The sequence below is a fragment of the Athene noctua genome, chromosome 1 (assembly GCF_965140245.1).
Source record: "Athene noctua chromosome 1, bAthNoc1.hap1.1, whole genome shotgun sequence".
Taxonomy (NCBI): domain Eukaryota; kingdom Metazoa; phylum Chordata; class Aves; order Strigiformes; family Strigidae; genus Athene; species Athene noctua.
The window spans coordinates 253746210-253890388 of NC_134037.1; the positions used below are offsets into that span (position 1 = coordinate 253746210).

A 144179-nucleotide genomic window follows, 5' to 3' on the forward strand; every position below is an offset into this window, starting at 1 on the left:
GTGTCCTCATATGCAAATGAACATAGGAGATCTAGAAAACAGGACCTGAATGATCAGAAGCATGGAATGGCCTCTATGAGGGGAGATTAAATCGACTAGGACTCTTCAAGATGGAAAAGAGATAGGAGAGAGAGTATGACAGTGATCTGTAAACTGAAGAATGACTTACAGAATGTAAATGCAATAATTATTTTTAAATTACAAAACTAGGGGCTATCAGATGATAACCCCTTTTTTGCACAGTGCATATTTAAAGTATGGGAGTCACTGCCACCAGATGGTCTAGGAGCCAAATATAAAGTATCGTAAAAAAAAGATTCTATGAAGAAATGGAAGAGAAGTCCCTTAAGATTTGAGCAGTCCAAAACCCAAAGCTAGCTGACATCTGTGTGGAGGGATTGTATATCAAAACAGTATTTCTGTATATTCACTCTGTTCTTGTATTTTTTTTCCCTAAAAAAGTGTGGAAATTTAGCCAGTGGTTAAACTCAAATTTATACAGACCTAGTAGAGCAGCTATTCTAATATGGAACATTTAAGTAAACCACAAAATTTCCTGAAAATGGCCCTTAAAGATTTCAGGGATAGCTTTTAAAAAAAAAAATTAAAATGTAAGAAGCTGGGTATTGTACTCCTTCTGGCCTTCTTCTGAACCATAAAAATAACGTGAGTTGAATTCACAATTTCTAAGAGGCAAGCCGTATATGCTATTCAGAATATGAAGCCTAAGTAAATAAGCACTTGGCAACTGCAATACTCACATCATGAAACAACTTTGCATTGGTGGATGGATGACTAAAATTTAACCAGATGTTTACATGAAATGCTTCTATTCTTATCCATGAGGAACAAAATGCGTTTTACAAAATCACGAGTATCCATCACATTATAGTATCTCCTGTGTTTTCTGAATAGTCAATAATCACCACTTGATACTCAGACACTTGACATGATTTTGGGAGCATATTAGAGAAATGTCTTTAATCACACAGGAAACCTCTTCCCTGAAGAAGGAACTTTGATGCAAATAGTGGCAAGTAGTAGAAACAAATTGTTTTCCATTGGGAAGGATGTGAAATACGGATGTGTTACATCCTTAATGTCTTTTCAACATCCAGGCGGGATTTACTGTAAGCCAAGTCCTGAAATGCAATGACAAGGTAGAGCAAACATGCTTAACTGAATACAAATTTTGAATATAAATTAATGATCTAATACGCTTTTCTGAAAAAACTTTGGCATTGTTAGAAACACTGGAGATTACAGCATAACCATGAATATAAAGAAAATAGATACACACTGTGTAAAGGCTTGACACAAACATTGTAGTGAGTCTGTCCCTTAAATTGATAACCTGCAATCACAGATTGCCTACTGAGAACCCCTTTCCAAAATAAATTTGAGGAAGCCAAGTAATAGCTCACTTCCATGGCTTTTTTTTAAATGAAAGTTTGGAGAAGCATGGTACCTGGAAGAAACATAAATTTGACAATTGAATGTCTTCCCCATTACAACTTATTCGTTGTAGATAAGTGAATTAATGATGCCTGCCCGAAGACAACTGCAGCTTCTGAAAGGCTTCAGCAGATTCTTGCGTTTCTCCCGTGTAGAAAAAAGACAATTTATTTTATCATACATTCTCACTGCAAAAAAATCAAGTTCTGTTTTAGGAAACCAACAGCTGGAAACATTATTACTTCGGCCAAATTACCCATAGATATAGGCAGAACCTTGAAAGTTTTGATGAAAAATACCAATGGGCTATTCTGGGAGCAACTAGCATGAAAGATTGGTTAAAGGGTGGGCGCCAGGTTAGTGGAAGATCAGTCTCCAAGTGTTCATAATTCACAACAGACTAAGCTTGCTGGGAGAAGGTTCTACTGAAGGGCGATCCTTTTAGGCTAGACAGTATACCTTCAGTTTAAAATCCTTTGCAGCACTATGTCTTTCTTTAAGATAGGACAACATCCCTTCCCTTCTCCTCTGCCTGCCCCATACCAGCTCTATATTAGGGTCTTCAAACCACGAAAATAAAAGTTTGTGGAATTATAGAATCTTTCATTGTACAAGTCTAAAATGCTTAATTTCAGAGGAAAGGTTTAGAGAGTAAGGGTTCTATGTATCACTTCACAGCGAGCTGCAGCTCTGATTATAGCTTTGATTACAGAGTGTGGTTGAAATTATTTTGGCACCTTTCTTGAAACATGGATAAAAACATTTACTTACAAGCAGAGGATTTCTAAATCCATGCTGCTTTGCATTGTTGCGCTATCTACATTTCCCCGATGTTTATTTTGCTTATTGGTGAAGCGGTTAAGAAATTGTATTCTTCTTTACAAGAGTGTTCAGAGAAGAAGTAGTCTTCCTGTGGAATCCACAAAAAGTGGAATATCAGTTCTGGGAAGTAATTTGATATGAAATGACTAGTTACAGATAACACCTCAGATTAGTAATTCTTTTCTTGTTCCAACAGTTGATACATCATTAACTATGATTCTCACAAATAACCTTTTTGAATAATTTCTTTTTTCACACAGGGAAAATAATTTGAACTTGTTGAAGCTCACTGGCTTTCAGGAGGCCAAACTGCAAACCACTGACAAGCTGAGCTGTCGAGCACTGCTGATCTTGTCTCCCACCTTCGTTTGAAGTCTTCATTTATTAATTACGTCTCTGTGCTTGCAGCACCCTGTCTGAAGCCAGGCTCCCCAGCCTTGCAGGGGTCAGGGCTTTACAGGGCCACCGGAATTTTGGCTGCAGCAGACCCATGGAGCAACGTGAATTCCCATGAGGCGGCCTGTGCTGATCTAAGAGCAGCTGCTCCTGAAGACTCTGACGGAAAAAAAATTAAAAAGGATACAATCTGCTAGCGCTGGAAAGCAAACCCAAATTACCCAGTGTTTCATAAGGTGTATGAGGTGTTGCACATGGCGAGGGACGGGCTGAATGCCTTGTCTCGAGCCCTGCTGCTCTTGCCGAGGGTTGGGGAGGCCGGAGCTCCCGCATCCCACCGCAGGGCAGCTGTGCACGGCTGCAGCAGCACAACCAGGCCGGGGTGCCCCGGAGGCAGAGGGGAGCTCTGTGGAGAGAGGAGCCTGAGGGTGTGAGGGGGAACCCCTATCGAGAGACACCCATGGAGGTGGACCTGGGGAACCCAGCGCACGCAGGGACAGGCCATGCTGGTGCGCCTGAAGCTCAGGAATTGTGAAGGGCAGATGCTTAAGGAGGCCCCCGGCACCAGGGCTGCTGCTATGCCAAGGCACAAAGGAAAGCGCAGGAGTGTAAACCAGGAGGCGTCAAGGGGTTCGGCATGGCGCAGCGCCCGCGGAGGACCGACACCCACTCCGCAGGGCTTGTCTCTCCGGCTGGTCTCTATGGTTGGCTGCCGCGGGGCGCAGCCCGTCGGGCGGGGCGCGCATGCGCAGCGCGGCGCCGGCCGGCTCCACACCGGCGGAAGGGCGAGCGCGGGGGCCGGCGCGGCGATGGACGGCGCCGGCGGGGAGGAGCTGGGTGAGGCGTGCGGCGCGGCCCGGCGGCGGGAGCAGCCGGGGGGCGGCGGGGGGCGGCTCGCTGCGGCGCGGAGAGCGGAGGACGCGAGCGTGAGGGGCGGCCGGCCGGCTTCCACCCCTCTCCCCTCGAGGCGGAATGGTTCGGCCCACGGGGGATGCGCTGCAGCGCTCAGCGCATCGCGGCGGGCGGCATGAACCATCCCACCGCGGGGAGGGGTGGGCCTTGGCCTGCCGGGCAGCGGCTCGGGCCTCCCCGGCGCGCAGCACCGGGACGGGGAGGCGGGTGGCGAGGGATGAGCGTCCCGGAGCCGGTCCGGCGGCACCTGGGGCCGGGCGGGGCTGCGGGGAGCGGAGCGCGGCGCAGGGACCGCGGCGCAGGGACCGCGGAGCCTCTCCGTCCGCCGCCCCTCAGGGAGGGGGACCCGGCCGGGGGCTCCGCGCAGCCGGGCCGGCGGGCCGAGGGCGGGCGGGCGGCGGCCCCGCTTGGCTCAGGGCGGCAGGGGCGGTTCCCTGACGGCGTCAGTCGCACCTGGCTGGCTCTTGGTTTATTGGGAAGTCGCCGTCCTGCGTAGGAGTGTAGGAAATGCCTTATCTTTGCATCGTTAGCGATGCTTCTATCGACGATGACGGGTCGGTGGTGGTGGGATATTTTTTTTTTGAGGGGGAGGGTGTCTGTTGATATATTAGCTGTATTTGTTACAGATTGCTCCTTAGACCTTCAAATCTAAGTGTGGGAGAGCACATACGTGTTCACTTATTAATTTGTCTATCCATAGATGGGCAAGAGAGAACTGGTAGCAGTTCAGTACAAATTATAGCTGATTCTGGGCTCGACTGGGCAGACCGAAAGTCTGATCTCAAAGCTATTTTCTGCTGTAATCTCAAGGATTGGTCCTGTCCAGTGGTAATGATGGGAAGCAGGAGATGTTCTTCAGAGTTTGTTGTCCCAGCGGCTGATCTGTCTTGCAATGAGAGATTGCCACCTCTGGAGCAAAGGTGGCAGAAAGAAATTTTAGCTTTTAGTTTTTTGTTATTTTCTTTTCTTTTTTTTTTTTTTTCCAAAGGTTGCAAATCTGACCGTTTCTCTGTTAGAAACCTTAGAACCAGAAATTTTTATGGGATTGTTTAAAAATGCAGATCAACATCTGACAAGCTTTCAGTTTTTTACGTGGCTTAGTCCTATTGAATACTTAATAAAATACAAATCTTGCCAATGCGTCATCACTTGAAAGTGCATTAATCATGTAGAAATGCATAGCTTGATCTGGACAGGACAGTGGATTATTCAAGACTAACATCTTTCAAATAAATGATTCATTATGGGTTGGGGTAAAAGTGCTCCTCTGAAAGTGTGTAATAAACTATGGAGATCTGTGGACACTTTGGTTTAATAACTCAGGTGTCTCCTTTATTGGCCGCCTGGATTTGATAGTTACGGTGCAAAAGCAAACAGTTCTTCCTGCTTACTGACTGGCATTATTGACTTTCAGCATTTGTTCAGACATAACCATTCTCGAGATCAATAAATTCTACCATAAAGCAGAATAAATCTACTTTTATTAAGTCACAGTCTGTAATGAAGAGAAATAAATGACACAAAGATATATTTTCCAAAGACAAATAAATAGTAATTCAAATAACTGCGCCAAGCATAGCTTTAAAAGTTCTTGAATAACACACACACCAGAAGCTAATGCTAAATTTTACTATTCTGGAAAATGTAATTATTGGTATTTATTAGACATTTTTAAACCAAGTGAGTTTTCCTTCTTAATTTTCATTTTTGTTAGAGGGGTTTTTTCTTTATTTGTTCTTATGCCTCTCATATTCAGCAGGAGTTGCAGTAGTGGAAAATAAAAAGGGAGCTGGCTTGTGTACTGTTGAATAGTATTAATCTGTTAGCTCCCCTCTGAAGTAGAAAAAGCTACAAAATTCTTCAATCTTGACAAGAATGCCCCTAGCACTGTAATTTCGTTGGTGGTTGTGGAAGCACATGACTGAGTAATGTGGCATATCTTGCCAGATTCATGTGTGTTTGGTGGACAACGCTGTACTTCACGGTTTGATGCCTTCTGGAGAAATGCTGGGAAGGTTATTTATAGTCTGAAGTTTGGGGAGTGGAGAAACAGGTATTTCTGCGGTTGAGGGAGTAACGGAGGGTTAAACAGCGAGCTGCTTACTGAGCTATTTGCAGATTCTGAAAATAATTAGTGACAATGTTTTCTTTGTAACTAATTTTTTATTGAGAGCCCTGGTTCAGAATGCTGAATTGAAAAGCTCTGCTCTTCAGAGACTTGGTCACTAATCTTGTACCTTAAGAGCAGCCACAGGCTTGGTGAGGTGTGACCAAAGGTCTGGGCATGCCCTCCAGATCATGAATATGGCGTTCTGTAGCCTGTGAGGAAAATATTAGCATAAAACCACATTTTAGGCTAGTGTAAAGATTATGTGGTTTTGATTTTCTCTTTTATGAAGCAGTCAAAAAAGCTGCTTATTAAATTGAATCTTTATACCTCCTTCAGAGGCTCTGGGTCACCCTCTTTAATAAAAACATTTCACAGGACTGTGAATCTTGTGCTGTGTTTCTGGCCCTTTTGGAATGTTCTTGTGCAGAAGCTGATTGAGCAGCGAAGTATCTACAAGACCCCTTTTGCCTACTGTTTTTTGCCAGACATTTAATATACATGGGAAGTGGTATTTCAACAAGACCTGTATGTTTCTTCTCCCATAAATGAATTATAGCTGCTGATGTAAACAATGATAAACTATATCCTGTCCCCCAAATCTTTTTGTGCTTATATGTCAAACCCACTTCTTTCTATTCAATGACACTGACTTCAAAACTCTTGAGGCAAAAAAAGCCAGATTATATTGCTAAATTGGAAAGGGGTTTTAGAGGTGAGTTTGTCTGGGGGGTGATCTTCCCCAAAGGAACAATGGAAAATTGTATTTGGCTTTGTTTTTGGTATCGCCTTAGCCTGTAACTTGCTATGCAGCCCTGGCTAACTGCTTCATCCTTTTGTCACTGTTTCTTCCATAAAATGAAGGAGATTAGTTTTATCCCTTGTGGTGCTAAGAAGTTCAGTTCATTTTGGAAATGTTAATTGCTTGAGCAGTATAGAAAAATTAACTAAAGTTCTTGGTGAAAGTTCGTTTCTTTACGGAGCTTTTAAACCAAAGGATTACTTGAATGTGCTATAAAAGCTTTAGAATTAAGTACATTTAGTAACATTTTAAGGTTTCTTTGGCAGTATGTCCATAAACATTGGCAAGATGTTGGCAAATTCTAGGAGACAGAAAAAGATGCTTGAAGATGCAAAACTGGAAATACTGTTCGTGACAATTTAAACACTACGTATTTAATCTCACTATGTAACTAGTGGTTGGCTAGTGATTGAAATCCATCAGAGGTCTTTAAGAATACAGTGTTGACACTTAGATGTGTAGCTGTAATGAATCAGTGATTTATCTCTCCAGTAGGTGAAGGAATCAGTTTAACATTGTAGTGGTAATTCTGAGAGAAATTGAAATGCACTTTGTGTTGCTTTGCTTGATAGCAGCAATACTTGCAGAACTTTTTGGCATCCTGCTCATGTGGGTGTTCACAGGAGAAAGCAAACAATGACAAACATTTAAATAACTGTTAAAGACGACCTGAACACAGCATTTGATCTGAAAAGATTTTTGTGGTGGCAGGAGGAAAAAAGAAATTTGTATTAGCCGAAGGAAAGACAGAGCTGAAAATTGGTTGGTACTGGCTAAGTAAAAACAAAAGGGTGTGTAGAAGTGAATATCCTCATTTTTAGTTGTGCTGAATAAAGATGATACAAAATTTTCACTGAGTCCTGTGACTGAACACTGGATCATTAATAGTGTATGGTGTTTGGACACAGTCCGGACAGTTTGGTGGAGCATGGAAATAAGGTAGGTTGAGTTGTGTTCTGCACCATGTGCTTTGTGAGACTGCAGGCAGCCAACTTCACCTCTGATTCAGGTATGGCATACATATGCTGTTCTTGTAGCTACAGTTTGAGATGGTGTTTAAACTGCACACACTGGATCTTCCTAGGAAGGAAGCAAAGTATTTCAGGGGAACCTGTAGTAAGTGTAGTTGGTGCTGGTTTCTGTTACCTGTGTTTTAAAATTCTTCTAGTGGAATTTGTTCTAAAACTATTTTGTTAGAAGAGGATCAGTGAACTGCCAGCCTGAGTGTACAGATAGGAAATGCATATTCTAAGGTCTAGTTTAAGCTATTTCTGAGAACATGGGTAAATAGTTGATATAATCTATTCCATTTCCCTCTGTATCTGTTGCCCAGGACTGTTATGCTAAAGGACAGTTGAAGAGATTTAAAGTTACTGCTACCATGGTTATGTACTGGTCCCACAAGGCAAAAAGAGGTACATAAATGGATGTAGATTTTAAAGAGTTATTGTTTCTTTGAGTTTTACAGGCACAGTATTCTTCTGGGTACTTGTTCTAAAATCAGATTGTTTCACTCTGGATTTAATTTCCTCAGAAGTCATCTTGGATTTCTACTTTTTTTTTTTTTTTTTTTTTTTCTGATGACTTACAAATATATTGTAGAGGCAAGAGATTTAGTTTGTAGCAATACACAAAATTTCTCAAGACTTACTGTGACCTATACACATAAAGGACATACAACTTTAATTTTTGTTGTATGGGGTAGTATGTTTAACAATAGTAATATTTTTTTTTATTGTTGTCTTTATTAAGTTCAAATGTGTTGCTTTAAACCTCGTTTTTTAAAAAATAATCTTTGTTTCCAGGCATATGCTCAGACAAATAAATGCCTGCATAATAACTGGGTTAAGATAAATGTCCCTCATCCGGCAGAAAAGGTCAGTCATAGGAGATACCTAATTAAACCTCCTAATGTGCTCTAGTTGTGTTCAGTTTTGCTGCTGTTGTGACCAGCTACCACCTCAGAGAAAAGCTGATGGTAATGGTCTTAGAGCTTTGGAAGGCCTCTTTCTGGTTTTGAGATGCATTAGACAAACTCTTTTTTCTTTTAAGGATTATCAATTTGATCAGCATTTTAGAAGTTTTAGAAGTACAGCAGTGGTAAAATAATAGCAATAAAATCAGTTGCATAATGCAAATACTGTGCAGTGGAGTTAGCAAAGATTGCATCTGTGAAAAGAAACATACAGATGTTTGTCTTAATTGAATGCAGCTTTAAAAAGTTTTTTATGGGACATTTTGGGAAAATCACCTTCTTTCTCTGTGGACAAATAGACTTATTTTCAATATTTAAGTAAGATGAAATCTTCCCTTCATCTGAGTGGTATGTTCTTCACCTAAGGAATTTCCCTGTAAAAACCTTGTTTTGACATTTACTGGCTTGATTGTTGTCTAACTTTTTCTGCCTGTGTTTGAAAGAAGCATGTTTAAATAAATGCCTAAGATCCTGCCATCCTATTAACTTTTATTGATGTTCAGGTCTTCATTCATTTCAACCTGTAGACCAGTAATGATGGACAGGTTAGCAGGATGTGTACTGAATGCAGAATGTGATATGTAGTAGAAAGTGGTATGTGTGCAGAAAACTTTCAGTTCCTGCGTGTAGTGACTACAGAATAGCAGCTGCTCCTTTCAAATAGAAGGTTCCATGCTGTTAAGACTCAAGTTTTGTATGAAATGTGTTGCCTTGTACATCAAGCCACTTCATAAATAGAACTTCATTGTGATTTTCAAAGTAAGTATTCTTTTATGTTGCATTGTTTTTCTGTCATCATCAGTGACAGCTTATGCTTTAGCTGTGAAGGCGACTGAATATGAAATTGGGATGTTCTGTTGTGTGACACTAATAAAATAACAGAATGGTGTGGGAAAATAGTAAAAAATACGTAGCTTATACCTCTCCAGGACTTGGAAATAACTATTCAAGCCACCATGATAAATGTATTTAGACATCATTTTTTCCTTGAAAGGATGGTCAGGTACTTCATCCAAGTGGTGTAAGTTAAAGAGTGGGGGCTATATTAATTTCACTGTTGCTTGCCTTTTGGGTTAAGATAATTGCATAGTGTGGAAAACCTTGAAGAAGGAGCACAACTGTGCTTGAAGTGGTCAAAAGTTGGAATAAGAAAATATGCCAGAGCACATGCTTACAGTTGTTTTTCTCAATTGTGAGGCTGTGTGCTGTGCTGTAGCTCAGAGAACTCCACTGTGATTTTTGGCAGTTTTATGGGTCTTCCTGAATCTTGTCAATGCATCTTGAGATGGCAGACTGTCTGGAGAAAGGTTCAAGTAGAGAACAGCATATACCAAAAGGCATAAGGAGAAGTTACAAAGAAGATTCTATACATGTTTGTAATATATGCAGAAAAAATGAATAGTTATGAGGCTGAGAACAAATGTCATGCAGGCAAATACACAAACATGAAAACAAATCAAACCCAAAGTATTTATGTTATTTTGTTATGGAGATAACTTGGAGGATTGAGCAAAGAATGAAGAACTGAAAATGAAGAACATGTAAAAGTTGTGTGTGCTTGAAAATCATTTATATAGGAAATTATTTAAGTGAAAGCTCAATAAATAGCATGATGACAAAATATTCCGTTGCAAAAATTCAAGGCCAGTAAAGTTAGTGTATGTGATGCATGCATGGCAAAAGTTTTTGCTTATGGAGGGGAATTTTACTCACTGTGTTCTGTCAGTATATGATTGGAAATTCAAAATTTTTCCTCATCTAACTTTTAAAAAAAGGACTATTATGATACTGCTGTTAGCCTAGGAAATGGTATAAAATTGCCGCCTTATGTGATCATCTTCTCAGCATTAATGACACCCTGCCTGCAGCACTGCATCCAGCTCTGGGGCCCCCAGCACAAGAAGGACATGGGCCCCTTAGAGCAGGTCCACAAGAGGACCCTGAAAATCATCAAGGCTGGAACACGTCTCCTGTGAAGAAAGGCTGAGAGAATTGGGGTTGTTCAGCCTGGAGAAGGCTCTGGCGAGACCTTGCCGTGGCCTTTCAGCACTTCAAGGGGCCTTATGAGAAAAGATGGAGAGAGACTTTTTACCAGTACTGGTACTGCCAGAAGAAGGGGCGAGGATTTTAAACTGAATGTAAAGGAAGAAATAAGGAGGACATTTTTTAGGTTGAGAGTGGTGAGGCACTGACACAGGTTACCCAGAGAAGTTGTAGATGCCCCATCGTTGGAAGTGGTCAAGGTCATGTCGGACGGGGCTTTGAACAACCTGATCTAGTGGAAGGTATCCCTGGCCATGGCAGGGGAGTGGGACAAGATGGTGTTTAAAGGTCATAAGTCTTTAAAGGTTTGTATTGATTATAGTATGGACTAAAAAACTTTGCATGTAATCTCTTTTGGTGGAGAAGCTGGTTATCTTTCTTTTGGGTCAGTACAGTGGGTCACATGATTGTAATCTCCAAGAGTAAACTGTATATTGAAAATTTGATGTGAAAAACACTTAAAAACTGCATTATGCTCATGTAGACATCTTAAAACTTGTTTACACTTATCACTAGTAGGCAGAGTAGTAGTATGCTCCCCAAGTGTTCTGCTATTTCTCCAGGAGGTGTCCCTGAAAATCACACTGGATACTCATATTTCAGATAGCAAAGGATTTTTTCCCAACAAAAATTAATGTATGGGAAGTGGTGATGCATGTAGGGACTTAAGAATTTAAATATACAAGGATGGTATGTATGGCATGAAGGATGGAGATGCAGGAACAGGCTCGTCAGCTGGGGGAGAGGCTGACTTTTTGGAGTCGATTGCTGGTGTAAATCGTTTAATCTGAGCTTTCTTCCTGCCTCTTTGAGAACGCTTATGTTTTCATTACTGCCATTTCACTCCTGAACAAAGGTCAGGATGTAAGTCAAATAAGGAAAAGATGAGGAAAAGGTGTAATTACTGAGTGTCAGGCATTCAGTCTCATAGGTGAAGAGGCTGGCTTCTCCTTGGATGATGATTCACTGTGGAAAGAGCATTTCCTCCATTTCATGGGTTATCTGTCATCCTGTTCTTGGTCTTCCATGATAAATAAAGCAAATTTTAATAAATTGGGACAGCAGGTATTGTCTGACCTGCATACATCTTCCTTCCATTAATTCTTACCTCCAAAAATGCTTTGGTTTTTGTCATAATCAGTCAATTGCTGTGTGGGACAAATAAGCTTATGGCTTAAGATCAGAGGTAAGGACAGCCAGGGGAATGGAAACGTGTCTGCTGCAGTTCATGAAGTCAGGAAGAAGAGGTGAATGAAGCCTTCCTTAACCAGAAGAAGCCTTCTGTTCACAGGTCGTGGTTCTCATAGGGAACTTTTACCACCTAATACCTCCTAGGGATGCAATGTGACAGGGCCCAAGGCATTAAGGATTTTTCTGGGCTGCTTGTAGGATGGTTTCTTTCATGCAAGTACTTAGGGATATGGTGGATTTGAGAACTGTCAGTGTTAGGTTAATGGTTGGACTAGGTGATCTTCAAGGTCTTTTCCAACCTAGATGATTCAGTGATTCTGTGATTAATGAGCTGACTAGGAGAAATGTGTTGCTAATTCTGCTACTCAAAAATGTAGAAGATGATGGATGGCAGCCTTGGCTACCGTGACACTAGGTGATGAAATTGAAGATCCTGAAAGCAAGGTGTTGCATTTAAGGTAATTAATTAATTAATTTGGTAAGAGATGAATCCCCTTGTGTTCTAGCTGGTCCCCAAAGATTGGAGGGCCTGGGGTGGCTGGACTTACCTCTTAATAGGTGTGACAATTATGGCCATAACTATAGGCCTGACACCAGATGCACGAACAGCCCGTATGCTGTAGGTCCGGTTGCATTCAAGAGAAGCAGGCAGGTTCGTGAATAGCATGGTTTATTCTTATGCAACATCTACAGATTCTTTGAGATTGCCTATGATAAATGCACAAACTGCAGGTTGGCTGTGTAGCACTACACATAAAAAAAGCAATCACACAATTCTCAAGTAATCACTCAGTGTAGCTGAGGGCCCAAATCTTACCAAAAGGCATCGTTTCTGGGTGGGGTGAGGAGCACAAACCCACTGGTCTGTCCCTCCAATTTGGTATCAGATTATTGTCCCTCCAAGTTAGATACAAACTCAGGGTAGTATTTAAGTATGTATGTGTGAGTAGGTGGAACTGTGGTCAAGCCATTGTTTCTTGAGTAACGACACAGCACATTCCTTGGTTCAAGGTGTGAGAGATAAGGTCCGCAGAGTACTGCAAAACAGTCCTTGAGAGAAGGGGAAGAGAAGGAGATAAATCTGCATAGTTATGTCAGATGTTCCTTGAGAAATGTGGAAGAACAGGACCACGCAGCCTCCACTTCGCTTCACATTCCTCCTTGGTGCCACAGCAACACAAATCGCTGGATCTCCATCCTGTCCTGTGTTTGTTCTGGGCACCATGTGTTAAGGAAATGGGTGTTTTGCAGATTTTTTGCTGTTTTACTTTTGCCACACTTCCAAAAGAAGGCAAGTTCCAGGTTAAAGTACACTCTGTGAGGGTGGTCATATGCGTGTTCAGGGCATCTTGGTCAACAGTGTAGTAAGAGTATAGTAAACATTTTTGTTCTATTTATTTTGTAATGGTAGATTGGAAAATAAGAACTGAATTCTGTATCTCTCTAGTGTACACAGGGAAGAAACCTTTTTTTTTTATGATGTAACCTAGAATTTACGTAAATGCTATGCATTAGTTTCTAAATAGCTGCTATTTTATTTTCCTGCCAGAGTAGAACCCAGAAAAATTCAGTGCATTTTGCCAGTCTGATTGTGCTGTTATTTCATGAAGTTAGTTAACTTCTTTGACAGTGTCTGATGGAATACTGATAACTAAGAAAAATTGACTGGTACTTGAACTTCTTTAAAAGTTCTCTAAATATCTTTAAAATTTCTTGCTGTTAAAGATTTTGATACTGGAAGCTTGTTCTGGAATGTTTTAAATTTTTGTTTGTTTTAAGATGTTTCTAGTTTGAATTAAATCTGCAAGTTCTTGCAAATATGTGTGTTTTGCTTTGGGCTTATTTGGTACAATGCCTCATAGGTGTTTGTACTGATGTAGTCAGGACTGGTATTTACATAAATGATAGAAAAAAGCCATTAAAAACACTCAAAAGCAATCTTGTTTAAGTACACCCTACTCTGAAGCAGTCTTTCAGTAAGCTACAAACTACTTAATAGGAAAAGTTAAAAATGACAAATGATTAAAAACCCCCCAAACTTTAAAAAATGACCCAGTAAGTGAACTGAGGATGATTAATTAGATTGGTAGACTCTTCAGGGCCGAGGCTGTTTTCTTACTGTGCATTTCTGCAGAGCAGTGAGTTACTTAGCACTTCTAGACACGACAGTAAGTTAAGTAATTATCAGAGCTGACATAGTGATGGTAGTAACCTTTAGATGACTAGATGGCTTTAGGCATGGGCAAAAATGGGAAAAAATATCTTGTCTTAGAAAAATTCTTATTACTTAAAAAAATGAGGGGAATGCTTGAGTATGTTTAAATCCATTCTTAAAGGACTTCCTTTGTGATCGGAAGAAGGGTCAGGAAAAAAGTAAAATGGGATGTCTATGAAATTCAGAGTCTTCTGAGTGTGATCTGGTTTTGTGGTAAACAGTGTGAATGTATGTATATATCAAACATTTCAGTATGAGGCTAGAATGGAAGAAAACAACTTTTCTCCTTTGACTGAGCAGTTGCTGATACCAGTGCTGTTGCTCCTAAGAGTCATCCTGGTCCCTTCATACTGCAAACAGGAACCTTACTTGCTGCATGTTGTCATTATTCTTTAGCATTACAAACATCATCCTACAAAATGTGATGGAGTCAAAACTGGAAAAATAATTTAATGATGATTTCTTTTATATGTTGTTGAATCTCACATGATCACAGACTCCATGCTTGTAGTTTGGCCTGTTCTAGTGACAAAACTTCAGATTGTTAGTTCAGACTTAGTATTTTAAAAAATGAAAATGAGCCTAATCACTTGCCTACTGGGTGAAACTTCCAGTGTTGGCACTTGGCTTCCTCTGCCTTCTGAGGGGACAGACTTTTACTCCAGAACTAGAATAGGCAGATCTTGGTGAGTGTCTTGATGAGTGAGCCCAGCAGTGACTCAGAGCTGGGAGAGGTTGTGGCATCCTCAAGAACTAGTCAATACAATGTTGTGGGAGTAGAGGGAAGGAACTTCCCTGCTGACCCTCCTTTTGATCAATTAATAGATTATTTGCCGTGTAGTGAAAGATGATTAAGTCTGTCTTGACTTGTATAATTAGAATATCACTGAGTATAAATTTGCTTTACAGTGTACTTTCTGATTGAGTCTCTGACCTCTGATTTTGCTCTCTACTGGTCATTTTTGCTTCTGTCAAGTCCTTTCATTACGGGCTTTCAACTTTACTGACATCAAATTGGGATGACCCTTTGCTGTTTTCAGAAGAGTTTGAGCTATATGTTTTTAATTTTAACTATCTGGATAAGATGCCTTCTGCTTTACAGGATTTATTACATGTATTCTACAGTTTTTCTTGATAAGTTCCTCTGGTTTAGGATTTGCTTCAGTGCCCTGCTGATAGGTTAAGTTAGATGTTTTTAAGGTTTCATAAAAACCTTAATGATTTGTTGAATAGCTGTGGTGGGTTGACCCTGGCTGGACACCAGGTGCCTACCGAGCTCTTCCATCACTCCCTTCCTTAACTGGGCAGAGGAGAAAAATATAATGAAAGGCTTGTGGATTGAGATAAGGACAGCCACCAATTACCATCATGGGCAAACCAGACTTGATTTTGGGAAATTAATTTAATTCATTACCAATCAAATCAGAGAAGGGTAATGAGAAATAAAAACAAATCTTAAAATCACTTCCCTGACCCCCCCCCCCCTCCCCCCTTCTTCCTGGGCTTAACTTCACTCCAGATTCTTTATCCCCTCCTTGAGAGCAGGGGATGGGGAATGGAGGTTGTGGTTGGTTCATCACACATTGTCTGTGTCACCCCTTCCTCCTCAGGGGGAGGACTCCTCACACTCTTCCCCTGCTCCAGCGTGGGCTCCCTCCCATGGGAGACAGTCTTCCATGAACTTCTCCACCATGAGTCCTGCCCATGAGCTGCAGCTCTTCAGGAACTGCCCCAGCGTGGGTCCCTCCCAGGGGGTGCAGCCCTTCAGGCACAGGCTGCTCCAGCGTGGGTCCCCCACGGGGTCACCAGTCCTGCCAGCAAACCTGCTCCAGCGTGGGCTCCTCTCTCCACGGGGCCACAGGTCCTGCCAGGAGCCTGCTCCAGCGTGGGCTCCCCACGGGGTCACAGCCTCCTTCGGGCACCCGCCTGCTCCGGTGTGGGCTCCTCCCCGGGCTGCAGGTGGGTCTCTGCTCCCCCGTGGAGCTCCATGGGTGCCGGGCACAGCTGCCTCCCCATGGGCTGCCCCACGGCCTGCAGGGGAACCTCTGCTCTGGGCCTGGAGCACCTCCTGCCCCTCCTCCTGCACTGACCTGGGGGGCTGCAGGGTTCTTTCTCTCACATATTCTAACTCTTCTGTCTGGTTGCAATTGCACAGGGATTTTTTTTCCTTCTTAAATATGTTATCCCAGAGGTGCTACCACTGTCACTGATGGGCTCGGCCTTGGCCCATGGTGGCTCCATCTTGGAGCCGGCTGGCATTGGCTCTGTCAGACATGGGGGAAGCTTCCAGCAGCTTCTTGCAGAGGCTACAGCTGTAGCCCCACCCTACCAAAACTTGCCATGCAAATCCAATACAATGATTAATTTTCATTATGTTCTGTATTTCCTGTCTGGTTTTGTGTTTGTATCTTGTTTTCAAATTAAGTAGTAATTTTTGTCAGGTTAACCATAATAACTCCACAAATAAAAGTTGTATTTGTCAGGTTCATATGCCAGTATATACTTTATAGATGTCAGCTGTCCATACCTTCTTTTAAACGTATCTACAGTCTCATTGGTATTACAGATTTCACAGGTATTCAGTTAGTATATGTATTTTTCTTACAAAACATATAAGTTTAGTATGGTTAAGGTATTTAACATTCACTCAAACTATGAAATACTTTTGCTTGTTGTATAGTGAAGCATGTTTTAATGCAGCTAATGTCTTTTGTGATATTCTACAATGTTTTCAGAGAGAGATTTTCCTGTGCAAAACTTAAACTGTGCGTATCTATTAGGAATACATGTAAAGCTCATCACATGGAAAGTCTGAGTCATGTTTTACTTCTGAACTGTAACTTTGTTTCTCATACTAATATAGTCTTAACTCTGTTGTACAGACATGGAAGTAATGAAACCTTTAATTGATGAACAAAATTCAGATGGTATCTCGGATGAAGAGCGTGAAAATAATTTCCTGCCAGTTGAGAAGCAATACCAGCTTGATAATGAAGAAGGCATTACGTATGTATTACTCTTAACTATCAGCTTATTAAAATTTGTTGCCTCCAGCTTGTTTCTCATGAGTAGCTCACTGAACTGTGGTACAGTTTCATGATTATACAAGAGGACTTTGCATAGTTTGGCCAAAAAACCAGCCCCTTTTGCATAGGTTCTCTATTCTTTGGAAGCTAACGATGTACTGGCTGTAAAATATTCTAAGGTGCCCATTTATAAAGTGATTGAGCCACTCAAAATCCAATGACTAAAGAAGGTTTTGACTGATGTTATTTTCTCATACAGAAAATTCAGAAGACTTTGGAAATAATCTGTTGAAGTTTAATTAGAGAAACTTGTAAAGGTTATTTTTTTTTATTTGATAAAGGTTTGGTTGTCAAACTTGTAATTTGCAGTTGGTAATTGCTTTGAATTTTACTGATTCTAAAATAACATTGACGAAACTTTGTAATTTTGTCCTTGAGGGAAAAGGACGATAAAATTGCACAGAAAATAACCTTTCACAAGATGGAGGAAGACACTGAAGATCAAACTTGTATGTTCTGTTTGAGGGAGCTCACATGTGAAGCTGAATAATAATATTATTTGAATGTGCTGGGCATTATTTAAAGTAGTTGAAGCTCACAATTTTAACCTTTATTTGTAATGACAGAAGGTGTGGGGGTTTTTTGCCTTCTTTTTCTTCCCTCCCCCAATCTCAGTGTACTCCTAATGTGACTTGTTATATTTTTATCTTCAGGTTTATACAAACACTGACGCACCTCCTCAAGGGAAACATTGGAACTGGGCTTCTTGGCCTCCCACTTGCAATAAAGAATGCTGGCATTGTGGTAAATTCAACTATTTTTCACAGATTATAAAAATTACCTAGAAAGATCTACAGATACATGTCTGCGCCCGCAAAACTTAGATCTTGTAATTTTTTTTTTTGTCACTACCAGCTTCAACAGCGTTGTGTTCTATTTTTCCTATTTAGTCTGGTGAAGTTAGTACTGAAGATTGAGATTTTTTTTTTTGTTAAAGTTACTAGTTCACCCTGAAGACTTTACAGCATATGTTGTATTTTTGCTTAACCAAAATGCTTTTCTTGTGAAAACAAATATTTTGTCAGAAAAAAGGAAGATTTGATTCACTCGGATTCCTATGGTGTCTCATGGGAATTGTTATTACGGGGCTGTCTTATCTTTTCCTGACTTCTCTAGAGCCAGATGGTATGTCCTAGGATGCAGCATCAGCTTGTTAAATCAGTCTTGTGTTTCTGCAGAAACAGGGTATAGCACAGCTTGTTTATACCAGGTAACAAACAATGCATTAAGGCAGGAAAAATATAATCAAGTGAAATTTTCACCTTATGACTAAATAATCCTGTAATTCTTTATTACATGATGTTCAGTTTAAGAATGAAAGTTACGTGTGAAAAGCAGGTACCTTCTGTGAAAACTTTTGGTCAAACTTCTACTCTGAAAAAAGTGATTTAATTTGAAAATTATCTATAACTTGTAATAGTAGAAGTTACCAGGGTTGTGATTGTGGATTTTTTTTTTTATACTGCACATCATCAAGTCTAGTAATGCAAGGGAAAGAAACTTTTATTGTCATTGCCACTTTAAAGTGGTTCAAACCACTGTTTCAAATTGTGCAGTATATGCAGTCTTCTCTTTTGACAAAGTTTTTGAACAGATATCTTAATGAAGCTTTTAGAGGAATGAAGTTATTCATGCCCATTTGGCATTGATTGCCACTGAGTAGCCTTCTGTCAAGTAGTGAAGTAAAAGTAAGGAATGCCATAAAACATCAGCAGTAAGTCCTCGTCTGAGAGGGGAAAAAAAATCCACTTGCACAAAATTTTAAATTCTTAATTGATTTGCTACAGTGTGAAATTTTTGCGTGTAATTATTTTCCCCCAGAATATTTTAATGAAAAATTCTCTATCTCTTGTGTTCTCTGCTTTTTTTTTGTTTGTTTGTTTTTTCCATACCAGATTGGACCAATCAGCCTTGTGTTCATAGGAGTTGTATCTGTTCATTGTATGCACATCTTGGTACGTTGCAGCCACTGTCTATGTCAGAGGTAAATGTGGAATTACTCATTATGTTGCTGAGTTTAAGTATTATTTTTTTCTTTCTTCTTTTCTGTTTCTGGTTTTTGGCCTACATACTGGCCTGATGCTGTAGCAATGTCTTCTATTCAGTTCAAAATCTTGTACTTGAAATAAACAGCACTCAAATTCTTATTGTGCAACTATAAATGATAGCTGTGCTTTGTGCAACACAGGTTTAATATGTTGAAAAAATATTTGTTCTCTGCTCATACACAAAATGAAGTCAGTTTAACGTGTTAATCAGTATCCCATTCCCTGTCTTTGATGGCAATTAATAGGTCTTTCTTACTGCAGTTTTAATTGCTTAGCTTCAGTCTGTTGCTCCTTTATTATCGTCGTAGCTTTCTTCATAGCCTCTGAATTTTCACAGCTTTGAAAAATGTCCAATTTATAAACAGCCAGTTTATAAGTACTTTATAGGAATAAAATAAAAACTAAGAATTGCTGTTAATGTCTACCATGATTATCTGTGAGCTATCTTTTGGACTGTGACAACTTGGTTCTTTGATACTGTAGTGCTGAAGAAATGTGTTAAAATTATGCTAGTGAGCAGATAAACACTAGATGCTCCTCCATGTAAAATGTAAAATACTGGGGGGGAAGCAGGTAGTCACATTTGGCTGATAGAGTATTTTGATTAATAGTGACTTCTATTAAATATTTTGATCTTACTGTCAGGTGTTAAAGAGGAGCAGTGGGAGGGTATTGTATTTAAAAAGTGCAATGAAGTTTTTGAACTGAATAGAAACAGAAACTGTTTTGTCCCTGTAGCTGGAAAAACTATCTTCTGTAATTCCTGAATTCTTCGATTTTTCCTCTGTAGTTTTGAATGGCCTTTGAAGATGTACATAAAACTAAGATCAGTGAAACAATTGTGATTGACTGCTTGTCCAGGAAAATCTGTTGAATCCTGTTGAAGTTCTCTGTGACTTTTAGGTTTAAGATTAATTTCTTAAACTGATACTATAAGAATATAATTTTGGATTAATCTATCAAGAAAATTTTTCTGTAAGAAACTGATTAAGTACTGTTGAATTAGGGGGGAAGCAGCATTGTGGTTCACATGCTTGTAGAGTGCTGAGTAGCCCTTCCAGGGGGAAAGAAGCCTAAACCATATTGATAAAATTCAGCAGCCACAGAATGGTGCCACAGGTGATTACTTACTATAATACTGGGAGGCCACCAGGGTTTTCAAGGTAGGATCTAGGCCCTCATAGTTTCTAGTAACTGTTCTTTCTTCACTCTTTGATTTCAGGATGAAAAAATCCTCACTGGGGTATAGTGATACAGTTAGTTATGCCATGGAAACGGGGCCCCTGACTGCTCTTCAGAAACGAGCTTCTTGGGGACGGTAAGTTTGCATTAGAATTTAATAAATTCGGTGTTAAGAATTAATGTCTACACTTGGAATAGTTAGGAGATTTCCTTTTTACTAAGGTATTACCTGCTTTAAGAATGTGTTCTTCATGCTTGAAATACTTTTATGCGATGCTATTTGTTATTTCCTGCAGCCAACTAGTAGTGGTGACATGGGACGATTGAGGAGTGTCTTTCTCTGTTAGACATTTCAATTTGCAGATCTACGAAAGCTGTGAAAAATTCTGTTTAGTAGTATAGGAAGAGATGTGGTGTAACCAGAAATTGATTCTGTATTGTCTAATGTAGTGAACTAATTAAAGTTTTCATTCTCTTTTACTGTAAACACATTTATCTGTATCAGAGTTCCCTCTTTAAGCAGGTTGACACTGTGAATGTTAATTACTGCAATATATTTATTATGAAAGGAAGAAAGTAATTCTGTGATTCCTGTTTAAATATTTTGTACAAATACTGGAGAAATATTTACTATATTTTTCCAATAATGGCATGCAGATATTAATAGCTTGTCTCTTTTAAATACTTTATCCCTCTTTTAAAAACTTTTTCCCTCTTTTAAAAAAAATAATTATTTTTTCTTTGCCATTTGTTGCTGTATAGCTATTTATTGAGTTTATGGTATGACTACACAGTAGTGAAACTCAAAAACTCAGCCATGTTCAGTGCTGATTTAAAGTGTGTTTTTTCCTCACTTGAGGGATAATTTTTTTTGGTCCTGTTGTTTTCAAGGATGCAGCATCTTGCATGATGTGTTTTGGCTATTACTTTGTTTTGAATTTAAAAAAAAAGTGAGCTAGTCTTTTGAAATCTTTTGTGATGACTTCATAGGAATGGAGTAGAACTCAATTAGAGGGAAAACTGATTTGTAGTGAAATATAATGACAATTCTGTAATGCACCTAAGAGTTTCAAGAAGCAAATGGCAATTTGATTTCCAGAGACACTGCTGCAGTAAATCCATTCTCTGGGGCACATCTCCGCTGTATGCCTGACTGTAGCAAGTTTCATTACAGCATATCTTCAGGCCACCATTCTGCATAAGATTTTTCAAAACCAATCTGAACCATAATTTAGAGTGTTTTTTAAATGAGATACAGTGTCTAAATGTTTATTTGGATACATCTATTACACTTAGTAAGATGTGAAAATGTTTGTAATCTTGAATTGATGAAACTTATATTGCTTAGACTATACCAGACATTTAATCTTTGGTCCTGGTGGAAAACTGCTGTGTTAGGGGCTAATGGACACCAGCAGAATTTACAGAATCACAGAACAGTTTGGGCTGGAAGGGACCTTAAAGATCATCTAGTTCATCATCCCTATGGGCAGGGACACCTTCCACTAGCCCAGGTTGCTCAAAGCCCCGTCCAGCCTGGCCTTGAACACTGCCAGGGAGGGGGCAGCCACAGCTTCTCTGGGCAACCTGTTCCAGTGTCTCACCATCCTCACAGGGAAGAATTTCTTCCTTACATCTAATCTAAATCTACCCTCCTTCAGTTTAAAACCATTGCCCCTCATCCTATCACTACACTCCCTTATAAAAATATGCATAGAATATATATGTCTGTTGTTTATATTTGGACCACATTGTTAAGACGTTGAGTTTGATTTGATGCCACTTTAAAATATGTGAGTACCTTTTTGTTTTTTTAATTGAGAAATTTTGATACCTACTCAAATTTACCTTAAAAACCAAACACATACAAAACTACACTATTTTGCCATAAGAAGAACCTGCATTGCAGTGCTCATGAGATTAATGTGATGTTTGAATCTAGCCTTTTTGACTACTGTAAAAAGGAGCAATAATTGCATATTAGGTAGAAATGGGTAATTGTTTGGATCCTAAGTATAATATATGTTTGTTTTTTCTTCCTCAGGTATATTGTGGACTTTTTCCTAGTGATAACACAGCTGGGATTTTGTAGTGTTTATGTTGTGTTCTTGGCAGAAAATGTGAAACAAGTGAGTAGTGTTACTGTATGGAAACAGTTATGATTTTAGATTAATTTTTCTTCACTTTTATTTCCTGTCGTAAAGTCCAACAGAACTGTTTGTAAAATGTGAAGTTGCGAGAGGCACAGAATGGGTTCTAGCACAATTTCCACAAAAAAGCTTTTGGTAAAAAGGAGCAATGTGCAAGATGAACTAAATTCAGAACTTGTGCAAGTGTTTATGGCTTCATTACCCTCTGATGTATTTGTTGAATTTAGAAATTAATGGTGGAAATGATAGAACATAAGGCTGAAACTGGTCTAGGAGCCAGTTGTCCCTGATTTTTTTTTTTTTTTTTTTTTTTTTTTTCCAGGCCTTCTGCAGACCCCTTTTTGGTTTTTTTTCCCCCTGACCTCCTGGGCATATTTTACTCTTTTCATGTCACTGGAATCTTTCTTTGGTTCTTGTTTAGTCCTTTCCATTTTCTAGAATGGTCTCATCTGCCACAGAATCCATCGTATCTAAACTAGTCCGGATTTTTATTCTTAGAAGTGCCTGACATTGAAATTCCTGCAGCCTCCTCAGTAGCCAGTTCCAATGCTTTCTTATCTGTTAGACAGCTGCTTCTTTGTGGAAACATAAAATTTGTTATTGGCGTTTTAAGTCCTTTATTTCATGTTCTAGCTATAAGTAATTTATTCTTTTCTGTTTGTGGATACTTTTTATATTTTTGAATATTGTTATCATGTCTCTCCTCTAATACATACTAGATAGATATTAGATAGAGGGAAGCCATGATAGAATCTAGTAATTGTTCTTGCTTTTCTGTGAATGCTCTGCAGTTGGTCGCATCTCTTTTTTTTTTTTTTTTTTTCCCAAGTTTTATGCCTGAAGTTGGTTATGCTACTTTAATTGAGGTTTTGCTTGTGATCAATAGAGCAGAAAGGTTATTTCACAGGTTTTACAGATCATATTCCAGACTTGACACTTCAGTATAAGGGTCAGTTTGCAGGAGCATGTCACTGCTAACTCATGACTGACTTCTGATCCACTGTATCTCTCATCCTTTACTTCAGAGCGGCATTCTAGGCAATTCTGGTCTTCTTTCTGTACGGGTGTTTTTTACTTACCTATAAAATAATGTATTTTTCCTTACAACAGTTTTTCCTTCTAACAGTTCTCAAGGTTGAATTTTTATTCTGTTCTTCAATATTCTTTCACTTTCCATCTGGAACAGATGTTTAAACCTTGCTTACTATATCATCTGTGTTATTAATGAAAATATTAAATAGCACTGCTCATGTAGCATTTCATGTTTTACTATAAGTACTAAACATATATAATATGTAGTAGTAAATGTATGCAAATGGATTTCAAGATGTTACAGATTTTTAAATAGATTGGATATTAATTATTAGAAAAGTACTGTGATTCATTTGTGCAATTTGATTTAAGGATATCTAAAAATCAAAGGTTTTGTCATGCCATATTTATGAAAAAGTCAGTTAAAAATTGTGAATCAATCCCCACAACCATAAATGCCTATGCACCTCCCAAGCAACCCCCAAACCTTTCAATAAAACCCAACTATTCCTTTTCTCTCCCGCAACCATCCATCACTGAGAAAAGCAAACAAAACCATACCTGTCACTTTCATGACAGCTGGTCCTGCTTTCATTCATGTTTTTTTGTCTCTCATTCCACAGACCTAAGCTTTTCTATTTCTCATTGGTAGAGATTTTTCTGTTGATGGGGTCCTTGATGTCTCTTGGTCCTTCTTCTTTGCACACTCAGCAGTTTCAGTCAGTAGTTTGTGTATCTGAGCAGGTGGTCCAGGGGAGGTCAGCCAGCACAGATTGGATGCTCAAACAGGAGCCACAGGCACTTTGAGCTTGTGGTGCTCTCTCCTCCATGAGCTCATTAAGATTCCAGGACTCCACCAATGTACTGTGTTGTGTGTTCTGTTCATAAGACTATGGTTAGTCACTTGACATAAAGCTAATGAGGTTGAATCTGGGCCTGTGTCTAAACATTTGTGCTTCTGTAATTAGTGAAGTGGGTGAGAAAGAAGGTATGGCAGGTTACTGAGCTTTAATCATCCATATGGACTCGTATTCTACCCAAAAGGTCAAATAAAGGTGTCTTCGCATAGCTTAATTTAATTAGGAATGGGTGTCTTCTTGGGTAGTTAGTATATAGAAGATAATACATGGTTTTCCTCCCCTTGTAGCTAAGTAGATAAGTATTTATATTGTGTCTAAAAAGTATTCCAAGTTTTACAGATGAAGATCCTGTCAAGATGAGGTGAATTTGTGTATTTGGAAGCTGGGCACACTGTAGTTTGCATCTTGGAAGAGAAGAAAACCCCCCAACCTTAAAAACTGCAGTCCTATTGTCACAATCTATCTCAATATGTAAAAATCATATTTTGTATCTGATGTCCTTTTGCTGGCCTTCTGAAGTGGGGATTTTTATTGCATCCTTCGTAATGTAAGTTTGTCCTGTCAGATTAAAACCCTTCCTATCAAATATGTATCTGATCAACCAGTTGCTATATATGTATTTTGACCTTAAGCAAAAGGTGAGACTGAACATTTATTGACCTTGGCTTTTGTAGATTTTGAAAAAAACTCTGAAACATCTTCAGGAAATTTGTTGCTGCTTTCTTGAAGAAGGGTTGAAAGATCTTACAGGAAAGCAGCTGCTGCTGCACAAGCAGTAGCTGCAGAGACCCATGATGTACCCTGTGAACGAATTAGTCATCTGCTATTCGAAGTCCCACTTCCACGTGTAGTTGTTTCACATTGCCCTGTGCTCTTTCCTCTGGGAGGGAGAAGGCTTGTGGTTTTTGCTGGCAACTTTTTGTTGCAGAAATCTGTCCTGTAGAGGGCACCAAAGAACACAAATTGGTAGTGCTTTACATCTCTGATTGGGGTAGTGGAAGGGTGAGCAAAGTGAGCAGAGGGAATGGGAGGATGCGGAACTAATACAGGAAAAATATAGTAAAAATGTTACTAATACCTCTCCTTGACCAATACCTTTGCATTATGCTCCATACTCTTACTGGTTTTGTGTGTTGGTGTGTGCAGAGTGGGAGACTCCACAGCAATCTTTTCTTTGATATTCATAGTTAAAACTAGTACCAAACCAAATTTAGCAGTTTCTTCCTTCACCTTATTTACTGTTTCACAGAACAAAAAAGAAACAAAGCATTTTAGGTGGTTCTGGAATGTGAATTGAGTATTCATCAGTCTACATCATTTTGAGGTGAATATCTAGACAGACACACAGTGGTACATGTGAGTCTTAAGTATTTATTTCATCTTTTGATTCATGTGAAATATTTGATATACCCTTCTCACTAATAGATGTGCAGTATAGCTTCTGTGCTAAATCTTCTCTTATTACTGTCTGTGGGATTATAACAATGTTGGCTGCATTACATTACAGTTTTCCCAATGCTTTGTGCGAACAAGACCCTATTTCTAGGTATATCAAATCTCAGATGAAGCCTTTCCTAAGGAAAAGCTTTTCCTGGGGCACAAAAGAAATGCAGGTTGGTGGAGAGAGTTCTGGTTAAGTCTGGCAGCATGCAAATGTGTGGCTTACAGGTGAAGGTGTATAGAATTAGAGAAGAATGGTAAAACTGGAACAAGAGCTGGTGGTTGACTGGAGGAAGACTGGAGCAGGAACACACTGGGATAGAAAAAAAGCATCTGTGCCCAAAAGAGCACAGTGGTCCACCTTCATGCCATAGTTACTTTGCTTTTCTTGCTTAAGCAACAGAAGACCTTAAGTCCAGAGCATTGGCGTTCATCAACTTGCTTGTGAATATTTGCTGAGTTCTCTGGGAAAATGTTCTTTTCTCATTGTTTGATGATAAAGCTAAAAAATTCTTCACAAGCCCTTATTGCATGGGAGCACTTTATTAGATCTTTAGAACTTTGAAGATGACCCATCAGTAGGATGCTACATAATGGAGATTTGACACTCCTCTACGGCCAGTTTTTGTAAAATGGAAAGAAGAAAAAAAACATTAGGAAGTTGTATTTGGACATAAACTTAGAAGTAAGAAAAATGTGTAATTTGAAAAGTTGAGTACTGAGTAATAATGAAATATCAGAACTAAATGAGCTGTGAAACATTTCTTTGGCCTTTTCATGCCAAATTGCAGTATTAAAATATAACCTTTATCTGCCTGATAACATACTGGTTTTGTGCCAGATCTGGCCTTGCCTTTCGTACTGGCTGTTACTACACCTTGAATAAGGAAGGAATTAGAAGGAGCCAGTGACCTCAGAAACCTACTCTTTTGATCGTACTACATGTTGAAAAGTCCGTAGACTGTGTGACAGAAAGAACGAGTTTTGCAATACAGGCAAGAAAACAGTGGTCTCGGTCAAAAGATTAAAGAAACAGAATTATTTCTTGCTTCTGTGATAGCTCTTGTAAGAAGTGTGTTCATCAGTTAAACTGAATTTTCTGCAGTCTCTAGTTGTGCATTATTAATTTTCTGAATGCCTGACATAAGGAATCTAATCAGATTTGCACGAGTGTTTGATCTTCCTGGATGCAGATGAAGTTGGTGGATGGTGTGCTTGAGCTATGTAAATGAGACATTAGGTGAAGCAATCCTGTAAAGAAAGCTGTTTCAGACATCACGCTGTCACGTAAGGTAATGCTTGAGTAACTGAAGCGACTTCTGATGAAGTCACCTTGTGATTGGGGACTTCACTAGCCTTTGTAGTCACTATGTATGCCTAGTGACTTTAGTGGCTGTGTATTTCCTTTCTAAAACCATAGTGATATTTTCTCATGTGGTTTAGGGAAATGTTTGTGGAGTTTCCAGGTACAGTCATGATAAGCATAGAACAGAATGCAGATAATGTGTGTTGAGATTGCAAGTTGAACAATACTCACTGGGCTCTGTGACGTATACCAATGAATATGTGTATATGCCTTTTTCAAGAACAGATTGAATAGATAAGTGAAATGGATAAGTGAATTGAATGGATAAGTGAAAAGATTTGTCTAAGTTGTCTGATATTCTGATGATATTTCAGATTGTGTTGCTTTCTTTAGGAAAAAGATAATTAGATAGAATGTCTGCTGTTCTTGGCCGAGCATGACTGCCACATGCAGTGATACACTAGTAGAGAGCAGTGGGAGATTGAAACTAAATGTTTTCCAGAATAGGAATCTGAGATTATATTAGTTCTAATACTTAAGGGACTAGGTTAGACAGCCAGTAAGTCCTAGTCTGTCCTAACATAATCAGCAGTAAACTTAAATTGAGCTAAACAGCATATGAGATTTTTTAAAAAAAAAAGTCCTACAGCTGCTTTGTATTTTGCTACTTGTTAGAACAGTTTTAAATGTTTTCTGACTTTTTTTTTTTTAAATCTAGTAAAACACTTTCAAAGTGACAGTAATGTTAGCCTGCACCTGAACAAATCAGTATAATCTCACTTTCATTAGAGTTTTCCTCTGCTGCTCTTTACTGTCAAATCTACCATAGCCAGGTGCTTCACTTCACAAGAAGGACAATAGTGATCCTTAGTTTTTATAATTTTTGCATTTTATTTTCCGACTCGGCTTTCTTCCACCCATCAGTCACTCTTGCTTGTTTGTTTAGCTTTCCCACAAGATGATCTTTGCTGGATCTTATCTGGTGTGCCTCTTCTGAGTCAATGTACGGAATCACTATTCTGTCACGTCTTAAAATCCACCTCTGTGGTATGGATATTTCCTGTGGTCTTGCCTAAATCCATGAGTGGTACTACTCTGACTGATGTTGTTAAAACTACTTCATTGATACGAAGTTGATTTAAAGATACGTATATCCACAAAAGGGAATAAATTGTCCTCCTGTGCTTTTATATCAGTATAATAGTGTCCATAGTATCAGTTACGTGGTATATAAATGTGTGTGTATGTGTACTTAAAATTCACCCTTGAAATTTTTTAGTAATACTAAAACCTGTGTATAAACAGCTTGACCGTCAGCAGTTGAATTGAAACTTTCAAAAGTTTCTTTTTTTTAATAAATTGAAATATTAGTTCTGAAGTCATGGGCTTCATATTTTTTTGCATGCAAGTAATAGCTAGTGGCGAGTAAACAGATATCTCCTCCTCCCCAGACAATACTGCTGCCTTTAGCAGTGTTAACAGTTCACAGTAAATGTTTCATCTGATGGCAAGCTGATCTCTAAAATATTCTGCCTGGGATAGGTGTGTGCACTTTCAGCAGTTACTAGGAGATAGTTGGAACCTAACTAACCATTTCACGTGTTTTTTTTCTCTATGTAAAGCCACAATCCTCCATAGAATAAGCTTCAAGAAACCGGGTTGTTTCAGGCAGGACTCTTGATTTTCCTTTTTTTATTTATCTAAAGACTTATAGCAGAATAATCCTCTGGGGTTGGTCAAATCTCACTAAGGTGAAGGCTGTCACAAATAAACAAGGTTTGTTCCATTTTCTGAGTTACAAAATACCTTCATACAATGACAGCTGTGACCGCACAGAACAAAGATGGGAAGAGAGTAAGCAATTACCCTGCTTTATACTGTTGAAGTCTGGTTAAAGCAGCGTTATTGTGCTCTGAAGACAAAGGAGGGAGTCTGGGACCACATGGGCTGTATCTGAGAGTGCTGGGAGAAACCTGAAGTCTTTGAAAGTCCATACAGTATCTCTCTTCAATCCCTTTTAAAAATCAGGGATTGAGTCTTCTAGGACCGCATTTCTGGGCACATGAGGGAGAGAATAAGGTGACTGAAGCTAGCATGGATTTATGAAGGGACTGACCAACTTGTTTGCCTTCTATAAGAAAAAAAGTCTGAATTTGTACATAATGAGAAAGTACTAGATGTCACCTTGACTTTAGCAAGGTTTTTTGTGGTGTCTGACGATATCCTTGTTATGGTCGGGATGGATGGATGGACAACTAGCTGGAGAAAAAAAAAAAATGGTTTTACAGTCAAGCTCAGAGGGTACTGGCTATGATCGTGAGCCAGCAGTGTGCCCTGATAGCAAAGGAAACCAACAGCATCCTGGATTGTATGAACAGGAGAATTGTTGGTAGATCAAGAGAAGTGATTATCATCTTTTACTTCACATTTGTTGGACCACATCTAGAATACTCTGTCAAGTTTTGCATAAGTCATTGACAAACTAGAGTGAGTTCAGGGGCGAGCTCCTGAAATGATCGGGCCCGGAGCACTTGCCCTGTGAGGGATGGAGAAACTGAGCTTGTTCAGCCTGGAGAAGAGTTGGCTTTTGGACTACCTAACAGCAGCCCTCCCAGGACTGCAAAGAGGTTGTCTACAAAATAGAACCAAGCTCTTTATTGAGGTCAGGTGGGAGGACAAGAGAAAGTGGTCATAAAATAATGCAGGAGTTTCTGAACTGAGGCAAAGGAAAACTTTAAGACAGTCAAGCACTGGAACCAGTTGCCTGGAGGGGTTGTGCAGACTGTATCCTTAGAATTTTTCAAGATCCAGCTGGAGAATGGGGAGATGAACCATCTGGTTTGACCCCATTGCTGATGAAGCTGTGAGCAAGCAATTGGACAGACCTCCTGAGGTTCTGTCTAACAAATCATTCTATGATTCAGTGAATCCAAACCTCCATTTTTGAATGAGGTAAATGGAGAAGACTGTTGAGAATACAATGTTTTGTTTAGTAGATAGTAGACTTGACAAGACAAAGTGACTCAAATGAGAGATGATGTGGAAGAGAGGAAGGGGCAGCAGGAAAATGTTGTGAATTTTGTGGAACTGACATTTATTCCAGACCTAGAATTGCACCTTTTGGGTTAAAAACGTAGTAGTAGTAGGTGCTTTTCATGGCTCGACTCTGTGACTGCAAAATCTGGTTTACTCAGAGCACTAATCTGTGCTGAGCAGGTTCAGAATTTCATCTTTTTTTTTTTTTTTTTTTTTTTTCCAGCAAGAATGTCTTTCATGCCCTGACTTCTTTAAACTGTATTTCAAGGAGCAGGATCTGAGGCAGGCTTCTGCAAGTCATGGCATTTTTGTGAAACCATTTGGTCTCTGTTTCCTTCCTCTAGTGAATGCTGGGGCAGGGAAGAGTGGTGGGAGAAGGGGTACCATGCTTACAGTAATGTAAAGCAGACTACAGTGTTGTCATTTATTGTAGAAGTATAAGTCATATCTGAAAACGTGCAAGTGGGAGGTAGGATGTTAGGGTCAGGGAGTCACAGTCTGATAATTTTAGTTGGCTATCTTTTACCAGTTCTGCATCAATATTCATTCTTCTGATGATGGTTCTGAGGAGTTTGTGTGCAGCTGTAGCATGTTCTGTGCTTTCTTCATATTTTTGTGAAAATAAGACAGATAAATGCTATTCCATATGACCACTCTTACCTAACACAACATGAAGCTGTGATCTGATCATAAGCCCATCATGAGGGTAACTGATCACAGTAGACATAGTCTTGAATTGAATTATATAGAACATTGTATGCTACACTTTCCAGCCATATTAGCCAGTAAACTCTGGTTGAATGTCTGGTTGGAATTTGATGGTGTTAGTAGAAAAAAACCCCAAATATTTCTGTTTTTTAGGAACTTTTTATTGGCGTTTGTTAAGAGAAAACTGAAGTGGTTGAATATTTGAAATGATTTGAGTGGAAGCTGGTTTGTACTGTGGTATTTTAAAAATGTGTTTTAGAACCTGAAATGTATCCAGCTTGCAGGATTTTTTTAGGAATATATATATATATTTTTTTTTTTAAATAGTTCATTAGGCTTACAGACACATATAAATTGAAGGCACATGAGGTTAAATGTTTATTGTAGCTGAGCTTTTCAATGGGACTTACATGCTCAAATCACACTGTAATTCTTAGAAAACCCTCTTATCTGTCCTTGTGTGCAGAGCAGCTCTGGCTACCTGTGAATGCATGCAAGCAAGTAGAACACAGGAGACTCTTAAAGTGAAAGGCTGTTAAAGTACTTGTTTTGTATTTCTGTTTTAAGTATGGTGGGAAAGCAGGAAACTTCTACAGAGAGCTTTACTTCATGTGGCATTAGTGAAGTAATTTGGTTAAGTGTTTGACACATTGCTTGACAGACTGGAGTTATTGTAGCTGCTTGCCTTTACTGGAATTCAGTTCTAAATGTATTGAGCTCTTCTTCATAGTTTTCTAAAAATGTTATCTTAATGAAAACTAACAGATGTTCCCTGTCTTGTAAGTGACACTTAAGATTCTTCAAGGTGGAAGCCATCAGTGTTTCCTTAATGACTGATGTCCTCTGTTGTCATTTAAAGTGAGATTTCTAGAAAATGTGTGGTCACAGAATTGCATCTTTTATCTTTCCCTTTTTCTTTATGAAAAAAATCTGTCCAAGCTTTTTACAGAGAAGAATTTTAAGTTAATTCTGTCTTCCTGAGTGGATTGTTTGAAACAATGAAAATAAAGAGAATTGTGCAAATTTTTTTTTCTCCTAGGCTTATGAAGTCTCAGTTTTGGCAAATTTACCGATTTGGATGACTTGTAAAACCAAGTGTATGTAAAACATTATCAACAAACTGCCTCATGAAAGTCTCAATGTTCCCTTGATTGCCTACTCTATCTCCAGCCTGTCATGTTTTTCTCTACTTAGTCCTCTTACTCAAAGTAAAAAATAAATAGCCCTGAGTTGCTGTGACCTATATACAAATAAAATAGATGCCATTATGTACTGGTAATTGTGGTGTTTGCTTAGGGCTGCCATGGCTACGTAAAAACTTATATTGTAATGGTAATACTTGCCTCTTTTATTGTAACAGCTTCATGTGTTTAGATTTTTGAGGCAGGATCTATGTTCTTATTATTTCCCTTGCACAGATAACTGACACTGAAAGAATTGCCCATAAATTCATCAGTCTTGGACCACGCCTGTGAACTATGTGGTATGGATAACAATATTTAATAATTGCTACACTTGTATACTTCCTGGGATTGTAGGCTTATACAGTCTTCCTGTGAGTTCACTTCTATATTAAGCCTGTGGCTGTAGCAGTTGGTTGTCTGACCATACTTAAAGAGTCAGAGTATTGTCTCCAGTTGTTTTGCTATATATTGATTTCCCATTTTTGTTTAAGCCTCTGTGTGATAAGGAACTGTGGGTTATTTTCCACTGCCTAAGTATCTTTTTGTAGTCATCAAGCCAAAGGCTTTCCACAGCATGAACAGATTAAGCACAGTTGTGTGCTGATTTGTAAGATGGCGAATGCAATGGAAGGGAAAAGGGAAGGATACACTCCTAGGGGAGAGGCATGATTTAAAGCAAATGGATTTGAACTGTTACAATTTTGTAGCAAGCAGAATAATCACCAGCTCTTTATGTTTTGATTGTGATGTGCACATAGCTCAAGACTGTATTTCCACAAAACAAATTTTGTCAGTTATGGCCACGTCAACATTTTTCAAAAGAATCAATAAGAGTTGTGACTAGTGCCAAACTCCGTCTTCTGAATTGCACCATAGGCAACTATTGTTATATACAAAAACCCAAAGCGCTTTCACGTTGTTATACTACTGTTTATCTATAGGCATTGATTTATATCAGTTTAATGGATAAAAGACTTTCAACTCTCTCAGAGCTCTTGGTTTTTAGAGTTGAATTAATGTTGATCAATAAAAGAGTGAAAAGTGAAAAATAGAGTAATTTGAATTAGGAGAAATACAGGCAGGTTCATATTCTAACATTATTTCGTATGTATGCTGCTATGATGCATATAACAAAGGCATAAGGTTATTAGGCACTGAACTTGGATACAATAGTAGTTGGTCATCTAACCCCCTTACTCTTCTTAGGAAAACTCAAACTCTAATATTTAGGCTTAGATCCATCTTGCTTGCCTTCATTTTGCCATATTCCCTTTCTGAAAGAAATCTTACCTAAACTGCTCATGTGGATTTCCTCTTTAGTCAGTGGTGGGATAAAGATCCTTTCAGATCTTTCGGGTCCTGATTTCATAATTTGTCTTAAGTATGAAACACTTGCTAAAAGTGCCTTGCCCTCCCCTCTGCACTGAGAGTACTGGGGTCCTGCAATGCCTGACACTCCACAGGTAAAGCAGAGGAACAAATTCCAATATAGCAAAATAGCAATGTGACCATATACAGAGATTCAGTGCTACCACTGTTTAACACATTCTGTTTTTTTGGTTTTTTTTTACAGGTCCATGAAGGATTCTTGGAAAACAAGACTACTCCAATAAACGTCAGTGCTGCTGGCAGTTCTTCTGAGAAAGAGAGTACTGATTTACGAATATACATGCTGTGTTTCCTGCCATTCATGATCCTCCTAGTCTTTATTCGTGACCTTAAGAGCCTGTCCTTGCTTTCATTGCTTGCCAATCTGTCCATGGCTGTCAGCCTGGTGATCATTTACCAGTATATTGTTAGAGTGAGTATAAAAAAAAATTATTGTCGTCTTTTTGTGGCAAGTTGCTTTTGTTGATGTGGCAGTTGGTGTCTAATAGATATATACTGACTGACAGTTTCTGAAAGGCAGAATTATCTTGTATTTTATTGATGCATCTTGATTTAGGGAGGTGCCTTAATACTTGAGAAATCCTTTAAACAGTCTCCTACAGTATTTTTGAAAGAAAGATAATATTGCTCCACATAATATAATAAAAACATGTATTGTAATGACTTGGAGTCCTTGAATGGAAGAATATGTGAGTTTTTATGGGTTGCACGCAGAACTGGCAAGATTTTAATCTGTGGTCAGTCTCTTTATTGCAACAGAACTCTTTCAGCAGCAATGTTTATTTCTAGTGTTTCTCCAGTACAATCAGGAAAAATTTAAGACCCTTTAAGAATACACATTGCAGACTTCCAGCTTCTGAGAAGTCGCATAGATACTGCATTTTCTGTGTTACTGCTGGTTTTCATACTTGGGAGACATTTCATAATGGAACAAATTAAACTGATGGCTGAGAAAAAATTAGCTCTAGAAACCTGTTCATTTTTCTTTCTTATGATTTTTGAAAAGTGTTAAGACATAGACACTGCTGCATACACAGTGGATAAGTGGTGAGCACCACTCCTGTTTGAGAAAGCTTTCACATGAGTGTTATGATATGAGTGGGAAGCAGAGAATGGGGAAGAAGGCAGAAGAGCCAGTGAGAGGTATTGGCTGAGCAAGGAGACAGAAGTTACATAAATAGATTGGAGGAGATAGAGAGTAATTAATTGTTCTGTAGGAACTCAGCTTGTCTTGAAAAGATTTTTTTTTTACTGTCCCTTATGGTTATGAAGAATATCTGTGCAGTATGAAAGCAGATAAGAAAATGCAATACTCTGAGAATGAGTTTGCAGAAGATTAAGCTTGAGGTGTAGCTTTGCCTTTTGTTTTAATTGATGCTCCCTCATATACATCAGTGTGATACTTGAAATGTGAAAATTTCTACTGTCAGTAATATGAAACTAGAATAAGTATATCTGCAAGTGTCTATGTGTGGGTTATAAGGTGACTATAAATGCGTATAAAGGACTAAGTTTGTGAGGAAAAACAGGAACTGCAAATAGCAACATATATACCACTAACATGTAGTGAGTTCTTTCCTGTAGCATAATGCATCAATCAAAATTGTGGGAACAGCTAATGTGCATTACATAGCACTGTTTTGCTTTGTTTTCTTCAGGATATCATAGATCCTCGAAAACTGCCTCCTGTGGTTGGCTGGAAGAAATACCCTCTGTTTTTTGGGACTGCAGTATTTGCTTTTGAAGGAATTGGTGTGGTAGGTGCTTTTACTGACTCTTCGAAATACCTGAATATGGGATATGGGCAGTTTTACTCCTGTTGTTAATTAGTTGTTCTTGTTGAAGCACTGATCTCCCATGCTGATATGAAAAGGGTTAATGTATCTTTTCAAGTAAGGCAGAAGTTGATGACACAACTCCTGTTATGTTACAAAAGTGTGTTTTCTCACACAGGATATGTGGATTTAGTGACTGTGAATTTCCATTTCTCAAACTGTTCTCAACTGTTTCTCAAACTGTGAACTGGCCAGTGCAGAGGTTTGGCTACCCAATATCTGAGTGTAACTAGACATCTTTCATTTTATCATTTGGAAGTTCTGTCATGGGAAAACAGCCATTTGTTTGGGATTGTTTGATGCCTACAGGTCTTGGGCAAAAACCCCATGCTCAGTGAATCTGATAAATTGGGCTATACTAAGCTTCTTGCTCTTTAATAGTGCAGTCTGTCCCAGACAGACTATACATACTGCAGGTGTGTAAATGCAAGTTAGGTACAGTGGGTCTGATATACATCCCAGCTGTATTAGATTTGTTGCTCATGTACTGCATAGCATGTGGGTGTGTATTTGCAGCCAGGAAATCCCAAATGAGAGTCCTTTGAGCCTCAGGGAAGTGTGGAAGGCTTGCTGTTTCATAGTGGTAGTCTAACGAACTATAGGTAGGGAATTGATGTATGTTGGTTATTTTCCGGCACATTAGATCCTACATTAGACAGCTCCTTAAATTTACATCAGCAGTAGTAGCGTTGACTTCCAATGTAAACCTTTAAAGAACTGCCCAGAGTGTTGTGCTTGATTGAATCCCTGTTTGTTACAAATGAAATATGTAAGAACTCCAAACTTTTTTCCTTCTTTTATGCAAGAGCATATAATGTAGGGTTCATTTGAGTTGTACCTTTAAATAATAAAAACCTTGCTCGATATTATTAGATTTTAGCTTTATACATTATTGCATATATTTCTATATAGGCTGTCTCAGTTTCTTACGTGATCATAATTTTACTTACTCTTCAAGGCAAATGAAGAGTGTCTTTTTTTTTTTTCACATTGTTACTGGTGTTTACAAACTAATTAAATGTTTTTATTCCTTATGGTTGGATATACTTTGTGTTTGTATGTTATATGTACCGTTAAAATGATGTGGCTACCTTTAGAAATTAAAATGATAATAAAGTAAATATCTAGAGATTAATATTTCTTCATTATATGTAGAATATTATTATGTCTGTGCCTCTCAGGAATATTTTGAACATACATAGTGTTTGCCGTGCATTCTTATGCTGTAGTTGCATGCATCATAGAGAAGATTTGAAGAAAAAAAATTATGGATTACAATAATCAGTATGAAATAAAGTCGTTTAATCATGAAATAAAAAAGATGCATGAAGCAAAGCGAGACACACATTTCCAGTCTAAATAGTTAATATTTCATACAATTCTTGGTGATAGACTTGATACTAGTTATTACAGCTCAGTAAGTTAGCATCATAGACTGAACTATGAGGTATCTATATGTGTGTTTGTGATGTCTTGCAAATGTAAAGTGAAACACATTTAAAATTCTTTCTAGATGTAAACTAATGTGTTTCAATTCACATTACAATGGATTAAGCACATTCACGTAGTCAGTTACTGATCTGTGATAACCTGTTACTCTGTGTCTTAATTACTGTTGTTCTTATATCCATGTGGTTGAATAGTTCTGATAAGGAGAAGCAACCCCACTATCAAATTAGATTGCCTCCTTAGTCTGCTCTCTCTGACTGTAGGCACTCAAAATGGATTTCCATAATCTCAGTCTTAATGTTAGAGAAGATTTTAGATTTTATTCTGGAATTTCTTGCAGATAACACTTATCTTTGTGAAGATATCTGAACATTACATTATAAACAGAAAACTTAAGATCTTAATTTCATCAGAAAAGTAGATTATGGTTGGTTTATTTTATGCAGTAAGTTGTCTGTGAACAGTTATGAGGCCTCTTTTTTCCTTTTCCTTGATTTCAGACATTCTTTATGCTAATTCACACCGTATTCATCTGAGATCTGACAGATTACTGAATACTATGAGCAGGTCCAGCAAATGAAATTCTGTTTTTTGGGCTGGTTAAGTCAACCAGAACCTGATGAGAGAAAAATTGCCCTCAGTGTGATTTCTCTACCACTGTTGTTCTGTGTAAAATGGTGTTTCCTGCTGGGAGTATTTAATGATCAGCAATTTGAGTAGAGGAATAAATTCTCTATAAGCCACAGTATAAACCAGTCAACCTTAGCTATGACAGTCAGGTAGATTTATTTTCAAAGATACCTAATTTATTTTGGTTTTAGTAACAGGGGAGGGGCTAATGTAGGCAGAAAATAATTGGCAGTTCATAATGTGTTGATCAGTATAGAAACATCTGTTCTGGTTGCTTTGAACAAAATAATTGACTACCGGGATAATATTCTAACACTGATTTATTTTCATCCTGTTGTTATAAAAAGATTTTTCTGTATTGATTTTTTTTTTTATTGTTTCTTTTAGTTTAGCACTTGTCATCACTTGATTTATGACCGTAGTTCTTCAGTTACTCTATTAAAATTAGTGAGACTAATTAAACAGGGGGGGTCTAAAGTCCTGTTCACTACAGGAAACGTGATTCGAGGAGGTGCAGTGATTCAGCAGATTGCTAGTAGGATTTTGTTCTTGATGTTGAGAGAATGTACTTCTCTTTTAGATAGTGAATGTATGAGCATGGGTTTTGTTTAAAATCTGTCATTAGTTTAGGACTGATTAGCTGTCCCTGTGTAGTAAGAAGATCAGCAGTATGGGAGTAATTTGGACCATAGCTTTGGCTATAGTTGATCCCTGGATAATAGACTTTAAGAACCTTAATTTTACTGACTTGTGTCTGTAGTAACACAAAGGAGGAAGGGTACCCTATTTCTAATTGAAATACAGAATTTCAAAGAAACCAAGGCAGTGCCTAGAATCTAGTACTCATGTAATACTAAGAGCTAGTTAAACATTTCATCAGCTGGTGCTATAAAACTATTTTGAGATATTTTCATTAAAATAAAAATAGTATGGTGAGTTGATGATATTGATATGGCTAAGCTGTTCATATCTGCCAAATTCTTATTTGATGTCAAATTTGAACAGTTTTGTCATTTTGGTAAAGTCCAGGCAAGTTGTTAATTTGTTGCTACAACTACTACAGCAGAAATAAGGTTAGTGCTATCAAAAAGTCTGTTTAATCATAATACATGTTAAACTCTGAGTGATACTTGTAACAGGATTAAAAGCTGCTGCAGTCTTTTGCTTGTGCTATTCTTTTCTTTGTTCCCTGTTTGAATTGTCTGTAAAAATGTGGTCAGTGCTGGTTGGTATGAGGTACCTGCTGCAAATTGTGTCTTGGCAGCCAGGTGTCAATCATCACTGTGTGCTGACAGGAGTTGGCAGCAGGGGTACCCAGTGATCCCTTAATACCAAGTTAGCAAACAGCAACTGAGAGCTCAGTAATATCAATCTGGTGTTTGTCATTCATAGGGGTGAGAGTCAGTTTGGGATTTCAGCATTTGGAAGTTAAGATCATCAGGGTGACCTTGTGAATATCGTAGTGACCAGTGGCGTCAGTATAGGTTGTGCAACAGTAGTAGCAATGGAAACACAGTACTCTTAAGTGGATACAACGGACCATTTCAGATACTTGGGGTTGTTTTAATATTTGAAGTGAAGATTTTGGTTCAGAAGGCAATAGTATGTTGATGAGGAGATGGAGAAAATCTCTGTTCATTCCGCAGTGGACCTTTTTGAGTAGAGGGCTCTGCTGGGGATGGAAGAATCTGCAGGTGCTTGTTTCCCTCTGTGCTTTAGCTTCTCTCTGGCTGTGGGTTCGCTGTGCCAGATGATGCTAATTGACAAATCACACGGCTGGTGTTCAGGCCACAGAAGAGAAAAGAGTACTAACACAACTTATTGAATGCCAGAGCTGCAGGTGCTATAGTGGAGTGAATGTATCTTTCACAGAACATGTAACATTACTTTGTAAGAACTACATTTGAGAGCCTCTTTCATATTCGGAAGGTGACTAGGTTAGTTTTTATAATTAATGTGAGATTTGTGTTATTGAATTAAAAAGTAACTTCAGACTGTGCCCCTGAGTATGCTCAGAATGTAGTTAAATCTCTTGAACATACTTTTCAGAAGAATGTAAAACCAAAGCCTTCAGGCTTGGATATGTCTGTAGCATTACCCTGTGCAGGTAATAGCTTTGCATAATGTTATGATTATATAATAGCAGTTACACTTAATGAATGTTTTGCAGTGGAAGTCTGGTTTGCTTTCTCATTCGAGGTATAAAAACCAAATCCAAATGTGGAAATTATATTTTAATACAAGCTTCAGGGAGAAAGAGGGTGAAATAGATTCATAACATTTAAACAAGAAAGATAATTTTTCTTCTCTGTTACACATGCTAAGTTATCATGGTTTGTACAATTGAGTATGGGGGTTTTTTCCCCCATTGAGTGCTGTAGACTGATTAGCCTAACAAAGAGAAAATGTTAGTTTCCAACATTACTTTCAGGTTCGGAAAATAAGCTTTCTGACATTTTAGCCTATTACTTGAAGATGTCTATTGAAACTGCTTTTGAACTTGGATATCACAGCTTTGCAGTAGAAAGTAGGGTGGTATTTGTATACCAAAAGACAGGCTCTGGAATCGCATTAGCAGAAGCTAACCAAATCGAGGAGATTTCAAAACGAGAAAACTAAGTGGATTATAATTTTAAAGTGTCATTATTTGGATTTTGAAAGTGATGCAGATGAGCTTGTTAGGCCTGTGGCTTTGAGATAAAAGCCTCTCATTGTCAAAAATCCTTTTGCCAGATTCATGTTATCCTTTAAAGAAATTAATGAAACCCAATGGCACTCTTCTGTTGTCTTTAAGACTGGAGTGGTTTTGTCAGAAACAGACATTTAACAGGTAACATATCATCTAAATCTGCTGGGGACATCTCTAGACTGGGGTGTATCAATTTTATCGGTGTTCTTTTGAGATGATGCAAAGGGTTGTGTCTTCAAAATACAAAAGGTCGGAGTTCTCAGATGACTTTTTTAATTTGGACAAATAAATGTGGGTGACTGGATTTGATGACTGTGGAGATGACCTTCTCCTAAATGTATGTGGTAAATATGGACTTTAAATGTCGTGTCAGCAAGAGATTTGTTAATAGCTACTGTGCAAAATCACCTGGTTTGGATGTCTTCTGGAGACGATTGATGTAAAAAAGGAGGAAAAAGGTTATGGGCAAATGTATAGAAACTGAGAATGTTGTTAGATGTAGCAGATTAAAAAAAATGTATCAGAAACTGAAAAATTATCATCGTATTTAGCAGAATGATGGTGAAATCTCAGGCAACTTGATATTATCTCTTTATCACATTAAATATTCCTTACCAATGTCCTGCACTTCCTGAGTATGGAGAAACTTCCTTTTACACTGGAGAAGTATTTGTGCATATTTTGTCTTTAATACTTCCTATATTCATGGTGAATCTTGCTAACACAAGCAAGACTCCTGAGTATAATTTTTTTTCAGGCAGCATCCTATACCTGATGCTTGCAACATTCAAATGTTTCTTTTTCTATGATTTTGTCAAAGGACTTTTAAGCTCAGTAATCTTCTTGAATGTTCACTCAAGAATAGTGTTCTAAACAAAAAAATTTTTATGAATTATACATGTTTTCCTGGATTTGAAAGAACCCTAATGATCCACTGTTGAACACTTCTGCAAGTGTTAGTAGTGGTTCCCTAATAAACATTGTGACATAAAAATCGTATTGATTTATCAAGAGCAGCAGGAAAAAAAATCCTAAAGAAAATGGGAGAGGTGGAAAGGAAAAATATCATAATGGCAAAGGCATCTGAAAGAAGAAGATTATAGTTAGGAAGTGGCATGTTGTGTATTCTTCAACTTGTTTTTGTTGTGTATTCAACTTGTCCTGTACTTGAGCTGTTTGAGTGCTTCACAGAAAAAGTGATGAGTAGTTTAGCTGTCAAGGTGCTCTGCTCTCATGTCGTATGGAAGTGTGTGAAACTTTCTATTCTTCGAAGAAAAGCAGATACAATGATCATAGTCTTCCCTCCCTTTTGTTTTGGATGGATTGTTTTTTTCAGAATAGAATGGTTATTTGTGTCAACAAAATGTAAGATGTGAATTGCAAAACCCTTTCTATTGCTAGGCTTTCTATGTTGGGGTCCTGTCGTTGTTTAACTGTCTTGGTCCAGGAGTGTGCATGGCTGTTTTCAATGTTCCTTATCCCAGGATGGAGAAATTATATATTTCGAATTGTAAACCTTTGTATGTTCCTTAATACTGTTTATTTCCTGAGATACTCATTACTCCTTGATGGAAAACAGAGTAATTTATTTTTTTCAGTTGTGCAGTTACAGAGTTTGTTCAGCCCCATGCAGGACCTTGCAGTATCTGTATACTTTGTCACTTTAGAAGCTAAAGCAACATATGGGTGGAAGCGCTTTTTGGATACAAGTCAGAAGACCTTTTTGGAAGCATTTTAAAAATTTTAAACCATTTGCATCGAAACAGATTAAAGTTTATGAATTGTTTGGCTCCAGCCTACAAAGTAGCAGATATAGATGAGTACTTTTTGATCATCATTACTTATTTTGTGATCATTACTACTTATTTTAAGATTATTTAAATTTGATGTGGGTTTGCTTCTTGACTGGCATAAAGGTTTAAGTGTCATTGCAGCTTTGGGAAATATAATATTTAACTCATGAACCGGAAAGAGTATGTATTATATCTTTATGTATCATTGCAGTGAAATATACTCTCCAGAAACACTTTTTTGTGTTTCTAACTCATATTTATTTTATCACTTATCTTGTAGAAATTTTGAGAGTAGCATAAATTATAGAGGACATGTTATCATATAATATTGTATAATCTGTAGGCTACAGTTCCAAATGCAGTGGGGTGGGGGGTGGGAAGTAAAACTAAGGAGTGTGGCTGGAACTGTCTGACTAATTAGGAACATAATTTTCTGTTGGCATATTCTTTTGCCAGATAAAATTGCATGCTAATGTAGAAGACAGCAAAGCATATAACACTTCAATGATTCTGACAGGACAAATATTTTAAAATATTAGTGACAGATGTCATGGATGGAGTGACACACTTCACTCGTAAGAGAGAAGTAGCAATATGTTTATAGATATAAAACAGCGATTTAAGAAAGTTTGATAGTAAATGCAAATCATTTAACAAGATTCAATGGTAGGGTTCACTTGATATTTACTGCATAGAGGACAGGGTCAGACAAAACTGTCAGGGAGACCCTCCTGTAGAGTCACGAGGTGCAGAGTGGACCCCCTCATGTTCTAAACTCCTTCTCAGAGAGGAGTCTAGGTGTGGCTTGATCCAGGCTTAGTTCCAGACTTGGTCGGTGGTTTATGTCTGAAGGGATATATATGTGTACAATCAGTCCTTTATATCACTTAGCTAAGATGTCAAAGTTTAGTATGCTATTAATCACTTACCAAGAATCTGTTGCGTCAAGGAATCTCCCAACCTGAAGGAGCAATCTCGAGAGGTGTCCCCACTCAACGAGAAGATCCAGGCATGCAGGTGCTGCTGTGCAGGAGAGCTTAATGGGCCCCAGGCTATCTACTATTTATGGATAAGATAGCTGACTTAGTCATATTTACATACTGACTACAGGTGTTAGTTTCTTCCAGATTTGGCTTGAGTTGGACATTGAGCCACCACCATGGTTAGGTGGGTGCATTGTTCAAATTAGCCCTTGGCTATTGTGCTGTTATCTGTCTCCCCCAAATCCACTTTGAGCTGGATGCAGCAATCAAACCAGACACATCCATTATGACCAGTCACGGGTGCTTATTACTTGAATAGCGTTGTGGGAGATACAGGTCAGGTTGGAGAGGGGAGCACACAGCTATAGCACAGCTAAGATGCTCTTCAGTTTTCAGTTTGCATTGTAGGGATGTATTTTAGACTGCATTCACAAATAAAGTCAGATAAGATATGATAGTACACAAACTTGCATAGCTTCTTTTAAATTTCAGAGAAGGATAAAGATTAAATAGATGTCATAATGGAGTGATAAGTAAGCTCATAAGCCTAAAAAAGTAAAAAGCAGAAAAGATCCTCTGGAGAAAATGACAGGTTCAGATGACAAGCTAAGTAGGATTTATATAATTCCTTCAAGCATTATTAAATCAAGACCATCAGAATTGGACAATAGATTGTTTGGGGGTTTTTTTGTGGATATGAGTAATTCTTTACCCTGGTGAAACAGGTAGTTGCTGGAATATAAGAAGATTGTTTTGTTTTGGTTTTGTTTTTGTTGGAGTGGTTGGAATTGCTCAGCAAATTCCAGAAGGTAGTGTTCTCTCAAGAGAACTTGGCTTCTGGATTTATTTATTTTGTATAAACCTTTTACTGTAAAAATTGACATACAGTCACCATTTGGCTTGCATCTTTCCTTGGGTAATAGTAACCACCCCTTTATTTGCAGTCATGAGGGATCTGTTAATGCAAATTAGATTGTTTGTTGCACTTGTTGAAAAATAGTGACGTTCTGTATCTTCCTCAAGAGACTGAGCTTTAAAATTGTATCTAAAAGTGATGGAATAAAAGCTTGTTGCTCAAATTATTGCAGAAGATTTTCTCTATACAGTGAAAGAGGAGATGGACAAGGACAGGCAAGGAAAGCATAGCAATGTCACAGACATATGCTATGATCATTATTTTACTTGGAGAAACCATACTTTTTCTGCAGACAGTTCCCCGGGATGCTGTAGGTTTGTAGAGCCACCTTTCAGTGAACCAACTAATTAATTGGTATGCTTTGCAGGCAAGAATGAAGGGACCAGGTCTGAGCTACATTGGTTTACTGAGGATATAATCTTCTGGTTTTGTGAATTAAGTAGTAGAATTTATGTTTACATATCTTGAATACCTTTGATATCAGCTACCTCAGCCTTATTGCTTTGTATGAACATAGTTTTATTTTGTTGCAGAAGATCATGATTACAGATTTCTTTCTTTTAATTAATGTTTGTAAATACATTGGTTTTAATTTTCCAAAGTTCTTGAGTTGTCTGTACCTTAAACGAATTAAAACATCTGTATAGCTATCTCTTCTACCTGAAATACTTATTTTAAAAGTGTAAGGGATGGAGGATTGCTTCATTCTTGCTATTTTAGTGGTATTTCCTGTAAAAGGGAAAGATGACCTTGTGTATTTAAACGTTAAGCTTGTCTGCTATTAAGTTTCCCATTACAAGATTAGTTTTTAGTGGCCATGAGAATTAAATCAGTTTATCTGATTATTTGCAGGCTGAATTCTCTTGTGGGTTTTTTTGGACCAGTCATATAAACTGTACTTTAGAGATTTCTGATTAGAATTAGACAGCCCCCTGCAGCTTAGTTGTAGAAAGACTGATTGTAGCAGGATATTCAAGGCAAGGAATGAGGAGACAGTGGTATTACTGGGCGATGTTTATACCTGCTTCATGCAGCTTGAAATGAAAGGGAAAATACTTTGCATCATGGATGATGATAGATTAGCCAGGTTATTTCAAAGATTCAATTATGCTTCTTTACCAGTAAATGATGGGTACTTTTGAATTTATTTGGTGGATGAAAGGATTATGCTTATTTTGTAAATTAAGAAACCAAAGGTTGACGGTTACTAGAAGAATCATGTATTAAGTTTCAAGGAAGATAATAGCAGCAACATGTGCCAGTGTCTCCAAATGATAGAAAGATCTCTGTGAAGCAGAGATGGAGAAAAACTTGGAGAATTTATTCAATTGAGGAGGGAGGAAAATGAGAGAAATTATGAAAAGGATCAGCTTTGTCTAAAATACCTGATTTCATAGGGTTTTAGGGCTATGACAAGGGACTAGTGTGAAATGGGGGAGAAAGAGCATGAAGGAAGCACTTGGAAATGACAAGCAGGGAAAAGACCTATTAAAAAAAAGTTTTTTAAAAAAAAATCTTCAAAACTCTGAAACTTATCTCATGGTTCTCTCGCCTCCAGTATTCTGCCCCCAGTGACTTTGCTTGGGAGAGAAGACCATTCCCCCAACTTTTCCGTGATCACAGTATTTCTCATCACTAGATTGTGCAGTGGTTGTATATGTGGTGATAGGTTATAGCTCAGAAGAGCATGGGAGGTACTGGACTAGATTAATGATACTGCTTGTTAGAGCAGAAATGGTTGTTTGAACAAATTTAGAGCAACACAGAAGCCTTAGTGTGAGATACTGAATTGACACAATTTCCCATTTGAGAGAAGATGTTATGATGCAAGTATTGGACAGAGAGAATCAAAGATGTGGGTTTTTTTTTCCTGCAAAGGTCTTAAATCATCTAGGTATGGTGTTAGCTTTTAAAGAAAATTTAAAAGAATTGAAGAGTGAAATTAATTTCTGGCTCCAGAAAAAAGGACAAGAAGGCATGTTCAGCTTCAGTGTTCCAAAAAGGAAGCAATAAAACAAAAACTAAAAAACATTATGAAAAGAACCATATCTTTTTTGCATTCAATTTAAATGTTAGGTTTTCTGAAGTCATTGCAACAGGGACTATACAGGGACTGGGAAGAAATTTAGAGTGAAAATCTATCCAGCAGCTGCCCAGCAGTGACATAGTGCCAGAACAAGCACTGGCTCATGTCATACCTCCTGTCAGCCTCTATCTCCCTATGAGCACTTCGTGGTTCTTTTGGATCCTAATGGAATTTAGCAGCTTGGGGAGCAGTGAGTTTGTGTAATATATGTGTAATTGGTTGTTACTTGGCTTCATGTTAATCCTGTGAGGTATAGAACTTTTCACCATGTCTGGAGTAGATGATACTGTATAAAACCCAGATCAAGTTCTTTGCATAATTTCTTTGGGGATCAGTTCTGCCAAGGGAAGCATCTGCTGCAGTGACAGCAACTGACTTGACATGCCCACTGCTGCTCAGAGAGAGCACCTGAACCTGGGAAGGGTTCTCTCTGAGGCTGGGAAGGGTCACTCTCGTCTGGACTGTGTTGTGGGAAGGGCTGCATTACTACCCTCATCTGTTCGGTTTGGAGGTGCATCTAATCCTGATACTAACTCAAGGATAAGCAGGGAGAAGTTAACATTTTAAAATATAATTTCAAGATCTGTTAATGTGTCTTTGTCTAATGATATTATTATCCTATATTTCTTTTTGCATATATTTTCCTTAAATACAGTATAAATGAAAGCTTTCATGTTAAAGTGGGGTTGATGATGTAGAAACACATGTTTAGCTGTAGTATGTTTTATTCTGACCTACTCATTAGTGTGCATGAAGTGACATTGAGTTTAATGAGTAAACTTGATTTAATGGATAGCTAAAAAGCAGAGTTAGTATGCTTAACAGAATTATCCTATAATGTTTTCAAATTGCTTTTTAATTTTTCTTAATTAAGTCTTTGTTTTCTTGTAGAAACATAGATCTTCAGACTGACTGGATTTAAATTCAAAAGATAAAAAATTGCAGTACGGGGAAGAATTTAGAAAATTCTATGTTTGAATGCTTCCTCTGGTCTCAAGCACATTGGACATAGTACATGTCACTGGTTCTTTGTTTTCCTTTATGAACTAAGTTTCAGATAGACAATTGTATGATAATCTTGTCTGCCTGTAAAAAGAAGTTTGAAATGTAAAAAGATTAAAAACTAAAACAAAAAATTTAAACAGCTGTTAAGAATAAAATAGAACAATAGTTTTAGGTTGCCTGTGAGGACTGTAAGTGGTACTTGCTTTCTGTTCTCTTGATTTCACATTACTTCAGTTCACATATTGATATCTAGATTGAGTTCCTCCTAATAATCACTTTATCAATTTTTTCACATGTGGCCTATGAGAAATCACAGCATCTTGCTGGAGGTAACAATGTTCACCGATAGAACCACAGAAAAATTAAATTGGAAGAGACCTGTGGAGGTGGTCAAGTCCAAATTGTTGCTCAAGAAGAGGTTTACCTTCAGTTTACTTGGGACTCCACCAGCTGATCTATGGAAGTGTCTGAGAATGGAGGCTCTACAAACTCTCTTGGTAGCCTGTCCCAGCAATTAGCTGTTCTCTTTATAAAACTATTTTTCCGTATGTCCAACTGAAAATTTCCTGTGTTGCAGCTAGTGATTGTTGCTTCTTATTCTTTTACAGTGCACCTCTTAGAAATTGGCTTGGTCTTCTCTGCAAGCCCTGTCTTCCTTTGGTTAGCTGAAGGCTTCAAGGAGATTCCCTGCCCTAGCTTTCTCTTCAGGCTGGGTTAATTCAGTTCTCAGCCTCTTATGTACTCCAGCTTGCTAGCCTTGACCTCCCTCAGCTGGACTTCCCCCATATGTCTATCTTGTACTGGGTGACCAAAACAGGACATGGTATGAAGTGCCACAGAGAGGAAGAATCACTTTCTTTGACCTGCTGCCTATTTGCTTGCTGGTGTGTAGCACATGTGCATGCACAGCCTGCATAAAGGTGGGCTGCTGACTTACGCTCAGCTTCTTGTCTATCAGGATGCCCAGGTACATTTCTGCAGAGCTTCTCCCTATTATGACAGTCCTCAGCTTCTACTTCTGCATGGCATTATTCTGTCCAGTGTTGAGGACTTGGCTTTTGTCTTTGTTGAGCTTTGTGAGGTTTCTCTCTGCCCAGTCCATCCAGCTTGTTGGGGTCCCTCTGAACTGAGGCTCTACTTTCCTTTGTGTCAACTACTATTCCCAACTTGATGTTATCTACTAACATGCTAAGGGTATGTTCTGTTCCGTTATCCAGGTCATTAATGAGGATATTAATCAGCATCACCCCTACTATCAACCCCCCAGGAGCAATTTAAGTAACCAGTCTCCAGTTGAATTCAGTACCCATTGATTCCTCTAGTGCAGGCTGTCTTCCTCCTAATTTGTAATCCTTCCATCCAGTCCTTTTCTTTCTAATTTGGTTACAAAGGGTGCTGAGGGATCCTGCATAGATAGCCTTGCTCAGTTATAGTAAATCACATCCACTGCTTTCCCCTCATCCACAGAGATGATCTGTTCATTGGAAAGGGCCACGAGGTTGGCTGTGTGGTTTATCCTTGATAAATCCATGCTGCCTTGGTAATTCAGAGCACTTTGTGCATGTCAGGCAACCGTTGCCCTCAGCCTGCCCTGAGGAAGGAGCAGCTCATTAGCCCCAGATCTGCATGGTGTCTTCCCTCAGGAATTTGTCTTAGTCCAATTCCTGACATGCTGGGGTGGCCACTCCAGCTGGGACCTTGCCCTGCAGCAAGTCACCACCTCTGTTACTCAGGTCCAGCAGTTTTGCAGTCTTGTGCAGTCTCCAGGCTCCATATACACCCCTCCCACAGCAATGGCAGTCCCAACTAGGTAGAGCTACCTAGGAGTTAAGTGCCTAGGAGGCTGGTCCCTGTCCCTCCACTGCCTTGCAACATTTCCTGCTCAGCAGGAAAACTCCTGTGCTGTCTTTTGGCTTCCAGCTGCTGCTTACTTACCTCCTGAATGCTGCCATGTGCTGCATGCTCCTTTCTCTAGCTCTGCTCTGTGGATGGGGAGTGGAAACCATTCTGCATTTGTAATAAAGCATTGTGTATGTGTAAAATGTCATTACTAATAATATTTATTAAAATCTGATACAGTCATATAAACATATCTTTTCTTCTTGTCTATCTTTCAGAATGGCCATAGCCAGTGTTTGTCATTCATGTGCAATGTTTTGCTATTTCAATTGAGGATGTAGCTAAAGAGTAGGAAGTTTCTTACACTTCTGCATTTTTATGAATAGCCTTCAGGGCTTTTTTTTTTTTCTGAAAGAAAGCACAGAATCATAGAACAGTTCGGGTAGGAAGGGACCTTTAAAGGTCATCTAGTCCAACACCCTCTGCCACGAACAAGGACATTTTCAACTAGATCAGGTTGCTCAGAGCCCTATCCAACCCCACCTTGAATGTTTCCAGTGATGGGACATCTACCAACTCTCTGGGCAAGCTGTTCCAGTGTTTCACTACCCTCATCATAAAAATATCCTTATATCCTTATATTCCTCATATCTAGTCTAAATCTACCGGGTTTTAGTTTAAAACCATTACCCCTTGTCCTACTGCAGTAGGCCCTGCTAAAAACTCTGTCCCCATCTTTCTTTTAAGCCCCCTTTAACTACTGGAAGGCTGCAATAAGGTCTCCTGGAGCCTTCTTTTCAGGCTGAACAACCTCAAGTATCTCAGCCTGTCCTCATAGGAGAGCTATTCCGTCCTCTGATCACTTCTGTGGCCCTCCTCTGGGTCCCACTCCAACAGGTCCATCATCATGAACAGTCCTGTAGTCTTTGACTTGAGCTCCCTCTGACTGTGAAACCACAGGAAATTTTTTTCCCCATTTGTAGTCCCCTACAGATAGCTTTTCCAATTTCAGAGGAACCGGCATTCTCCAGGGTCTCTTTCCTGCCAGGAGCCATGGTGGAAAAACATGATAATTTTTTCATGGCAGTCATTCACTGTCCTCCTTCTGCCAGGAATGTATGAAATGAATGCTGGAGACTCTGGAAATCAAATCTCTGGGCCAGTGAATTTAGGAGACTCCTGATATCTGTAAGCTGGGCAAGCAATTGCCATTAAGGATCTGCAGAGATAATATAGCTTGGAGTAAGATCTTACTGCAACAATTTATGCTTGTTAGGATTCCCGGAAGCTGTAGAACATGGCAGAATTTATGCAGAAAATATATTCGACTTATAATCACCAGAGAATTAATAGATACACACTGAATGAGCTTTTCTATTACTGCTCCAGACCCAAATGCTGTCTGTTTGTAGGAAGTTAAGAATGGGGTAACTCAGATGAAGGGAAAAATCTGTAATTTTCATCCTTCAAAGCTCTTAATAAGGAAGTACATTAAAAGATTCTAATTTCAACTGGGGACAAAAGAATGTGAAGTGCTCTCTGTCCTACGTGGCAGTTCTTGATGTGAAAAAGATGATAGATAGTATATGGACACAGAAGCTTAATTCATTTAGAGGAATTAACATATTTTCTCTGTGTGTCACTGAAGTAATACCTCTAGCCACGGCTCCTTTTGTATTTTTCTTGCTGCTCAACACCTGTCATAAATTGATTTAAGTTTTGAAACTCTTCCTGGTTTAAAATTTGCATTCTTAACCACATTAAGTTACAGTGCAAACTCAGATTGTTGTCTGGGGGAAAAACATCAGCACCGGAGGCTCTGAATTATATAAAGAAGATCCTCAGTTGTGTAATGTATTTTAATTGAAGATGCGTGAAAATTTTGAAATGCCTCCAAATGTACACCTTTTTAGAGATTTCTTTGTTCCCAAGTGTTTCCAAGTGAAAATTTCTAGTGTATGAGAAATGTAACGATGTGGGATGGATTGGCTGTGGTGATGCTCAGTGATAGGTCAGGAAGTGGGTGACCAGGAGGAAAGGAATGATTGTCCTGTGGAAAATAATACATCAGCAATTCAAATACACCAATTTGTTAATTAACCAGTGGAATCTGCTTTTTTCATAACTTACATTGGTTAAATTGAAAACAGTAAATATTCAGTCATTTAAAAAGCAATTTTATATGACGGACAGTAGCTTTTACAGGGCAACCCTGTTGCACTGAAACTGTTTTGTCTGTATTAGGTTTGACATAAGTGTTACTCGGAGACAACAAGCTTGTTTAATTACAGTGGCCTACTGTTAATCAAATGTAAACTGCATGTCTACTGAAAGAGAAGCTGAACTGTGATCTTTATTCCGCTGACTATATTGAATAGCTGTTCATTACCAATCTTCATTAAAGAAGCGTAGACATTTTACTTATATGGAGACATGCAAAATGGTGTTGTAATCTTGAATACATCCCATACTGAGTATCTGAGATGATACTCAGTACAGTTCTGAAAGATATGGGTAAAGTACGCTTGTCTAGGAGCATCCACATCCACGTTTGTGTCTTTTGAGACATGAAGAATTCTGTGATGCTGATGAAGTTCAAGGTGGGAAGAGCAGCATGTGAACTTGTTACTTGGATTTCTTGCCTGGCCTGGAAATTTTGTGTTGGTGGCTGAAAACTTAAGTTGGAACTTACCAAGTATATTTTATATTTTTCTGTGCACTGTATAAGACATTCTCTCCAGCAAACTACATGCAGTAGTTGTAATCCTGTATTTTCACTCTGAAGTGATGGCGAGCCCAGCAAGCTCACTTGGCTGTAGTTCAGGCTCAAAGCACCTACACTATGTCTAGGAAAAACAGTGCTTAGTATGCCTGGCCCTATCTCTGTCAGTCAGATGAAAAGGAGAGTGAGTACATATTCTAGTAGTCATAGACTCTAACTTCCCTCTGCCCGGGGAGAGCTGAGGCTGACTGCTAAGCATGAGCTTGTGTGTCAACCATGTACATGGTAGGTTTGTCTATGCTGGAGGCTGACAATGCAGACATATCTAATAAAAATAGAATTACCCTTGGATTTGGAACAATTTTTTTACAAAAGAAATCGTGTTACTTATATTGCCTATGTATTTTCATCTGGGCACCATAAGTTTCTCTTTTCAGTATTCCTAACCTATAAATATTGCTTTATATCTCCACACTGATGCTGTTTTCCAACCAGGATAGGTCCTTTTCAGTAACTGAACATTTCTATTGGGTACATAAAACATAGTAATCTTCCAGGTAGTAAAACATTATTGTAGAGTATTCTTATTAATTAATAAAATCACCTAAAAATTTTGGAAATTGGCTTTGAAAGAGGGGAGTTTTACTGTGAGGACATAAAATGGAATTGATTTTCCCTCTATTTACAGGTACTTCCATTGGAAAACAGAATGAAGGACACCACTCGTTTCCCACAGGCGCTGAACATTGGCATGGGAATTGTCATGACCTTGTATATCTCACTGGCCACTCTGGGGTATCTGCGCTTTGGGGATGAAATCAAAGGCAGCATAACTTTAAACCTGCCACAAGATATATGGTAAGTGCATATGTGACTTAAAACCAGTAATCAGGAAGGCAAAACCATTGCAAAGCTTGTTCCATGCCTCAGTTCTGTCGTGCTTATAACTGATAGGTGCTCAAACTCTGTTAAGAGTATACTGTATATACAATTTCTGTGCCTTCTACAGTTGAGCTATGATCCTAGCCAGCAACTTCTTTCGTATTAAAAGGAAATGCATATGGAAACAGATTAATAATCTTTATAGTAAAGTATTCCATCTGTAGCAGGAGCCAGTTCCAGGTGTATTGAAGGAAGAATATGTGCTTTGCAACCAGCTATATTGCAGTTCTGAATACAGCTAGTTTTACTTTGGATATCATGGTAATAGAGTGGCCTTTTTTAGTGGAATCATTGAGTTTAACAGGTAAACAACTGGATTAGAAGAGAGCAGAGCTGAATAGATTTGTTGTTCAGATGCAAATCTGTGGATAATGTATAATAATGGCTACCTATCAGGAAAATCAAGCTTTTGCTTGCCACCGACTCAGGGACATTATCATTTTTTTTTAGCTTTTGTTTTAATGCTCTGAGAGCTTCACATGTCACATACTGAAGATGCCCTGAAGACTGTTTCAACTGGTGCAAAAGTTAGTTCTGTATCTCTGGATGGATATATGCTGTAACAGTTCAAATGTGTTTAGTACCTTTTGGTCCAGTGGGCCTAAAATTAGGTACATCAACAGTGCATAAGTGTAAAAACTGCAAAGTATTTTGTTTTCATTCTGATCAAGTAATGTCTCACATGTTACATGCTTACATCTACTTGTTCTCTGGTGTCTTGTGGTAGCATATTGAAGTAGTGAAATCTCAAATTATGTGAAACAAAAACTGCTTTGCTGAACTGAATGATAACTCCTTTTTTTACTCTTTGAAAGAGTAGAACACATTTAAAGAGTGTTCTTAATTTTCAGGTGTTACTTTTTCACTCTCTTTTCTTCATTTTCATTCCTTGGAGTCAGTATGAGCTATGCATTTTTGATATTCTTCGGAAGTTTGTTTAATTGCCTGACATGAAATGATAATAAAATGGGTCTTGAAGGATGAATGTTGAAAAAATTGCTAGAATAAGAGTTTTCAAATAGCTCTTGGCTACAGTGCAGATATGATGATAAGATGGTATTTATCCTAATGGCTTTACAGACCTACTGCAAAGAAAGAGATAATTAAAGAGATGGAAACTGGTATTCTATAAGGTGGAGAACTGGCAAATATGAGTTTAATAACCTCCAAGCTGCTCAGGGCACATACATAGAGATAAGTCATCTGTTTTTGGCTTACCCTGGACAGTACCCCAGAGCACTAAACAAAATTTTGTTGGGGAGGAACTTTAAAGACCATGTATTTCAACCCCCTCTGCCATGGCAGGGACACCTTCCACTAGCCCAGGTTGCTCAAAGCCCCGTCCAACCTGGCCTTGAACACTGCCAGGGAGGGGGCAGCCACAGCTTCTGTGAACAACCTCTTCCAGCGTCTCACCACCCTTATCATAAAAAATTTCTTCTTTGTCCTTGGCTGAGGTCTCATCTTCTTATGGCTGAAGGTTGTTTCCACCAGCTGTTCTTTGTTAAGATAGAAGTGACAGTCTTTGTGCGACAGTTCCCTTACTGTGAATCCCAAGGGTTAACTACCATACAAATATTATAGCATATTAAAGTTCAACAAAATTGATACAAGGTACCAGTTCAAGTGGAATCTTAGGATAATTAATGTCCTATTTGGTCTAGCTGTATTGATACGCAAATTTTGTTACACTAGTTTCGATTTTTTTTTTCCCTTAAAAGAGGTACAACAAAATCTAAAATATAGAATTGAAGAGGCAGACTTTTGTTAACTTTTTGCAGATATTACACGATTTTTTTTAAAAGATAGCCTAAGGAACCATCTTTATCTGCCTGGAATATAATATTAACTTAGTAGTAAAATCACTTTAATAATATAAAAATTGTTTCCTAATTTGAAATATTTGAATCCTTTTAAAGTTAGAAAAATAATGTAATGGAGAGGCTTACTGTGTATTTAAAGTTTGAATCCTGTTTTTTAATTTCTTGTAAGAAATTATTTTTATAAAGATTTGAGGTGCTCTGAAGCCTGAGGATTACAGGCTGATTGTGGGTAGCTGGTCAGTTTTTCTTTTTGTAAACCAGATAAAATCCATCTAAGCTTCTGGGATAAGGACAGTATTGCAGAACTGATAGAAAAGTAATTCTGTTTTTTCCTCTAAATTACTTAAAGCTGCTCAGCAGTCAAAAGGAAGTGTGTTACAACAGCAGTGGCTTCCAAACTAGCAACACCATTATGTCACCATGTAAAGTGATATAATAGTTTTTCTGTCCCTTTGAACATGTCTTTGTGGCTTTATTGAGTTGTGTACAGTGATGGTCAAACCTTTGATACAAATAACTTAGAACCTGTTAGTCAAAATTTATTTTTAATCAAAGTGTATTGTTCTTTTTTCCCCATATATACATTTTTAATTCTTTTGCCTATTTTTTCAGCTAATAAAAAAGCTGGGGTTTTTTGTTAGCAGTCTTTCAGTGTCATTAAAAATTGAAAACTTGATGAATTGAGAAGCGTGAAAGGCCGAGTTATTTGAGTTCATCATCTGTATTCCACTGGGCAAAATCAATCCAGTGTACCAAAACCATTACTGATTGTGTGTTCAACACTTCCATCAAAAGGTTGAAGGAAGGATGATGGAGGTATCCTGTTCTGGTGGGAAAGAGCTGAACTGTATGGATACAAATTTTGCCATGCTGTGCCATTTGGCTCCAGGATGAGGGGCCAAAAGCAGTCCTGGCTGGATTTTATTTAGTAATAACAGATATAGGTTATGATACTCAAAGTGAGTACATTTTGAGTGACTCCTGCCAGGTTTTGAGAGATGCAGGCAAGGATCTACTTTGTTCTCTCACTACTCTGGCTGCTGTTTTTTCTTCTGTTACTGTTGCAAGTTGCCTTTGCTTTCTGGTTGCAGTTGACTTCTCTTTGAGAACTGAAGCAAAAAAGGGTATTGAGTGCTTTGGTTTGCTTTGCATCATCTTCTGTTATCACAGGATATTAATGAGAAATACTTCCTCTCTCATTTGTGAACATACAACACCTCATGGCAAATGAACCAAAACTTTACCCAAAAGCTTTGATTGTGTTCTTAGTTGCATTCTTAGAAAGAAAATCATACTAAAAGACTCATAACTTCTATCAGTTGGCTTTAAGCAGACATATGACAAATGCTTGTAGTTTATGCAGCATAGATTAAAAATACATCTACATTTAAAACTGTTGGTGGCATGGGTGATTCTTTCCCACTTGTTTGTTCAGCCACAAGTAACAGTGGTAAGAGTGTTCACACTTCATGTTTTTTGGAAGATTTACTCTATTTTTTTTTTTTAATCTTAACAAAAAATCTTGACCCGGTTTCTTGGAGACCTTCCCTTGGAGTAGATCTGTAGACATTTTGTTTAAAAAAAGTCTAGATGAAGATATAGGAAAACCTTCAGACAGATCATGAAGGAAAAAACAATAATGCTGCAACCATATAGCGATGGGTTTTACTGCATTATGATGTGAGATAAGAGCATGAGCATAATATCTAAAAAACCTTAACTATCTTGGGGGAAGAAAAGATATTTGTTATCTGAAATTTGGCAAGACAATGCCAATATATGGGTTATTTTTCAACATACTTTTAAAGAAGCGAGGTGCACAAGTTCTTGCAAAATTACATTAAAGTTAGGCTGCCAACCCATTTCAACATTTAAAAAAAATGTTTCACTTATTTTATACTTGAGCTTCACAGCTCTTTTGTTGTATGTCTTGCTGAGATGTTTATGTAAGGGTAGATGTAAACTTTTATCCTTTTTTGCCTTCACCTTTGACATGACACTTTTTTTTTTTCTGATAAATACTGATAATCTTTTCCTTTACTCATAGCATAGGGTTTTTGGTTCTGCACAGATCTGAAGAAAAACCCCCCACCATAAAGATGAAAGCTGGACGATCTGAAGTCAGTTAATATTTTTGGAGAAGTAGAGTATTTTGAACCAATTTAGGCAGAGGGAAGTTAAATGTAGCTGAGTTCTATACTGTTACAAATAAACTGTACATTATGTTGCATTTTCTGAACATTTTTATCTATGCTTTGATGACATGCAGAATGGAATAACACTAGAACAGAAAGAGATTAATGAGAACAAAAATACTCCTCTCCTCTTAAAATGTAAATTGTGCCTTTTACCAGTCTGTGTAGAGATAATTTCACTTTTTATGTAACTGAACTCTTGGAGAAAGACAGTAGCTTGTCTTTGGCACAGAATTTAAAACCATTATAAGGTAACTTTTCAAGAAAACACAGAGTCTCTTAAAAAAGATGCAAATAGCTTGATCTCTAAGATGTTTGTCTAGTTCCAGTAGCTCCAGTCCTGTATGTTTGGAAGGACATTTGTACATCAGAATGAACTCTTCCACACATGCATACATTCTTTTTCCAATTTCTTTTCCTTTGTAAAATATGCCACTGGCATAAGGTTGACACAATTTGGAGCTCTAGAACTTGGTACTCCTTTGTGTTGCTATAAACCCTATGGAATATTATGACATGGCATAGTAATTTAATGATGTTCTGTACCTAGTGGTTTTGAAGAGGAGAGTGTGGATAGCAAGCAAATTTGGTTATGGATATTTTCTAGCCTTAGAAGATACTCCTTCCAGTTTTAAATTTCATGAGATTCCCTCTTCCCAGTGTGAAAAATCTTTTTAGCAATACTTTGTAAATATGCAGAAGTCTGGAGGATATTGGCATTTGTCTTTAAAATATCCAGTGTTTACTGTCATTGTGAAAAGTTTATCAATGTACAGACTATATTTTATGTGAATTTTCTTTTCCCAAATAACTGCCATCTCTTTAACCTGTTGTGCTTTAAGTTTATTCAATTATGATTCCATGATTACTTTTTTTTTGGTCCATATTTTGGTAGTTGGCTTATCTTCTGCAATTTCATAGGCTGTTATAACTCACGAGCAGATAATGTTATGTTTTTGTTTCCTGGGGTGAAAAATATTTTTCAAAATATATATATAAAACCTTAGTGTCATTAGCAATCTTATTTTTTTAATGAAGAGTCTGCAACTTACATGAACCTCTGTAAATGTTTTCAACAGGTTGTATCAGTCTGTAAAAATTCTGTACTCCTTTGGGATTTTTGTGACCTATTCAATTCAGTACTACGTCCCTGCAGAGATTCTCATTCCGGCTGTCACCTCCAAAGTGGAGCAGAAGTGGAAGTTACTCAGTGAGCTTGTGGTGAGAGCACTACTAGTCTGCTCAACCTGTAAGTATGTATACTTACATCAAGACATATGCTATACATCCATAAAAAAGCTTGCTGTTATGCATTGTTGAGGCTGGCTTGTTTAAGTACATGTTTTGTAATATATTTTTCCAGAGGCTTTCAAACCTGAAATTTTGTTGCAATGATTCAGTATGTTTTGATCTTCATGAACAAATGAATCTAATATTGTATTTCTATTTTAACCACACTTTTTTTTAGTAGGTGTGACCAGTTATTTTATAACCATATCTTTTGCCAATAATACTCTAAAGCTGCCAACTTGAAAATAATTTTCTTAGAATAAGAGTTTTTAGGTAACTGACACACACTGCAGTTTCATGTCAGCCTTCCTCTATGTGATCTGCCGTACATCCTGCTCACGGAGAAATCTTTTTTTCTGTTATGTCGGTGTGAGGATTAAGCCTAAGGTGTGTTGCTCTGTATCCTTAAAACAGCACTGGCAAACATGATGCCTGTCAGTGTGTTCATGGAGGGCCAGTTATTTTAGGTGATAATGCTCCAAAGTGATTTGGTATCTCTGCCCTCACTGCCTGTTTCTCCTAATTTTTTTCTCTCTTGTCCCCTACTCTTTCCCACCGTTCCTATTGTGTCCCTGCTTTTCTCACAGTCTAAATACCACAGTCTAGATACAGTAGATACTAGTAGTAATCAACAGCGCTCACTGAATGGTGAGCATGGTGTCATCTAGGAGTCAATATTCCTGAAGATAATGGACTGAGGAGAAAGTTTAGGTTTGTCTTTACAGCTCCCATCTAAAGTGCTGAATAACATAGGAACATTTTCTCAAAGATGTTATAAAAAATTGTTTCTAGTACAAAGCTGTCTTATTGACTTCACAAAAAGTGAAAAGCTTTCTTGAATAATGAAGTGCAAATCTCTTGAAGCACCATATAGCCTGTGTTCTGCTTCTAGTCTTCGTGGTGCATAGCCAACCTATTAAGATTTTAAGATTGAGGATAGATTAATAGCTCTTGTAATACCTGAGAGACATCTAGATAAAAATGCTTCAAGCTCCAAAATACTTTTTAATGGTTCTACAGGACCGCAGTAAACTCTCCAGTCCACTTATTCTCTGTTGTCCTTCATCTGCCCCTTATAACCTGCCCTGTTAATGATACCACAATATGTTTGAAAAACCAAAATTCTTGTAGATCCAAACTCTTTTTTACAGCTGAAAGTTTTGGGAGTTTATAGGCGAAAGATGTTTTCGGAGATGTGTCTGATGAGAAGAGTCTGTGAAAAGCACTTTGACTTGGGAAAATGATAAATGACTCCATGATATTCAGCCATAGTTGTTTTTGTGGTTTGGGTTTTTTTTTTTCCAATTTTATTGTTGAGCATTCTAATTACAAGGAAGTAGAAAAAGAAAGAAAATTAGCTTTAAAATCTGGAAGAGGAATCTGTGAAAGCTGAAAAGAAATGAAAACAAACCAGAGCTGGGGCACCTTGTGAGTGTGACTTGAGAATGGAGAAGTTGCCTATTAGGTATAGTTAACTACAGTTGGGTGAATTGGGACAGCATTAATTTGTGGTGGGTCCCTTTTCCCAGAGGTATGTTGATATGTATTCTTTCTTCTTTTTCTTTTCATGCAATAGTGCATTGTGATTTTTTTTTCAGATTTTTTTCATTATAAAACATCAGTTTATGGTGTTTCTTTTCTGAAGGCTTAATAAATACTCTAAAATGATTCAGTTTAAAGTGAATGCTTTATTTGTATTTCTTCGAAAAAAAAAAAGTGCATAGTAAAATTGGACCTGTTTTGTGCCGTTGAAACTTACCTGTGATGTGAATCTCTAAAGTGGACCTGCTGAAGCGTTACAGGTGCTACTGGGATATTTGAGAGTATTAAATTGTTTGCTGCAAGGCACAGAAAAATAAAATTAAGTTTGCTCTTAAGTGTTTGGTATTTGCCAGGCTGTTATGTGATATGTTGTATTTATCCTAGTTGTCTTTTCATTTTTTTTCAAGTGGTTTCTACAAATTCTGTACATGCAATATCTATAATACATTTTCACCAACAATTGTGTGAGTAAGCTCCCATGCTTATAATCATCTTCTGTTTGTCATTTTTCATTGAAACACTGGTTATAAACACAATTGATTTAAATAATGCTTTGCTTTCACTAAGGGCAGAACATGGTTCCTAAATTGATTCAGAAGGTGTTTAATAGAAAGAAAAAAATCCAAAACTTTTAAAACTGAGTTTTAAGAATTAAACGGCCTGGGTACTGATAACAGGATATGTTGTAGTGTCTGTACCATTCGGAGGTCATACATTGATTAAAGGGACTCCGCTTGCTTGAAAATAATTCTTTGAAAAGATAAACTTCAGTTGTGTTGCTAATACATTAATTTTTCAAGAGAAGACTTGAAAAATCAGTTTTACTAATATTGGGGGCTTTTGGATTACTCAAAAATTAGGCCATTGTTTTATCATTGTAGTATATCAGAAACTTTGCTGGGAAAAAGTATACCCTGAAGTGGTGTGGGATTTTTTTTTTTTTTTTTGTCTGGTGAGGTTTGTTTTAAGTAAGGACTTGACAAATGACTGGAAATGTAACATGCAACCAAAAAACCGTATGCATTGCCTAAGGTTTTTCATGATTTACTTGCTTACTTTTGAGCACTTAGCATTGCAGGAGGATGATCACAAGTACATTAGGTATTTTTAGATTTGCCTTTTCTGCTTCCTCTGGTATTGTTTCACAAAAGAGACCTTATCTGGTCACGCTGTGGAAAATATACTGGACTCCTAATGTCACCAGTCTGAGCCAAGGCTTCAAGCTTGGAGCAGGGGAGTGTATGGCTGGGCTGGGTGGTTGTAGCTCTGGGACTCGGTCAGTCTTGACTCACTGAGCCATTGCCAAGGAGCAGTGCAATCACCTGGATTCTTATTCTTGACAGAATTGGTAGTTAAAGCTCGTTTTTTACCATATTAAAGATTGCTTTTTACCATATTGGAAAGCAAGTTACAAATAGATCTAAGAACAATGTGGCAGTAGCTTGTCTGAAGTTTCACATCCGTTCTTAGCAGCTTTTTAAAGACTGACGCACTATTATTCAAGCTAGAAGCAAATTGTAAGGAGTCATTTTGCTGGGAGAGTGCTCCACTGGCAGAAGCCTGCTTTTCCTTTGGTTATAGCCCTTGTTTGTACTTTTTGAACAAGGAAACTGAGTGCAATTGACTTGACAGATCTTGTCCCCTACTGCTTTTCTCCCTTCTTCCAATTTAGTATTAAAATGGCATCTTAGTATTGCATGAGTAAAAGTGCAAATCAGATGCTTTTGAATTTTAAGATAAAGGAGGGAGAGGTGGAGTTTCCCCTTCATTTGATACATGAACACTTCATTTCATTTGCAAGAGACGTACTTCCCTTCACTTTTGCTTGAATTTCACTGTGTATGGTGTAGCAAGTTGGAAGGACATGCTATATTTCATAAATCATAACACTAAGCTGTTTTATAAACTCAGTTGAGCACCTTGTGCTCTGACTGGAGGGATGAGCTATGCTTGTGTTGAAAGACCAGACTAGAGCTGGAGACTGGGTTTGGTAGTTGTTGAAAGCAGGTGGGAGGTAGTCTTGTAGCTAGCTAGGCAGAAATAAGATTGAAAGCTGGTGTAAGCATCACTGTGAAGGGCAAAGTTAGAAATCAGAGACACATACAAACAGAAGGAATGAGATGAGAGCCACCATAGGATTTGGAAAGCACTGAGAACAGATACAGAGGTGCAGTGTTGTGTTGATACTCACTGGCTGCCCTCAGGTCGTGCTTGGAAGTTCATCACTCCAGGAGTGCTCCACATACCTGCCTAAGGACATGTCTTCAGGAGGTGCCTGTGTTGCAGCCTCTGCCTGGTGACTTGCCAACTTTGTCCTTTGGTGGGTCAGTTTAGCATGTCGTAACACTTAGGAGACACTCCTTGTAAGACATAAGAGGACAGAAAATCTATCTGATCCTGCACAGATGGTACAACCACATCCTTACAGTTTCAGTAGGTTGTTACTGTTGCATATGCATTTTTATTTGAAGTGTAAATGCTTTTCATTTATTTTTCTCACAGATTTTACTTAGTGTTTGGGATGTTTGAGTGTCAGATAACTTCAGTACTTTGAAATATTTATCAGAGTGGAATTTTTATAAAGTTGAAAGTATTTACCCTGATTTTATATGTTTAAAAGAAAATAGTTTGGGTCTTTGCTGTATCTGCTTGGATAAAGGTTCAGCGCTGAGCCGGTTATGTGATGGGGTTGCGGCTACGGCATATTGGGATTAACCATCTGAGTGTGAAGCTTCTTAGTTTGCTTCTGAAAGAACTGGACCATCCTGACTGAATTTTCAAAAGTTTTGTTAATATCTTTACATAGAACAATAGAAGTTTTACTTTTATATTTTGAGAGACCAGTTAGTCTTGGAGAACAAGAAAGAAACCTTCTACTCAAATGAGTCCTGTTTAGCGCATTGCTTGAAATAAGGTGTCATTATGTCATAAGAGTTTTTACTCTTCCCCTGCTTACCTGACACTGAGATCATGGTTTTGTTGAGCCTAAACAGTTAATTCTCCTGTGCTAACAGCGTCAAACCATGCTGATCTTATGGAGATGGAGAGGAGATCTGAAGATGATCAGCTGCAACTGCCAAGCATTAGTCAATATTGATGCTAAATAGCATCAAACATATTCACTTCTATTGATGTGTCTCAGCAAAAATTGTGGTTAAAAAATTTAGTAGCACGTAAATATAAATGTCTTGCTTACTGTCTACCAAGGGTTTTACTCGTGTCTTCTGCCAAAAGGACATTAAAATTAAATTGTGTTTTCTTGGAGGTGTTGGAAGAATTAAAAAAAAAAAAAAAAGTAATATTGAGAAAATAGTTTTCATCTGAATGGTGGTGGCAAATCCATGAAGTAGTAAAGGAATAAAATACAAAAAAACAATTTAAGCAGTACTTTAGTTTTTAAAGAATAAGTTGTGTTTGATTTATTGCTTTCAAGATAGTGGTGAAACGATTTTTTTGGTGAATTGGTAAAAGCTGCTGAAGAGCATCAGTAAATACAATGGAGAAAGCTGGAGTTGACAGTTAATAGTATCTTTCATCCACAGAAGAAATACAGATTCTTTTTTTAATAATTTAGGGCTGTATTCCTGCAGCCACGGTGCTCCTGTTAAAATGAAAATTAAGAAATATTGCATTTGAATGTGTATGTGGAGATACCAGTTGAATTGTCAGTTGGTTTGATTGTTAGCTTGAGATGAAACACGTTTAATTGAATGACTGATCCAGCTGAGCGTGAACTGAGTTGTTAGTGAGCTGCTTTCTAAAAAAAAAAAAAATAGCCTGAGCTTAGTGTGTAATTTTACCAAGAGAATAAATGCGTTATTTAATTGAATTTGTCAGTTATGCTTGTCTAAATATTTCCCCATTTTAATTGTACGTGGTTTTAGGAAAGAACAGTTCTTGATGCTGAACAGTTAGACACAAGATGACATGATGTTTACCAGATATCTTACACTGTTTAATGACATTGTGCCAATAAAATACTCAGTAGCTGCAGCAGAGGTAACATGAAGGAATTTTAAGATCTATATAGATTTTAATACATGTTTTTAGGATTAAGTGATAAACTTTTATACAGAAGTGGTTTGTCTATCAGTCATTAGACACAAAGTTTTTTGATAAGAGTTTGTTCATTTTAAATGGTAATATTAATGACAGATAAATTGAATAGTTAACTTTGTGATATAAAAAATTTCTAGATGGGATTTTGAATATTTGTGTAGACTGTTAATAGGTCCCTCAATGTGGGTTTAAACACAAAATAATTGTTTATGAATTCTCAAAGGAATAAAATGAAATATTTGATTAATTAATTAGATTTTTATATAGGTGGCTTATGAGCATAATTCTTACTTCCTAGCAGAAGATTCTGTGCTGTGATTTTCAGTTGAGAGATGAGAACAGTCATCACTCTGTGGTTTTTGGGCATATGCTTAGACATGAGAAATAGATATGTGAAATACAGTTTCTTCCAACCTTTTTGACTATCTTTACAACAAGAACATATCTTTTAATATCAGGGTTATATCCTGATTATGATTTCTTTCTTTTGATGTGCCATTGCGAATTATGGCACGTTTATGAGTTGCCATTGGTGTAAGCATCACTTTATGTACATATAGCAACTAATGTTCTTTCTCACAGTACAAATATTAAACTTTTTTTTTTACCTGATTTGAACATATGGATACCAAATGTCTGTGGATTATTTGAATGGTGCTAGAAGTGTTTCATATTACAGGTTGTTCTGGAGATGTTAACTTGTGAATATACGTTGTATGAGATAACAGGCTGGGGATTTTCTTTCTAAAACTAGCACTGGTCCAGAAGTAACTGTTGGGTCTCACAAAACAGTCTATTGTTAGTATTCATCAAAGCCTCACAAAGCCAACTGTTTTAGTTCTTCGTTTTGGTCCGTTGTTTCAGCTGATATCAGATTTCCTTTAACAGTGACTGTGATATGGACCCAAACAAGATATTACTTGCAAATGGTTATATTTTTAAAACCTTATCCAGAAAGTTAAGGTTGTGAAGTGAATTCCTGAAAAGTTACAATACATCCTGCTTTTTAAAATTTATTTTATTATTACTGTGTAGGTTGGACCTCCTTCCATTCAGGTGTTAATTAGGATTCTGTGAATAAATTCAGATTTTGAAGTGCAGCTGTGTTCCAAAATTTTTTGTAGGTATGGGACAGGAAAAAAAAGTATGGTCTTTGTGAATGGGGTGAAAAATAGATAATTTTGAAAGATTTTGTAATAAGAACATTTAAAAATAATTTAAAATAACAGCAATGCCTTTGTCGTAAAATCCGTTTGCTTTTTTTGAGATGTTTTATTATTTAAAAAATTGGTGAAGAACAAATAGTTCAGCAATGCGTTTATGTACTCTGAAATAGCTGATCCTATTCTGGGGCAGTAATTATTTCCTAGTAAACAGACCTTATTACTTGCCACAGTTCAGTATTTGCACTACATGTGTGTTTTACAACTCTGCAGGAATTCTTGTGGAAAAGTATTATGGTATTTTATTTGAAAATTGGATTATAGCAGAGCTTTTTTTTTTTTTCCTTAATTTATAGTTCCTCTTACAGGCTCCTTTACAACATTTATTCACTTAATGTGAAGTGAAAGTTGAAGATTCATACCATTTACAGGGTAATCCTATGTGCCAGTCCATGCTCTGAAGATTTTAGCTGGCGCATGGCATAAGTTGCAAAGTGGTTAAAAGTCATCTAGTTTAGCATGCGGAAGTCTGTTCTCTGGACCTTTGCACCTGCAACGGTCATCCTAGCTAGACTCCTCGTAAGTGACAGGAATAGGTGTGGAAGGGCACAATTTTTCTGATCTGTTTTACTTATTTGCTTCTGGATGAGTTGAACTGGGCCAAAGAAGTACTTGTTTCCTTCTTTGGGCACTATAGGTGAGAAATATATCTTGCATTTGGTATGATGAATCCTTCTCAGGAAGAGTGAGAAGTGATGCTCAATATCATACTTGCCTGCAGTTCAATCTTGTCTTCCCTTTCTAAAATAGTTTAAAAACTAATCAAGCCTGCATTTATTTTTTGTTCCACTTTATATTTTCTATCTCTATGCTTGCAAATATAATGAAATGGTGATTTGAAAATTCTTTGTCCAGCACCAAAAATATTTATATTCTCTAGCTCATGAAAAGTGAACTTTGTAATATGTTCATGACTTTGTATCCCTCTGTTATTTTGGCCTGTTATATTTCTATGCATGAACTTGCTTAGAAGAGAAGGTCATTTATGGGGTGCCTTCTGAAAGTGCCTTCATGCATGAGCCGGTGATTTTCTGTCATGCTTACTGAGTGGAGCAGCTGTTTTTGCATGTATTCCTCGTGCATTTTACATCTATCCAGTGGTCCATAGACTTGAAATTTCCATAAGATCCAAAGATTCCTAAGGGGGTAGTAAAGGAAAAGGCAGATGATAAAACACCCCTTTTTCCTAGTGCTCAGTTAAGAGGAAATAGATAATGGTACTTGACATTGTCAAAAATCTCCCCATTATTTTCAGATTGGCACATATATGTTCCTTCCTCCCCTTTGATATGCAGCGACACAGAGTTGAAAAAGTTTATTGTGTTAATGGGAGTACCAAAAGTAATAGGATGCAATGTTATGCTTACTTGGTTGATCTGAATTGAATATTATTAAAATTTATCTGTACTTTTTCACTTGATAGGGTCCCACAGTGTAGATGTAGTGATAGTGGGCAACATTGGTTTACCATTACAGAAAGTCTAAGGGAGCTGTAGCACAAGTGATATGGGGATTAAAAAGTGAATAGGATGTTTTCAAAGTCACATTTAAGGATTCATTGTTGCCTTTTTTTTTCCCTGTTACTTCCTGTAAACTTCTTCTCCCCCCCCCTATTTTTTTTTTCTTTTTTTTTTTTCAACCTTAGACTTGTGGCCCCCAGACCGTTGTCCTGGCACAACCAGAAGAGCTCTATTCTGGAGTTTAGGAGATGGTGGGAGGACAAGGAATATCTTTTACAGTACAATTTTATGATACATGAGTCAAACTAACAGCTTAGTGCTTACAAATGTGGAATATTTTACTCTTCGCTCTGTTTTTATTTATCCTACCCTGGTATGTAATCCCATATTCTTCCTCATGCTGGCTCTGACATTCAATCAGAAAAGAGCAGATTGGATTCACTAATCAGCACAAACCTTCATGTTCTGTGTTTAACTGTTTTGTGTATTTTTCAGTTCAGAAAGTGATGGAATATATTATGTTTTGACTTGCAGTAATTGCCCATTGATCAAAGCTGTTCTGTAACACAGCAAAATAAAAATTCTGTGTCTTGTTCTTCAAAGTTAAATTATATTTTTATTTCAAGGGGCTTTTCTGGTAAGGTTATCTAGACTGTAGTTCTTCCTTCAGTAAAAAATACCTTGAATCACATCACTGTCCTATAAACCGGTAACTCATTAGCAAGGCATTTGTATGGTTAAATAAAGTGTGTGTAACTGATAATCATACAATATCAGGCAGTCCCTGTCTTATTTATGTGATTGATTATACCATATTCTGAATCATGATATCTGAAGAGATTTAGCTTGTGCCTCAGTAAAAGAGAAATACTGCATCAAAGCCACTTACTGGAGGCTGCCATTTCTGAGAACAGGAAAAATGGGATCTCTGTGCATCTTCTTGCCTTTTTAAACACTACTGTGAGTGTGGCAGATCAAGAGCACTGACTAAATCTACAGAGCTAGTTATTGCCTTTTTGGTTACTCTTCCATCTCTACAATCTGTTGACAGTCATTCTGGTAGGAGTGCCTCCTGTGTAACTGGGAGTTACTACACCTATTTTTAACCATTTCATCCTATGATTATTTTTTTTTTTAATAAAAATATATATAAACCCATGCATATTATAAGATATAATATAACCATTCACAGAATGAAAGTCACACTCTGCAATAGCTTAGCTAACATACATATATTATACTACATGCGATGTGGTAGGTATTCAGATTTTTGTTCTGTTGGCAACTTTCAGTCCCTTGTTTACTATTGACATGATTTTTTGATATATTGCAAAAAGTCTGACTGCCCTCCTTGTTAGGAAAAACATCTAGATCTCTTGTTTCATCATCTCACACTGCCTGCTCTCATTCCCTCTTCCCTGGCTCCCAGTGTTGCTTCTCATGCTCCAGGTTAGCAGAATTCCTGTCTTGTCACACTTCTACCTTTGTAGCCTTTGCTAAATCGCTCTGTCTTTGCTGAATTAAGATCAAATGCTGCATTTTTGTTCTTCTGCACAGTTCAGCTCTGTTTCTGTGAACTACTGCTTTTTCACTCTACTGGTACCTCCCCAAGATCTTGCTAATTGCATCCTTGACCTTTCAGATCTCTACCTCCATTTTTATTACTTTTTGGAAAAACCACTCAGTCTCTTGTTCTGTGTTTATCCATTGTCTATCCAGCATCCAAAATCTTTTTGTTTTGTAACTTTCCTGCATTTGTTTTACTTTTTTCATCCTTTTTTTTTAATTCCTTTCCCTTTATTTTATGTTTTATTTTAATTGTCTGACATAATTAATCTGCAATATTAGACAAGGAGCCAGAGCATTATTAGTACAAATGCATGGAATGAACTTCTATTATTATGTGACAAGTAATCAACTTAACAGAATATATTCTACATCTGAAGTCTAAGTGGTTTGGCTAAGAGAGCTGCAATTATGTGGTTTATGTTTCCTTTAATTATCCCTATTTCATAGTTACAGACTATATTTCTTGTTGGAATGTGGAGGCAAAATGATTGCAAATACTTGCTGCAAAGTGTACCACTGAGAATATGGTAACAGTTTAATTTTAAGACCTGATGCTTAGACATATAGACGAGGCTAAAAGAATTTCTTATTCAGTTAAATGTAAAATGGTACATGCCAAAGGTAAAGGTAAAATTTTGATCTTGTTTCAGGGTTGCCATCTAGAAGGTATATATTTTGTGGACATGTCCAGTAGAGTTAATATGCAGCTCAGAGACCTGAAGGAGTTTTGATGGTAGAAGCACATATTCTAGATTTGTCACTCTTAGGAAAACAGGGTAATCATTCTGGATATCATTGCTTAAATTAAAGTTCTGTCTGTACAATGAAGTAATTTTTAAAAATTTTTTAACAAATCCAATCTGAAATAATATTTATTGAACTAGAAAGGCAGCTAGCTGAAGTTAAGGAAAGGTTAAAGTATCATGAATGAAAATGAAAAGAATTCATTTTTGTGGCTCTGTTGAGCTGCATATCTTAGATCTAATTCTTATTCTGCTTTGTGCCAAATAAACTGTGGAGTAGTGATAAATTAACCTGCCTCCTAAGGGTATAACAGTCTGATGTGGTTATTATGAGAAACTGTGAATTGTTTGACAACATTAACATTTCTTCAGTGGAAGAAAAGGGACCAGAACCCTTTGTGTCTTGAGTCTTGACAGGCACCTTTCCATGAATCAGTGTTTTAGGAATGGCTCTTTATAACTTTTTTTTTTTTAATTGCTAGAAGGAGCTGCCATCCTGTGTAACTCTGGTTCTGTCTGCTTCAAAGTGGAGAAAAATGCTTGAAGTGTCAGTCTTAATGATAAAGATGACTCTAGTGGCTTATTACCCATGCTGTTCTATTTGTGTATTTCATTTTTTTTTTCTGTGTTGCATTTATCAAGTTTCAACTTTTAGTTACTATGTTTGCTTATCTTTTTTCTGCTAGGTTTAAGGATCCTTTCTTGCCACATAATTTTGTTCCACGTTAATGCAAGCAGGCTATAATTAATTTATAGTTGGTCTACTCTTTGGTAAAATAAAATAGACTGACTAGGAGGCATTTTGCAATCCTTCTTGTTTAAGTTAATCTTTTTTTTAATGCAGAGTATAAAAGAATACTCACACAATCTCTTTCACATCTGCCATAACAGAAACAATTTTCATTACAGGGCAGTAACCTCCCTATTCTTCCTTCTATTCTATGAACATGTTATTGCTTTTGGCTATAATATCAGCATCACATTCACCTGGGTAGCTGCCATGGTTCCCAAGCCGGTAAAGCAAAGTCTTTCATTCTAGACTAGCAGTCCTGGGGCTAGATCCTGTGTGCTATTACCCAAGTATCAGGATTGCTTTCTCTAGTTTCCCATTTCCTACAGTGATTGTCAGCTCAGACAGTAAACATGTTTTTCCTTATTTCAGGATTTGTTAGATGACTGAAGTTTAAGACCTGACTTTCGTTGGAGTGAACTGTTCAGTAGTTAGCAAGGAAAATGTGATCACTAATCTGTCACTAATGAGTAGTCCAGGGATTAATTTTTTTTTTTTTTTTTTTTTTTTTTTTTTTTTGTCAAAATGAGGCCTAAACTGAAATTTTTCTTTTTGAATGCAGCAGTTTCCAGTTAGGAAATTCTCACAGGGTATCTACACCAGCTACTCCCTCCTCACAGGGCAGCTGCTCCAGCCCCTCAGCCATCTTGGTGGCCCTCTGCAGATCCTGCTTCAGTTCATATAAATGTCTGTCTGGTGCCAAGGAGGACTAAATATCGTATATGGCATTTCATCTTCTCTCAAGCTAAAACTCCATTTTGTTCCTCTGAATGTGAAATATATGCCCATTTGTGACACTGTAGGAATAGTGATCACTAATTATAAGAATGACACCGATTGGGCATTCACTCATGTTACTGAAAGTTGTCATGCACAAAATTTAAAAATTCAAAACCTCAACATTTTGTCCTATTCATCACAAGTGTCATTATACAACAAAATATTAATTAAACTAACCACACTTTTTTTTTCCTAAAGAATTCTTTCAATATCAGTATTTTATTTTCAAGTGTTGTAGACCCACTTAGCTGGTTTATTGGGTTTACATACAGTGACTAAATTGTATTGTTAGCCCATAATAGTCCTGTTTTTTAAGAACACTGGGTTAATGCATGTCTCTCATAAATGTGGGTGAGAACTGTGCATCTAACTTGCCACGTTCTCAGCAGAGAATAAACACTTATGCATGTAATATTCCAGTTGTATTCTCAAATAATGCCAGTTGTAAACATTGCTTAATTCCTCAGTGCAAACAATTCTTGTTGAACATCTGCTGGTGACAATTACTGAAGAGTATCATGTATGATTACTTATTTGTAGGACAAAAATCAATTTACTGAGTTCAGATGTGTTAGTACTTTCTAGAAATTGTGTTCTGTCAGTCAGACTTACTGTTTAATCTGGTCTGACTGTAGCTCTGCTGTATCATTGGTTAACATTCACATCAAATCTGTTTTGTCCTGTCAGATGCTACAAACTGTTTTTATGCTGCCCCATGAAAATGTAAATTAGGTGTGGCATCTTCACTCTGACTTCTGATGTGTTTGAAAAATAAATTTTTGCATAAAGGCCTATTTTACAGCTCAATTGTATGAGACATTAGGGAAGAATAATATGATTGTGTTGTAAAAAATGGAATTTGTTTATGACTCATTTAATAGTCCATACTGCAGAATGTGGAGAAGATAATGTACTGCTTTTTTGCATGTCTTTCAACTCTAGCTGACTCCCTTAGCTTTTAATAAGTGAATTAATAAAGGTCATGCACTGTGACAGACGTCCATGGTCTCTCTGAAAAGCAGATCTGGGTTACCAGTTTATTTCTTTCGCATCTGTAGCCTTAGTTGTCTCTGGTTCTACATAGATATTCATAGCTACTTTTGATGTCCTTGAAGACTCAACCGTATTTATCACTCTTGGAATTTTGAGATTGTAGATTTTCTACAGAATATTTCCCTCATTTAGGGCATAATATGGATAGTGCTTATTAACAAACTGCAAATTATTATCCACTTACCCTTCAAATCTAGTCTGGAAGCTGAATACTTTTCAATGTCTTTTTTCTTTGTACTAGTTTTTAAGTACATTCTCAACACAAATGTGTGTTTAGAATTTCTACAGGTAAAGGTGAGAGTTAACTCATTCTTTTAAGTGCCCAGTTTTAAACATTGAGAATATTGTATTTCAGAATACTTGGCATTACATAATGTAACACAGCTCTTCATGTGGGTTCAGAGCATATTCTTTTGCCATCAGCTGCATCTGCAAGTGCTTTGCACTCCTGCCATCTCCCCTCCTTTCTCTTCACATGATTTTGTCGTGGTTTTTTTGGTATATAAGTTCTCATAGGCAGCCTTTCTGTCGCCTTACGCATAGGTGCAACACTTGTTCTCACGTGATTTAAGAGGGAGCTTAAACTCACAGTGGGAGGATGATGTATAATGGTCTAGTTAGATCCTTATAAGCCTCATCAGATTTACATATACTATCATGCTTTTAGTGAGATCTTACATTGTTTTAGGTATCAATATCTTTAATTCAGTTATTAAGCATAAAGTTGTCATAAATAAATTCAGTCATAAAGCACAAATGTCTCCTCAACCAGTTTTAACTATTGGAAGATTACACATCTAGGCATGCAATCTGTCTTGCATATCTTTACATGTGTTTACATCTAAATTAGTTGTGTTGGCTCCCACTACCGTGAAATATGTTTTAATCCATGGGGTCAGTGGAGTGTAAGGGGGGTGGTGTCTTGCTTTCTGAAGAAGAATTTAATATTTCATTAGGTGAATTGTACCCAAAATTTAATTTACGATGTTGACTAGATCTTTACCTAATATAATGGAGTCTGTACAGCTAGCTTGTCTGTAGGCACCCAGATTTAGGTGAAAAGAATTCAGTTCTATTTTTTGATATTTGTGTAGATTTCCTGCATGACAAGAGGTGAACTAGCTTTATTCTGTATTCCTATTTTTCTTTAAGTTTATTTGCCTCAGAGTCCTAAAGGAACTAAAATGCAAAACTGTGTGTGAACTAATAATACAGTGTCATAGGACTCTGGTGGGTTGTCAATACAATTTTGTTGTTTGGGGTTTTTTTTAGAAAAAAAAGGAATGTCTAGTAAGGATGGAGATATAATCAGACTTTGTGGGTAGTAGAATGCCATGCCAATGGTGGGGAACTGTGGAAGGAGCTTGCAAATGTGAGAAGCTTGCAATCAGCTGGCAAATTAAATTAGTTTTAGACAAATTGTTAAGTAAAGTATCAAGGGGATGGCAATTTAAATTGTGTTTACAGTAGTGCTGGCCTTATAAGTGCCCATTAAAACTTGGGAAGGAATCTTGGAGTCATTGGCAAGAGATTTCTGAAACCATCGGCACATATCCACTGGCAGCAAAAAGGCCAATGAAAATGTCAGAGAATAAAACATGGGACATGGTTTAGCTGCCATATAAAACTTGAAAACTTGGCTTTCCATGGCTTTAAGTATCAGTCCAGGTCTGATCTATATATTTTGAAAAGGATATACTGGGGTGAGAGAGAGTATATGAAGAAGAGCAAGTGTTTTCTGACTTCAGCCCAGGTTCCCCTCTGTGTGATTCAGTTTCGTATTAATACATGCTGGTAAATGTATCTCTCTTTAAAAGCCATTCCTTGGCAAAAAAACCCCAAACAAACCAACCCACAACCTGATAGTTCAATGCAAAAAAAAAACCCAACCCACCAGTAACTATTTTTTCATGTTGCTATTACAGTTTTTATTGGCAATTATCAGAGGGATCAGAAGATAACATTATTTTAATTTACTACTTCATTCATTGCATAGTGGGTTTTTTTTTGTTTTTTTCTTTAGTAGGTGGTTGAACCCCAAGGAAAAGAACAGCTTAGATATTAAATGGTCTGTATATGCTTAACTTTGAGTGCTCTACTCTTGCAATGAGAGAGCTGGAATGACAATAATCACAATAAAAATAAATACACAAATTATTGTGAGCAATTGTGTTAGCTAAAATGTCATTCTGTATAACATAAAATTACCAGGGGTAAGCACAATAGAAATAATTACTATGATTAAATATAAACAAAGTGCTTGATAGCAAAATAAAGCAAGAATACATTATTACTGATTTGGTTACCAAAGTACAGGGTAGCATTTTAAAGGCACTAAAGATGGTCAGACTTCAAGTTCTTTATAACAAAGGACTGCGTATAATAAAAAAAACCCAGCATGATAGGTTTTCTCAAAAGGGTCTTGGGTCCTGTGGTTCTGGGTAACTCAACTTGAAACTAAAAGCCATGAGCCTAGCAGCATTCACAGAAGGAGTTCAGATTAATTCACAATGCTGAGTATTGCCCATTTTACTTGCAAGGATATGGAACATAATAACATTGTATCCTTAGGTGTCAGGCAAGGTAACGTTTCTAATAGGTATTGAAGACCCTTTCTTAAATAAAAGGGAACAGAGAGAAGTTATGGCTGACTCTTTTGTAACATAACTCTTTAGCTCTGTCCCTTGGAATAGTTACACTTCACAAATGAAAGATCCTAGAAGAACCGGTGTGGTTATGTTCAGCATAGTTCATCTAAGGCTGACTTTCTGTGTGTTGAGTTAGCAAACACTAGACATGCTCAATCTCTTTTGATGCATCAAAGAAAACTGGAGAAAGAGTTTCTATTTAGGATATCATTAATATTTGCTATTCTGAAACAGTATAGTTTGAAAAAGGTTAGTATTTCCATAAAGCTGCCTGCTGGTTTACGTGCAACTAGAAAGTTATCCCACAAGCTGAGAATCAAAATATTTTTTTCTAATAATATCACAATTAAAAAAAAAAAAAAAACCAAAACCATTATGTAGCAGTGTGTTTTGTTGCATATATTGAGATATATAATTGGTCTCTATATTTCTCATGCAGACCACAAGACATTAGAGAGAGAAAATTTATGAAGCAGACTCTAACCACTCTTATATAAAGCCAGGTTCGTTGAGTCTCACACAGCAGTAGAGAGTGGGTGAGCATCTCTTACACTATAGGCTATAGTCTGTAGTGTACAGACTAAAACTGTAAGTCATCAAAATAATGGCTGGTATCAAAAGTACACATAATAGCTACAATTGTAGTTAACTTTTTCGTCTGATTGCTGATATGCTTGCCATAGTTGCTTCAAGAATTACTTCACTCTTCTTTGACTGTGAAAGAGTAACTCCTGCATGGAGATACTTAACATTAGGAAAGTATTGTCTGTGTTTTGATGCAATTCACTGGCCTACAGGAGATAGAAAGATAAGGAAGAATTCTGCTGTTTCTGTTCTTCTCTTCATGAGAACACCTGCTCTTTTAAAAAACCTCTTATACTTTTGTTGTCCTCTCCTTGGAACTCAGTTGCGCTGTGATCTTTGGTGTTGTCTGGGCTATTAAATATTTCAACTGGCTACCTGTTTGTATTGAGATGGCTTGGAAGAGATTGTACTTGTATGTTCTTCCAGGATCTCTTTTATTACCAATTTCTTTGTTTCCTGTGCTCTTCTTTTTCTGGTCACAGAGTTTATTTGAAATTCCTACATTGCACAACAGTTATAAAATGTTCTTCAATTTCTTTTATGTACATGGAACCATGGAAAATTGGAGTGTCATATAAGTGGTTGTGTAATTTCAGTTTCCTAATACAAAAATTCAGTGTTTTTTTAAAAAAATCCACTAGAAATAGTCTTAAAATAAAAAAGCATAGAAAAATATAATTTTGAAGGAGAAAGACTCTTTTAATATTTATAGGTATCGTACTTGCAGAAATATTGGGACTCAATCATTGGTAATAACATGTTTTGAGAGCACAAGAATTTATAAAAACAAACATAATTTTCAGCTTCTGTATCTAAACAATTCTTCCATCTTTAGTACCTGTAAGTTTAGAAAGCTAAACTTAACTGTTCCTTTTTTCCATTTTGATAGAAGCCCTTCTGTGTTGATTTAGTCTTGTATTGCGGTATTTTTGTACAGAGGGCACTGTTTAAATTTTGGAGCAAAGGAATTGGTTTGTGTGTCTAATCTTTTATTTATAGACATGTGAACTTTTTGAGGTTGATAATTTCATTATCTAGTTAGTTACTTTTTGAACACTAAGGCTGCATCAGAATCTTGGGGCTAACTTAAAGTGAAAAAACAATGAGTTACTTAAAATGTAAATTAGTTTGATCTTAAATTGATCTAGAACATGAAGTTACTACAGTTTATAATTTAGAATTGAGTTTCTTACTACACAATACCTTTTTAAAATAATGAAACTGGGTAATTGAGTATGTAATTGTAGTTCCCTTGATTTCATAGTTCCATAACCTTTTCAGAAGATTACACTTTGCTTTTTAATCAGTGTAGAGCTGTAGTGGCGCAAACTATAATGCAGAGGAGCAAGATTCGGAAAAAATGCTGGTGATTTTATTTGCTCTCTAACAGTGGGTGCTGGCATTGACTGCAGCACCACTGCAGAGAGCTGCAGAGTAGGTGATGTATTTGCTCAACCTCTTAACTCAGTGAGAAGAGGAGAGCCTTCAGGGTCTGAGCTTTCCTGAAGTGGGAAACAAACATTCTGCAGTAGTGTAAATGATGGTTAGACTTCTGCGATCAGTTGCTTTTTTCAAATAACTTGTTTTACAGATACAGGCAATAGCATCTTACCCTTCTAAGAGGCAGCAGAGGATTCAAAACTAAGCAACGGTTTTCCTTATAATAGGCAGTTGAATTGATTTTTCAACTGCTCGTGTTGGGAATGTGATTAGATTTCATGTACTAGAATTCCTTTCCGAAGTATGTAATGCAGAGATTAGTCAAAGGAAATTTTTTTTTTTTTCTTATTTTTTCTTCCAGTTTTCTACGATTTTGCACATTACTCTCAGGTCTTATCCTATCAGAGCCCAGCCATTCCATATTGTTCACAGGGTATGTAGGTATGGTGGTTTTCAACTTTTATTCTGAAATGTCAAGTGCCGTAATAGTGTTGTACTAAAAACACTCCATATACTTCCAGTGAGTGACTTCCAACCAGTAAAAATAGTACCTGAGGAGCATCTGGACAAGGGCACAAGTCTTGTTGAACTTCCAGCCTCATGGTCCTCAGCACCACTGCCTGCATCTCTGGATTTTTAGTGCAGGGCTTTTGCTCTCTCCTGAGGTTTGTAAGTGGTCGGGTACTACTACAGTCTAGGACATGTGGGAATATTTTTTTTAAATTATAAGAAGATAAATTGTTTGCAAAAAGTATGTTTCAGTGTAAAATACAGAGTTCTTTTGAAGATGTGCCTTCACAGTGCAGAAGTGAAGGAAGAAAAAAACAGTCAAAGCCAGGCTACACTGCACAGTGCTGGCAGTGGCACGCTTGCTGCAATGTCTGAATTAAGTCTTGTTTAATTACCCTGTATTTGTACTGAAATGCTGTATAATCAGATAGTAATTATATCTTGTGGATTGAATCACAGTTATCTTTCAGTTTCCATCTCATTCCAGTGATCTTTGTGTATGAGAAAGCTGAAACCTGTAATGTAGTTGTAGGGTATTTCTGTTCCATAAATGCTGATGCTTATCAATAGATAGTAAAAAAAAATTTGTTTGGCAAAAATAATCTTCCTAGCTATTGGCCTGATTCCAAGCCAGTGAACTGAATTAAGGGTTTGGGACTGAATTCAGGACTGAACATTCATGTGTGTTTTGTTTTAGATCTGAGGCATAAGATGGGTGAATAAACCTGGGAGCTGTAGCAGTTTCTTGGGAAATGGGAATTTCCCAAGGAAATTTCCAGGAATGGGAAAAGATGAATCCTTATTTTAGCAAACAGAAAGATATACATTGTTATGAAGGGTCAAGAATCATAGTACATGTGAGATAATATGTCAGAAAGAAAAATACTCAGCAGCTACAGGTGTAGAAGTGGACTGGTGTAGATGGCAAAATGCTATTGATCTGAATTAAAATATATGAAGTTTCTTCTGCAACTTTCAATGTTTTAGTTTGTAAAACCAACATACAGTATACTGACTGAAGTTCTATAGTCAGTTAGATCTTCATTATTGTGATAGAATAGCAGGGCACATAACAGTACATACAGTTGGCTCAAGTCTCAGTGTACTGGGTCTGGCTGAGCTGGAATTGGTTTTCCCCTATCGCAGCCCTCACGGTGCTGTGTTTATGTCGGGAGCTGGCAGGGTGTTGGTAGCACCCTGGGGCTGTGGCTGCTGCTGAGTGGAGCTTACACAGCACCAAGGCTCTTTCTGATATTTCCCCCCGCAGTGGGGGAAACACAGCCAGGACAGCTGACCCGAACCGACCCACGGGGTATTCCGTACCACATGGCGTCTGCTCAGTATAAAGCCGGGGAAAGGAGGAAGGGGCTGGGGTCACCCTTGGTCCTCCGAGGCAACCACTGCGGTATGGGAGCCCCGCTCCTGAGAAGGCCCCACAGCGCCTCTCCATGGCAAGGAGAGAATAAATCTGTTTTATTTTTGCTTCTGCGCGCGGACCTTTGCTTCGCTTTGCTTCTGTTAAAACTGTTTTTGTTTTACCCACAAGGGCTGGTCTATCTTATTTTCTTTCCCCTCTTTGCCCTGTTGAGAAAACAAGGGGAAAGGGGGGGGGGGGGGGGAGTGGTAGAGCGACTTGGTGGGTACCTGGCATTTAGCCAAGGTCAAACCACCACACTCAGTTAAAATTTATTCCTAAATTTCATTCTTTTTTACACTCAAAGTTTTACTGTGGGCTAAGATAGAACATGTTATACACAGATGCAAGGATTTATTATTTAAGGCTAATATTTTATGAGTATATTTAAAATACAATGCAGTTGTTATTAATTCAGTTATAATGATGCTAACAGTCATAGTCCAAATGAATTATTACAGAAAAGCTATGCACAATGTGAAATTGATATACACAATGTAGGGTTACTCAGTAGGCACATGAATTTGCTAGATTGTTAACCTATATTGTGTTCACAGAACTAAGCTGGAACAAGTTAGGCAAATGTAAATTTGTCTGTTCTGATGGCTAGAGAATTGCTCTCTCAGTTAAGACAAGCTAAAATCAGCTCAGTTTTATACAGGTCCAGATAACTCCAGAGACCTTGCTCTGTTAGGTGTGTGCAAAGCTTGTGGACTTTCTGTGGTCATAGCAAAATCATATTTAATGTCTTACCTGTTAAATTATATTTTAAAATATTGTTATGGATGCTAACTAACTGCATGCAAAAATGTTGAAAAAAATTACTTTAAATCTATTGGAAATTTAAAAGAACTAAGTACATTTATTCACAACACAATTCTGTACCATCTTTTTGTAACAACAGTATGTTCTCTTTGCTTGGATGAGAAACCTTCACTTCGTAATTTTCTGACTTATAAAATAATCTCCCATATTCTCATATTACAATATTCTTTTGGGTTATGATATATTCATGGAAGAGCTGAACATTACATTCCACTGTTAGAAACCAGATATTAGTTTTGAGGCTTCATCAGTGTTAGTTCTCATTTTCATTTTTTTAATGTGGACAGTTATTTGTTTCCCCTGTTCTACATCAATAGTGTCTTTCCTCCACAAAGCAGCAATGCTAGTGTGTATGTTTCTGCCTAGTGGAGATGTAAAACATGGTATTTACACCATCTTCATTGTGCCTGATCTGCTCTGTAGGGGATGGCCACTGAGCTGGTACTGGGAAAATTAGATGTGCCTTTGTTACCATTTTATCTTCTTGCCATCTACTTATTTGTCCAAGTGTTTTCAAGAGATAACCTAATTACTGGGTACTTTAGAGTTCTAGAGAATTGGTGCCATTTAGCACACATACCACTCCTTACAAATATTCTGGCTTTGCTTGATGTTCTTACAGTGCAGTTAATCCCCCTTTGTCCTGTTGCTAGTTGAGTGGTTCAGACTCTAGAGACAAAGGGACACTCTTTAAGTCATTTGCAGAGAGATCATTAAACACAGGCTGTATAGGATAGTATAAAATAGGATTTTTATGTTAGTAATGCTGGTATTCACATTGCCTGCCTTTGAGAAATGCATATGTGTTACAACCATACAAGTTTTTAAAGTCTTCTAATGTGATATAAAAGCCTTAATTCCAATATATTAAATTCCTTTTACTCAGTTTATTTTGTAAGTATACAAAAATCAGGTTAGAGAAAACATGCACTCTGTTAAACCATTAGCTGTAATGTCACACTGAAAAAGGTAAATGCATATATTACCAAGTTATGTGAGTACTTCTGGTGTTCTTCAGTTTAGAGTTTATGAAGTTGACCTTTATTCTGTCTTACTTTGTGTTCAATATTATCCTTTAAATTACTTGTGCTCTTATAATCTGTCCGTGCAACTCTGTGTACTTCATATAGCCTAATTATTTTTATTCTAAGCTGATACACTTTTTTCTTTTGGAAATATTGACCTTCCAAGTGTCTATATATATGTGTGTGTGTATATACACTGTGTGTGTATATACACTGTGTGTGTATATACACTGTGTATGTTAGTCCCAACAAGGAAAAAAAAAAAAAAAAGAGGAAAAATCTGGAAGAACTGAGATGTATAGCACCTATATGTAAACAGTTCAATTATACAAGTAAATGACAAAATAACCTTCCAAAACATGAAAACAAATCTAGAATCACAGAACAGCAGAGGTAGTGTTGTAAATAAATATAGCATTAGAGAGGGTTATTGTACAAACACATCTATTTCCAGTATATATTACTATGGTTTCAGGGATTTCATTGGGGTGCATTTCAAAATGACACTTTGTTCAGTGTCAGGACAAATGTCTTGGGCCTTAATGGTATTACGGTCACGAATAAATCCTTGTTGTTCCTGTACAACACATGCATCAATATCAATGGTTTGCCATTTGTTTCCATTTTGCTGGGGTCACACTCTATGTTCTAGTGGATAGAGTACAGTTCATTGGGATTTAAGCCCAGTGCAACTGTTGCATATATGGTATATGCCGAAGCATTGTGTATTGTCAAAACTAAAGCTGTGGCTTTATTGCTGGTGGGTCGATAAGTGGAATTAACTAGATGCTACCAGGATTGGAATTCCTTTTCATGTTTAGATACATTATCCCAGATTAACTTTCAAATTTCAGCAGATAAGGTGCTCTCTTCACCTTCTCTTATAATTGGTGTTATAGTAGATTGTAACCACAACTGAGAAACATGTATGATGCAGAATGTGCTATAGTTACCATATTGATTAGCATAAATAAAAGAAGTAAGGGTCTCCACCCGTGGGTGAGCTTGTTCATGTATGAACCAAATTTAGTTGATGCTGGTGATGACTACTGCTGTGAGAAGGATAATCCTTCGATGGTTGGTCCGATGTCCAGGGGAGAGTGCTGGTATCATTCCTGGTATCATGCCTGGAAAGGGAAAACAATACAATACTCAGTGGGGTTTTTCAGACAGGTTACCCCTTACTGGATCAACTTGTTTAAACTGCTCAGACTAAAGACAAAATTTCCTTTTCCCACTTGTAATATTTCTGTTATGTTTCTTTAAATGCAGTCAAGCTGAATAATAAAAGTCTCTTTAGTCTGTCAGGGCCAGTTTGAAATAGGTTACAGTAAGTGCCATGTTCAGCAAAAGGCCACTTTGCTGTAATAGGACCGCAGGGGTGAATTGGGCCCAATGATTGATACGGTTTTAATTTCTGTATTACGTTTTTGATTGCCTCTTCATTTTCTGGGTCCCATTTCCACAGTTTTCTCTTTTGTAAAAGTGAATACAGAGAGGATGAGCAATGATAGAAAAATTCAGGTACATGTTTTCTCCAATATCCAAAAGTTCCCATTAGCTGTTGTAACTGTTTCCTAGACTGCGGTATCTCCAGTTGTTCTTTCTACTTTGGCTGTCCAGTGGAATTGCTGCACTGCCTTGTTTTGCTGATTAAGGATACCAATTAAACTCAGACACCAGAGAGCAGGCGTATTTTACTTAAAATAACTAAATAATAGAATAATAATGTACAGTAAGAAAAGACAGAATAGTGCACTTAAATAGGAAAATACAGAGTAATGCAACAAATCATTACTACACGAGAGAGAGAACAGTGATTAAGAAAGATCCCTCACCACTCGCACACGTTACCATCATCCAGCCCCGCAGCGGCTGGGCAGCCCCGGTTACAGCGAGGGTTTGGGGAGCCTGTCCCGGCAAGGGGGAAATCCTGCGTGTGCGTCCACCCATAGGTGAGGCTGCCAAAGTCGCTGTGAGCGGGCCCAGCCTTATACACTAGAGATCAGCAAGCCAGAGTAGTTGGGACCTTTGTTTTAAGCGGAAATATCTGGTTTCAGTCTCACATTCGATTCCCCCAGAGCCTGGCCAGGGCACAAGAGAGAAGCTAAGGGAGTTTCCCTGCTTATCTAATTGGATTATACGTAAGGTCTTAACATCAGGCCACAGGGACAGACAACTGTCTTGACCCTGTTATTTTATCCACACATAAAGAAAGAAAAAGATACATTTAAGATAGCTACATTTTCCATGCATATTTCATTAATGATTACATACTGAGTTAGCAGCTTCGGCTCAGGGCCTGTTGTTCAGGCTTCAGTACACATCAGAATAGGTGGTTTGTTATAACTTAGTACAATACCTATTAGCACAATGGTTATGAGTTATAAAATATACAGGATTCATCTCTAGGTCAGCTCTGGCTTGGGCCAGTTGTCCAAGCCTTAGCACTTCATACCTGCAATCCACCAAGTGCCTAAAATTTTAATTCTTTACCTGGTCCTTGAGATTTCTCAGGTGGGATCTCAACTTCAGCTTTATGTAGGGCTTGCCACGCTGCTGCTGCCATTTGTCTCACCTTTTCAGGGGAAATTCCTCTGATGAGAATATCATCTGTATATTGGTACAGTTTCACATCTTGAGTGAGTGAGACTGTCTGTAGAAGTTCAGCAAGAGCAGCATGAGCAATGGTGGGTGAATGTTTATAACCCTGTGGGAGTCTGTTAAAGGTGTATTGCATACCTTCTCAAGTAAAAGCAAATTTCTCTTTATCCTTTTCTTATTAGAGGACCATAAAGAACACTTCTTTCACATCTAGTGTTGCCATCCATGGGTGTGCAGCTGCTTATAGCATGGCTGTCAGGGTTGCAATACTTGGTGCAGCAGCTGTTAGTGGGGCTGTATTAGCATTCCGGTGCCGATAATCAGTTATTAAACGCCACCTCCCATCTGGATCAGCCAGACAAGGGAGTTATACAGGGAGTGGTTTCTGGAGACAATCTGCCATTTTTCCAAGTCTGCTATTACCTCAGAATTTCCATTTTGTGCCCCAGCAGAAATCAGGTATTGAGGTATATTAGCAATCTTTGAGCCAGGGAGTGCAGGGGCTGCAGAGAGCATCCGCACTGCACTGTGGCCTCCTGATCTCTGTCAGAGTTGGGGTCGGCACTTGAACCAAAGGACCACACGCTGCCCTCAGGCAGGCGCCAGGTCCAGCCATTCAAAATGTCAAAAACCGAAGATATTTTCATGGTGATTTTTCACTGAGATGACATGCATTTTTCAACAGGGAGCCTGCCATAAATTAACTTTTGCAGTTTGGCAAATAATATTTGCACCGTTCACTGCAGTAATTTTAACTCATTGGTGTCCAGGTTGCACACCCAGCTTCTTAGCATCTTGTGTTAGTATTGAAATTAGTGCTTCCCATATCTATTACGAATGTTACCAGTTGTCATTGAGGACCAACTGGAGTCAGAATGTATTCTGCCTTAATGATGGGTCTTGCCAAAGACATAACTAAGCAGTGCTATGATGTTGATTACAGCTTGTCAAGCATTTCAGGCTGCTCCTCAATACCTAAGTGAAGTAGATATTTTCTAAAAGTATGGGTCTCCAGCAACACCACTAAGTTTCAGAAGTTTCTATTTTATAACATTTTCAACTGTAGCATTATACAGGAAAAGCTTTTCTTTAAATTGATTTTTGTTTTCTTGAATGGAGAAAGGAAATTGTTTTGGATCCTTTTCAATGTCATTTCTGAAAGGTTTCATTTTTAGTATACAATTTTACGGGCAGTTAAACAATAATGTAGAGTAGACTATGTTTTTATTTCTGACACTATAATACAACTCTAACGAAATATAAAAATGCTTAGCATTAAAGTAGTCAGCTATTTTTGTCCTGATGTGCAACTACTGCATCTTACATTTAGCTTTTTGTTTGATTATGAATTCTGCAGGGCAGGGACTTCTATGTAATAGGTATAAAGTATCTTGTAAGAAATAGCATGATTCGGCATCAATTTTATTCTATGATAGGATTAAAAATAAAATTATCTCCTTCTTGCAGTCTTTCCATCTTTCTCTGTTGATATCTATTTACAAGAAAATTGTGCTGAAGTCAAAAGTGAGATTTTTATTCAGCTGAAGGCATAAGAAATTTTCTGGAAGGAAATGGAGCTGTATGAAATAAAATTGATTTTTTTTTTTTATATGACATTTAGCACAGTGAATTCCTGCCATAGTGATATTATAGATGTCCAAATATTAATCATCACCTCATTACATTCATTCCCACTGATATTTTCTTCCCTTGAGAATCATTACTTTATCTTTTGTTTCACCTCTTTCCATCTCCATTTCTTTGACTGCAGCTAATTCAGGGCTTCCAGAAAAGCATTAGTATGGCAAGAACCTGAATCAGTTGGTGCACTTGTTTTCAGCTACTCGTACTGATGCAACTTTGTAATGTTTGGCACTCAGTACGCTGAACTGAGAGTGACAAGTCTGCTAGTAATAAAAGTGATGTCTGTTTAGAACATATTTCAGAAGTGAAATATGTTTCTCTTTACCAATATTGAGAAAATGTGAGCAGACAGCCATTTAAGTTGCAGTAGAACTGCAGGATACAGCACTCTCAACAGGCTCTCTGGGTGCCTCATCTTCCTGCCACTGTAACTCCTCCTTAAATGCTATCTCCTCTCCTTGTCTTTTAATTGCATATTGCCTAGGGAGGAAATTAAGCAATATCTTTTTATCACATTCCTTTAAATTTTCTTCTGAAAATTTAAGCTGACATGTGATTTATTAACTTCCTTCAGGAGGAAGGTTAGAATAAAAATTGTTTTATTTTACTTCATTTAGTAAATTCAGTAACAAGATTGCAAGAAAATCTGGTATTTACTTCCTTTCAACATCACAGAGACAAACGATTGTAGATGGACTAATGCAGCCCATAAGTAATTAAGGGTCTTAAGCTCTGTTTGCCAAAATGACAGTGAGTTTTGTTCCATTCTTAATTGTATGTAGCATCATATATTTTTAAATTACAGGCAGAAAAAGTACTTTATACAGAAAACTTTATCCACTGTACCAGTTTAGACCTTATAATAATGTGTTTGGTCTTAATTTTAGTTTCTTACAGCAACCAACAGAGGTCCTTTGCCCACCTGTAACTTGAGTTGAGTGTATTTCCCTTCATAAACTAGGCTGCTGTGTTAGAAGCCCAGTGCAATTTTTATATCCTATTTAAGCTTTAAGGTACTGATGATTTAGTCTGTAAGAATAGGTATGTTTTATATACACTTCCTGCAGAATACTTTATTTGAAGTGTGACAACTAAGAATAAGATGCCAAATCACTTTGAGCAAGTAGCTAATGTGGAAATTCTTGCTTGGACCCCAGCTCCTTTTATTAAAAGTCTGCTTGTGACATAGCTTTGGAATAATTGTGTACCCCATTAGTCCTTTTATTAAAGGCTGGGCCATTAGGTCACAGCTTGTGGACAAATGTGATGGGACCACAGAGTTTCTGCAGAGCTATGATAATTACTTCTTCAATCATCTACTAACTTTTTGAGGTCTTGAGTAAGAACCTCCTCTCATCCCTTCTGAAATGCTGTGTGGGTAGAAGCTACTCTTCATCTCAGTGATGAAGAATAGGAAAATATCTTCTAAAGAATGATCAGCATATTATCCTTCAGGGGAAGAATTGCTGAACACTTCACTTGGGCCAGGAAAAGAACATAAAGATGGCCCTGTAGTAATGGAAATTCTAGCGTGATCTGTTTGCCTGAACTTGTCTATATAATATGGGGGGTCTCAAAGTGTAATGCTTTTATTTATGTAGAAAAAGAAACTGAAGGTTCTGGGAGTAAATTTTTTTAAAGGTTGTCCAGTTACTGTTGTCAGTTATGTAGCTCAAGTTCCAAATTGGACTTTGTCATCATTTGTCCCTTGGCAGAGGGATTCTAATCTTACAAACTTTCCTGCTTTCTCCAGCTACATCAGCTAGTCTAATAAAAAAATACTGCTTTTACCATGAAGTTAACTCTATTTTAGGGAATATCGGGCTGCAGGTATGAACACTCGTAATTCAGGAAAGTCAGAGTCAGTGGCTTAAAAACCATGATGTTATATTTCTGGTTTATTTTATCTGATTTTGCTTATTTTTAGTGGATACTGATCTTTTTCTCTTAAAACCTCAAGTTCTGACTTATTTTCATCCCTTGATACCAATGACTTCTTTGCATTCCTGACCCTAGAAATTACACAAGAAGAGACCATTAGTTGATCAGTCTGAATTCATGAGTAACACTGGCTGATGAGTTGTTGTTGGGTTTTCTTCAATTATAGTAATCTATGATACATTTCATTGCATTTCTTAAGTAATCGGGGAGTCTTAAACTGTAGGCAAGATGGAAATACTGTGCTATGAAGTACTTTCCAGATACACCTGGCCTTGGCTTCTTGCTGTTGGTTTTGTTTGTGCTGATTTAATTAGTTTACAGAACTCTTTTGTGCCCACTTCCCCCTTTTCCTAGTCTCAGTTCTGTGCAGAAGTGACATATTTTTTCTGTCCTGATTTACAATTTTGTGTGTGTGTCCAATGAGTGTAGTAGCCCTTTTGCCACAGTGTTACTGGGACTTGCTCCCAAGTTACTTGCTCAGCCTAACCTGTAGGTACTCCTCTGGGTTGCTGCTTTCTGGCACCACGTAACGTTCTGTAACTAGTGCCAGCGTTCCATGTCAGAGGCTTCTGTTCTAGCTAAAGGTGCACTGGGTCTTAGTATTCAATACTTAGGCTTTTCTAGAAAGTTTTCAGTTTTCTAATGACTAAGTGGGGAAAATCACACAGATTCTGTTGGTTTGTGGGTTTTTGGGGTGTGTGTTTGGCAGATTTAAAAAAAAAAAGTTGCAAATTGGTAATTGTACAACAGTAAGTTGTCATTAATTAGAGAAAACATAAACATTGTAGCAAAGGTTAAAGCCATTCTGGAGCAAAAACTTGATGGCGTTTAGCAGAGCTAAAGCATGTAGCTCAGGCGGAAGCAGTGCTGGTCTGGTTTTGGTATGGGAGTTAAAGACAGAACCAAAAGACTTCATTTTTTTAATGGAGAGGTTTTGAAGAAGATTTTTAAGAGCTAACATTTGAAGAAAATTAAACTAGCATGGAATAAGGATAAAATCAACATAATAAGGAAGAGCCAATAAAAGAATACAAGAAGTGTTTTATGAAGATAAAGATCTAATAGTTGTAATATAACTTACATAGTAGTCCTCTACATACATGTGGCTTAAGGAAAGGGAAACCCAACTTTCATATTTCTCCCTCACTCCATTTATCACATTGTTTTTCCTTTCTTACAAAGTTGTAGCTGTATCTTCAGTAGCATCCAGTCAGCCTGGAGTGACGTGAGTGTTTGGCCAAGTGGCCTACACTGTGGCTCTGACTTAAAAGAAGGATGGGATAGCCAGTGAATCCCTTCATTAACTTACCTCTTTGCAGACAGGACATTTATGGAGCCAGTAGAGACATGTGTGCTAATTAGTAAGTTGGAAGATGCTGACCATTGTCCTCTTCTGCTGAGGAGCTAGCTCAGTAAAGGTAAACATTTTTGTTAAGGAGTAGCTCAACTTTGGGAAAAAGTAGATACAAAAAAATTCAGCAAAACCAACTAAGCAGTATTTGCTCAAATAAATTCCTTTAACTGACAATGAAGTCTATCACTTAATAATGAGACTTATGATGTTACTTAATATACTTTTGAAAGTAAAATACATACAATTCCAAGTTGTTTTCAGATACAGGCTATAAGACCTATTAAGCATGTTACGAAGGAAGGGAATGAATATGACTGGGGAGCAATGTAATTCTATGAGGAAAGAAAACTGACAATTATTGTCAAAAACATTGAAAGTGTTTCCCTTCAGGAATCTATGTAAAATATGGAGCAAAATGCTGACAGATGTTGTTATCAGTCTTTGCAACTTACCTACAGAAGCCATTTTTCCTTTGGAGTATTTCTTTCTAACACAAACAAGGTGAAAAGAGAACCATAACCCAGCTATGGTCTGTGGGATTTAATTTCTCTTCGGGTATGCTGTCCTCACAATATGCTTGTAGAAGAAAATGGTCTAACTAGTACAGTTAACTGAATAGGAAGATGTTTCAAGCAAGGATTTGCACATGTTTTAATGTCTTAGCCACAACTGCAGCACATGGAAAGATTTGACTACTGAGCAAGAAGGAAATGACTCGGCTATCTGGATACATTTTACGTTTACAAATTGTTGACGTTTTGTTTTAGTTTTCTGGTGGTAATTATTTTTCCTACCTGTAAGTAGACCATCAAGGATCTCAACTGTGGCTCTAGTAGCATCAAACTGTGGTCCAGTGAATTCCCTGCCTTGGACTCTGTGCAGAGAGTTCACTGGAGAATTGACACACACTTGTATGCATTATGTGTGTGTGAGACTTTGAGTATCACCCAACCAACAAGAGGCATTTAGGTAAGATTTTATACAAATTTAAGAGTGACAGGATATCAGAGTGCATCAAACAGCACTACTTGGTAGAGAGCAAACTCTGCCTTCCCAGGGAAGGCAAGGGTAGTGCAGTCAGCCTCTCCAATTGACTGCAGTCTTGTGTGAGCTCATTTTAAAATGAGTAAAAACTGTTCTTCTCTATCTGTATTAGGTTAGCATGACAAAGCATTTGAAATTTGACTGGTGAAATACCATATTTAATGTATACCGGGTGAAAAATTTCAGAAATAATTGGAAGTCTCTTGAAATGAGCCCCAGCAGGACATCTGCTGCTAAGGTTGGGTTGCAACTAGCAGGAGATCCTGAATGCAGACTTCTAAATATTTTAAAAATTTATTTTAAAATAATTTCCTAATTTATAGATGGGGAAAAAGGTTTTTCTCTCATGCACAGATAGGTCATTGTTCAGAGAGCTAAATGTGCAGAGCTTTTCTTTCAAAATGCTTGAAATGATAGGCAGATTGCAAGTAGGCCTTTTGAAGATTGCAAAGGATAAAGGTAGTGAAAGCATTTCTTGAAAATATTTGAGAACTTTTTCACTGTGTGTTGAAAACAATTAACAGTAACGAAAATACTCAGGGCCATCAAAGTGTAACTTCTCTGCCAGTTTGTATTCTGGCATCCTAGTTCTTTTATTTTCTTTTCGATAAAAGTGAAACATTGCTTTGATTTAAATTTTTTCTTAAAAAATTACTTCATAGCTGGAATCAGTCACTCCAGGCATTTTCTTTGCTAGTGCTTCAAATAAGCATAAAAGCTAAAATATTAATAATGCCTTAGTGTTATTCAAGATTAGTGGCTTGATAAGCTGATCCTCACAACAGGCTTTCAAATGTCTGTCATGTTTTATAAAGCATTGGAGAGCAATTGCTCGGTAGTAGCAGCTGCTTCTGTCTTCTGAACTGCTGTCAGTCAGAATTAGCAATTATAAAATTTTTATTTTGTTTTGTTTCCTCTACCCTTACCGTGTATAATGGGCAGCAAAGTTAACTTCAAGTCTTGAGATACAGATGGAATGGTATGAGAATTAAGTCCTCTGTGACTTCCATTATAATGACTGCACCAGACTGCTGCGGTTAGGGCTTTAAAGATTGCTTGCATAATAAAGGTATACAGCCTTAAAATGTCAGGGCAAAATTAAGAAAAAGTGTATAACATATTTAAATTAAATACATCCTCGCAGTGTTACATTTTTACATCACTGTTTTGCTTTATTTTTTATGTGATTTTCCTTTCCCTGCCTTACTGAAATATCACAACTCACTCTGAAGAAGGTGCTTATGGATGGCTGTATGATCTTCTCCTGTGGATATACTTGCTAAATTCATGCCCTAAGTGGAATTGATGGCTAAGCCCTTGTCATTTACTCTTCCTCTTCATTGAAGGACTTTCTTTTTTACACTCTGTTCTCGAGTGCTTTGTCTCATCCAAAAAAAATCACCTATTTTGAGAGTGAGTAAGATACCTTGTGATAACAGAGGGAGGAAAGGGAGGGATAAAATCCGAGCATGCCTTAGTACAAAAACTGTTCTTCATTTCACTTGTAATAGATCCTTCAAGGTCTTTGGGAGAGGATCTTATATACCTCACTGAGATCAAGTCTGGAAGAGCAATCCAGTCTTGAATGTGTGCCTAATCTGTTCACATTCAGTGCAATTATGTACTTTTTTTTTTTTCTCTATATCTTTTTGCTTTTCATACAATAACTGAAATTAAGTATTCCTTTAATAGTTCACTATAATCAATGGTCTGTAACTTATGCAAATTATATAAAACCAATTCTGTAAAATAAATAAAATATTTTAATAATTAAGTATAGTTACCCAAAAAACATAGTGGGTAATTCAGTCCATAAGGTACACACTAAACTTTCACTTACACAAATATGGAGTGTTACTGCCAAGGTAATGGGTATTTGCTGGTGGGACTGAGAGCAAAATTGTAATCTGCTGTGTTTTATGACCATGTTAACAGTCCTCCACAGTGCTCTCAGGTGTTCATCTATGCCTGACTTATAAAATATGATTTTCTGTGACATGCTGTTTACATTCAAGATTGATCCATCCATCAGTTTTTATTTATCTCAAAAAGCAACAGCCAGTACTGATCTACCTTACCATAAGCCCCTTTTGCTTAAATCCACATCAACTATAGTTTTTCATCCTTTTTCTTTTACTTGTGTTGGAAAATCCTCTTAAGTCCATTCTCATACAGTTTGATATTACCATTATCCTGTGAGCATTTTCATAATTCCTTTGTCTTGTTTCTTTCATGACCTTTTCTTTAGAGGAAAACTAATGAAAGGAAATTCTTCCCCATCTGATCTATAAACAGCAATATAATTTCTTCTAATTGACAAAACTTGTAGAAATTTTGTGTTCTTAATAATTCACTTGTTTTCTAAATTGATTCTTATAGGGACAATGGGTAGATCAGTATTCTAATTCCATGGTTATAATTGCATCTGTAAATCAATATTTACAAAGCTCTTGACAAGGAATAAACGGCTCCTTTAATTTAGATTAAGAATGAAATGGTGTTCCAGCATCAACATCCATGTTTTGGGAACAAAAACCAGCATAAGATCTTTCCTATACTTAAAGAAAATTAACTTTGTGGATTAATACTCTAAATTTGAATATTACGTTATAAATACAGTGCGATCCAGAGCTAATGATGAAGTCATTGCACCAATTCTTTTGACAGTAAAAAATTAAGGGCTTGATGAATTTCACACATATGGTAATCCACCTTTTGTTAGTTTATGCTATTATTAGTAATACAAAGACTGTAGACATCGAATGTACATAATAATTTCCACAAGAATATTTCAGTAAATTTTAATTAATGCAAGTGTTTGTATCAGAGTGTATTACATACTAAAGATTTTTATTTTTGCTTTATTAGTAGAGCTAGATAAGACGGCTAATTTTGGGCTTATCAGAAGTAAAATCTTATCAACGATGCGACAATGAAATTTATTGTGACAAGTGTTAACAGTCATGTAAAAAGGACATTATTTGAGAGGTCTGTTAGCTAGAAGAAAAAGATGAACATATGATTGCTGACAGTCAAAATAGTTTTATTGCCAAATGAATCACATTATTTTTTTTCTGTGGGAATACCAGATTAAAAATAATTTAGAAAGACACAAATGTAAACTTAGGTTTTCATCACACAAAATTATGGTAATTTATCATTGTAAAGTAACCATTTCAGATTAATTCAGTAGCAGTTATTTATATCTCAAAGAAGCTGTCATTGAGGCCAGATACAGAATTCAGGCTATTTTTAAAGGGTATCTGGTGGAATCAGTACTAGATGTGACATTAGTTGGTGTCTTTGTCCATCATCTAAAAATTAGAATTAAAGCTGACACACTTAATAAATAATGAAGAATACATAGCACACAGACATTTTGAATAGTGTCTTACAACAGCTGTGGGAAGATGGCATTCTAAGAAGAAAGGGAGGGTACTGAGGTAATTAACTGGTTGAACCTGAGCTCAAAAGTATTGTGTTGTGACTGAGGAAAGGACATGGTACTTAGTACATAATACATACTATGAACATAGTAATGTTTTTTAGGCAGAGGAGTGTCCTATATTAATAACAGTATACGACAAAGAAGGTAATGGAAAGTAGGCTTCATCCAAGGAGGATTACAAAGTTCAGCTTATGATCTATACCCACGTGTGGTGGTTTGACCTTGGCTAAATGCCAGGTACCCACCAAGTCGCTCTATCACTTCATACGAAATAGTTAAGTGACTTGTGATAGTCGATAGAGCTTTCATTGTTAAAACCAGATAGCAAAGGTTGCTTGTCTGGAAGTTGACATTACATAAATTCATATTAAAAAGCACAAACTTCCAGTGGTAAGGGTACTCAGCCACAGAGGTAGCTCACGTGTGGAGGTAGTTTATCTTCCCAGAAGGGATGGTATTCAGGTTTGTAAAGGACACTTAAGTTTTAGGTGACCAAGTGTGGGCACATACATCTACAATAGGTGTGTAGTGTAAATTCATTTGTGTTGCATCTGTCAGTGCAATGTCAACGTCTAACATATAGCATAGGACATGAGGGGAATCAGCTGGGGAATTGTTTTATACCCTTTGTTTTTATATTGGTTTATATTTATTATTATTTTATATTGTTTCATATCTTATACCCTTTGTATTTCATGTTTGCTCTTACATAGGTTTATAAAGAGGGTAGATGATACTTATTTCCCAGACTGTTCTCTGGCTTGATGCTTGGCACTGTCTTGGAAAACAGGAGCTAGCAAGCTTGACTTCTCTGAGAAGTGGATATTAGACTGGACTCAGCTCCACAGGAAAATATTAATAATCATTAAAATAGATTTTTGTTTTAGGGCCTGGAAGGGGCATACACATGGAGATATTGAAATTCAGGATTCCAGAGAGATTCATGTGAGTAGTGGGGTTTTAGGTGCTCAGGTTAGTTACTGTGATATCACTGTGAATATGTGTAGCTGTCCCGATCCAATGTCAGGGGACGTTTCAATACGATCCCAAGAGTGAGATTAAGACACAAATGAGGTCAAATGCCTTATGCCCAAGGTTTTTATTATTAAAAAGGTGAAGAGGGGTAGCAATAGGACAGAATGGAAGGAAAAGACAGAAATAAAGCAAGGATGCGGGATAGGGCTGCCACCGTGGATCCAGCGGCGTCCCGTTGGTCCTCGGTCTTCAGTTCTGCAGAGGTGGGTGCACATGGGTCTGCTTTGATGGTGGATGCACACTGAGAAAAATTTTCTGCTGCCTTTTTCAATTCATCATATCTGCTGATCAGCAGATCTGCTGGCCTTTCGTTTTTTTTTCTCTGGTCCAACAGGTTTTGTTGCATCTGGCTTCAGGGCAGGGCCGTTTGCCTCTTGTCAGTTCATTGGCAATGCAGGCATGGGGTCTGGCCCACACAGTGGGGCCACAAACGGCTCCAGGATGGGCCCAGCCCAGCCCAGCTCTGCCCCTTTGAGGCTTGTCTAAAGAGTCCGGACACTGCAACCGCAAGGCAGCGGGGGGGTGCATCCTTCAATCCACTCCCGCTTCTCTGGGCGACACCCCCAGACCAGTCACAGGCTGCAGCAGCTTCTCTGGGAGGTTTGCACAGACACGAGCAGGCTTTGAGGCAGTCATTGGACATTTCAGTCTCTCACAGTAGCAGAAAACCAGCTCCTCATTAGGGCCTTTGTCCCAGATGGCCAGGATTTCACAAAGAGTGATGCTATCCCTTGGTATCACTATCACATAAGTAGTGTTAGTTGCAAAAGAAGCGTGGTGATTTTGAGGGACTGTCTGAACTAACTGGCTTATGTTCTTCAGAGGATTGAGGTTTTCTCATGAAGCCTTTTCTTCTGCAGTACTGAACCACAGTATTTTTTCTTAAGTTCAAGGGAGAATGTTCTCTGAAAGCTGTATGCAGTACGAGCCCATTCTGAAACAGGTAAACTGAGGCCAATGCCTATGTTCTGTGTCACTTTTCATGTGTCCTGTCATGTTGACATTGAACTTTGGGGTAACGGAGTAGTTTATATGATGAAAAAGACAATCCTATAGTCTTTAATTGCTTATTGTTTAATTGTGCTGCTACATAAAAACATAATAACTAATTCAAATTAAAGTTTATTTAATGACTTTCATCTGAAAACCTACCTTTTTTAGACACTTTTTTTTTGAGAATGAAAAGGAGTTTGCATTTAAACGTTAATTCAACAGTAACTGTTGGGGGAAAAAAAAGTTGGGGTTTTTTTAGCTGTGGAAAGTTAGATAATGATTATCTAAAGAGCTATAGGATAGACATCAACACCGTGCTTCACACACATCTCAGACGAGCTATAACTGGAAGCATATTCACTTGACTTGCCAGGTTTATGCATCTTTGGAATGCTACTGGCAGGCACCATTTTTACTTCGGGTAACTGATACTTTTAATTATGTTAGCAGTGGTGGTTGTAATGCCTGCTAGTTAAAAAAATGGCATTATAATACAGTAATATCTTGTGCTTGATATTTAGTATGGCCTTTTATCCTGTGGGAGTCCATACTTTATAAAGTACGTTTTCACATAATCATTTCATTGTCCACTAAAAGCATTGCCCAAGAATTATGGTGAAATTTGGTATAGGAAGAAAACCATCCCTAAAACAGAATGCAGAGCATTTGAAGATAGTCATTACAACGTCTCTGATCACGTAACACCAGCTCAGTTCCTTATTTACCATTTATTATGTAAGCATGTGGCCAGTTAAGAGTCTTTGATACTCTGATATTGGAATTCTAGCATAAGCATTAAAGCCCTAACAACTACTGGAACGATACTCAAGTTTATTATTTTTATATTGTTTTTATCTGTCACTGTCAAAGTGCCTTCCAAAGGAACTCACTACTGTTGTTGCCATCTTGCAGATAAGAAGCCAAGGCATGGGAAGGGGAAGTGATATGCTCAAAGCTACTAACAACCCAGTGCAAGTGAAACGTGCTGAAAATAGGTTTCCTATGGACAGATTAAAGGCTTTATTTCTAAGGATATGGTGCCTTCCCTTTGCTTACGGAGATAAAAAATTACAGGACCTACAATCCCAAACATTACAACCGTGGGAGATTTTGAGAGATTGTCTTGCTCTGGTACTTGTACAGTGTGGAAAATCACTTTCATTGTGGAAAATCACTTTCATTGATCATTTCTTTAGACCAGCTGCACTGCTTGTATCCTGATAGACTGTGAAAATGTTAATTTTCCAGTCAGTAGTCCATCAAGATGTTTTGTTCTTCTTTGCTGTCTTTCCTTCTCAGCTAAGTGCTTGTTTGCTGTGCTGCTGTTTCTGAGCAACCTACATCCACTGCAGATCTGCCAAATCACTGGCTTTTATGAGTACTGTTTTTGACAGAAAACTTCTTGACACAAAAACTGCCTGCTGTTTTATGTTGACCATTATAGGGCAGGAAATTAAACTGCTTCATTCTTAGAATAAAAGTTGATTTGAAATGCAACTTTAAGTTTACTAAAGTTGTGAATGGTAGAAAACGTTAATTTTCAGAAAACTCCTTGTTCAGGAGCCGTAGTGAGATGTTTATAGCTACATCATTTGTATGTTGACAACATGCACAGGTTTTTAAATGTTTTCTTTCCCCCAGAAATGTTGAAATGGTGCTGTGTTTTAAAAACTGCAGAAAATTTGATATCTAATCCTGCTGGCAAAACTTCAGTGAATCAGCAATTTGAGGCTCTTAAAAAAAAAATTATATAACTTGAATAATCTTCTGAATCAAGAGTAAAATTAAATTTTTGGCAACTTCTTTCCATGATTTAGTTAACAGCATTGTCTTTAGAAAAAGATAATTGGAAGGTAATTTTGTAGGTGAAAACTATAAACTGAGTGCTTGGAACATTCAAAGTGGGTTTCAAACCCTTGAGGAAAGCATCAAATCTGAGTCCCCTTACTTCTGTGTAACAGCCTAAAGCATTAGCCTATAATATTTCCCCTCTCCCATCAAGTTGAAAAGGTGATGGTGAGCTCTTTCAAAATTATAGCTAAAGGACAGTATATAGCTGTACAGGCTTATGATATGCAGTCACATATTTATGTTGAGTATTGGTTTACCTGGGTCACAAAAAATGAAGAATGAATGCTAAGCAGGGTGACCCCTTCTCTTGGACATGCAGAGCATGCAGTGGGTGTTTACAGACAGCTGGCAAAGAGTGGCCTGTGCAGTAAGACCTAGCCTGCAGTGAGCACAGCTGACTTGGCTGTGGGAGAGGACGGTGCTTCAGACACACACTGCGCCTGAATTTCCCCTTGCTGAGCTGTAGGCAGCTATGCATTTGGCAGTCGAGTTTTCCTACACGATGAAGCAAGCTGCTCTCTCCGAATTTCACTTTGTGAGGTGAAATGCCAACAAATTAAGATTAAAAACATCTGCAGATGACTGCATTTTTTGATGGATTTGGACTGCGGGTCATATTTCAGTACTTAATCTGCCTAAGCCTGTCAGCACAAGGAGCTGAACATCGACTAGCTACTGCACGTGATTCTCTCTGGGAAGCCAAGGCACTTGGCAGCTTGGTTTTTCTGTATCATCAATCAACACAGCAGGCTTTAACTAACTCATGCCTGTGACACTAGCTGTTGCAAAGCATTATTTTGTAAATGCATTGGTCATCCCACTGCAGTGCAATTGTTATCTTTTAATGGGCATTATTTTTTAATTTGCTTTTGATACGTTGCAGTAAATTCACAAGTAAATTTATCAGCATGTCAGTAATAATGCAGTGTGCACCATATGCAATAAGTACCGATCATACCAAAAAACCTGCATTTTCACAGCCCAAAGATGTGATGGGGGACAGACAGAACAGGATGAGGTAGGCAGGCAGTTTATTAACTACCACTTTGACATCTGACTAGGAGTGAGCAATTCACTCTTGAGTGGTCCCGAGGAGGTGAGTAGCAGGAAGAATTGCCTTATAGCTGCGTCACTGATACTCTGTCCCTGTTCGTGTAAATCTATACCTGCTCATGCAGCCTCTTCCTCCATGGGATTGTTGTGACACTGAATTCTGCTTAAAATGGGTGCAGGTCCTGGAAACTGAAGTCTGAACAGATTACACTACCTGAATTTTAGGGTTATATAGAGCTCAGACAACTCAAGGGGAGAGGCTTTATTAGTGGAGCATGGGGGAAAGCTGTCCTGGAAGGGGGCTCTCGTACCAGTGGTATGTGCCAGTCCTGAACCTTGGCTGTAGCCATTTTAGGTAATCTGGTGAGAAAACTGGACTCTGCTCCCATTAAACTGCTGTTTGGTCTGACATCGTTCTTTATGCATCTTTTTGTATAAGGAATAAAAAGCTTATAAATACAAAACCTTCTGTAAACAGCTTTGAGATCTCTGATGCAAAGTGCTATTAAAAGCTAATTTACTTAACACATCCTTGAGAAACTGGTGTGGAGGGCTCTGGGGCAGGGATGGATCTGCCTGTTCCCTTAACATGTTATTAGGGCTCTGCTGTATGTTGGGGCAGTGTCCTGGATTACCTCTACTAACATAGGACAAACCAACAATACACAGTGAGCTGCAGCATGAGGACAAATGATGTGAAGTACTTTCTGTCTCTGTATATTGTATGTTGCAGAGAGATAATGATGAGTTTTTCATTCCAAAGGGAATAAAGCCAAACTGTATGATGTGTGTGGTTGTCCTGCGTGCAAGCTGTATCTCTTTTCCTTTCCAGTCTGAAAGTAGAATTCGTCACCTTGTAGTATAACTGCAATTTATCTTCTGCTTTGTTCCTTTTTCTGTTTAGTTTTGGATTTGATATTGAGCTGATATTTAAAAGCATACTTTTTAAGAAACTGGATTAAGAAAATTATTTTTGGTGAACTGAATCTAAATATTTTTAAAAGAAAATATCTTTTGTATGTATCTTGTAGTCTTTTGATGTCTCAACAGCTAAAGCAAACAATACATCAAACCCTATGTTAATTAGCATTTCTAGTCAGAATTTTCTATTTCACAGTTATGTGATATCAGGATCTTTATCTAATATCCTTTTTTTTTTTTTTTTAAACTATATCCTTCGATATGTAGATTTCCTTCTACCTATGTGCAAAGCTCTGTAAACTATTCACAAATGATCTTAAGTGATTATTTGCCTTAGTTTATTTTAAGATTAGTAACAGGTTTCCACTTGGTCTCATATTCCTTTGTATATATGTATCAAAACAGTTTAGTTTCCACTGTGGAACTCTCAGGGAAGGCATTAGTTTTTGTAACTTATTTAAATGACCAGCTTTTTATTGAAATACTAAATTTCGTTAAATTTTTGTAATTTATTTTTAAAATGTGAATTGCTTTAATTCTGATGTAGTATGTTACTGTTTTATAAAAGAGGGATAAATGTGGTTCCCTAAAGCCTGCAGTACTCTCTCCCTGGCAGTGTTCAAGGCCAGGCTGGACGGGGCTTTGAGCAACCTGGGCTAGTGGAAGGTGTCCCTGCCCATGGCAGGGGGGTGGAACTGGATGATCTATAAGGTACCTTCCAACCCAACCATTCTATGATTCTGTGATTCTGCGTATGTTCAGCTGATGTCCGAGGGGTGGCATGTACTGTTTTGCCTGCCTGCAAGCCAAGGTGGAAATATGGCTCGTACAGAGCATGGAGATACATTTGCACAGAAAACACAACACGGATCCCCTGGTCAAATGACCACTTGAGAAGACATAGATGTCCTGACTTTGTAGTTGTCCAGCCTGCACATGTAAAATCCTTGCAGCCAAACCTCCTAAGCTGTCTGGGATAGTCTGTAGTAGAGAATGGTTTTCTTTTCTCTTAGGAAGTAAAGGAAAAAAACTTGGGCAATGTGGGAGTGTTGCAGAAAAGGAGGAGTGAGTTGGAAGAAAATATGCAGGTGCTGCATTAGGGAAAAAGATCCAGGCAAGAGTGCAGTAGGGTGAAGGGAAGAAGAGGATGCCAGTTTGACTGGCTGAGCACTACTCTGGTAAGGAAAGATGGATAGAGAACACAGCCTGGGATATTAGAATAGGAAGGAAGATTCAGGCTGGTATTTTGAAGTGCCATTTTGCCTACAGGCAGAATTCTTTGGCAAACGTTTAATTCTAGGCATATTTTCTTCCTGGAAGGGTCTCTTTCTTTGCTGTATCATAAGCATCTGCTAAAAATACAGTTTTGTTTTGTGCTTTGGAAAGCCGTATGTGTGTCAGACACCCATCTTTAATACATCAGTGCTCCAATCTTCTGCTTTGGTCATGGAAAAGTGGTACATATAGGGAGTAAGTTTGGAGTGTGCTTTACTTCCAGCACCATCACTGCCTTTGAAGAAAACTGGTTGCATATCGCTTGAGACAATTATTTTGCTCTTCAACTGTATGAAGTTACCACTCTGTAGTAAAATCCAACATTTCTCATACTTAAGAAGCCCTCAGTCTTTTTGACCATTCATATTTATAAAATCTGCTATTAGGACAATTTACTTGGGCCATGCTACAAATCTGGTAAGATATATATTACTTCTTTTCTTCAGATGCACATGTTTAAATATTGCTGACCTGGGTTTTTTGTCAGAATTATGTTTGAATACTTAGATAAAATCTAAAATCTGGTACTATCTGAAAGTAATTTCTTTTAATGATTTGAGTAAATAAATATTAAACATCTTTATTATTGGGCTAAAGGAAAATTTAGTAGAAATTATCAGTAGTATTACCTTTTTAAATTTCAAAATGGCTTTCTGGCTTCCTATAAATGCTTACAAATAAATGAAATCCTACTAGAAACATGGAAAAAAGGCTTTTAAGTGAGCTGTATCATTAAAATCTCCTGATGAAGTCATAATATGTTTTGCTTTTGATCTCTGTATGGACAGGACCAAAATTATAATTCAATCTTTACTCAGATCCATAGAGCCTAATTATAGCAGTACCCGTCTTGCTCAAAGATTTAGCATAGCATATGCATTACTTTTTGATAGAAATAAAGTAGCTTGATAGAGGAAGTATTGGAGTATGGTAATTGCATATTTTACTTCATCTGCAGTTATAATGCACTTAGGTTAGATAGTAGTAAAGATGGCAAAACTTTTTTTTCCCCCAGCAATCATTGAAATTATCTCAGCAAGCAAGTCTAGCTAGTAATGTTCTGATTCTGTAACAAGGAGAGAAAGTTGTAAAAGAAGCAGCACTATAAAATAAACAGAATAAAATTAAGGCTATCTTTCCACTGGGGTAGCGTGTCCCTTAAGAAAACAGAAGCATTCAACTATAGTATTCCTCCCTCCAAAAAGCCCCAACTGACACAAATGGGTGACTACATAGCTGAGAGAGGCTGGAAGCCATTATTATTAGTTTTTGAGATTAGACTGCAGAGTTTAAGGTATAAGCAACATGATGCTGTATCTTGTTATCTCTGTAGGTTGCTTTGCTCATATAGCCCTTGCTCTTTTATTTGAGCCTGAAGACAATTTAACTGTTGGCCAAAGAATAAGTGTCCTATTAATACTGTAGGACTTATTTCTTCAGTTGAGATTCCCAGAGCTTTCAAACCAGAAAGTTTCATGACTGTTGATAAAGGTTCAGAATTTCTTCTTGATGTATTTTTAAAACATATGTGTGGCTGGGAAAATCAGTCTCCCTACCTGTAGGAATGCCCTTTGTTTAATTCTGGAAACTGGACACCTTTCTTAACTTTTGAGGACATTCTTTTATAGGTAATAAACATGAGTTGTATTTCCCTTGGATTTTTAGAGAATAAATAAGACACTGATTAAAACCTTGAAATGTGTTTCCAAACTTCCTCCCACAGCAATATCCAGATTCATGCAAATTCGTGTGAGCCAGACAAACATTTGATGTGATCCAAACCAACACACAGCATTTTGCTTTTCTGTAACCTGAAGCAATTATAAACCGTAATTTTGTATTTTCCAATTTAAAAAATAGGAAAAATATTCTCACTGTTTGTAATAAAGCAGATTTATATCAAAACTATGAACTATAAATTAATGAGTGCCTTCTAAATTCTGGACAGATGTAGAATTGAAAGAGGTCTGTCACAGAAGTTGAAAATCTATATTTAACAAATACACCCACACCACCTATTAAATTGGCAAGATAATAAATGTGCAGCCCTCTCTTTTACTTCATACGAACACATTCAACCTATTAATTAGCTGAGAGTTTTGCCTGTCACTGCAAATATACCTCAGCTGCACTTTTCAATGACTTAGGGACTGTGCATTGCTGTGCAAGTACCAAGCATGCTTGCCATTCAGTCTGGTCTGAATGCCCATCCTGCATTGTTTGGGCATTCATGGTGCCTGCTTTTATGGTTTGAATGGAGTTATGGCTGCAAAGGTTACAGAGGTGGGTACTTTGTGACTTTTATTAACTTTGGCATGACTCCTGTCTCATTTCATTCAGCTTTGTCCTAGATAATGCATAAACATGTGACATATCCAGTCTTTAAATGTTATATTCATGCAATGGAAGAAACAGTTTGTTTGGCATTGAGTAGGTCCATCGTAACGCTGGGATAAAAAACTTGTCTTACCTAATTTTGAGTGTCAGGGTGTTCCTAAGTTTTCCTGAAGGACATCTGTGTCTGCCAAAGCCTCCTTTCGTCATGTGGTGCCTCACATATCTCTAGAAACACGAAGTGTTAATAAACTATAGTCATGACAAGCAAGAACAAGTTAATTGATTTTTCACGGCAGATCTGTTCATGATATGCTTCTTTCAGATAGGATGGGCTGAAGAATCCTTTATTCCTCTGTGGGCTTATACCTTCAGTCTTACCTCCTTTTTATGTGAGATTTGTAGTTACGGGTTTTATTAAAATGTGTAGCAAACCTGGTAGCAGCAGATAGCTACTGTGTTCTGCAAGTGAATTTTGAGTCTGTTTGCCAGTTTTCCCCAAGTTAGATATTCTCAATGGAGAGCATCAACCCTAACATCATTTGAGTATGTTGCCTTTCAGAATTAGAAGTTGTCAAAATTCAGAGCATCTGGTAGCATTTAGTCCACAGCAAAGATGCTCTGCAAATAGAAAGCTCATCTTGAGAAATTATAAAGTTGATACGCACCTTCTGGTTTTAATCCTCATGTGTTATGTGAGGATTTCCTTCCTGCTTGTTCTATTTGTTTATTGACATAAACATTGTCTGCATAATATTTGATTGGTTGAGGAGTCGCTGTAAAGCCAAACATGCTTTTACTATGGTTTAAGGGTTAAGAAGGGAGGTATGGAAGAACTGAAACACACTATGTGGTATTTTTGATTTGCTGGTGGCTTTTACACCAGTTTTCACCATTCCCTTTCTTCCTGCTTGCTTCCTTGTCTTGATGAGAAGAGATAGGAAATGGCAAGCAGGCAGATGCTCTGAATGTTTATGCTAATGTCTGACAGCTAGAAGGTGGTGTATTCATGGAAGGGGAAAAAAGACAAATATTTCCACCGCATACAGGGGATCATATAGAGTCCTGTGCTCAGCTACGTTTTGAAAGCTGTTTTCTAATACAGGACTGAAAACATTACATAACAATGGGTGTATCTGAGTTAATATTAGGGTACCTTGCCTAGGCTTGTCAGCTGAAGGGGTTAAAACCAGAAGTGGTTCTGGTCCAACATGATGGATTCTGTTTCTATGAATGGCTTAGTTTCAGAAAGTGAGATGGGCCATACTGTGTGTTAAAGGATTTCACCAGACAGCGGGTACCTCTAGGCTTGCTTTATTAACAACTCAGAGTTGGGCCATCACCTCAGGGAGTGGCCACAGCTAACAAAAAGTGCCCTCTCTCTATCTGATTCTACATAACATACAATACAGAGTTTTCGGTGATTTTTCCAGGAACTTTCAGCTCTCAATTCATCATCAGCTTCAAAAGTCCATTATATTGCACAATTTCGCCTAGTTCTCATCATTCCATTCCAATTCTTCTCCTGACACCACTGCTCACTGATGCAGTCTTCGGTCATCATGGTTGCTTATCTTCTGAACGATCTTAAACTGTCAATATTGTTCCTGGAGCACTTCTGCTCTATTAATTAAACCTATAAAACAATATCTATTTATTAATTATTCATTCTATTAATAATATCCTAAGAGGAAAAAGTTTTCTAAAGCTTGTTCCTTTTACACTGTGCTAAGAGACTTAGTGGGCCTTGTGTTCAGACTTGTCTCTTGGCAGAGCCAAGTTCTTGTTTAGTTGACTGGGCAATTATTATAGTAGCATTTTATGAATTGAATGCAATGGTATAGACATTTTTCAAGAGGCAAGTTTGTAGTTGAAAGTGACTTAAATGATTGTGAGACTGCCAATTGGCCAGCAAGTTTGGTTCATTCTGAATTATTTTATGTCACTTTTAGATTATTAGTGATATATAGTAATTAACAGTAATACATTTTTGCCCACTGTCTCCTGGGCAGCATGCAACAACCACTTTCCCTGCTCTTCCTGAACTTTTTTCTTTCATTTTAAAAACCCAATAACCAACAAGTAAAACATCTCCGTACAACTTCATATTTCTCCATTATTTGCAGGTCACATTTATTTACTCTGTAAGTACAAGAACACTTTAACTTGAAGCTCTGCCATCTCGTGCAGAAATTCAGAATTGAAACTGAGTATCCCCCATGAGCATGAAGATGTATCTTAGGGGTACATGTATCAATCTGTGTAGTGCACACCACCTGTAGCTGGAAAAATAGTGTATGACAGAACTGTCTAAAAAGCCTGAACCACTAGATTATGTGTTTGTCATGGTTGTTTTTTTCATGAGGATGTTGAATCTGAAGGCACTGTTACTCTTCTTGTGTTTTAGGTGCTGTGGCAATTTTGATCCCTCGCCTGGACCTGGTGATTTCTTTCGTAGGAGCTGTCAGCAGCAGCACTCTGGCACTGATTCTGCCACCTCTGGTTGAAATCCTCACTTTCTACAAGGAAAACATAAGTTTATGGACAGTATTTAAAGATGTTTTCATAGCTGTCATTGGAGTTGTTGGATTTTTAACAGGAACATATGTAACAGTTGAAGAAATCATTTATCCTGCATCCACAGTTCTAGCTAACGCAACGGAGAGCATCTCTGCAGATTTAAATGCTACAAACTTAGGGGTTGGTTTAAAGTAACAACCAGGCACTGTGAACTGTTTTATTCCTTAACAAGAAATCCTAGATGGATGGCAGACCTACGTGTGGGACAAATTCTGATGGATTTTAAATGAATTCTTGACAAAGAGCATGTGGCCCTTTCAGTTCTTTCCTTCATTACTTGCCATCTTCTACCTGAATTAACTCCTCTGCTCTCAACCTCTGCTCATCTGCTGAAAAACTGAACTGATGTCAGGTTTTAAACTATATACATGAAAACAGGAAGGAAATATGATTTTAAGTTATTTGTGAGAAAAAAGAATAATTTTTATAAGGAAGTCAAGATGCCTTCCTCCACAGAAAAGGTGGAAGTCAGTCCATACCTCATGCCCAGTCAGCAAGTCTAGGCACTGCTGTTTTCACGGCAGCTCTTTTGTGAGGGTTGCAGTGGGAGCCCAGTGATGCATAGACCTTCTTTTTGGCTGTCTCTGAGGTGAATTGCACCTCAGTGAAGCAGAGACACTTTAGTTTTAAAAAAGAGCAGCTGAACTTTTAATTTCCATTCTAGGGACTTTAGAGAAGCCATAGAGAAGTATTTGGATAGTTGCAGTTGCCTGGCTCTGGATCCTGGGAGTCGGTATGTCTGGAATCAGAATGCACTGTGCAGAATGACTCTGACTCTTGTTCAGTCTTTTCACATTGGCTTCAACGGGAGTTCAAGCAACTGGAAGGACCAAGCCCTTTCCGTTTAGTATAGCAGACCACTGCTGATGGTGGGTTAAATGACAATAAGCATAAAGGCATTTTTTCATGCTCACCATCTTAACATTTAAGCTGAAGAATGTACAAGGCTGTAAGGTAAGGTTTAGAAGTAAAGGCTGCATCTTTTATTATCCCAGAAGGTATCTAGGTAGGAGCATTCTTGTCATTTTACACGATCTGTTACTATATGTTCCTGTACCGTGAGCTGTTCAGCATGGCCAGACTCCTTCTCCAGGGACATGGCAACTGTGATGCTCAGCAGAGCCGTGGAGGTCTGGCTGTCCAGAGCAGCTTAAAGATTTATGATGTTAATTTCTGTATGAGAAAGTAAAGGATGAGACACTGCTTTCTGGAATGGAGCTTGTGCCATACTTTCACATTGTAAGTGTATAAGCTGTGAGTGATTTGTGAAAGAACTTGTGATTCCACAGGACTGTGAGCTGAGGGCGGCACCAAGGATGTCTGTTTTGAAACACTTTCTTCCTCAAGCACACCACATGCCTGCAGGTTGTCTGAAGAAGTGACTCAGGACTTGCTTTCAACTACTGGTACTTTGTAGAGAGGTACAGTTTATATAAGACGTAGGGTATATATGTGAAAATACAACATTTTTTTAAAGAAAGTAATTATATATCCGTTTTGGATTTTGAATGAGAAGTTACAGATGTTGTTTATCAGATTAATATTACTTCCATGATGCAAAAACATTCCACACCACAAATGATAAGCAGTTTATTGTTGTACAATGTCCGTACAAATGTACAGAATACTGTATTTTTTTTACTTATTTCTAGAAGTCTGTAGACTGCCTATCTCTATTGCTGGATGTTGGAACATATAATAATTATTTTTGCATTCTTATGTTCTGCCTTAAATAGGATCTAACATACCCTTTACTCGTTGTTTCTGTTTTCTGTTTTGGAAGAAAAAAAGAACAAGTTGGTAATTGGATAGAAATTAGTTTTGTTCAGCAAGCCTGTGAGCTGAGTCCCCAGCCGGAATCCTGATTTTCAGGGTTCTTATTTGACTTTCTGGCTCACACTACATCGATGACTTGCACTCCAAATGCTAAAGCTATATTTTTGGTCTTGTTTTCTAAAAACGCTCTATATTTTGTACAAGAATAGAACTGTATTTATCATATTAACTTTTGTTATGAAGAAACTCCTTTTTCTAAGAAATATTTTTAATTATAACATTCCCCCAAGAAATACGATATGCCAAAACCTCTCTACCGTATTCATATAGATTAAGATAGAAATAGGTGTAATATTTTTCTTGCCTTCAGCGTATTCCTCAGAAGTCTACCATTTGGTAATCTGTCATTTGGCATTACAGTGCTGGAGTAGCATACTGCTAGATATATCTATATTTATATTTTCTCTCCAGAACATTTCCCTAGTCATCTACCATGTGGTGGCTGTATTTGAGCACTTTCTTCTCCATGTTGATGAGGGCATTTCTGACAGGGATTCATTACAGCATGTAGTTCAAATTGCATGTTCTTTGGTCAAGCAATAGTTCTGAGTAATGCTGTTATTTTAACTTTAGCATGAACAAAGTTAAATACTTGGTATGCCCTTTAAATGGATGAGTTTCTGCAGGTATAATACTATAGAGTTAATCTTTCGTGTGAAAGTGCAACAGGGGAGCAAACACAGTTAGTTAGCAGAGAGGCAAACTTCAGCTTTTCATCTTAAAGTTTTTTTAGTCTGTAAGCTGTTCTAAAAGACATTGGATCTAAGTGTTTCCATCTGTTTCATAATGAATCTGTTGTTTACCTAAACCATACACTACACACTGATAGAATATATTTCTGTGCAGCATATTTTACTTGACATTAAATACTTCTACATGGAACGTTTTTAGTAGGACTGATAAGATTTAATGAAAGTTATTTTTCCTGTTAGTTTTGCACCTTTCTACCTGTCACAGTCCACTCAGTGGACTCATGATGGTTCATTTACTATGATCTCAAAGGTGCAAAATTAAGGCAACCAACACCAAAGGGGAGCATCAATCAAACAGTGCAACTTTATTGTATTGCCCATGAAGTGGCACGTGATAGTAAGAGATGGGTGAAAGAAAGGGGGAAAGGTAAGTTTAGAGAGAAGGAGAGGTTATAGCTACCACTGCTGGTCTCAAGACATCCTAATGGTCCTGGGCCCAGCTAATGCTCCGTTATTGATCATCGTGATCGCTGGCAGGGAAGCTTCAAATTTTCGGTGTCCAGAAGTCATCTTTTATGCTTAGTGACACACTTTGCTCTTCCTCTGCCTTAGGGATCTCTGCCCTTCTCGAGCGAGGCTACCGCGCATGCACGAGGGCATGGTTGGTCTTAGAGGTGGGTAGTCTTCAACCAGGAGGTGTGTTTTGGTATTATAATGAAGCAAAGTTCGTCTAAAGTTCATGACATTATGGCAACGGTTGCAATGCATCTTCTTTGGCAGTAGTTATGTGGTCATCTCTGTCAGCTCCAGTTAGGCTCAGGTACCAAGCAATAGGACAGCACTCTGTACCGCACGGCTCGGGTATGAAGAATAGCACTGCGCTCTTTGTACCAGATGGTCCAGTATTCCGAAGAACAGCACAGCACTTGTTGCTTGTTGGAGCACACAGTTCTGTATTCAAGAGCCCTTGCACTGCATTCCACTCTTGGGATTGGCAGCTGTGTTCTAAAGAGGCTGTTGGTGGGTACCTCACGGTCTGTGTCCCTGATGACAATGTTGAGACAATGCTGATCTTCTGACCAACTCTTACACCACCCATGTGTGTTTGGAGAATACAGGACTATCAAGTCCATTCATATCATCTGTTCTACATCGACTGTATCCTAGTGAGCAGTTCTGAGAAGATGCTTCTGCCAGGTTGCAGAAAGACTTGAGCACTTCAGAGTTTGGTGGTGATTTTTGGCTGGTACAAGTGAATACTGACGTGATACTATCAGTGAAGATTTGCTGCGCTGGGTACCTAGAACCTAAATAGGCAGCCTTGCTATTCAGGTGAATACAGCATCTCTTTCTGAAAGTTGGGAGACTTGTTTAGAAGCTTGATAGGTTTGGGGAATGTAAGCTTAGCTATCAAACTTCGCGTAATCTGGCCCAAATAAACCCCCTTAGACATCTTACTGCCGTGTCTGACCGGGGAGCAGCCTGTTGAGGAGCAGATTTTTGGACCGATGTATTGCCACTGACTGATCAGATATGAAGTAGTGTGTTTATGCAATGGGACAGTGTTGCCATGTCTGACAATAGTGTATCTTTTGAATCTTTAAAATGTTTATTCATATATTTTGCACAATGTCAATTTTCTCCTACAGTGTAGGATTTTTGTTATTTTAACACTCATACAGTACGTTTGAGCAGCCTGCTCTTTCAAATCGGAGTCAGGAATCAGAGTATCTTGCTTTGGATAAGATTAAAATGTCATGTAGTAAAAACTACTAAGTCTGAGTAATAAGAGTGTTCCTGCAAAACATTGCCAAAGATTTAAAAGATGGGAAATTCTGACAGAAACCTCTAATAAGTGTTCATTCAGCTTTTAAAGTACTGTAATATAAATTGCAAGTGAAGATGCAGGTAGTGAAACTGAGAGATATAATAGGTATGGTTTACATTAATATATATTTAAGATGGAAATGTACTTTAGCACAAGCTAAATTAAAACTGAAAAATCTATGTGATTGACTTATGTTCCTGGCAAGGAACAGAAAGCTTATTGTATTTATATACTGTACACTTATATTTTACAATATAATATTGTTAACAGTTTTAGTGTAATTTAATCATTAGCTTCACCATATGTAACTGGATCATTTTCTTGTAATTGTTCATCCTCAAATATTGGGCAAGTAAGAGGATGGGTTTGCCTAATGTTCTGTTACTTAAATCTTCTGTATCAATAAAAATTACAATAATATTACCCTGCTAACTCACTGTCACCACTGTGAATATTGACTGCCTGTCACCACTACTACATCACTAGAAGAAATAGCTGTCTTAATGCAGAATTTACCTTTAAAGTTATCCAAGGAATGGCAAGTGACTTGAGACTGTCAGACAAGTTCAAGGGCTGCCTTTTCATTAATAATAAATCTCATTTCAAAGTCATATAGGCACTCCTGAAAAATCCCACCTTCACTCCAAGGTTTTTCACGAGGGCGTAGTTAAAGTTAGTCATCTGAATCTTTTTAGAGGTGCTTTAGTAAATGAGTTAAATCCTAAATGTACAAAGGAAGGCAGGAGTTCCCACTGAAATTCCAGTTCCCATTTGGAAAACTGCAAGGCAAAAGCCAGACTTTTTAAAATTGAACAAACCCTTCCATACTTGGTATGGACTTGGCCTTAACTTTGCGTATGGAGTGTTGAATAATAGGTATGGAAGAAATTGATATGAAAGTTCTGTACTTTCTATCTAACTTTGAAATTACTCGTTGGAAACAGAAGTGGCAGCATAGGCTTTCATGTTCTCACCAATTATTGGATATGATTTGTAGATCTAATTTTGCAAAAGTACTTGTATCCCCCACTTTAATACAAGGCCCTTTGAAGATGTCCTCAGTGAGGCATCCAGAAACACCCAACCCATTACAGAGTCGCCTGTATAAATACAATTTAGACAGAAATAGTATACAACTGTCCTTGAGAGTGATCCACCAAAAAACCCTGTTTTGTAAATAAGAAACCTAGAATGCTCTGGAAGTCCTCTAACACCAGCAGAGAGACTGTAGCTGTCCAACTGGAAAGATGATTTCAGTCTCCTGGGGAATTTGAATCCTTATCTCCCTAAAGGACGAGATAAAGCACACCTACGGTCAAATTCCCTCTTGGATCTGGCTGTTAAGGACATGCAGCACTCCTACTTCTGAGAGTCCGAGTCCTTTTAACCCGAGTTTTCAGTTCCTAAATTTTATGACTGCTTTAAGTCTGTTTATTTCTTTTAAAAATGGGCCCTAGGTGGCTAGTTATTTGAAATACTAAATTCCATTATTCTCCTGTACTATGGGTAGAAGAAAAAAATACACATTATAGCCAGCACTTCACATTTTAGATTGTTTTGTATAGCTTAGATATCTGTGAGACAAAACTACTTTTTCACAAGTGTAGAACACAAAATGAATGAAAGAAAGCATTTTCCTTTTTCAAACACTCATATTTATGAGGCTGAAAATGAATAAATTGTAGTATGTGGGAGGGAAATTAATTTCCAAGATATGAAAAGCCTCTGTGAGAGATTTGGGAGCACACGAATGAAGCGACAATCAAAAATAAGTAAGATAATTTAATAATTTTCATCCCTCACCAGTTTCAATCCCTGATCTTGCAGTGAGCATGATGCATGTAGACAAAATAGTGAGGTGTTGTTGAGCTGGACTTAGGTATCCCAGCCTTCAGGCACAGGCTATGTTGCCCACACATAAGCACATGTTGTCATTTTAGTCACTGTGGAGTATCTGGCATGGCACTCATGAAAATGTCCCAGAATTACTGTGGCATTACAGATGAGAGAGCTTTGGCAGGCGAGAGCTTCGGCAGGCAATGGCGATGGCTTCGGCAGCTGAGGGTGGTCGGCAGGCAAAAATTTTCGGAAAGCGATAGAAAGCAAGCAAAAATCTATGAGAGGGATGCACATGCAGCCCCTTTTATGAAGTCCCCTCTGTAGTTCGCTCGTTGCCACGGAGCTCCTTTCCTATTCTGGCCCCGTGTTGCCCCGTATGCCCATGCCCAGATGCCCACAGCGCTCGTACCAAGGCGGGGGTCGGCCATTGACGCCTTCAGCCTCCGCACGTCCCCCTTGTTCCCGGCGCTGCACGCGTGCAGCTCTTCTAGCTCTGGGCAGATTTTGTCCTCCTGGTGATGGGACACCAAGGCCTGGCCGAGGAAATGGTGTGGGGCTGAAACAGACAGCTGCCATCTTACACCGCCCTGCTGCTCGGGGGGGTAATGGCATGACAGCAACGCCGAGACAAAATGGCTGACACAGGCCCTTACACCCCTCTCCGTGTGCATCTCCCGCACCCTCGCTGAACACTGTTATCTGCTTTTTAAATGGTGTCTTTAATTGGAGCCTGAGAAAGATAAATGCATTCAAACTTACCTGTAATAACTGTATTACCTCCAGTTCAGAAATCTGAGCATTTAAAAAAACCCTTTCCTATTAAATCAGTTTTTATTGGATTTATAATACCTACTGGGACAAAATAAATACCTGTAAGAAATAATGCAGTTCAGGATAATAACATGCTGCTGAAAAGTGTCTGTCCTGGTTTCAGCTGAAATAAAGTTATTTTTCTTCTTTTCTAGTAACTGGTATAGTGCTGTGTTTTGGATTTAGGATGAGAATATTGTTTATAACAATAACATGGTTTAACAATAACATGGTTTAACCCCGGCTGGGGTTAAACCATGACAGACTCCCAGTCAATATAAGAAAAAACCTGCAAAATATATTTTTAAAAATTATGTATAAATACACGGAAAATACACTTCTGCTTTGCTGGTTTCACTTCATACTTTGCAGAGTTTAACTGGCATTTGCTAAAAATATGGAAAGGTGTATAGCTCGGGAGTATGAGTAAGGGGCTATGACCTTTTCTTTTGTTCATTACTGGATAATGCAACTGTTGGAACAGAAATGGATAAGTATTAATTAAACATGGACTGCTTTTAGTAAAGCTTGACAAAGAGTGTGGGATTCCTTCTCAACTTCTCTAGAGACTGAAACAAGAAAAGGAGCAGCTGTGAAAGTGTGAAGGCAACAATATTTGCATTTTCATAGAGCTTGAAGGTGAAAAAGGGATCAGGAGATCTCCAAACCTGAGCCTGGTGCATTATAGACTGTTAATTGACATCCAGTAAACTCAGCCGTTAAACAAAAAGGCTTCAGGTCAGTACACGAGAACATCAAGAGGCTGAAGATCCAACACTTACTGTGGTATTTTGCTCAAGAGTTTAGTCTCTCTCACTGCTAGAATTTTGCTTGTAGTTTCTAATTTATGTTTGTCTCCTTTATGCTTCCAGGCATCTTCTTAAAAAAAAAAAAAAAAAAAAAAAATTATTTGCCAGATTAAAGCCCCATTCAAGACTTAGAACACTGTATTTTCTCCCATAAAGGTATTCCAACATTTGAATGAGATAATTTATTAACTTTAAAAACAGACTGAACTCTTAAATTTCTTAAACTCTTTAAGTATCTCACCTTCAGTGATCTTTCATTTTTGTAGTCTTTCACCGCAGATCGGCAGTGCATGCTCACATTGAACTGCCTGTCCGCTATAACACTCACAGCTTTTACTGTTTCCCCTCAGTGCATGACTATTGCATTTCTTTTTCCCAGACTCATGACATTACACTTATTTGAATGAAATCACTTCCTCAACACCAGCTTGCTCTGAACGATGCCTTGTTTCTGTTACTATTTACCACTCTGCCGGTTTTTCTATCATCAGCTCTACAAAATTTATCTGCAGCGATTTTATATTTATTTCTGGTTCATTAATGAAAATATTGAATAGTGTCAGGTCTAATACTGATCCCCAGCTGTGACAGTTAAAACACAATGATGACTACTGCATTCTTTCATCAGCAGTCTGCTTTTGCTGTGTATTTTCTCCACTTTGCTGCTTCCTCCTAGCTCTGCCTCCTTTTTTTTTTTTTTTTTTTTTCACAGCAGGGTTTATATTCATCTACCCCTGCAGAAGTTACCAAGATACACTCAAAGAGTCTCTAGTAATTTTTAGTTGTCTTCCATAATATACACATAATTATACATAGAGAATTTAATTAAGCCTTATTAAATTGATTTGCCATGTAAACCTGAACTATAGTATAATGCAAATTAATAGGAAAAAATATTTGCTTTCCAATATTTTAAAGGGGATTTCAAGGCAAACAGAAAAAAAATCAAGTGTGTAGAAGGGTGCAAAACATCTCACAGTTTCTCTTATGGGCAGTGCAGATGTCTACACTTAAGATGTCACCTTGTGCCCTCATCTTAACTGTGATGAGTGAAAGATGTTTTTAAATCAGGGTTCCTCTTTACTGTGTTAAAGGCCTCTTCATCGGCTCTAAAGGGATTCCAAGGTGATCTGCTTAAATACAGGCACCTGCAGTTTAGGTCACCCTCCATTCTAAACTTCTCAAGCCAGATATAAGCATTACTGACAAAAAAGAACCAAAACCAAAACCTGTCTGGAAAGGTGGGGCTGGCATTTGATTCTCTTGTCTAGCTCAATTTCATGTTATTAGACAATGCTTTTTTAAAAGACTTTTTCTTCAGTCACAAACACGAGGTTTTAAGCCTGTTTCCGTTCTCTTTCTCCTGGTCAGAGGACTACTCTCATCTATGTCTCATGAGTGGGTCACGTGAACTGCTGATGAAGGCTTAGCCCATGGGCAGATGCATGGACAAAGATCACAAGAATGGCTTTCTGCTGGTATATATGAATGCCTGACCCAAAGCCAAGTGACATGTGAATGGAAATCCTCCTAATATCATCACTGAGTTTTAAACTAGACTCATTGTCTTGCTGAGCTACAGGAGACTAGAAGTGATAATTATTTATAAATATTTTCTTTAGCCTTGCTGAGTTTATGTATGACTGTCCATAATACATGCACAAAACATACATATTATTAGGGAGGCAATATGAATGGCTGATTCACTGACCATTTCTTCCTAGAAATCTGGGTTCAAATACCACCTCTCCACAGACTTGGCCAAGGATGTGTGTTACAAAACACTCCTGTCTGCTTAGCATGATGACAAATGCAATGCATCTGGTATATATTTAAAGACGAGACTGGGAAGATGATTCAGTGACTAGAAAAATGAATTGCAATGAAACTTAATAATTCTGTACTGAGGATCCCCAGGGATGCTCTAGCAAGAGCTGAGTGTCAACTCTACACCTGCAGTGAATAGAACATCACTGAAAACTGGGCATTAATCCCCTCATTGCATTACAGTTACCCAGCAACTGCAAGTGTTATGATAAAAGTGAAAAAATGGGTAAGCATATAAATTTCATTTTTAATTACATTCTCTAGACAGATACTTACATTTACTTCACTTTCATTATTAACATTGCTAAAAATGTATGTGTCCTGTACTGTCTTGTCATGTGAGGATGATAAACCTGATACATACTTTTCCTCTCTATGTTCTCTCCTGCATTGGAATCAACATCAGGGGTTTTATTTACATTTCTGTGCCTTTTTTATTTTAAAATCTTGCTCACTAACTTTGTCAATTAGAGGAGGTCATTGTTCTTCAAGGCTGAGAACATGCTTTTTTAAAATGCAACTTACAAAATCATTAACACTCTTACCTTCTTGTTGCAGCTTAAATATTCACATATTTTCATTGCACATTCAGTTAGACAACAATAACTTTCCCAAAGAAAAGCTTAACAATGGCATGTTGCCAAACAAATTGTTTGGCCAAGTACAGGAACAAGATGGACAAGACACGTAATCATCCTAGAACACACTGGTCCCAAAGAGGACTCTGTGTTTACAGGGACCTGCATCTTCCAAATGTAATTTGGAAATGTTTTCTATTGCGTATTAAATAGAAAATAAAATGTAGGTTTTAATTTACTTTCCACAAATAAGAGTCTTAAAATGTTGACAAGAGCTGTAAATACCATCTGCTTGGGATGTGCCCTGCATATGGTGATAATACAGGAAATTTCTTGCAGGAAGTTCTAAAATCTTAAATATTAATACAAAATCAGTGAAGCTCCCTTTGTAGAACTGGTTTGGTTTGGGTTTTGTCTCCCCAAGATGTGTTATTGTTTCAAAATTTTTTTCAAATTAAATAATACTGGGGAGATCACAGAAGTAACAAGAAAATTGACACACACCCCAGTGTGAGCAGAATAGGGATCCAATTTACTAACCAGCCCATTGCAGTGTTCTGCAAGGGCTGAGGATGTAACTCATTGTTTCCAAAAAAGTTTCGATTTCTTTTTCTGTAAATCCCCACTGTGGAAAATCTGCACTGAAGTTCCATAACATGATACTGTTACACACCTGAAAACAAGATACCTCTTCTACACTAATTTCTCTTGATAGACAAGTCTGGGCTCATAGCTTGGTACACAGGGTGATGGGCCAAACTTTCTCTCTAAAGCCTTCTTAAGTATTCCTGACTCTCCCTGTTCTTATAAAACTACATCACTGAAAAAGCCAGAAACCTTCTGGCATTCATCTTCCCTCCTTCCAAGCACTCCAAAGCCCTGACGCACCCACCGCTCCTTTCTGTGGCAATTTTGCTGTCTCTTTTGTCATTCTGTGCTTACTCCACATATTTTTGGTGTTCTGATTCCAGGTTTGGGTAGCTTTCACTCTGCAGAATACAGATTTTGTATGTACAGTGTAAACATACCACTTGCTTTCTTCTCATGCTCATTACTTATTTGTAGTAAGCTATATGACAACCCTGAGCGTTACCAAGCTCACTTGGGTACTACTATACAGGTAGTATTATATAGTAGGTAGTATTAATTCTGTAGATCTTGCCATGTAAATAGTATATAGGAAGGCCCAAAAAAAAAAAAAAAAGTGGAGAGAAGAAATGAAGTGACAGGTCATGAAGCAGCAATAGTACCAGCAAGGGAAACAGTTGCCAGAAGCTGTGGTTCCTGCTCTGATCCACTGGCTGCAGCTGGCTCCTCCTACTTTAAGTCTTTGAATATCACAGATGTTCATCTACTATCTCCAGTTGTGTCACTTCTATACATAGAAAATGTGTCACGGGTGCAGGGGAGGGTGTTTACTTGAAACTGGGACGAGCATAATACTGTGTTTAGGTGAATGTAGCTCCGTCTTTGTCACTAAGAGTTGTTTGGTATTTTTAAAGGTTTTGCAGGCTTGAAACAAGTCTAAATTTTAATAGTAATACCAAAGAGATTTGGGTTAAAATGTGATGTGATCAGGTGTGAGAGTCGAACTTGTTCTGCTGTCTTCAGTGGCTTTAGGGAAAGATAGTATTTGGTTCCTGTTGCTCAGATTGGCACTTGTAAGGTTAAGGAACATTGCCAATTACATACATTTGGCCTGAGGATATAAAAGTTCTTCAGAAATGCTGTTAATAGTCTCACAGTACACTTCTGTGTAGTTCGTGAAAGATTTTATTATGCTTATTTTACAAAATACTGTGAAACACTTAGTGTTAACTTACTACTCCAAGACCATTCAAATCAGTGGCAGAAATGGAAATCTCATTGCCCCTTGTCTCCAGCCCCGTCTCTGGCTCCATCTCGTTTTGCTCCTGACATGGCTCCCTGGATGGAGTCCAGCCCTGGTTTGTTGCTTGCCATGTCTGGGGCTGTCAGAGGACCCTGCTACCAGGCCCCGGCTGTCTGCCATGTTCGGGTCCCTCAGGACTGGGTCTGGTCAGTGAGAGCATGGCCTGTGCTGAGGTCACCCTCAGCTCTTGGCTTCCTTTCCCTTCAGCAGCAGCTGGCCCTCCCTGTGCTCAGATGTCATATTTTCTCATCTTTTTCCATTGTACCATGCTGTTAGAATAATTTTTTTTTTAATATTTTGCATGTGGAGTGTGAAATTATTAAAATATCTAGGAAGATGATGGCTTTGCTAAAGCAGTACAGGTTTGCATTATATTATTCTTGATTTTTTTTAACCTCAAATTTCTTCTGTGATAGAAAGCTTCACATTTTATTTAAGACGTCAATTGTTTGTTTTTAAGATTTTCCAGCCAGGTAGCCTGTAGTGTAACCAAGGAAGCCAATATCACCACCAGTTATTGAAGATGGGGATATTGGCTGTGGAGTCAGTATCTTCCAGATGAACATCTCTCCTGCAGTCTTATCCTGGAGGACACTTCCAGTAGTCTGCCTGATACAGATGTTGCTTGATTCCTCAGCAATATCTTGAAGGAAGCTCACTGAGGAAGACCAACCACCCTCGCAGGGACACTTCACTCCAAGGCACATTCTATTGCAGATTGCAGTATCCTGGCACAGAGGATTCAGTCAGTGGCACTGGATGGAGGGTTGTACGTGAACCTGAACAGATCATGCATGATACCCATGAAGCCCTTTTTCCTGAGAGGGATTTAGCAAAGGCCCTAAATAGTCAGGGCAAAAGGAATCTGTAGTTATTTTGGTGGAGAAACAGCTCTTAAGTGGGAAAATTCAGCACTGAACAGCCACAGCAAGGCTTTGTGTGTCACAAAGGCATTGCCCTAGTGGTGTAAATTTTATTTTGATGTCACAAGGGAGAAATTGCTATTACATTTGAGAAAACAGTTCAACCCATGGGCAAAAAGAGGTCACTCCTTAGTCTGTGGAAAGGGAAAGGGAGTTGGAAGTTGGATGATGAATGGATTTAACTGAGAAATGTTTCATTTTTCCAAGAAAAGCTGTAGCTTCAGACACGTAAGAAGATTAGTCTTTATTGTCAGTTTTCTTTGAAATGTTTTAGATTTTCATAAAAGAGAAGTGTTTTGTCCTGATAGCGATACCATTTCTGAAAGCCTTTTCTCTTGGGCAGACTGATGGGAAAATTTTGACTGGCTTCATAACGGTTACTGTGTTCTTTAACAAAATGAAGCCTCTGGCAAACACAAAGAAAAAGTTTTCTGAAAAAAAAAATCACTTGTAAATAAAAAAAGAAAGTTCAGTTCAGGATATTTTTGTGAATCTGTCGTATTTTCACAGATGTGGAGGATTATCTGTGAGATGCAAAAAAATGCTTGACACACAAACAGGATGCGAGTATTTGTGCTGACTGGTGGATTACAAGAATCCTCTCAGTCAGCAAACACTCCTAGCCTATTGCAGGAGGGAAACCCCTGAGATTTGGAGTGATTTAGAGCATGAGTGTGACAGTCTCAGGTGTTCCAAGAATCCTGTTGAAAGCAAAGGGAATACCAAGAATGGGACCATCTACTGGTGTCTTGTCTGAAGTAACAAGGAACAAACCTGATGACTTTTGATTCATCTGCCTTGAGATCCCATTTCTGCTTCCTGTACACTCCTGTGAAGCCTGAGCAAGATTTTTAGAATAACAATTCAGTGCAGGACAGCACTGTGCTATTTATTGATGTACTTGCCATATAAAAGGATGAAGCCAGAGCAATAAGAGTATTCTCTAGTTTGGCCTGAAAATTGCCCTTTCCAAAAAACCACTCCCAAAATAAATTAAAATAACATAAAGCAGGAGCAATAGGGTACTCTAGGGAAAGTTTTATAAGTACATTACTAGACATTCTTGAAGGCCTTAAAGGGAACAAGGCCTTGTTGATGTGCATGGAATAGCTATAGAAAATATGCCCACTTGTGCCTTATTGCATAATTAAATGCAATATAAATTATTTATGTACCATGATGGCACACAGGAGAATATAAAAAAAGAACATTATAGGAAATCATTGGTTCAAAGCAGCTGTTTCCTTCTACAGATTAGCTGATGTTTTCACCTCCTAAAAGGAAGCTGAATGATGTATGAATGAGAGAAGGAGCAAACAGCCAAAAGCAATACAATTAGTGTATTTGTTGCTGTGTTTTTAAAGCATAAAATTGCCATGGATAGTGCTGCTGGGGGGGGGGGAGGGGGGGGGGAAGTTTATTTTCAAAACAGTCTCAATGAGAGGATATTTGGCAGTTGAAGATGGTATTTTTCAGCTGAGTTTCTACAAACAGTAATGAAGATCAGTGGCATTCACCTATTTATGCCTGTAATGAGTCTCATCAACTCAGTTTAAATGAGTGTAAAAGCATTGTGTTAATTTAGAATTTGTGAGATATATCTACTTATAGTGGATTAAGAAGCATGGAGTGGTTACAATGACTGGTCCAGGATGACCCAGAGTCAGACTGATCTGCCTGAGAAAAGTAGAGATACTTCCATTAATCCATTAAAAAGAAACAAACAAAAAAATCTGCTGGTATATAGATCTATGACTGTCTTATCCACAGAAGATGAAAACTGTGGTAGAAGAACCATCAGTTTCCACAACTCCATTGTTATAATTGAAAGAATCTTGATTTATTATGCTGATATTGAATTCAAATTCTGAGCTTTCCAGCAGTGAGACTTGCACCCACTTTGAGTCCTTATAGGCAAGTCAAGTCTGAAATAATGTGTGCCAAAAGGGAACTCAACACAGCAGCCACCTCTACGCCAGCTCAGATGCTTGACTTCAAGTTGCATGTTAGATATCGCTGGATTCAAAACCTGGAGTTCTCTTCCTTAGAATATCTCAGCCTGAGAAAAGTCTCAAGTGTCAGTCTTCACCTGAATTTATTGTTTGGGTTTTTTTTTCTGTCCTACTGAATGTTACTTGACTTCTGAGAAATACAGGGATGGACAAGAAAGAATAATTAGTTACAGTTATTTACACACAGGTAACTGTCATCATAAAGGAACTGCTGACACATATCTTGCTGCCCTTGACAGGATACAGTCAGAAATGTCCGTTTGTTATCCATGGACTCTGACATTAATAGTCAAGAGATACAGATCACAGTATGGGTTTTTTTCATGTTAAGTTTGTCATAGGAAATCTTAAATTTTGATATAATTTTTTCATAAGGAAATAAAAATGAAACCTCTATTTTCAGATTGCTTTTAGCTAAAATGTTCTTCTAATACCTAAATACATCAATAAAGTCCATGTTTCTGGAGCATTGACTTTTGAACCAGTTACAGACAGTGGAGTGCATTTCTCTGTAGGACATTTACTTTTGGGATCTCTGTTATCAGGTATCTGTTTACTTCTAGATATAGGTCTCTGGAGACTCATAATGTGTTAATTTTTGTCTGACTAGCTATGAGATTTATCAACAGCACTGGGGATATTTTGATAGTAGCTCAGGGAATATGGTCAGGGGAGGCAGTGAAGACAGATGAACAGCATATACAAAGCAATAGCTGAAATTAAACTGTTATTAAAATTGAAAATACTTCTAACAATGATTTATGTGTGTCCTGTGAAACAAAGAGTATATGTCAATATTGTGAACTTCAAAATGTGCTGTTTTGACGATGCACATCAGAATAAAAAGTCAACATTTCCAAATTCATTCTGTGGGGAAAGAAAAAAAAAAAAAAAAAAAAAAGGATAACTTTGTCTTGTTTTTTGTAAAGCCAAATGTGGAAATGAAAGAATTTCCTTAAACTGTTCAGACTTTTCTTTGTTTTACTCCTCACTGTAACAGATGCTGACCATACACGTGGCAGGGGACAGACACTTGCCTTTCAGCACTAGAAGTATGGAGATCTACCCCGGGATTTACAAACACCTTTGAATACTTACTGTGCTTGCTGTGGCTATCTGTCAGTGACTGACACCCAAAATATTCTTTCTGTTCAGGCATTTTTTTAATTCCATCCATTTCTGAAAACAAAGACCCATCTTCTGCCTTTATTCTCTCACTGTATTCCAAAATGGACAAAGTTTATTATATAATGAAAAGGAAATGGCAGATTAGATGACAGATACTATATGACTGCACATGTTTATGAATAGTGGTTGGATTCTATTAAAAATTGTCAAATTGATGACATTATGTTTGGTTTGGAATGGTAGTGCTTAATTCAGTGGGCTAGACTTTGTTTTCCATCACTGCTTATTGAGGTACACTTTTTTCAGGCAGGTGCAACAAAATGTTTTGTTCCCTTTTATTCAGTTTTTGCTTTTCTGTTTTTTTCTTCAGAACATTTGATAACATCCCAGTCTCCCAGCTCAGATTTTGAAATGAGCTTGGAATCAAATGTGGTTGAGATCATTGCTTTTCCTGAGGAGACTGGGGAAAAGAAGTTTTGTAATAAAATGTAAGAATTTTTAGTCCTTTGGAGCTCATATCTTGGGACACTTGATCAAAATAGTGACCTTTTTTTCAGTGATTCTAACACTCTACTGTGCTTGTGACACAAAGGCAGTAAAATCCAGTTCCCTGTAATAATAATTAGAAAATCACTATGACAATTAGAAGTAATAGCATTTGTAAGGTTATCAGATTCTAAAGCTGGTGACATTTCTGCTCACTCCATTTTTATCACAAAATCATATTTCAGTCAACTGTTTGGTCTCGAAAGCAGAATAATTGTAAGAACTTAATTTCAGGGGCAGAGAGGAAAAATTAAAATGAAAAGTTAAGGAAGAGTAGCAGCATTTATTTACTATAATTCTAACTCTGTGTCCCATCCCCTGTGTGTGGGGGGTGTGTGTGTGTGTGTGTGTGTGTGTCCCCGCCTTAAAAAAATCTGTGCTTTTGGAGAAAGGAGAGCTGATTCATGTTCTTCAGGTTGGTTGGCAGTATGTTCAAAGCCCATGCACAGGAGGGAAAGAGTGAGTAATTCAGTGGTGTTTCTTCTTAATCTGAATACTCCACATCCTCCAGGATTTCAGCAGTGCTGAACAGCCAGAGGGTTTCGTGAAATCAGCGGCTCATTCAACTGGAGCACAAAGATAAGCAGAGATGAAACAGATAATATGTCATGGGGAAAATGAATTATCTGCAGATGGGTGCTGGAGAGATTTTCGAGGATGGTAGGGGTGCAAAGGCACCAGCGTCAGAGGAGCAAGAGGGCAGGCAGTGGAGGTAAAATCCCGACTGGAGTCTGATCTCACAGGTGCAGGGCTGAAAGGAGGAATTATATACCATCAGCTCACGCATGAGCTTCTGAATGAAATGGGTGGCCTTTTCCTTAGGTGAAAAAGCATATAAATGCAAAACAGCAATAGCAAATAGCAAATATTTTGATCGTATTTTAAATATTTAAGTATTTAAATATTTTTTCTAGCATTTCTTACTCCTATGGAAGGGAGTAATAGCATTATTTCATGACAGGAATAATAAAAGCATTCCTTGGAGATTATAAAATACATTTAGGCCTGTTTCTTGCAGCCCTCTGTGCACAGTTTTCTCTGATCTCATACCTTGGAAAGGAGGTTTGCTGTTAATTGATTCACTGATATTTTGATAATGAAGCTGTTTGTCATGACGATGTTGTTTCAATATTTGACAACGCAGCATTCATTACCACCAACATATTCTTGGGAAAAACTGTGACAGAAAACTGTCCTGTGAATTTTTGCCTCCCAACATGCTGGGTGGTGATGAGATTTTTGGTTTGCATTCAAGGTAGAATTGTTCCCATATTCCCTTTTTAGTTAGCATTTTGGTAAAAATAATATCAGCTTTCCATCAGCATTGCTGCAGTGTCTTTGTGCTGTCATTTTTATAGTGTAATACATGTGGTAAAATCTTTCAAACATAGTGAATGTCCTGCATGAAGTAATAAGCTGGAGATTTCTCAGTTTCTGGTGCAATGAAGGAAGGAAGAACTTCTCTTCAATCTGTATTATGAAGGTCTTTTTGACGTTTTTATATCCTTTCCATAGGGCTTTCAAAGGAGAGGGCAGAGGGGTTGAATCTTTGTCACCTTTCAAAATATCTTCGTTTAGGCTGGAAACTTTTGGAAAGAGGCACCTATTTTTTTCTGTGCTGTTTACACAATGTAGCTCAATGTGGAAAACATGCCCTGGCCAGTGTAACTCCAATTTCTGATCAAGCTCTTTATTACTGTGGTAGAGATACTGACACGGTCAATGCCAGAGTCCCACAGACAATTCCTGCAGATGCACACATCCAGAACCATATTTTCTGTCGTTGTTTTCATGTGCTTAGTGTTTTATAACTTTTTTTAATGAAAAAAACCACACAAGCACAAAAACAAACCTGCAGCAAAATACAGGAGCAATGGTAATTTGAGAATTGAGGCAATTTTGAAATCCCATCTATCCAGTATATGTCAATAACACTACAATGATTTCATCTTTTCAAATGGAACCCCTTAACATGTATCACTGTATTGGAGCAGAAAAAAAAATATTTTCCAAGAATAAATATTAACTGAGGCTTACATGCATAACATGTGACACAGGAAACATACCTTACTGCTTAAAATTTCCTATCAAATTTAATTTGTGATGATCAGTAGATAACTTGGGTATAATGAATTTAGTAACATACTGTTTCCTCTGTCATGTGGCAAATAATGTTCAGCAATAAGTCACCTGAGTGACGTTATACTAAAGTCAATTCCTGTATCACCATTTATACTAAGTAACCATAAAACGTTAGCGGTTTACATTCTGCAGGGTTCAAATACATATTAATGTTAGTAAATATGATTCTGTGCTCTTCATCAGTCCCTCGGGGATTTTTTCTGATGTCTTAGGAAAAATCAAGCTGTTCCTATATTCAGAACTTATGTGGACAAACAGGCGCTGAATTCAGACGACCTAAATTCTGGTTCTGTAGGACCTAAATGACTTCAACTCCCCCTATGTGAAAGGGGAGCAAAGGTACTCTGTATTATTCTGTAAAACACTTCCAGATTCATGGAACAGCTGTTGACAGGCAGGTTGTGGCAAAAGCCTTTTCAGATGAAATGCTCCTGAACTGCTCTCAAGGCCAGGAGTAGGAATTCAAGCACCCCAGAGGCAGAGATGCATCCTCTCTAAAACTGCATCACCTGAATGTCATAATTCATCCTAAAACAGACAAGACATGTAGACAGGATGACTCTGTTTTACATAGGGACTCTTTTGTATCTCTTTTGCCCAATAAGGGCTTGTGGATAACCAGTTTAGACAAGATGACTCAACCTTTTGTGATTGAAGCTATAGGAGATGAATTTCCCGTTAGGTAACCAGAAATTATCCAGGAGGGCAAATACTATAGAGATATGCTTTATTCTGAAGTTCCCAACTAGAGAAGTCTGACCTGAATAACTAACTGCTAATGGAGATCTTTACATGCTAATTAGTGATGTTTCTTTCCCTGAACAGAGTATAAATTATTGAATGTTCAGTTTTTCTGACCTTACTCAGAAAGAAAGCCGTTGGTAATAAGCTGTAATAAACCTATTAAGTCTTTTCTCAGGATGATCTACAGCATGATTTTGAAGCCATTAATTTAGCTGTCATATCTCTGAAAGCGTAATATAAATCTAGACAGGAAAAAAATGAAGTAGGGATTGACCGGTAGAAGCAAGCTGGAGAAAGAGCCTGAAGTCAAGACGGTAGGAAGGCTTTGTCATCCTCCTGAAGGATGGGAGGAGGGGATGATGCTGGCATGAAGCTGCTGCAAGAGAAGGTGGTACGGGTGCAAGGCAAGACCCTGGGGAAAAGAGGGAGAAGGTTGTGTGAGGCATACGGGAAATGCCTGCCAGAGAGTCTGAGCCTGGCTCTCTGAGGTGTGCTGCAGCATCATAGACCACTGCACCCAAACGTGTCACCGAAAGGCGAGAAGGTTGTGTGGAGCTGAAATTGTGTGTTTGTCAGCATCAGTGTAACCGCTGCCAGGGGTTGGCAATAGTCTTCACTTCTGTTTCAAAGTCCATTTGTTCCCTCCCTTCTATTTTTAATGTTAGGATACTGCTCCTCTCCTTATACTTACATTATTGAGTGTTGAAGTGGGCACCCTGGAGGAGAGAGCCACCCGGCAGGAAGACCTGGATAGGCTGGAAGAGTGGGCTAACAAGAACCTTAGAAAGTTCAACAACGACAATTGTAAGGTCTTGCACCAGGGAAGACACAATCCAGGACTGCAGCACAGGCTGGGACCTACCTGGCTGGGGAGCAGCTCTCTGGAAAGGGACCTGGGGTCCTGGGGAACAAGCAGCTCAAAATGTGTGAACAGTGTGCTGCAGCGGCAAAGAAAGCCAACAGGATGCTGGGCTGCACCAACAAGGGCATCACCAGCAGAGAGAAAGATCTTATTATCCCACTCTACTCAGCACTGTCAGGCCACACCTGGAATACCGTGCTGTTTTGGTTCCCACTGTACAAAAAAGCTGTGGACAGGCTGGAGAGGGTCCAGAGGAGGGACACAAAGGTGATTATAACAAATGATTTGTTATAACATGAGTTTATTTTGACTGCTTGTTTGCTGACTTTTGCCTTTATCTGTCTAATGGGATTTTCTTCATAAGAGATAAAAAGTAAGCAAAATAACTTACAATGAGCTACATGTAATTGCAGAAAATAAGTGGATTACAGGGAGATCACTTCTTATTGGAGAAGTGCAGAATTTCCATTTTGTCCTTCTTGACAAATTAAAGGACTAAAGTTAATCCAAAATAACATTTAGGTGCCTAAACTTCCACTGACTTCACTGGAAGTGTATGTGGGAGAGCAGAAATCAGATGACAAACACTCATTCTGTTCCTGACTTAGTTTAAAGGAATTATTTCACTTCTTGTTTGGAGCAGGTGATTTCATAGACTCTTCTACTATGGCCTTTACCACACTGTCAGAAGCAGCTCCTAAATCAGAATATGCTTATTCTTAAAATAAAGAGGCAAAACCAAATTAAGGCTGGGAACTTTATTGTCAAGCAGTGATGTGATAAACCCTGTTTCCCTGTGGCAGAGAAAACCTTGTGCCGTGGACAATTCAGGTGATCTGGATGTGCTCCACAGCCCTGATGTTTCTGGGGCATGTTGGGTTCCCCAGCCAGTCCCTCCTGACCACCAGATGTGTTTAGCCCTGTGCTTACCCTATGGCTTCATTCCCACTTGCTGCCAGGGTAAATGCTCAGGAAAAGCCTGCTGTTGTCAGAATAACTCACCCTCAGGAGACCCATGATAAATCCAGGACGCACAGGGGTGGGCCTAAATGAATTACCTTGGTGGGCTCAGATGGTTTCCAGGATATAGGAGGATGCTCTTTTTTAAATCATACATATGGGGGAGCAGAGTTCAGGGTGCGTAAGTGAGCAATCACATGATGATATGACCAGGATGGGTTTTTTTCTCCAAGGCCCTGAATAATTCACTATGAGGTTGAATTGGGGTCAGATGAAGACCCTGCACCAACCCTGACCCCCAGCAATAACTTGGGCTGCTCAGAACCTGCCAAGTGCTTGTTTCCCTGTTCCTGAAAATTCAACATGCATCCTAGGGGATGCTTTACATGTCCATTCCCTACACTTTGCCAGTAAAGTTTTTAAGAAGGAAAGGTCAACTGAAACATTTGGGGTTTTTTTCAGAAAATCTAATCCCAGACTGAGGACAAACCTTTGAAACGTTACTGAAGGAAGAAACGATTGCAAATACTAAGCTGTTGGAAACTTAGGAATAAATGTCTTGGCCTGTGTGTGGCATTCGTTTGTGATGGGATCCAAGTGGCTGTAGTCTCAGCTGGAACTGGGACACTACAGAGACATAAAGCTTCAACATGACCGTATGCTTTAGGGTCATCCTTGGCATCATGCAGGAGGCTGCAGCGTTCTTCAGATTAAACTGACAGCTGGGGATAAGTCTGTACTAGAGGACAAAGAAATGTATCATACTTGCTTGTCTTGTGGTGGCTGTGGTTATAGGAAGACTTTAATCAGTTAGGTTATCTATGTAATTCTTGAATAAGCAATGAACAAAAGAATTATCTCTTCCCAAAGGAATTGACAGCTTTAGCCTGCACACCTTCAATTCTTTATTTTGAGGTGGATGTTTTTAAAAAAATGCCCTGCACAGATATTTCATCTCTCTTAATCTTTCTGATTAAATGAATAACCAAATCACCTCGTAACTTATTTTGTCTTGTTCGATTTCCTAATTCTAGCTTTCCTTTCTGTACACATACATCAAGAAATGTAGTGTTGTATATGTGCAAATTGGGCTAGAATGAGCTTGTATGACATGCTGTAAAAATGTGCTTTAGATAAGGAAAAATATTAAAGGATTAATTCTAGGTTTCTTCATATGGGGTATTTACTCCCCATGCTGCTGTAAGCATTGAGGTATGAAGACAGAGAATGTTAATTTTTAAGAGAGTCTGCATTGAAAATACAATTTTAATACCATTTTTATTTTGATCACCGCCCTGCTCCAGATATAAACAACATTAAAACTCTCAAGGAACTCTTGTTCCTTTAAATGAAGCTTGTTTTATAATTAAAATAATCAGGGAAAGGGCATTGGAACAGATGTATAATAAGGACGAATAAATAAGAGTAGAAAAAAACCTGCTGCTGCTGTACTGCTGTCAGGACATAACTATAGGAATTTCACTGGTAGTTATAGCATTTTACATTCTGTTGGAATGAGATAGTTTTGAAATGCTAATAATGCTCAGATAGTAAAACTGAGTAGGGTTCCAGGATTAATGAAGCAGGTAAAGGTAATCTTCCCTTCTTTGTGATGCATTTCAAAAACTTATGTACCATCTGAGAACAGATCACTGGAAATAACACTGTGTTTGACATTGTTTCTTTTCCAGAGCAGCCACCACTCCAGAGGGTGCAGCTGGGGGAGCAAAGGATGAGGAAGGGTTAGGGAGTGTATAGGACATCAGGAATTTCAGAAGAAACACACCTTATATGAAAGAAGAATTTGTTGTTCATATGATTGAAATCTCAATAGTCTAATCCAGGAATCAGTAATAGTCAAGATCTAATTGTTACATAAATATTCTCTCAATGCAGAAAAAGATTCAATAATAATATACTAACGATATTAATACAGTTAAAATTATTGTTCTCACCCTGCTTAGTTTCTAGACCTTTTCTGCCTCACCCCTTTCCTGCTCCTCTGGGTCCTAAGGTCAGTGGTTTCACTTTGGTGGTGGTGGTGAAGGAGTGGGGGTTATGAACAGTTGTCAGCATCTGGAGTAATTTGCTGGAGTAAAATGTTCATGGTGGTGATTTCCTCTCCCTCATTTCAGGACCCAAGTGGGGTCATGTTTATGTGGTTGTTAACATACTTTTATACCTCACTCTTTCTGCATTGCTCTACAACTCCACTTTACATCCAAACTTACTATATATGGTGTTAAAGACAGTTTTATCTAGCTCCGGACTGTCCATCTTGTGCAGGTCAAGGGAAGCTCAGATGGAGCAAGCAATGGCCAGCCTTCTCCTGAGGTCTTAAAAGCTCAGTACAAAGCCCATGGCTTGTTAGTGGCAATAGCACTGTTATGTTACAGGGTTGCATGCAATACTTTATTACATGGGTATATTGCAGGGTTATTTTTAATATTATAATAACCCTGTTACTAATAAGTTTGTTTAGGATTACAGGTAATAAGATGGCATTTTCTGTAGTCCATTCCCCTTGTGCAACATCCAGTCATTGAATTTGGGATGTTTGAAAGCACATCCTGCCCGCTCTTTTAGTATGCGCTTAAGGACCTGTTATGCATTCTCTATATAAAACCCCTTAATATTAGATGTAATTCCAGAGAAGATGCAATTAATTTTTTTCAGAGATAAAGCTGCCTTTCTCTTTGTTCTTTAGATCTCCCAAATTAACTGAGTGCTCCATCTTTTAAGTGGTGAGTTAAATGACCAACTGGGTAAAAAGAAAGGCAGTGAATTCACTAGGATTTTCCCATACTGCAAACTCCAAAGAAAGGACCATTTCTTCTTGAATGTCTGTGGGAGACCAAGCACACGAAGGTACTCATATGGTTGGAATCTCATCCAAATTACTTGGCAAGGGACCACTAATAATTCAGATTAGACAGGCTAAACCCACTGTTACTGTCATTTTAAATTAAATTGGTTTTCAACAATCCTATTTCTATCTGCTGAAGATATTTCAAGGTGTTCAGTGGTGAGTCACTCCATCTCAAACAGCCAGCCAAAGAAGAGGGAAGACAAAATGCAGATGAAGGGGAGCACAGCTCACAAAGGGCCTGGGAATATTTAGTGCTTTTTATGTGATTATCCCTGGTGAATGACTTTGAGTATGCTGAGTTTAGACACATAGATGAGCTAGTCATTCATTTCTCTCTTTATGGTTAATGGAGAAAGGGTTGTGGTTTTTGGGGTGCAGTTCTTCTCATCCAAGGCAGATGTTTTGGGATCTCATAGTGCAATCCCTAGTGTGAAAGAAAATGAATGGCCTCTTCAGGAAATGGGAGATTTGGTTCAAGTTACAGAAGGATTTCACAAAGCATAGTCCTAGCTCTGCACATGTTTCAAAACTCCCAATAAATTAATCAGAAGCAGAGGAAGAGCTTTGTTTTCTGTTGCTATCATCACTGCAGTGATTATGTTTCACAGAAAACTGTTAGAAAGCTTCGAGTCTAAAACCCATGTAGCACTCGTGTTACTGGTTGGTGATGGGCGTTGCAGTGGAGCATTGCAGCACTTCTTTTTCCAGTGGTCATCTTGCCTTTGAAGTTGGGTATCTTTATATTTGCAGCCTTCCAGCCCTCTGCCTGATCATCTCCCTGGTAGAAGCCTGTCCTTTCAGCAGAATTGTACCTTCTGCTCTCCAGAGGGCATCTTTGGATGATAAAATCTACTGGTGTAACTAATGAAGGATTAATCCGTGGAAGGAAATGAGGTGGTGATCTTGCCTCTTTTCCAGACTTTTGAGAAGCTAGCACCCAAAGCCTGTGACTTGTTTTGGGGCACAGAAAAATACTTCCCAGTTCCAGGGCTTTGGCTTGTATCTTGGTAGTCAAAATCTGGCTCCTCATTATTTTGGAATGTTAATTGTTCCTTGATGGTAAGTTATTAGGGATTCACTTATAAACAGCCAGTGGCCTGACTCATTTCCTTGGAATCAGTAGGGGTCCTTGCATTTGACCATGATGGACTTTTAACATATAATTTGAAAATTAAGCATGAAAAAGGTTAGCAGTTTAAACTTAGGAAATGTAGTCAAACATATTTTTTCCCTACTAATGGGATTTAGCAGCTAGGCATGAAAGTAATCAAGGTTTTATATCTTTCATTTATAGTATTATAGTATACACAACAGTTTTCTAGCTGAAAAAATATCAATGTAGATGTTAGGTATTAGCATTTCGCTAAACAGTTATTTTCTCTCCTTGCAGTTTTCTTCCACCTGCCTTCCACTTATTTTTCCTAATAGATAGAAGAGGAAATGCAAAAACATTCCTTGAAATGTCTTTTTTCTTCGCAATTTTTTTTTTTTTTTTTTTTTCTTTGGTAATGCAGATGTACTGAATAGCCCCCTCTTGCTAGTGGTAGCTGGCTCAGAATTTTTGCCTCTAAAGGCTAATGACTGAAGTAAGTGCTCAGCAGGTATTTTAGTACCAAGAAAGTAGGCAGATTTTCAGAAAAGCTGGGAATTTGGGGTGCTGAACTCCACTGAAAATATGACTTTAGTGTTTCTATAAAAGCATTTAAAGGCCTTGATGGAAGATGAGCTTTTTTTTTTTTTTTTTTTTACTCTTGCAACTTGCTAGGATTGAACCCTTGAAAAATAATTTTCAAAATTACCTCTTTTAAAGCCTGCCTGTACCAACAAGAATTTTGTCTCTGTTATTGATTTATTTAAAATGAACTTAATGAGTCTAACTCTGGTGTTCAAGGGTAGTTAGCTAATGTTTTAATGTAAAATAAGCAGTGGATTGAAGAGGATAGAAATACATTTAACTACTAATGGTCACTGGGATTAGGATATGGTACACCATGGGAGGCTTCCCATCTGCCTCTTGAGGAAAAACTTGCCATTGGTTTAGAGGAAATAGAAACAGATTCCCTCCAAAACACTGTCCCTCTGAGGGGAAGACAGTCTGCTGGCAACCAGCACTACATTAGTTCTGGTATTTTTTTTAAATCTTCTGGGCTAACATTCTTGATTACTGACCAAACCATTATCCCACCTACTTCTTCAGACTTCCTCAAAAGCAGAAAATTCCAAGCTGAACGGAATCTTATGGTTTTGATACTAGAGGCTGAAGTCTTATGGGTACAGGTCAGGTTGTTTCCCAGGATGAATATGCCAAACCTCCTTATGCCGCTGTTCTAGTAAGAGACATTAACTGCTTGTGATGGGTTGATCTTGCTGGCTGTCAGGTGCCCACCAAGCCACTCTATCACTCCCTCTCCTCAACAAGACAGGCAGAGAAAGTACAGCAAAAAATCATGGGTTAAGATAAGGACAAGGAGATCACTCACCAGTTACTGTCACAGGTAAAACAGACTCAACGTGAGGAAGTTAATTTATTGCCAGGTAAAAGATAGGATAATGAGAAGAGTAAGATAATGAGAAATAAGAACAAATCTTAAAACATCTTCCCCACACTCCTCCTTCTTACCGAGCTCAGCTTCACTCCTGATTTCTCTACCTCCTTTGCCAAAGTGACACAGAGGGACAACAAATGGGAGTTGAGGTCACTTCATCACATGTCGTCTCTTCCGCTCCTTTCTTCTCACACTCTTCCCCTGCTCCAGTATGGGGTCCCACCCATGGGAGACAGTCCTCCACGAACTTCTCCAACATAAATTCTTCCCATGAGCTGCAGTTCTTCAGGAACAGCTCTAGCGTGGGTCCTTTCCATGGACTGCAGTCCTTCCAATCCAAATATACATCAACTGATTTATTGAGTGAGTCCCGCCCAAGTAAACACAAATTCAGTCTTTGGGAAGGGACAGTCCTTTTTCCAAAAGTTCATTTCAGTATTGTTCAAATTACATCATCTCTTTTAGACAAACCTTTTAACACATACTTTTTGCTGTGATCAGTTCTGCAATTCCAAGGGCCCAGCAAAGCAGTCAGAAGTTTACTTGAACTCTGATAATAGTTTTTTCCATAAGAATACTTTGCAGAGTAAGCACCTGAAAAAAAGAAGTGGTTTAAAGGGCAAATAACTTTTATTTATTTTTGACATTTTAAAAGCTACTTCAGTGAAATCTGTCTATCCACTTATTCCAGAGTTCTGGAGAACAGATGTTGAGAGGTATTGTGCCATCACCTTCTGAAGGTGACTGGCCCACTGATTGTGCATGAAAAGGCCAGCTTAAAAAGTAGTGCAGCTGGCACTGGGTAATTTACATTAAATGACTGTCGTCTTGAAAATTTTTCTGAAGCTCAGGTGCACTGATTTGGAACATTATTTTAAAGACAGGACTCCCAGAGATAGGACATGTTGTTAAACAACCAAATCACAAGGTGCCTCAGAATAATTTTTCTACTGTTTCAAGCAGATTTATAAAATCACATTTTCAAACTACTTGGGCTTGCATCAAAAAATCAGACAGAAAATTAAAAAAGAAATGTGACATTTTAAATATATACAAGATATGGAACTGCCTAACTTTATGGAACTTCCTAACCTTGATAAGTTAAAGTCTTATAATTGCCTTTGTGGAAAAATTAGGAAATAAATTTTCTAATTTCAGTGTTCAGATGCATCTCTGGAAGATTCCATCTCTCTCCACAGACTACATAACCATGGAAGTTTAACCTGTCAGCTAAGAACTTACTTGTCTGTAATGTGAGGAAATTAAATCCTAGGTCTCCCCATCATTTATAGCTTAAATAGCAGCAATAGGGAATAAGAAAAGCAAAAGGGACAGCACATTTTTTAGACAGCTTGGGAAGGCCACAGAGGTCATTCTTGCTCAGACAGCCCAAAGCAGGGCACAAAAGCATCTGACAGCAATCATTGTGGATGCACCATAGTTAAATGAGAGCTCTGACTTTGGGTGCTGCTCATATAAATTAGTGATGTGCTGAGCTAAAGGGTTATGCTGCTTACACCCATCTCATCCTTCATGAGTTAGGCCAGAAGGACCACAACACGGATTAGTGAGCAGTGATGATTCAACTTCATCCTGTTGACAGGGCATTGTGGGAAGGGGCATGATGCCAACTCATGACAAATACTGGATGGATCAGGAAAGAGAATCAATCATATCAATCATATGAGGCTGCACCTTTACAGCAGAACTCAGATGAAGAAATATTCTAAAAAAATTATCACAGAATGGTTTGGGTTGAAAAGGACCTTAGAGATCATCCAGTTCCACCCCCCTGCCATGTGCAGGGACACCTTCCACTAGCCCAGGTTGCCCAAAGCCCCGTCCAACCTGGCCTTGAACACTGCCAGGGAGGGGACAACTACAGCTGCTCTGGGCAACCTGTGCCAGTGCCTCATCACCCTCACAGTGAAGAATTTCTTCCTTACATCTAATCTAAATCTGCCCTCTTTCAGTTTGAAGCCATTAGCCCTTGTCCTATCACTACTCGCCCTTGTAAAAAGTCCCTCTTCAGCTTTCTCATAGGCCCCCTTTAGGTTCAGGAAGGCTGCTATAAGGTCTCCCTGGACTCTTCCCTTCTCCAGGCTGAACAAACCCAACGCTCTGTCTGTCCTCATCGGGGAGGTGCAGCAGCCCTCTGATCATCTTTGGGGCCATTCTTTGGACCTGCTCGAGGAGGTCCATGTCTTTCTCATATTGGGGGACCCAGGGCTGAACACGGTACTCCAGGTGGGCTCTCATGAGAGTGGAGTAGAGGGGACAATCCTCTCCCTCGACCTGCTGGCCACACAGCCCAGGACATGGTTGGCTTTCTGGGCTCCAAGTGCACATTGGCAGGTCATGTTGACCACCTCATCAACCAACACCCCCAAGTCCTTCTCTGCAGGGCTGCTCTCAATCCACTCATCACCCAGCCTGTATTTGCGCCTGCAATTGCCTCAACCCATGTGCAGGACCTTGCACTTGGCTTTGTTGAGTTTCATAAGGTTTGCACGGTCCCACCTCTCCAGCCTGTCCAGGTCCCTCTGGATGGCACATCCTTGACCTCCAGTGTGTCAACTGCACCACACAGCTTGGTGTCATTGACAAACTCACTGAGGGTGCACTCCATCCCACCGTCCATGTCACTGACAAAGATGTTAAACAGCGCCAGTCCCAATAGTGACCTCTGAGGAACAGCACTCGTCACTGCTCTTCACTTGTACATTGAGCCATTGACCGCAACCCTTTGAGTGTGACCATCCAGCCAATTTCTTATCCACCAAGTGGTCCATCTGTCAAATCCATGTCTTTACAATTTAGAGACAAGGATATCACACAGGAGACAGTGTCAAATGCTTTGCAGAAGTCCAGGTAGATGATGTCAGCTGCTCTTCCCTTATGCACCAACACTGTATATGCCCAAATAGAATTATTTAAATTAATGTTTTTACGCATAATATTTTAACAGCTTGTAAGCAGTTCCTACACACTGTCCTAAGAAGATTCACAACTCTGATTCCTCTTAAGTCCCAAAAAATAAAATTAATTTCATGGTCAGTGTCTCCATAAATATTTTCCAAGAGATAATTTCAATATTGATATAAATATTGGGGTTATTTTAATAACTCTTTAGTCATTATTTAGGCTAAAATATGGCTATTATGCATAACAGAAGATATGCATTTCTGCATACCTCTTTAGGTGTAATTATCCACAGACTTCTTTCTTTCTCATTATAGTTTATATGCAGATTATAAACTGCGGTAGATTTGCATAAAGTCCCGATGTACCTTTTCTAAGTATTTATCAAGTATTGAGGCTGTCCAAATTTACAGTAACATACAAACTGGTGTATTAACTTTAGGATTTAATTTTAAGCATGTAACCCCTTTAACACATATGTCATGGTCTGTTTGGATCTCTCAAACCTACAGGGCAATATATTCTGTAAATTAAACTTTATTTTATGGGGTCATTTGGAAAGAAAATAAATTGACACATCAAACAAAAACTCAATCCCCTTTGTACAGGCTAATCTAACATTAATTTACTAATTCGTCACTTAATTAATGAGGTTTCTAACTCACAAGGTCTCTAACTCATAACTTGCAGCTCTCAAATTGTAACTCACACGCCTATAAGCAAAACAGTTACCTGAGTGACTGAGAGTGTTTATTCTTCCTCCTCCATCACGGTGCAGGTGTCCTTTGTATCACACCGGGAAGCACAAAAGCCTCCGCAATCCAACTGCTGTCAGATCTGCTTGACAAGCTCTTGGGGCAAGCTGATGTCATTATACCTTCCAGCTGGGAAGTTTGGTCTATACCATTTCCATGAGTTCGTGGACTCTGAAGAAACTGCCAAACAATCAATGTGCAAGGATGATGGCTGCAGGAGACAGCGAGCTGCAGGTGATAACAGTTGCATAATCACCTTTAGCCCTTCCTGGTCATCATGTCCTGCTTATGTGTTACTCTCAGCTCCCAGCATACATCAGGCTTTAGCACGAGCCACGTGTTAGCCAAAAACCTGATCAGGAGTTGTGTAAGCAAGAATTAAGCAATTACAGGCTGCCTCAGTACAAAGACCTTCCCTTTTGTTGACTAAAATTTAATACTCACATCTTCAAGATAACCTAAGTTTTTGGACAGGAATCTGGTTTAAGCAACACCTGCCCTTCATTAAGACTTTCAGTTAAAAATATTACAGCTGTAACTGCCATGACTTCACTGGACATTGTTGCTCAAAAAATTATATATTCTGTTGCCCTTTATTCACAGAGGGATTAGTCTCCAATGCAAGAGTCTTCTTGAATCAAGCTTTCATCACAGATTTAAGACAAAATTAAAATAACGAAAAGAACTTAAATCTTCAGAGCTTCATAAGAGAATGACCTGAAAATGGAAGAAGGTACACTTGTGCAGTTAGTAGAATCCTACACATGGACTTTGAAAAAGGTTTGCAGCATTTAATAACAGATTATTTAGATGTAGACTACTTAGACTGGAAAACCTTCTTCTTCCTTATTTTTCTCTAGTCCCAGATTGGCAGGTGTCGTAGCTACTCTGGGAGACTTTTATCTGAGTACAACAGATCATTGATATAAAAAAGCCCAAGTCTCAATAACAGAAAATATGTAAATATATGGAGGTCAGGAAATTAAAACAAGAAGTTTGTGAAATTTTGGAAGTGTTCAGCTAAACTTTAGATGCTAACCGTACTTCTCCTCTCTTCTGCATGCTGCTTTAGCTGCAGGGCTGTGTCCTCCTTTTAGGTAATCATAGGGGGAATAGATAATAGCATTGCTATCTTAACTGCTATGTAAGGTTTCAGTAAAAGCATTGCCAAAGAGACTCTAGAAGTCGTTACGGTTCAGTTGTTCTCTGACTGCTGCCTTCTCTGTGTGTGGGGCAACTTGATCAGTCTTGATTTCTTGTCATGTATCAAATAGTTTTGCCAAGAGCTAAAAAGTGGCACATTTTGGGTCTTGCCATCCCAGCAGGAATCCTGAAGTGAGGAATAAGCATGTGAAGGATTGTGATGGGGTCTTAAAAAATTCAGTTTTTATATTATCTTTTGTTTTTTTAAACTGAAAAGCCAAAATCTTCTTTCAAGAGCAATGTTGGGAAACTTATTCTGAAAGAGAGCAACAGGGCAGGATACTAGAATTCTCTTACAAACCTGCATATCTCTCTTTTCTACTGCCCATTTGACAATAGCTCACCTTCAGCTACACCTAATTGCATGTTACCTCTCTTTGAAGCTTAGCCTTCCAAATTTCATCATATTCTTTCTCCTAATGGTAAGAAATAACAACCGAATTCTTACAGAAAGAAATATGAGACTACACCAATAGTAATTTTGTGCACAGTGTCAATAATTAGAGCTGTGATTGAAACTGAATTTATGACAGAACATTTCTAAAAGTTTTAGCTGTAGTATTTTAACCGCAGCTTCAAAACCACGTCAAGCTCCTCTTCCAGACATTACCTCCTGTGGTCTCTTCACCTCCCTGCTGTTTCTTGGTTTTGTCCTTTTTGTGGCAAATGCTTCACCTAACCAAGGTGCCTGGATCTCTACAACTCATCAGACATGAAAGAACTGTTGCTTCCATTCTCTTCAAGCATGATCAATTATTATAACACAAGCACAGGCCTATTTATATCTATAAGCTATACGTAACTAATATTTGTGTCAGCCAGATGTACAGCCCCATAAAGCCACATGTTAATTTGATCTTTAATATTTTTCTCCTGCTAATCTCTGCCTCTTGTCAATATACCCACTTCAATAATTGATGTTAGTACTATGTGTGTTGCCTTTCACATAATGATCTCAAAGCATGTTAAGGACATTAACTGATAAACCTCATCCAGTGGTAATTATACAAGGGAATAAAATGTGTTTGCATTATTCATGTGCATTAAGTAAGGCACAGAGACCTTAAACTGTTTCATCCATCAAAGCAGTAGCAGAACTAGCAATAAAACCTGTCAATCGTGATTCTTTTCACAGAATCACAGAATCATCTCACTTGAAAAAGACCTTGAAGATCATCCAGTCCAACCATTAACCTCACACTGACAGTTTCCAACTACACCAGATCCCTAAGTGCTATGTCGACCCGACTCTTGAACACCTCCAGGGATGCTTCATCACAGCTGCATGTGGTACTCACTTCCAATCACTAAAACACCCACAGTATGCCAATGTAATGATCCCACCCTTCCCCCTACATTTTCCAATAATGTGACAAGATGACCTGATTTTGACACTGTTGTTTAAGCTGGTTGAAAGCTTATATGAAGGAAATAAGCTATTATTCCTTTCAAGCAGAATCATAGAATGGTTGAGGTTTGAAGGGAGCTCTAGAAGTCATCTGGTCCAACCCCCCTGCTCAAGCAGAGCCACCTAGATCCAATTACCCAGGACCTTATTTAGAACTTTTTTAATACCTCCAAAGGTGGAGACTCCACAACCTCCCTGGGCAAAGTGTGCCAATGCTCATTCACCCTTACAGGATAAAAGTGTTTCCTGAATGTTCAGAGGGGACCTCCTGTGTTTCAGTTTGTGCTGATTGCATCTGGTTCTGTCACTGAAAAGAGCCTGGCTTCATCCTCTATGCATCCTCCCTTCAGCTATTTATAAACATTGATGAGATCCTCCTAAACTGTCCCAGCTCTCAGCCTTTCCTCCTAGGAGAGATGCTCCAGTCCCTTGTGGCCCTTTGTTGTACTCTCTCTAGTATGCCCATGTCTCTCCTGTACTGAGGAGCTGAGCACTGAACCCAGCACTCCAGGTGTGGCCTCATTAGTGCTAAATAAAGGGGAATCACAGAATCATCTCACTTGAAAAAGACCTTGAAGATCATCCAGTCCAACCATTAACCTAACATTGACCATTCTCAACTACACCAGATCCCTCAGCGCTATGTCAACCTGACTGTTAAACCCCTCCAGGGAGTTTCCACCACCTCCCTGAGCAGCCCATTCCAACACCCAACAACCCCTTCTGGAAAGAAATGCTTCCTAATATCTAGTCTAAACCTTCCCTGGCACAACTTGAGGCCATTCCCTCTTGTCTTATTGCTTTTTAGTTGGTTAAAAAAACTCATCCCCAGCTCTCTGCACCCTCCTTTCAGGGAGCTGTAGAGGGCGATGAGGTCTCCCCTCAGCCTCCTCTTCTCCAGACTAAACCCCCCCAGTTCCCTCAGTTGCTCCTCATAAGAAGGATCACCTCCCTTTACCTACTGGGAATACGTTGTTTAATGGAGCTGAGGATACTATTCACCATCTTTGCACCAAGGGCACATTGCTGACTCTTATTTAACCTGGTGTCTACCAGGACCCCCAGGTCCTTTTATGTGAAGCTACTTTCCAGCTGGGTCACCCCCCAGCATATATTACTTCATGAGGTTGTTTCTCCCCAGGTGCAGGACTTTGCACTTCTCCCGGTTGAACTTCACAAGGTTTCTTTCAGCCCATTTCTCTAACCTGTTGAGGTTCAGCATTGAGAAAGAAGCTGATCCATATTATTTTGAACCATTAATGCAGAATGATGTTAAATTGAATTGACTCTTGGGGGAGCATTGGACAATCCACAGGCAAAGTGAACTACATGACATGAGACTGTCATGGCAGTATGGAAGTTGAATGTCTCAGTTGTAGGGGTGAGTTGTAATGGTCTGAGACTGGCTGACAAGAAAAAAACATGAAATCAGAGCTAGATGCCAAAATGAAGGGCACCACAGTTGAAAGCTGGAGAATTTACCACAGGAACAGCAACAAGAGTTGATGTGCTCCAGCTCTTCAATGAAGTAAACAAGGACAAGCTTCAAGACCTGCATAAACAAATGGCAGCCAAAAATATCCACAGCCCAGAAGGCAAGGCAGAGGTAAATCTGTTTTTCAGCATTTACGCTGTGTCTTCATTTGCATGAGACTGTGTTTTGGTTAACTTATGGGGTTGGGTGACTATAGTAATTTAATTTTTGTATTGAGTGTTTGGTAAGATCTGTGTGTATAGGTGGGTTTTTTTTTTTTTTTAGAAGGAGCTTTCCATTAAGAACAAGAGTAATAATTTGCTTCAATACATTGTAAAGTCTAATTGGAATAGACAGAACTTATGTCCTGGCTAGCTAGGAACAGTATACCAAAATAATCAAAGGAATAGATTTTAATGCTATGAACACTAAGCTCTGCTCTCTTCAGTGTCCTGATTAATGCCTCTGAATGCCTGAAAGTTTAAGCTGTTGGTGTGATCTTTTTGTAATGCAAACCCATATGACATGGAGCCCTTACTGACTTATGTCATACAGTTGGCAGCTCTCATCAGTCCTGGGTCCTGATGGTGCTGGACGCCCCTTCTCTTTTGACCCTAGTAAGGAGTGAGATACAGAGTGGAAAATCCAGGCTGAGTAGGTTTCCCTATCCATGCTTGTTGCAGAAGTATCTGTTGTGCAGTGAACATGATCATCACGGCCTTGCAGTGAGAGAAGCAAAATCCCATAACAAACATTTACCTTGGCACTGAGTATAAAAAAGAGAGCAGGCTGCAATGAGAACAGAGAGGTAGAAGCCAGCAGTTTCTGACAGCCTGACTTTTTTCTTTTTGTGAGTAATGATGATGGCAGTATTTGGGGCTGACAGAAGCTGAGGTGCAAGGTTATCTGAGCATCTCAGCTGTACTGCAGGAGGGAGGGCACAGTTTTATTGTCTGCTTTGAAGACGTATCCTGTGCCAGGTGATAACTTCATTTACGGATACGGTCAAGCACAATAAGAGAAAACTACGTGAAATGACATTTTTGTTTTGAAGAATCTAGGCTACATGTCCTCAGGAAAAAGTATAATTGGATGACACTGAATGTAATTTCTGGTGACAGACTTCTAGTCTGTCAGCTCCTGGAGTTGAATCAGATCTAGAGACCCTATGTTTTGTCACATGAAGCATAGGCATGCCTTAATAATCTGTTACACAAAGTACTTTGAAGGTCCATGAGAATCATTATAACGCTGCCTTTTTTTTTTTTTTTTTCCCTTCATATGATACTTGGGGGCTATTGAATAATTTTTTGAGAAAATCAAAAGAGAAAATCTCTAGTATTTTGTGAATGCACACAGACCTATCCTAATTGGCAGAAAAGAGCCTTTTTGTTTCAGTGATAAACTTTAGTGTATAAATCCTGAAGGTCAAAAGACAGAAGGCTCCTACCAGAAACAAACAGGTCTTTGAAGTGTTATCTTCTAAATCTCATGATTTTTAAAACTCTGTATTTGGGAGATCTAACCTGTGATTTTTTACATGAGGGTTGGCCAGACAGTTCATGATGTTGAATACTAGTATTTGAAACTTAGACTAGAAAAAAAGAGCTGGATTTTATAATGAGTGAAGGAAGTCGAATGTGTCAGCATGTATGATTAGAAAGGCACTTTGATCATAAGGTCTACCTGCCAGGACTTCTCATGTGCTGGCTGAGCAGCTAAGCTACCCTTTGCTACAAAGGCAATATCTACCCTTCTCTTTCAGACATGTAAGTTTCTATTCACTTTTAAAAATTGTCATCATAACATGACACACTCTGTCTTGGTTTGTGGGACATCTGTTGGGAGATTTTCATGGCGGTAGCTTGATTAACCTGTTGTGGTTTAGCCCCAGGCAGCTACTCACTCACTCCCCTCACAGTGGAATGAGGAAAAGAATCAGAAGGGTAACAGTAAGAAAGCTCATATGTTGAAATAAAGACAGTTTAATAGGTAAAGCAAAAACCACATGCAAAAGCAAAGCAAGAAATTAATTTGCTAGTTCCCATCACCAGGCTGGTGTTCAGCCGTCTCCAGGAAAGCAGGGCTCCATCACACATGATGATTACTTGGGAAGACAAATATCACTCTGAACATCCCCCCTCTTCCTTCTTCTTCCACCAGCTTTATATGCTGAGCATGACATCACATGGTCTGGGACATCCCTCTGGTCAATTGGGGTCAGCTGTCCCAGCTGTGTCCCCTCCCAACTTCTTGCGCACCCCCAGCCTACTGGCTCCTACACTGCTCAGCAGTAATGAAAACATCCCCGTGTTATCAACGTTGTTTTCAGCACAAATCCAAGACAGCTCCATACTAGCTACTATGAAGAACATTAACTATCCCAGCCAAAACCAGCACAACTGTGAAGAATTGCAAACTAAACTGATACAAGCACGCTGAATGGGTCAAGTTATGCTATTTTATCCCCTAACACAGGAGAATAAATACTCTGTCGAAGATACTGCTCTCTGCATATTCTCTCTCTTCTGAGCTGGGTAACTGTCATCTAGGATTCATGTCCTGAATCAGTTTCCATTACTGTCCCTTTTTGTCTTTCTAGACAAATATATTTCCCTGGGTATGTAAAAAGATAAAATATCCTTATGAGAGAGGGCCATATCATCCTAGACATATCATTTCACATCAAACTGGCTCGTCAGAATTTAGCCATGCTGGAGATCTAATCTTAATCTGACGTTTAGATGAAATTTGAGGTCAGTGGGGCCATATTAGCTGAAACCACAAGGCAGAAGAATCATCAAGACTTCTGTGATGTGAGGTTGATAAATTTTAATGGCCCTTCAGTGACTTCAAGCATCTTTTAGAGGGGACTTATCTCACAGTAATTGCATGCTTATGGAATAGAAATTATAGTGGCTGGCTTGAAGGAGAGTGATGACAACTATTTTTCATCTTATACTGTAGAACAAAATGAACCTTTTGAAAGTACATTCTGCCATAGTCAGACAGCTTAGACTAACATCCTATTTCTTGGTCAATTGTTGTATTTTCATTTTCTTGTAGTAAGCTACTTTTATTATGGAGAAAAAGGGTTGATTTTAAGGGTAAGACATGTTGAACCATATTATTAAAAAAAAAAAAAAAAGGAAATTATAGTACCACAGAAATTTGTTTTTAAATTTTCTTTTTGTGTGAATTCTTACCGTGGTAAAATAACTGGATCAGAACAAAAGAAAAGGATGTCATTCCTACATGCACGCTACTTCTTTGAAGGCAGGTTTTAGTTGGCAGATATAAATATGTTGACAGCCTGCAGAAGGAGATGCTTCAGTGAAGCCCAGCTCCTCCCCAGGTCCTCAGATGGAGGAGAAAGTTTCTGGACTGAAGCTGCTATCCTTAGGTACCTCCTGCCATCCCTGAGCTGACCATGATGCTCTGATTCGTTTCTGAGTTCTTCTGAAGTTTGGCTGCAGGGCTCAGCTGCAGTCTGGACCACTCACTTGGTCCCCCCATGCCTGCAGATGGAGCACTGAGTCTTCTCTCTGTGGCTGAGAAATGGCTCATGAATCTTTCAGTAGAAGGTAAATGTGCACATCGGTGAGCCTGGTGCTCAGCAGGGAGGCCAGGGTCACTTATCAGCTGTCTTCTGCCTACGGAAAAGACATGATTAATTTTACAGATTTTAAGTTGTGGCCTCTGTACTCTTGACAGGTGTCAGCATGTGGACGTGGCTTTCATGTTTTACAAATCTTCCACAGTTTGGATATGTCAATGACTTTCAATTTTCTTCTTTTATCAGAGCTTCTAATAGTCTCAGTCCTGTTTTGCTCACCTGATGCACTAGTCCTGAAGGTATTTGTCCACATGTTTTTCATGCATCATGTTAAACACTTCCAGGCTTGAAGACTGTAACATTGACCCCCTCCCCTCTTTAGACAAAATCCATGCAGGTGCAGAGCCCCATGGTGTTGGGTGCTCTACAAATGCAATATCAAAACAAGTTGTGATTCCAGAAACTGAACCTCTGAGGTTTTACATTTATGCTAGACAAGAAGACAGCTGAATCTGGACTACAATATCTGGTTTTGTGGTCCCTAGTGCACAACAGAGATCAACAAACTGGAGAAAGCACTGTAGAGGACCACTAGCATAGAGATGGGTATGACTTATGAGAACTGGATATGTTTAGCCTGGAGAAACAGAATCTAAGGGCTGATTTAATTGCAGTTGTTCACTCTCTTAGGAGAGTTGTGGGGAAGATGCAGCCAGCAGTTCCTCAGGGGTGTCCAGTGAAAGGACTGGAGGCAATGGTCAGAAGTCGAAACAAGGGAAACTGATTCAATATAAGGGAAAAAATCCTCACCATGAGGGTTGTGCAGCATGAGGATGTGTGCTCAAAAAGGCTGAGGGATCTCCATCCTTGGAAACATTCAAAACACAAATTGACATGGCCCTGACAACTTTGAGTCTAGTCCTTCCCGGAGCTGGAGTTGAGTCCAAATGAACTCCAGAGGCCCCTTTCAACCTAAACATTTCTATCATTCTGTGACAAATTCCATCTTTTGCAGGAATTACTGGAATTATCACAACCACTGGAAATACTGAAAGCAATGGAAGTAACTCTATGTACTGGAAGTGACCCTGGAAGTGCCACTGACAATGCAGTACCTCAGAGTTTTATCAGGGGTGCAAAAAAGGATTGGACCCTAGAGGTAAGTGGAAAACACTCAGTGCTAAAGGGGAACCAGAAGATGCTACACCAGTAGTGAATTTGAAGGGCCTCTGAAAGAAATTATTTGCTTACTGGATGCTTAAAGGAAAACACTTTGAAGACAGAAAGTGATAGGTAGAGTATTGCATATATTATGAGACCATGAAAACCCTGGTTTTCATGGATACCTCTGGGCACCACAAACTGCCACAAGGAATTGGCAGGTGAGTGTATTATGTCTCTGTTACACGAAATAATAAAATACAAGTTTTGTATCACAGGTTATGGACTGCTGGTTTTTCCATTGCAAATGGGAAGATCCTGGAGAAACCACCCCCTGTAACTGTAGTCAAGTCCTGAGCAGCCACCGTTAATTTGCCAGTCTGTTGTCAGTAATTAAATCGCCTTTTCCTGGACAAGAACTCAGAATAGCTAGGACTTGCCTGCTGGCGAGGCTGCATGTGTGCTTCTACCATCTATGGTGAGGAATAAAGACTGTATTATGAATAAGAACCTTCCTAGCAGCAATAAGAATGTACCTTTAAATTATGCCTGTACTTCTGATTAATTGCATAGAGATTAAAGTTTCCAAATAATGGAAAAGAGATAATTTAACTTTGTACTGCAGACAGTCTGGTGCTCTCTATATTTGTTGCTTGATGTGTTAGCCTTACAAATATTTTTTTTAGGTTAACAGAAATGCAGACAGAAAAGAAGCAGACTTCAAAAAATTCCTTTCATTAAGACTCTAGCTTCTTGCTACAACTAAATTCTTGGCACAATCCACTGAAGTTGGTATGTTACCTACAGAAGTGTAGCACCTTTTTGCATCAGAGCAGGTTAACTGCATAGGAAAATTAAGCTGGAAGTGTTAATTGGAATTGCTTTTAGCTAGCTGCAAAGTAGAAAGCAAATGTAATATAGTAATAAAGTCATGGTCTTAGCTCACTATAGTGATATAGATTTGGCTGATGAAGTATAAGTTAATTATTTGGTTGTTCTGTTAGAATTTAATAGTCCAGAATCTTTAAATATATTTTTCAACAAATATAATTCAGAAAAAGCTTGGGAAATCAAAATATAGTGTGTATAAAATAAGTTATAAAATGCATTTCAAAAGTTATGTCCTTTGGAAGTTTCACTAGGGTGAAGGGGATCAATGTTACCACGCTGTAGCTTAAGAAGATATGCAAGGCTGTAATCATGGATGCAAGCTGAAGCTCATTTTGTTTTGTTGCTTTTGGAACTGGCATGGGAGGCAATAGCTTTGATTTTGGAAATAAAAAGGATATTAAATTGTGTCTCTCCTACTGTTTAGTAGTCCTAGAATTCTGTAATAATTTAGAAGAACTGTTGGCAAAGTAACTATTACTTAACAGATACTTTCTAGTCTGTTAGAACCACATGCAGGAAGCAATTGAAATAGAAAATGCCTGAAATAAAAAACGCACAGCTTTTCTTCACTGGGGCTTCTCTGGAGCTCTTAAATGTTATTGTCTGTCAGGGCTGATGTGTTATCTGGCCATTGTTCAGTCTCATAAAGAGAGAAGAGACTCATAAAATTGAGGAGAGGGAACAAGGG

General features: G+C 38.3%; 1 protein-coding gene across 2 annotated transcripts; it reads left to right on the forward strand.

Annotated features, from left to right (window-relative positions):
* The first annotated feature begins 3416 nt into the window (after positions 1 to 3416).
* SLC36A4 (solute carrier family 36 member 4) lies at positions 3417 to 108055 on the forward strand. 2 transcript variants are annotated; one of them, XM_074917348.1, is made up of 11 exons: positions 3417 to 3510; positions 16801 to 16924; positions 17658 to 17748; positions 18900 to 18988; positions 20275 to 20370; positions 22279 to 22363; positions 33524 to 33751; positions 34998 to 35096; positions 51975 to 52144; positions 57326 to 57495; positions 103107 to 108055. In XM_074917348.1, exons 1-11 carry the CDS (start codon positions 3483 to 3485, stop codon positions 103412 to 103414), a joined length of 1488 nt encoding a protein of 495 aa, XP_074773449.1. In that variant the 5' UTR covers positions 3417 to 3482; the 3' UTR covers positions 103415 to 108055. The 2 variants fall into 2 exon arrangements, with proteins under 2 accessions (XP_074773449.1, XP_074773456.1); XM_074917355.1 differs by lacking the exons at positions 3417 to 3510; positions 16801 to 16924 and having other exon boundaries at positions 17702 to 17748; positions 18900 to 18959.
* The last annotated feature ends 36124 nt before the right edge of the window (positions 108056 to 144179 follow it).

Coding starts and splice junctions, on each gene's coding strand:
- SLC36A4 (XM_074917348.1), top strand. CDS start 3,483: ATGGACGGCGCCGGCGGGGAGGAGCTGG. Junction 22,364..33,523: donor TGGCAGAAAATGTGAAACAA/GTGAGTAGTGTT, acceptor TTTTTTTTACAG/GTCCATGAAGGATTCTTGGA. Junction 35,097..51,974: donor CTTTTGAAGGAATTGGTGTG/GTAGGTGCTTTT, acceptor CTCTATTTACAG/GTACTTCCATTGGAAAACAG.